The 144,179-nt window shown below is 40.3% G+C and overlaps 3 protein-coding genes across 6 annotated transcripts in view; 1 reads left to right on the top strand and 2 right to left on the bottom strand.

Annotated features, from left to right (window-relative positions):
* Positions 1 to 33,960, top strand: part of RHOJ (ras homolog family member J) — a 54,732-nt gene extending 20,772 nt beyond the window's left edge. The window contains exons 2-5 of the mRNA XM_030451975.1: positions 25,684 to 25,742; positions 31,027 to 31,191; positions 32,510 to 32,605; positions 33,511 to 33,960. Coding sequence (XP_030307835.1) covers positions 25,684 to 25,742; positions 31,027 to 31,191; positions 32,510 to 32,605; positions 33,511 to 33,657 — 467 coding nt within the window. The 3' untranslated portion in view covers positions 33,658 to 33,960. The remainder of the gene's footprint in view (positions 1 to 25,683; positions 25,743 to 31,026; positions 31,192 to 32,509; positions 32,606 to 33,510) is intronic.
* An 11,891-nt stretch (positions 33,961 to 45,851) lies between these two features.
* On the bottom strand, positions 45,852 to 48,362 carry GPHB5 (glycoprotein hormone subunit beta 5). Its single transcript, XM_008501045.2, has 2 exons — positions 48,159 to 48,362; positions 45,852 to 46,040 (listed from the first exon to the last, which is right to left on the bottom strand). The coding sequence occupies exons 1-2, from the start codon at positions 48,360 to 48,362 to the stop codon at positions 45,852 to 45,854; spliced, it is 393 nt and encodes a 130-aa protein (XP_008499267.1).
* A 16,953-nt stretch (positions 48,363 to 65,315) lies between these two features.
* On the bottom strand, positions 65,316 to 138,641 carry PPP2R5E (protein phosphatase 2 regulatory subunit B'epsilon). Of its 4 annotated transcripts, none has more exons than XM_030451573.1 (14): positions 137,992 to 138,641; positions 134,891 to 135,054; positions 98,712 to 98,908; positions 85,746 to 85,847; positions 83,634 to 83,726; positions 79,202 to 79,332; positions 79,045 to 79,104; positions 78,313 to 78,421; positions 77,292 to 77,345; positions 77,145 to 77,195; positions 76,242 to 76,361; positions 74,990 to 75,117; positions 72,459 to 72,545; positions 65,316 to 69,931 (listed from the first exon to the last, which is right to left on the bottom strand). In XM_030451573.1, the coding sequence occupies exons 2-14, from the start codon at positions 135,045 to 135,047 to the stop codon at positions 69,832 to 69,834; spliced, it is 1,389 nt and encodes a 462-aa protein (XP_030307433.1). In that variant the 5' UTR covers positions 135,048 to 135,054; positions 137,992 to 138,641; the 3' UTR covers positions 65,316 to 69,831. The 4 variants fall into 4 exon arrangements, with proteins under 4 accessions (XP_030307433.1, XP_030307431.1, XP_030307432.1 ...); XM_030451571.1 differs by having other exon boundaries at positions 65,544 to 69,931; positions 72,444 to 72,545; XM_030451572.1 differs by having other exon boundaries at positions 65,544 to 69,931; positions 72,444 to 72,545; positions 134,891 to 135,051.
* Between the last annotated feature and the right edge of the window lie 5,538 nt (positions 138,642 to 144,179).

Here is a 144,179-nt window from a genome sequence, read left to right as displayed (position 1 = left end):
GATGGGGTTTGGAGCAGCCAGCAACCTGGTCTAGTTGGAGGTGTCTCTACCCATGCAGGGGGCATTGGAATTAAATAATTATTAATACCCTTTCCAACCCAAACCATTTTATGGTTCTGTAAGCATCACTCCCCATCCGATTCCACAACCCACAGACCTCTCAGAAAGTGCCTCATTCCCAAGGCTGCAAACTGAGGCTGCACACAGCATCCACATGAGCCTGGAGGAGGATGTTGTAGGGTTAAAAGAGCAGGATATGATGGTGGAAACACATGTTCTATAAGACTAGGTTGGAATTATTTCATTCTGTATCAAATCAGCCTTCCAAAGAACGCTCCTGAAATGGCAAATGTCCCAGATGGTCACAAAAACAATAGCAGGTGTAGAAAATGAGGGCTGTAGGAAAAGGCTTCCAGTACTGCAAACATCAAGGGTGGGAAATGTGTAGGAAAAAAAATAATACAGAGCAGCAAGGTCCATGGGAACCAGCGAGGAACAGAGAATAGGAAGGCCAGGGAAGAAGAGAGCCCTTTTTTCAGGAGTCCATACATGTCACCTAAAGACTTCCAACAGCTCAAAATTTGGAATACAGTTTTTTGGCATAACACAGACTGTAATCGTTGGGCCTGTTGTAAAACTGTGTAGACTACCCTGTGAAATTTTTGTGGCACAGTCGTAGTAGATACACTGCTCAGTGCAAGCCTGGGCAGAGACTGAATGCTCATTCACATGACCCAAGAGCACATCTTTACCTCCAAAAAACATACTATCTGTCTTTGTTCTGTTTATCTGATCAAATAAGAATCTACAATAATATCAAAAAAAAAGCCTACAACACACTGTGATGTTTGGAGATTGCACAAGCAGAGTAAAACAACCCTCACAGCATCCCTCCAGCCTGAATTCAGTGAAAGGCTCAAATAGAAGGGCATGTCTTTGATATCCCATTTGCTGTTGTTACAGTGTCTGGTTTAAAGTTTTAAAACTTCTAATAGTGTAATAATGAGCTCTCCATTTCTTTGCTGACGTGGTTGATGCCTGCAGGCTGTTGAGTCTAAAAGCCAAAACACACATAGAAAATGTGCTTCAGGGCTGAAAAAATATATATCCTATTGGAAGGGTGGGATTTAATTAGTCTTTGTTCTCCCAAATCTCACATAAACAAGTATGCTCATATATCTCCCAGTACAAGGCAAGCAAAATCAAGAGTGCTTGTTCTAACTGGAATCTTACTAGTCCCTGGTGGGTGGCAGGAACATATGTGCAAGTTACAAGGCTTGAAATTCAGAGCTCTGCTTCACAAAATGTCCACATGAATCAGATGAGAGATTGGGACTCATTGAAAGAAATGTTATGCACCAGATCAGATCCTGACACCCTTAGTGCCGTGGGCCAGCATTTACCTGTCCTGGGACTAGAGGTGTGTTCGTATTCAGTTCATGCCTCAGGTCCTGGTGTGGGGCTATTTTTGCCTTCAACTGTATTATTTTCCAGTGAGTTGTTCTCAATGAATATATAGCGACAACCTGGAGAAATAGATGCAAAAGGGAAAAAAAAAATTTTTTTTAAAAACCCAAGCAACAAGCAAACAATACCCAGGTAAAATAAAGCCAAACAAGTAATTTCCAGATCCTGCAGTGGATAATACTTCATGATCTGTGAAATATCTGTGATTTAAAAAAATTCTAAAAAAAAATGTGAGAGGATTTTCAAAGGAGGTTTTCAAAATCGTGATAATTACTCCATTGTAACCATATAATTATACACTGAAACACATATTCTGCCTTTGTAAAACTTCTGGTGTCTTTTCCCAGACATTCAAAGCAGCCTTTAAATGATGTTAGGCAACAGTCTGTATCCTCAGCTGTATTGTCTACTTCCTCCCCTGCTGCTTTGGTGTTTTCTTCCTCACTCCTTTTTCTCCTCCTCCTCCTTCCCATTCAGTTTCAGAACTGCAAGTCATAACTGCCTGTCTCAAACTGGAAACCAGGAGCACATCCATCAAAGTCAGACCTGGGAGAGGTGGATCTCTTCAGCCATGGAGGGAGTCTTGAAGTCAGAGAAGGGGTCAGAGCCACCTTATGGCAACAGCCTTGGTGATCAAGGCCAGTAACACCAGTAAGCTTGAGAAAGTGTTACTGGCAATGCTGGTGAACACAAGCAGTGAGTGCTGTGAGCCTGCAAGGTCTGTCTGAAAGTATTTCTGTGCACGTGTGTGAGAGTGTGTTGTGTAAACTGGTGCCTATAAAAAAACCCAGGAACTTCAGTGGTGCAAATGAGTCCCCACAAAGATACCAACAAGGTATGAGGATAACCAGATCCCTGACAGATCCTACAGCATATTCTGTTTTGCCATATTTAGGAGGAAATATAACAGGCATTCATTCCTTCACAAGATGGCATATCAAACTTCCACACAATATGAGCAACATATCAGACCCTGAATTACCTTTGAACACATCTGAGAGCTATCTACCATCTTCATTTTTCCTGCCATCTCCCATTTTCCTGTTTCCAATGGCTTGCCCTCAGTTGGCAGATAAAAGTCTCCAGTGAGGAGACTTCCTGGATGCCTGTTTCTACACCACCTTCTCATGTACATGCCTGAAGTTGTCTTCTAACCTCACATCATTCTCATTACAGAACCGTGTTGTGGGAGCTGAGAGCTTCCTCAGTGCAGGACCAAAGGCTTTTACTTTCTTTTCAAGGTTGTTAGTCAAAGGAACAAGGACAAAAGATAACAACTAAAGAGATAGGGAGGAGAGAGAGAGAGAGAGAGAGGAGGACAAGAAAACTGAGACAGCTTTCACCGCTTCTTGTAAAATCATGTGCAAATCTTCCCCTCTGTGAAAAACAATTTATATCTAAATATATTTGGCCAGATGGGTATGGTAACTCATTGCTGCTTGAATCACAGTATCATTTTTAAAAAAATATTATTAAAACAGACCCTGCCCAAGCTATCCACGGACTAGTTTCTGATTTTGGTGGTTGTTTTAAATGATGTTATGTTTTGCTTGAGAATAGAGAAGCAAAAGCACAACTGAGTTTCAAGAGCAGCACTGATCTCTCAGCTAAAATAATGGAAAATTTTCAAAAAAAAATAGGAATGCATAGACAAGCTCATCACAATGCGTTTGCTGTCATCACTGGCTCTATTTTCCTGCCTGATGGAGGCTGTTCCACTGGAGGTGGAATTTCAATGAAGGACTTAACAGTTTAGTGAGTAAGGACTGTCATAATAAACTGGTGGAAGCAACACAGCCATATTAACCATATTTGTGAATTTGTATTGAGGTTGTGCCTGGAAAGGACAATACCTTTTTTTTTATTGTTATTAATATTATTAAATATGGAAAGCTGGGCGTAACAGAGCCATTTTCCCAAGTACATGTTATATAGTGGGGTCACTGGCTGATTTTCATGTCATGAGAAGTTCATGCAGAGGGAGTCCCCATGATATTCCAGATGCAGAGCACACACATCTGTGCAGAATGGCTTAGCCTCTTTTCTAAAGTGAAATTGTGTCTTCACTTTCTCCATCATTTAGTACTTCTGAAAGCTTTTTTCTGAAACTTTTTCCCTTCCCCCCCCTCTACTTTTTTCCACCGTATACGAAATGAGCAACATCTCCTGTGCCTGGGCCAAAGCCAAGAGAGCTCCCCAGCCAGCAAGATTAGCTGCAATCTTCTTTATTCACTGCTACGTGCAGCCTGTAAGCTCCCCTTCAGAGCAAGGGCAAACTCTGCCCCAGTGATCCAAGAGTCCAAAGCTGTGGCCTAAGCATCAGCTGTCATTTGGTGTTGGATCACACAAGCCATGTGCCACAGAAAGGGGCATTGGCCCATGTCAGGCTGGTCCCTAATGAGTGTAAAGCTGCTGTTGTTTGTTAATGGGCCTGAACTCCAAATGAGCATTTTCTTCTGGTTTGGCTGACCTTGAAAACTAGTTTAAAATATCTGACAAGGCTCATTATTTTGTTTGATATTCAAAGCAGCATCTGTTAAGCCTTCTGTATGAAGTATCCTGTCTATTGTAAGGAAGGATCTCTGACTCCAGAGCATAATAAGGTACATGGGGGATGTACACACAAAGCCATGTGCACACTGATTTCACTGTATGGGGGGCAATTAACCCTCATTAATGGGATTTAATTGCCCTCCTACTTGCATATGTTGTGAACTACAGCCAGTGTCCAGTTCAGACTAGGAAGACATCCTTCAAAGCCAGTTCCTGCTTCTAGTGCAGTCCACAGGACTTTTCCAGTAACTTACTGGGATTCAGCCCAAGACTTCAGAAATACTGAAACACCAAAGAGCAGAAAACATAACCAGAGTGATAGGCTGGGCACTCTGGGCACATGCAAAAGCCACTGCAACAGTAGTAGAGAGGGATGGGACACAGTACATTTGGTAGCAAAGTTGATAGAATTTCCTGCTTACACAGAGATGGAAAAAAGACAATTTACTTAGACTCTGAGTGTGCTTAACAGATTCTTCCACTGTTTAGTGACATTTAAAATTTTCAAGTCTTGTGTTGAAGCATGACCTTGGAAAGCCTGGAAGGGAGGAGATCTTTTATGAACAGCTGCTCATGAGAGCACAGCTCCCACATGTATCACTGACAGAAGGACAAACAGCCTCTTTGGCAGGACAAACCTCTAGGGCATTTTTTAGCAGCAGCATCTTTAGAAAGACAGAAATGGTTTGTTCTTTCTTAAAAGTGACTGTCATGAACCTTATAGGAGCTGTGTTCAGTCCGTTCTCATTAATGCCAAGAAAAAACTTAGGTGCACACACACTCCCCACAGGTCCTGATATCTGAAACCAACTCTTCAACTATTATTTTAATGCCTGCTATGCCATTGAAAAGATCTGAGTCAAAACCAAGACTCAGTCAAATATAAATTTATTTCCTGATAATTTATTCCATTTTTCATCCTCCAAGATTCACTACATATGCAACACACCAGTCCAAACCCCATGGATCTCAGTGTACTTCTACAAAAGCCTAATCCTTTAGCAGGATGGTGTCTAGGTGGTTGAAGCTGAGGTGCTTATATAAATGTCTGAGGGCAAAATTCAGGCTCCCATTACAGATAACAAGGCATGATGTAGTGGGATGGAGAAGTCTGAATGCTTTGGGGGGGGAAATGGAAACTTAGAAACATTCAGCCAAAACTTTGAAACTAAGAAATAAATATATAAATAAATAATGAGTAATACTGTAACTATAGTTTCAGAGGAGCCCAATCTACTTATAAAATCTGTCTCCAAGTGAGAACCAGTGGACTTCTGCTCTTCAATCATTCAGGTACCTTTCAAAACCTCTCGCTAAAACCTCATCCAACAAAAATCTCAAGGCAAACAGCTGGCTTAGAAACCTACTTGTCCCCTCCCAGCAATCAGAGAGGCTCTACAGGAACACACACATCTGCCCACCCACATCCAACCTCAAGATTACAGATAAAGTGTTTATCAGTGTAACCTTACCAGAATTTTTTTTTTTAAATCTGTTTGCATTAATGTCAGTGCTGGCTTCTAAGCTTTTCCATGGTTTGGCTGTAAGTGACATTTAAAGGGACAGAAGATCTTTCTACAGAGAGCACAACAGGGACAGTCACATGACTGTAAAGTTTGTAGCATAACCACATGAATCCAGGGATGCTCACACCACATCCACTTGGACAAATCCTATCTCGTCAGAGGCTTGTGCTAGGAAAGCACGTGCCTGTCAGACACATTTTGCTGTCTTTTAGTTCTCCTATCAGCACACGTTTCAGCTATTTACAAGTCCCCATATGTTATTAACTGTCCTAGGAACAGTTTTGAAGTTTGTACCCATAAAAGCAGTTTGCAGATGAACTGGGTTTGGACTGTACTCACAGGAAGAGGAAAACTTCATATATCTTTCACTCAGGACAAAAATATGTTCTTGCTTCCTTCTGAGGCATGGATAAAAGAAATTCCACTATCCACAACTCTCAGAAGAATTGATGAAAACCAAGCTCCCTTTATTCCTCCCTATAATTTCGATTAATTTCATTATTTTCCAAAGAAACATCTAAAAGTCCTCTTCTGGCTATCTTTAGAGAAAAGTAACCAGTTTCACCTTTTGAATATTCTTTTTTATAGACTTTCATTTAAAAGGAAATTTCTTAGGAAATGGCCATCCTTTTAAAATAGTGTTATGAAAAGCCATCACAAGACCCAGGGAAAGCCTTCTTTTCAGCACTGATTTGCTGAGTTAGGTTTTGTACTCGGGGCACCTTGCTGGTCAGAGGGACTTCAGAAGACAGATTTCTTGAAGTGGGCTGCATTTGACTGAGCCATACACAAATTAATCACCTCCTATTTTCCTCCCCACGTTGTACACAAAGCAGCTGAGGAAGCTGGCCAGAGAGCTTCAACCCCGAGCTGCACTGACAAACAGCAAATCTGACTCATTGTTGATGTACCTCCATCACCGACCGTGTCTAATGAGCTGATATTTTATGGGTATTTCCTAAGAGCTGTAATATGAGTCCTACAGATCCCTGTGCTGGAAGGCAGTCTGATGTTCCCTGAAACAAAAGCCTTGATGCTGCAAGCCAGCCCAGAGCTGTGGGGTTTGGAGGACAGGTTGCTGCAGCATGGACATGTAGCACGTCCATCAGTGCAGGGTGATGGGGAAGGGCAGAGCTTCTTGCTGGGCATTTTGGTGTGTTCAGGGAGGGTGCAATTGGGTGCAGAGTCCATTCCTGTCTCAATCTGCTGGCTCTGATCCAGCTGCTGGGCTGACTCAGAAGCAGGATGTCTCTCCCCAGCCAGGAGGGCTGCAGACCAGGGCTGCGGGAACCACCAGAGCAAGATTAATGCTGGTGATGACCCTATGGGGAGTTTGATGGGGGGAAATGAGACACTAGCATTTGAGGAGAAACCTCCCCGGAAGGGATTTATCAAGCCTTTCCTGGTAATGTTTTGAACCAGGAATAAACCCTGTGGAAATCTCCTCCCCTCCTGCTCTGTCCACACACTATGAGATCAGTGCCTTTAAGCGTGGACCCCAGAGCAGTGGTGGGACTGGGATCAGCCTCTTTCTTTGGCCAAGAGAAAGATGACCTTTAAGTCACGATGCAGCAAAATTCCTGGAATTAAAAAAAAAAAAAATGCCACCAACTCAATTGTCCAAACAACTGGCCTCTGGCCCTCAGTTGCCTTTCGTGCAGACACACCGCAGTGAGCAGCTGCTTTGGATTCCCTGCAAGCACCAGCCACAGCCAGGGGCCAGCAGCAAAGTTCAAGTAATAAAGGATGCTTTTGACACTTCATTGACCTGTGGAGCTGGATTCTCTTCTAATAACTAGATTAGAGATGAGTTACCTTTTCACATTCAGCAAGAGAAAGACACCGCAGTGGGAGTTTCCTAAAAATAGACTGTGCAGAAGCCAGGACCAGAATACTTTACGAGCCTGTCCAGATGCACAGAGTAGCAGCAGGCTCCTGCTCTCCAGCCTGAACTGCTCCTTGGGATGGCAGGAGGTGCACTGATATTTCAGTATGTAGGGCAAGGTCTTGTTCCATCCTTTCCAGTGATGCAGGCAGCACTGCCTTGCAGACATCTCTCTGAAAAATGTATCTCTCTGCACATGGACTCAAGACAGGATTAAAAACAGCTAGTGAAGACAGAAGGATGGCAAGTTAAGAGAGAAACAACTCAAGAATATAAACCAAATGTCTGCATTTGCCATATGCACCTCAGCAGTGAAGCGTGCCAGTTTGCATCAGACCAGACTCATCCCTGACCATGCAGTTAAATTGCCAAAAATAGCACTGTACATCACCTACGAGACAGCTCCCTCATGCCAGGCTGCTGTGTCACACACCTCTGCCACACAGCTGCTGCCTCCCTCGGGATCAGCCAGAGGGATTTCCATCACTATTGCAATTGCCCATGCTGGTTTTACGCCACGTGGTGCGGCTACACCAGCAGGCAAGAGGAAATTCTGCAGTGCTGGAAGGCTGCAATCCTACCAGACACAGGAAGTTCCACCTCAACATGAGGAGAAACTTCTTTACTGTGAGGGTGCCAGAGCACTGGAACAGGCTGCCCAGAGAGGATGTGGAGTCTCTCATTCAAAACCCACCTGGATGTGTGCCTGGGTGGCTGTCCTGGGTGATTCTGCTTTGCCATGGGACTAGATGATTTCTCGAGGTCCCTTCCAACCCCTAACATTCTATGATTCTGTGATTCTACCTGTGCTCCCTCTTGTCTGCCCTCCTCCAAATCCTCATTCTGATTTACAAAGGATACCTATTCTTTACATATTTCAGCCATCAATCATTATTTTAAATGGCCACCTTTGTCTCCAATCTAAGTTGACTCTAATGATGAAATACCCCAGGAAGTCACCCCCAGAGAAATGACTCTAAATATCCACTCTTAGGGAAGACCAGGAGCATGTCAATCTTGCCATATCTATTTTTACTGAAAGAGCTGCCCATTTGCTTTAGCATCCCTCTAAGAACTACCACAAAATGAAAATCAGCCCTTTCACACCAATTTAAAATTATATGTGCCAAGCCAGGAAAAAAGCCCCGCTCTCTGTGGCTTTTATCAGAGTTATTCAACAATGTAGGTATAGCACCCTGATATTAAAGCTTAATTTCTTGTTATGGTGATAAATGCTTTGAAAACAGACAATAAAGGGGATGTGTGCTGGAAGGGAAAGAGATGATCAGCAAGTCCAGCAGTAGAGGACAGTAATCACAGTGCATCTATTGCAGCACAGAGTTGGTACATGCAGCTCAAAGTGTTAGGAGCAGGAGCTGTAAGCATAGGGGAGAGTGGAGGGCTGAAAGAGAGCTTAGGGCTGAAACCACAGTTGTTCAAACAAATGGGTTAATTGCAGCCTCAGTTACAGACACATGTGCAGGTGCAGACTGATCTCAGCCAGCATCTGTGGAAAATGTCACTTGGCAAAGAAGCAGGGCACACGAAAGCAGATGCTGAGTGCACACAGTCAGAGCTTGCTGCTGGCAAGTTATGGTAGGAGAGGGTCCTCTCTGGTCTGTGCTGCCTGGTGGCCTCCTGAAAGGGCTGTTTAAAGGATCTGCTGTCTGGCACTGCTGGGCCAAGCCAGATCTTGCTCACCTGCAAGCCACAGAAGGGCTCTGGCTGATGAAGACCCCCAGTTTGGGGATGCTCTTAGAGCTCACGTGAAGCTGAGCCTGGAGTAAACTCAGGGTGCAGCAGCTTCCTCACCCTCCTGCTCCTTGTTCCCATGCGAGATTGCACAACCCTCTTCTTGCATCTGGATGCATAAAATCTACAGCCAAAATGCCGACACCATTTTATGCACTGTTTTTGACCTGCCTCTGCTAGGATTTTAGGAGCTCTGGATAACCCTAGGATCAGAAAAGCAGACAGACAGTCTGACAAAGTGCACCAGGTGAAAGCAACTGAGACCCAGGCTCCCTGCAACAAACAGTGGGTTGAAACAAGGGCAGAAAAGAAAAAAAAAAAAGGGGGGGGGAAAGGAGGAAAAGGAGGAAAAGGAGGAAAAGGAGGAAAAGGAGGAAAAGGAGGAAAGGAGGAAAAGGAGGAAAAGGAGGAAAAGGAGGAAAAGGAGGAAAAGGAGGAAAAGGAGGAAAAAAGGAGGAAAAAAGGAGGAAAAAAGGAGGAAAAAAGGAGGAAAAAAGGAGGAAAAGGTGATTTGCTCAGAGCATTAAGAAGAAGAGCAATTGAAACCAAAATTATGGTTTTCTTTTTTTTTTTTTAGAAGTGTCTTCAGTTTTTTGGACGAAGCTTTGTGGTCCACACTGGCTTCCTCTTTCCTGCCACTTCATTTCACCACAAGCCATAACTGAGCACATGATGTGGTCACTAATTGCAGAGCAGAGGACCATGTTGAATCAGAGAGCTAGCAGGCAGATTTACACACCCCAGACATACAGGGTGCTCTCTCCACCTTGTGTAGGCAGCATCAGAGAGTGTTTTGAACCAGCATCAGCCTCCCCCTGGCATTGCTCTCCCAATGCACCTCAGTGACAACTCTCCTTGCATGGACTTTTTCAAAAGCAGCCAAAGAGATACCCTTAATAATGCCAATCTGTGGTGGCAGCAAAAGCCTCTGAAATCAAGCCTGGGGTTGGTAGAGGAGAGCCCTGGCACCACTCTAACCCCTGCAGCCATGAGCTCCCCTGCATCAGTGCTCAGCCCCGGAGCTCCCTTGCTCCCACAAGGGCAAGAAGTGCCATACAAAACAGCCAAACCCACCCAAGCATCTCACAGATTGCTTTTACCAGTTTGTTTTTTTTTTTTTAACCTGCTTGTACTATGAGGAGGACATTTAGGGTCAGGTAATACAGTGCTCATCTGCTGCTGAAATGACCAGAGGGATTTAGAAGTGTTCAGCCACAAACCAGCCTGGTTTGCTGCTACCCTTCAAACAGCCACTGGCTCTTCAATGGATCTGGTTTGAAACGCTGCATGCTATTTTGTTCACTCCATTTTTGTGGCACCAAAGCAGTGAGTTGAGGGTTTGTCAGTGTTTTCTAAATTCATCACTATGAGAATGCACAAAAACATTCAAAAGCCTTCTAACTGCCAAAAATGCACAAGAAAAAAATATTATCCACAAATCGGCTTTTCTCCATGTGGAAGAGTCTGCTTCAGCTGAGCTTAGAGGTGTCTGAGTTAATATCTGTTTTACTGAATTTGGCAGCCTGATTTCTTTGTGGATGTTCTTTCTGAATTAATTTCTGGATGTTTATCAGACACGTTACCCTGGCAGGGCAGGAATAGGGAAGAACATTTTCTGATAAGTTTAGGTCTGGACAAAGTCAGTGCAAGACACTGAGGTACATTTTTTACAGGAGCATCAGCACTGTTTCTTTAAAAATCAACTGGAAAACTACAACATGCCTTAAAACTCAGCAATGTACCAGCCACTAAAGAGAAACAATTCCTTCCAGCTGTGGCCAAAACAAGTGCTTGCCCTGCTGATGTTCATACTCAATTTCGAGTGGCAGCAATGTTCAGCCACTCCAACCTTGTCAGGGAAATCAGCTTGAATAAAATATTGGGAGCATTCTGCTTTCCAAAAGTGTGTGTGAGCAATGCACCCTGTTCCCTGCAAGAGCAGAGGACCTGGGACTGTCCCACAGGGATGAGCAGGAGATGATGGACAGGCTCTGGGCTCTGGCCATCACCCAGGGGGATGTGCAGCCTGCAGCAATGGCCAAACCCAAAGACTTCTCTGTTTTGAGACAAAGCCACAGACCAAGGCTCAAGGTTTTGTACCCCAGCTGCCCAGCATGGCCCGGGGAGCTGCATCCCCACTGTGCACTTTGTTTCCCCTGCCACCAAACAGGAAATTTTCTTTCTCCACCTTCATTGTTGGCATGTTTGCTCTGCAGGACCGGGCTGGCCTCTGCCCTCCTGTTTGCACTGGCCTGATACAATGGAGTCATAATCCGAGGTGTTGCCATTGTAAAAATAGAATTGGAGAACAATGTCTTCCTTAAAAACAAGGCTTTACATGTACCTGATTGTGTAAAATGCACTGCTTAAAATCTGCTCCCTGTGCTAACTGATAATGAATCAAAGGTCCAATTCATCTCATACTCATTAATCATTTGTGGGAAGTAGCTGTGGATTTTCTGCCTCGAATCATTTCTCCTTTATTTGCAACATTCTCTGATTTTTCTTCAAAGTCCCTTCCCTCTGAAGTCAGATGTGATCCCCATTAGTGGCACTTTCATGTAGCTGAAGAAGTGCGTCAACATTTTCTAATAGAGATTAAAGCTCCAGAAAACAAAAGGGAATGAACTGCTCGGCTCTAGGGAGAGCAGTGTGAAATAAAAAGCATTACCAGGCACAATATTTAAGACAGTTAAGGAACCTCTTTTAAGAGTTGCGTATTCCAGACAATTATTAAGCAAATTCAGCCTTAAAGTAAAGCTAGATGGAAAATAAATAGGATTTAAGCCAGATGAAAGAATAATTTGCTGAGATGCCAAATTTGATGTTGCCTAATATTTTGATTTTGCATTTGAGCTGTACACTGCTATCCTGTATTTTGCTTACTATGTCCCTTTCTCACTTAACGGAAGCAAATGTTATTATAATAATCATTTAATCATAAAATTCTGCTCTTCTGCCTCTAGTGACCATCACTTCATAAGATAAAGACATTTTAATGGCAATTTACAGAAAAAAAATACCCTGCTTGTTTGAAAATTAGTTCACTTTTTTCCAGCTACAATTCATTATGACTGTTGTTTCTCCCAACCAAAAGTAATTCCTCTGAGCTCAGCAGAGCTGTCTCTGATGTTCAGAAGGAGGAAGAAAAGTTGAATGAAGCCTAGTAATTCTTTTTTCAGAGTAAATAGGAACAGTTAACTGGGAGTGCAAGACATTCTTGGTAATTTTGTTGAATTTGATTTGATAAAATTTGGCTTTATTTGATGCAACATTTGTATTCAAGCATGGAATGGCTAACAGAAAGTTAAATTAATTAATCCTCACCCAAGAAGAATCCCATTACAAATTCCTATCACTTGGAAAAGCTACATATTTCAAAATTAATTTTCATGATACATGAATATGACAGTTTAAAAAGTTAGTAAATTTTCATGGGAGCAGACTTCCTGCAAATAAAAGGGTAAATAAATGGATCTGCTAGGAAGACACAACAGTTTCACTTCGAATCTTTTAAACCAATGCAGTGGTCACACCTATCAATGCCAGCCTGAGTTTTAATGTGCTTGCAACCACCTGAATTTTTTTTTATTTCTGTATTAAAATTCATTTCCCCAGCATGAAAAGCACTCTATGGCAGTTGAATCCAGGTACTTGCATTTTGGTTCCCCATCCAGGCTGCATTGCCCACCAAACCAGTGGCTGCCAGGATGCCTGTGGTGCCCCCCTGGCCTTTGGGTGGCTGGGTGCTCCTCAGAGGTGACTGCTCCCAATGTGGGAGTCACCACTCACAGCACCTATTGCATTTAGGGCAGGGAAACAGCTTTACATAAACCGGTCCAGGTCTTTCAGCAAAGGAAACAGTTCAGGTCAGGGTCAGTTACTTCACATCATTTCACTTCATTTCTCCCAGTGGAAACATCTGAACTCATCTGCTGAAAGCAACAACTTCCCATGGAAACTTCTGATTCTGTAGAAATCACTTTTTCTAGCTAAAAATTCCTGTGCAGCTCAATACAGGAATTTGGATTTATGTTTTCTGTCCAAAGGAAAAAAGCCTTTGGCCTGATCTCAGCTGGGCTCTTCTGCATCTCCTCTGTGCATCCAGGGCTGGGCTGAAGCCAACATGAGGCCAAGTGCCCTCCTGCAACACCCAGTCTGTGCTGATAAGGCCACCAAATCATCCTGCAGACAAGGGGACCCTATACTCAAGTTTGCACTCACCTTCTCTCCCTTCCACCTGCTCACACATCAACATCCAGAGGGTTAAGACTAGGCACTTCATCCAGCTGCATCTGTTGCTTGTCCAACTTTACAATCACCTCATTGTCTGCCATGCTGGAGAGGAAAGTGGAAAGCTTCTCATCAGGATGTACAGAAAGTATTAACAGCATTTAAAGCCTTTAGGGTAGCCAAGGAAAAAAAAAAAAAAAGACTTCAGATTTTCTTTTTTATCAGAAAGTTAAATAATTCCAAGATAGTTGTTTAGAGGGTTTAACATTTTGCGTAGAGGTTTTGAGCCGCTCGACAAATGTTCAACTGCTGCAAGCTGAAGGGTAAATAGAAGCTGAAGTTTGCTTCTGGTTCTAAGTAAAATGGACCCAATTCTGTTTCTGAGAAATGCAAAGCAGAGTTTCTGTCCTGGCCATCCTCAGGTGAAGGAATAGATACTCTATTTTAAAGCTCTTTCAAGCAACGGCCTACAGAAAAACATGCACAGGAAAAGCCAGCATTTAGGCAAAATTTAAACAAGATGCAGACTCAGAGCATCAGATGCTATTTTAAGCTACACTACAACAACACTGGAATGATGCCCAATGCACTGCTCCACTAGCTGAGCCAGAGAGCAGGTCTGACTGCAGGTGCCCTGCTCAAATGCCCATGGCAGTGCCTGGGACACACACGGGCACAGGTTCCTACCAGGGCTGTGCCCAAATGCAGCACTCAAAGCACCTCATCCCCTCCCCAGCATTAGGTACAGCAGCCAGCTCAGGGCAGATCTGGTCAGCTGGCCTGGCACCTAAATGTAAGGAATAGGAAGCTCAGACCCTTTGCACAGGTGGAAGCCAGGGTAGGGCCTGCTTCTTGGCTTGTATTCCTGCACATTAATCATATCATATCCTAAATCAATATAAAGTTCTTACGGAAAACTTTTTTGCCCCCTTTTGTGTACATCAGATATTTTTCATTCTTCCCTAGCTTCACATCTGTAAATTTTGTTGAACTTGCTGGTAAACAGAAAAGCCATTTTTCCCCTAAACCACAGCAGCAGGATGTGCCCCATGTGCCACAAGCTGTAGCATTAATGACAATGTCAGGGTAGCATCTCTCCACTATCCTGACCAGGACAGGCCCATTGTAGGTCTTGTGCCACTCACTTCATGTGGCTGTTCTACTGCAATTACCAATTCTGATTAATCTGTGGTGATACTGAGAACCAGCATGCCCAGCACAGACCATCTGCCCAATGGGGCCCTTGGCCACTCTTAGCCAGGAACTCTTCAGAAAACCAAGAAATGAAAGCTCTCCAGTTTGTCAGCCACAAGATCCTTGAAGAATTCAGTCCACTAAGTCACGGCCACTGAAGATAAGAATTCTTTTTCTGAAGTCTCTTGCTCAGTTAGCCTCTGGGACCTCTATCAAGTTCAGGGCACAGGGTTTCCTGCCAGAATGAGTGCCTGTGAAATAGCTACTCCATTAACTGAAGATCCAGCCCACAGTGAGAGCAATCTGTCCACTGCAGAGCAGAGATTCCATGCCCTTCCATCAGTATTATCTGTTCCCAGTGCCATCTAACCCAGGCCAGGCAGATCACCACAGTTTCTAGGGAGACACTGGCACAGCAAAGAGCCAGTGCTGCCTCTCCAAACTTTACTTCTCCCTTCTAGAAAAAAACAAATTCATCCCCGCCAAAAAAAAAACCCACCAAAAACAAACAAAAAAACCCCCAAAAAACCCTCCAAAAAACAAAAAAAAAACCAGTGCAAGAAGAGAAGTAGCAGAGAGCTGCCTTGATTTCCCACAACCGCAATAGGAAGCCTTGTCCCCCCATGCTGTGGGTAACACCCTGTGTATTGCCTGGATACACTCCAGTGAAATTTGTCTCATTTTGCCACTACTCTTCCATTTATTCTGATGATATTTATAGTCGTATTCCCTTGATAACCAGATGCCTTGACATGACTTTGGAGATAGCCTTCTCCCCAGCTCTCAGTTGCAGTCAGAGGAATCACTTTTGCCTTACACAGACAGGAGACAGAAGCCAGGTAAACAGTCAAAGGCTTCCTTTATTCCCACTTTTCCTTCTTGGACTAAGATTCACAATCCTTGCTCTGCCTTCCATGAACTTCAGATCACTGTTAAGATACTTCAAATACATCCTTTACAATTAGATTTCAGAAAACATTGGATTTAAAGATTCTTGACTAGCTTTATCTATCTTAAAATACATTGAAAATACCATAGCACCTGGCCTTTTGCAGGTCAAGTTAGCACAGATAGTTGAAATACCACTAAATTTACTCCAGTTATCACTTATTGTTTACAATCTCAGAACTACACCACCTACACTATTGACTTGAGCTCAGTTCTAAATCAGCAGATGTTCCTAGATACTGTGGCGTGGTAACAGAAGCTTTAAAAATATTTAGAAGAGCTAAAAATACAGATATAGATAATCATCTACATTCTGCCTTTCATTTGTTGGATAGGCTTACATCACTGTCACAACCAAAATTTCATTCTTTCATTCATCTCCATGCCACAGACAGTCACATGGTCTCAGGAAAGGCACTTTTCATTCTATCAGGGCTAAGAAGAATCCTAATATTCTTTGTTGTTTAGGAGCAATCCTAATATTTTTAATAACATATTCAGGTTCTATGTATTTATACTACTTAATGCTACATTTGCTCCTGTGTCTTAACATTGAGTTCAACTTAGTGCCGTTACTTTTACTAAAGAGTAATAAGCCCCTCAGTTGGATAATCAGTGAAATGCACACATCAGAGTCTATTTGCCTGCAAATTTAGTGCAATTAGCCAGGCAGTTCTGATTAATTTCTAACTGAGGAGCAGAGCTGCCTTCCATGGGGACAGCTGGTGGTGCACAGTGACCTGAACTACTCAGGAAGCCCCTTCCCGTCTGCTGCAGTGCAGAGCCCTCTCTTTAAGATAGAATGAAATTTAACAAAACACTCTCTCAGACACAATGTCAATTGTTCTTCAGTTCCCTGGGCACCACAATCACATTAGCATGGCTTGGCACAACCACTGAGGTCCCAAGAGCTCCCTCAGGACTGTATTACTGGAGAAACTGGGCACAGCTTTTCTTGCAGACACCCCAAGGTTCCTTCTTGACTTCTGCTATTGGCCAAGCTGAATTTGCTCAAGGATTGATTAGCAGAGCAATAACTCACTGAGATGCAGAGGAAATCCTCCAGTGCTGATTTTACAAACAATGAGGTCGATGATTCCGATAAATCAACCTCATTCATTCTGTCTATAAATAAGTAATGTCCCAGACTGGGAAGGAGCTGGCTCATGCTTTGCTGTTGTGCTTGTTCTGAATGCTATGGGAATTTCCATTCTCTTCCATGCATTTCTGGACCAGATTCTTTCTGTTTGGTCTTCCTAATCCACCTCCAGTGCTTTTTTGTTGTCATGTAAGCTGGCCAAAACTGAAGCCTGGCTTCTCAATTCATTTTGGAAGATTTATAGTGTTTGTATAAAAATTATTGGTGGGCTGGTATATAGCTTCTGTTTGCCTCCTCTGCAAAGCCAATACCCAGATGTGAAGAGCTGCAGCCTTTTTTCCTCTCAAGATGCTAAAAAAACACATAGTGCACATCATGAATCTTTCTATAGGGTGACAGTGTCTGGATGAATTTGTTCCACTTGCAGAATGGGACAACTGAGCTGCCATGTGGTGTCAGGCTGCTTCCCCAGAAGGGCTGCAAAGTGAGTCAGGGCTGGGCATTTTCCCACCAGAATCCTTAATCCTGTACAGAGGAGGGAGGGGGGTGCCCTTTGTTGCACATGAGAAATGAGTCCAAGACGAAGAGCAATCCCTAGAGGCAGCAAAGAGATGTCTGGAAAGGAAACACTGAAAAATGTTTAGATATCACTTCTCTGATGCTTCCCAAAAAGTCCTGCAGAAAAATCTTGTCTGAATTGTCAACCCCAGATTTTAAGATCTTGAACATGTTGGACTCTGGACTGTTAGAGTGAGTCCAGAGGAGGGCTACAAAGATGATCAGAGGGCTGGAGCACCTCTCCTACAAAGGCAGACAGAGAGCTGGGGTTGGTCAGCCTGGAGAAGAGAAAGCTCCAGGGAAGCCTTCTGAAGGCATTCCAGTACCTGAAGGGGTCCCAGGAAAGCTGGAGAGGGACTTTTTACAAGGGTGTGCAATGATGGGACAAGGGGAAATGGCATCAAACTGAAAGAGATTACAGTTAGATTAGACATGAGGAAGAATTTCTTTGCCATGAGGGTGGTGAGACCCTGGCACAGGTGGCCCAGGGAAGTTGTAGCTGCACCATCCCTAGAGGCATTCAAGACCAGCTTGTATGGGACTTGGGGCAACCTGGTCTTGTTGCAGGAGTCCTTGCCCATTCAGGGGGGTTGGAACCAGATGATCTTTAAGGTCCCTTCCTTACATTTAGAGTCTCCAGATTTTCTGTACAATAGCAGCATTAAAAAAAATGTAATAAACAGACTTAAAAATACAAAAGCCAGGAAAAGCTGGACTTTGGCCTTAAGAAAAGCATGAAGTACTCATTAAATAATGATGCTGGTCAACTAATGTGAGCTTTAGATAAGTCAGTGAGGGGTGACAGGTAGAAATAGGAAAGTCATGTTACCTCGGGCTAGATGGTTAATGAAACCATCGCCAGACACTGTCTAGCCATAGTGACTGCCTGAAAAAATTTGGAAAATAGCTACAAGAATGATAGAAGAATGAGAAAATGTGCCTTGTAGGAGGAAGACACTAGATAAGCTATTTAGAACAGAATAAATGATGCTATGAATCCTATCTGGGTTTAAAATCACTAAATGTTTGTGGCCTAAAGACAAAGCAGCAAATTCTTCATCACCTCATTAGACGAAGAGCTACACGAAGTGAAATCAGCTGAATCCCAGACCCCGAGGCCTCTGTGTGCTCCCACCGTGGGGAACAGGCTGGAAATGTTTTTCAGATATTGTAAATATCAGATGGGCAAAAGTATTTGCACAGCAGAACATAGATCTTATCCATTGATGAAGTGACAGAAAATTATGGTGTTTACTTAGAGCCCTTCAAAAAAATGCTGGTTCTCTGAGGCCTGGATGACCTAGTGGTAGATGATTACAGGAGCAATTAAAAAAAGACATTTAGTACAATTTACATCTCAAGGCTGATATTTAGGCCTATTACAGGGCAAAATAGCATCCTTTGGATTTTCATTTCAGAAAGAATATAGTTAAGCTCCAGGGTAAGTCTGAGATAGATTTATTTGCCTGTAATCAAGCCTTGTTTGCCGTGAAGGAGGCAGTGGTGAAACTTGCCTTGAGCAAAGCGTGACTCGATTTCCTGGAGATGACCCTCACATGTGGAAGAGAAGAATGGCCCAAGTTTGAGTCACAGGGCACTGGCAGACCCTGACTGAGGATGTGGGGGGTCCCATGACAACAGCTCTTATCTGCCCTGGCTGTGTTGACCACACAAAGTCTCATTCAGTCGAAGGGAAGGGAATGTTTCCAAGGCGGAACACTGCAAGGACAGCCTGCTAGATACAGTGGCAAACAGACATCAGAGATCAGCTGATCTGATTATCATTCCTGGCCTGAATGATGAGGACATGTCATGAAGGTCTTTCTTACTCTTTTGACTGGTCCCCTTTGGTGGCTGCCAGACTGTAGCATCCCCAGGGCTTTCCTTTGCAGGTTTGCTGGGTGTTCCCAGCTTCAGCTGGACCACTGTAATATCTCCTGAAAACTGGTTCACAGCAGCTAAAACAAAGTTCTTCAGACACTGACCCAACCAATATCAAAGCAGCATGTGGAATATTAATCCCTGGTGGCCTTATCTGTATCGTCTGCACCTGGATCAGCCCAACAAAGATATTTCTGAACACAAAAGAACCTGAAATAGGATCCATAAATGCACCCAAAGCAGATAGAAAATGCTATTAAAATTCACTGCCTACATTTACTTTGTTTTCCTGTTAAATAATGAAAGCTGCTGTTTCTTAGAGCCTGGGATATGTAGTTTCAGTTCAGTTACTTAGGTGACTGGGAACTAAAGAGAATTAGAGACCTAAGAGTCTTTGAGACATGCTTGAGTCCCGGTCCCTAGCAGAACCATAACCGAGATCCTGAAATTTTGGCTTTACAAAGCCTTATTTTGGAACTATGCAATACCAAAAAAAAAAAAAAAAAACAAAACTATTTACAAACAAGATTCTTAAAACCTCACTTCTTCAAACTCCTACAAATCCATTCCTGTCCTAACTGAGGTAATCCCCAGTGAGCAGAATAGATTCATGAAGGGGGAGAGATTAGGATTCTCATCTCATTACAAAAGTTTTCACAAAATTACATTCAGGAAGGAAGGAAAATATTATGCAGTGAGTAAACATGACATTGGTATCCCCAGATATATCAGCTGCTGGAGAACCACATTCAGCATGTCAATAATTTCACAGAAATAGCTCTGCAAGGTCCCAGAGGGAGGAATTTGAGGTCCCTGAGACACCCTGGCACTTGCTGCAGTGCACAGGGTATTCATTTGCTTCTGAAGATAAACTCTGGACTTGAGTCATGGTTTGCAAAGATGGTTGTCAGAGAAGGAGTAATGTTGCAAGACAAACCTCTCTTAGGGCACGGCACTCCAAGGTCCAACAGGTGCTCCAGCAGAGGTGCACAAAAAGTGCCCTGAGTCTGTTGCCTCAGGGTTGGTCAGCCTGGCTTGGTGCTATTGCTCTGGAAGTGACTGACCTCTCTGCTGGCTTGCTCAGGAGTGAGCTGAGCTTGTGTTTGGAAGCTCACCTTTTATTGGCCCCCCAGTCCTGCTCATGCACAGTGGGGGCCCACCCTAATCAGGCACAGGTGGGCTTAACACAAGCTCATGCCCACTACCTGGTAATTAGTGGCACCTGGTTGCCTCATTTCAGTACAGAGTAAAACCTGATTCCTGAGGGAATCGTTGACTGTTCTGTTCCGTCTTCTGAAGAGTTCAACCTAAACCTCAAATCTTTGCTGAGGAAAGCACACACCAAAAGAAAAAAAAAAACGAAAACCAAACAACTCATTATGCAGGTGGACTTTCTATTAATATATTTTAAATAATTCTGGTAAAGAACATGGGGGAAACCAATAATTTTTAGTTTTGGTATTGCTGAAAATATTCTGATTTTATAGGTCGGTGTTGTGGCAGATTTAGGGCATATTCACAAGGAAGAAGGCGTATCAGTTTCCTCATTTATTGCAACAACTCAGGAGGAGGAGGTTTTATTCTCACTTCCCCAGGAGCTGCTTTAGTCCTCTGAGGTGACACTGGGGTTCCAGTCTCTGCCTAGAGTATGGAGCAGTTCTCCTATTTTTCTGCCAGTAAAGTCAATGTTCTTTTGTGAATTTGAAACCTTCCCCTTTCTAAATGTCCTGAGCATGATTCGTGTTCTCTGGGTCAAAGCAAAACATTTCATGTTACAACTGAAAATGTTGTTCAACTGGAAACCGAAAAAAAAGAAATTTGTGTATCTTATATTGAATTCCTGTGTCTCTGTGTGTGCACATATGTATTTTAAAGACAAAAATATTGCTCTGTTTATTTTTCATTGCTCTCCTCTTTTCTTTGTATCTGACCTGCATGTAACACATTGATCAGATCCCATTCCAGTTACATGTACCTTTTCACCAGGCAAATACATGCTAGAGCAAAGTATTCCTCCCTCTTAAATGAGGTCTGTGTGAACCTTTGGAAGTGGAAGGAAATCTTTAGGGCACATATTTTCTATCTAGAAATGAAAAATTTTTTCATCTAACTATCACTTAAACCAGTAAGAACCTAAATTTTTCATTTAAACTATATGACAGCTGGCCAAAAATTATTCTTCTGCCCATCTTCTGATTTTACCTTCTTTACCAGATGGAAAAGAAGCAGGTTTGGGCATTTATACTTCCAGCAGGTCAACAAGAATTGCAATTGTTCTTATCATAGTCACTATTAATCTGTGTTAAGTAGCGTGCATCTGGTATATATAGTGAAGAGACAAACTTGATGGTCAGAACTTGCTGACAAGGGCAGAAGATGGTCCTTGCAAAAGTTTGAGGCTTGATGCAGACTAATTGTCAAAAAAAAAGATGAGAAACCTTCCCACCCAGGCAGGTGCTACCATCTCTCTTTGCTGTCAGACTCTTGTGTTCTTTCTACAAAGCAGCTGGACCTTTATTTGTTGGCAGGAAGGCACTAGCATAAACAGATGACTTCTCCCATGTGCTATCACGTTAGACATTGCCTAAGCTATTGCATATATTCTGGATAGTGGTTTCCCAGTCATTTGCGTCTACAAGCATTTCTTCACAGGCATGGAAAAACCCCCATGATGAGTACACCCCCTCTCCCATACCGCAGCTAAATGCGCCTGACTTTTGATGTCATACCAAAGACTTAGGTGTTGCTTTGTGCTGTTAATCAAATATAAGAGATTCAGGAAAGGCAGAAGGCAATTTATGTCCCTTTTCTGTCATTTCAAACCCTGAAGATTGCTGTTGTGTGGCTGAAGGGCCCTTCAATGCATACAGTCCCACAAAGTCACCAAAACATTCCTGTGAACAAATGAAACAAAATGGGGCAAGAGTTTGGCCAAGGCTGATCCTTGACAGGTGGATCTGGGACAACCTGGGCATCAAGAATATCAACACAAATTGTCTAACTGTCCCCAGGAAAACAAACTAACCACTTATTTAAAAACAAAGCTCCCCACTCAGAACAGTTCATGGTCTATATACCAGAATAACAGAATTATTGAGGCTAGAAAATAAATCAACCAGTCCAGCCCGTGACCTAACACAACCACACTGGTAAGACAAGGGCACTAAGTGCCACATCCAACGTTTCCTTAAACACCTCAAGGGACAGTGACTCCATCACTTCCCTGGGCAGTGAAGGGAAGATCCAGCCCACACAATAACTCATCTAGCACTTTGCTTCTCTGCTGTGGCCTTCAATTGGGACAGCACATTTCAGAGCTGTGTTGAAGCCCATCAGCAAAGCCCCCAGGCACACAAAGGGCTGCAACAAAGCCCTGGAGGTGACCCAAAAAAATTACTGAAACTCTAGCAAGCAATACTCAGCTAATTTAGGATCTAACCAACATTTCTAAAGCAGTGGTTTGCACATCCCACACTCAATAAAAACCCCCCAGTGAAAGGAGGAAAACGTCAGCCTTCTCGCATCAGCTGATGCAACCCAGGATGGAATCAAGAGAGAACCAGGACTGTGCAAGCATTCAGCTACATTTTATTGCGGTCCCCACTTCACTTGATGTTAAAGGCCATGACGTTTCAGTGCTTAATCACTGTACCTATGTAGCCAGTAAAGGGCAAGGAGAGCTTGTATTTATCTTGTTACTCCATGACTGCTCATAAAGCTGACTTCACAAACTCATAAAGAAGCCTGCATAACCCCAGTGGCTGGGAAGGAACTTGGCCTTGGCTTCCCAGAGGCTTGGCTACTGAGAGAACAGGAAAAGATAGTAACAGGGTAAGTAAAAGTAAACTGAGATAAAGCCAAAAGCAAGGCTTACAAATTTAGCAGAGCAATCTCAGCTCATAAATTCGACCTACCAAGTGGACACACTGAACAGCCTTTTGCCTGACAGAGGATGACTGATAAACTCTTAGTATAAAAATACCATAATGTTTTCACAGGCAAAAGCCATTTATTTTGACATCTGGTTTTGCCTGCATGAAAGTGTGGTGGAAATTTCAGCACCGATCCATTAATCTAGGCATTGCTGTTTCAGGAGCCAGAGATTATTTAAATTGTCAGTGTGAGCCACTTGGTTCCCACTGCATCCCCAGCCAGGAATCCAGAGGCAGCAGTTTGCCTGTGGCTGAAGTTTAACCAAGAGGACAGTTTCTCTGAGGTCATAGCTGTAAACTTAGAGAGGTGATGTGGACAGGGAGGACATCTGATGATGATGTAACAGATTAGAACAATCTACAAGAAGAAAGAAAATATAAATTTTGATGGGAAAAACAAAAAGAGAAAGTTAAAGAAAATAGAAAAAAAGAAGAAATCCTCTAAGAAGAAAGAGACAAAAAGAAAGAGCCTTGTTGCAAAATACCCACCATGACTCCACAGAGCACAGGTAACATCTTAGGATCTGTTGCAGTATAGCCTTCTAGAGAAGCATAGTGCACCAGAGACAGGCTGGAGCTCTACCCAAAGCTTGTTTCCAACCCATATTAACTGCTGGAACCAGGCAACAATTTCTATCTGCAATAGGGCTTTTTGCCAACATCATTCTGTCAATCAGATGCCACCAAGAGATGGGTCAGCAAAGCTTCACAGCAGCCTAAACCTGGACAGAGTAAATGTCAATGCAACTTCTGTTTATGAACACTGAAGACCTGAGCTCATCTTTGGAAGAAGGACTCAGCTCAGTTTCCTTGCTCAGCATGAGGAGTAGGGCTGGATAACTGTGTCAGTACTGAGATACATCTGTATGCCCTGGCTTCACAGCTGCCCCTTGAAGGCTGACCAAGGCTGTGACTAGAAAAAAAAAACAAGTGCAGGACCACTAGTGTCCCCCATAACTTCTGAGAAGGGAACTTAAAAAAGCAAGAGAACTGTCAGTAGTCTTATGCACAGTTCATGCCTATACTGGGATATTTTGAGAATTCCTACACCCCAAAATGTTGAAAACCAGGGGTCTGGGGAGTTTTAGTTCAACTTATTTTTATTCAAGTCATATTGCAAGAAGGGGATGGGGAATCAGGGCTGCCTTCTCTCTGCATTGGTACCCATCTTCACACCCTGATGCCTGGTTCCCTGGGCTCTAACACCCATGGACATCCATGCTCAACAGCCAGCAGCATTTTGAGTTCCCCTGGGAACTGCACTGTGTACAAGCTGCCTCCTGAAGTGAGGAGCTGGAGGAGGACTCTCAATCCCTGTCCCATCTTCTCTTTTCCCCTACATACTCATACCATGAGGCATCCCCAACAGTGGGTAACTGCAGCCCATCCTGCTCTCCTCAGCAAGTCTGGCCCACACTGAGCCTTTGGACTTTCAGGATGTCAGTTTTGCTCTGTTTATATTCTAGCAAAATTACTGTGTCGCTTTGCAAGCAAGTAAAGCTGCTGAATAATCACTCTGTCCAGTCACACTGACAGAGATTTCAGGCTGAAGAGAATCCAAATGGGACATTGCTCCCCAGTGCAGGAGCTATTCATTTCTATAAACTGCTAGTATTAACTGCCTTTCTCCTGAAAAAAGTCTTATCACTTAAAAAAAAAGTCAGCAAGACCTTGTGTGATGTTTTCAAGCCTCCTCTTTGACAAAAGTACCTGTTAGTCTTTCCAAGCTCTCACTAATTCCAAGTTGTCATTGGCTGATTGGCACCAGTGGTAGCCTCCCTGTACCCCAACCACATCTTTGTGTACATTCCAGCTGTTTACTCTGGTGCTGAGGAAAAAAAAACAAAATTGGACTGTGAGAACAGCATTTTGTGCAGCAACCTTCCTGATGAATGTCTGCAGTCTTCCTGTTGACTAATTGGTAGAATTGGATTCCCCCTTTCTTTCCAGTTGAGTAGTAATGGTTTAAGCAGATTAACTGCTTAAGTAAATGTCATACACACAGGTCATCCTTCCTCCCTGTCCTTTGAAGCACCCACCACAAAGCCCCACACATTAAGCACTTTCCACCTGACTTGTGATTGCATCGCACAGGACAGGACACGTTGTCCAAGAGGCAGCACAACTCCACTGAGATCCATCAGATATCAGCCACAATGGAATGCTTCATCATTTCACAGCCTGGAAGAAATAAAATAATAATGATAATAATTATAATTATAATAATGATGATGATAATAATAATAATAACAATAACAATAATAATAATAACCTATCAATGCTCCATGGCAAACCTATCCCAGTGTTCATGGTGGTGAGGCAGGAGATCTGTGCTTTCACATCCTAGCACCTCATGGGGTCAGCTGGTGGCTGCAGAGACAGAAGAAAATATCCCCAGGTCTCTGAGTCCCTGGAAGAAGTGGGGTGTGCAGCTCATTGCTCTTGGCTGTAGCTTGGCATGAAGGATTTCCTTTGGTTGTGGCTTTAGGTTGCCTTTAACTTGGGTTGAATAGATGCACTTGGTTTTGCATGCACATTTTAAGACATGTGCTAACGTGCCTAGCACGAGGGTCTGCTGGCATTTTAGGACTAAAACACATAAAAATGAAGTCAGTGGCTTGAGCATAAACAACATCTCCTGTTTCTCTCTTCCAGTAACTGTGACTGTGGGAGGACAACAACACTTGCTGGGACTTTATGACACTGCAGGGCAGGTAAAGTACTTCAAATCATTTATCATTTTCCTTTCCCATGCTTTGTTACTGTCATATTTTAGGGCTTGTTGTTCATACTGTTTGTGGGATGTCTCTCTTCACAAGTATTAACAATCAGTTGTGAGCTGTAATGGCTGTATTGCTGACCTTTTTTTTTCTACGTAAAGTTTTCACTCTGGTTCATCAATAAAACACAAACAAATACATTCATCCTTAAGAATTAATTTTGTCTAAGCAAAAAACTAGAGCCTGATGAGTCTGTTCAGACATCCATATACCCACCTCTTACTGCAAATACGTTTCATATAAAGCCAATTGTTTTCTTTCATTTACCACATGGTGGCATTGAAGATACAGGGAAGAATTCCCATTTCTGAGATCAGAAAACTAGTATAATACAGCATTGCTTTATTGATCACAAACTATTGACTTTCTAACTGGTAAATCCCAGCCAGATTGGGATCCATCTCAACATCCTTCTCCCAGGACAATGGTGTCCATTACAGGAGAGCCTGTGCCCCATGCTTATTTAGATATATAATGCTTTTACTGTTTCAGCTGTCCACAGTTGGACACAGTGTGCTTGCACTAAAAGTGTGCAGAATTCTGGTCTGTGACATTATCTCACCCTCAAGAGAGGAAAGGAGTGTATTTCTCATTGCTCTATCAGTTGAAGGGCAGAAGAAAGTATCAGGAGGAAAGTGTCTTTAGGGTGAAATTTCCCACTGCCAATGACTGGCAGAGTAGAGGATCACAATCCTCACAGAAACTTTGCATAAAATCATCTGCTGAGAGGGAAGGGAGCAGATCCCAGTTCTCTCCCAGCCTGGGAAGTATTCAAGAGCCATGCAGATGAGGCACTTCAGCACATGCTCCAGTGGCATGGTGATTTTTATTTTGTTTTGTTTCATTCTGTTCCTTTTTCTGGGTTGATGGTTGGAAGCAGTGATCTCAGAGGTCTTCTCCAGCTGTGACAATTCTGTGATTCTGTAATCCACCAGCTCCTCTAGTCAGAGCTGGCACTGGGGTCAGCAGGACAGGAGAACAGATCAAGAAGCCTGTGTCACTCTCTGGGACCCAGCAACCCTGGATGCAGGGCTTTGCTTTCAGAAGCACTTCTTGGCTGTGCCATTCTTGCCCATTTTGGGAAGCACTGGAAGCCAGTCTGAAGTTATGTTCACAGTTCCTAGTCAGAGTTTACCCAGTGCCTTAAGATTTCTTCTTGTTTTGTGGAGCTGAGAGGTCCACCCACCAGCCACTTCCTCAGCAGCATATCCTCTTATTTGGCCTCCTCTCTGACAAACTTGACTCCTCTGTCCACTCCTTCCCAATCATTTTGCCAGCTCATGCTTTAAACCAGCCAGAGCACCACCTGCCTCCAAGCACCATTTCTAACTCATCAGGCTCATTTCCCTTTCAGCCTTTGGTCCAGAGGACGGGGCCATCTAGACAAAACTCAGAGTATGAATCACTTCTTGATGATTGTATCTCCATGAAGGCTGAAAGGATGATGCTTCCCACATGCTCATGCTACAACAACAGATCATCTGGGCTGTTTCCTCCCTCCTTCTCCTTGTGTTGTGTGGCTTTCCAAAGGCATCGCTGTGAAGTCATAGCCAAAAATAGCACTTGACATTACGGTGCTAGAAAACATATGCTAATGAAATAACAAATGGAAAATGTACTTACTCCTGCAGCAGGACCCTCCGTCAGCCTGAAGGGAGAGCTGGCAGAGGCCCCAGAGCTGGGGTATCTGGTTTTCTCCATCCCTGGCACAAACAGTCCTAGGAGGGAAAAAACAGTGTTCTATTTTCCCCAGGCTGGGCTCTGGTGAGGAGTGCTTGAAGAGGCTGACATTAGTTCAGGCTGGATGTGAGATCAGCACAGCAGCAAGGAAAAAAAAAAAAAGCAAGTTTTGCTGGACTTTCTGGGGCTGAACCCCACTAGGCTGTTAGAGCTGTGGGGAAGCAACAGCAGTCAATGTATCTTGGCCCCAGCAAGTCACAGGTTTGTAGCTCAGCAAGGACAGGTCTGGTGTTGTTGGCATTTCCTGGCCAAACCAGTGGCCAGGCAGTGAAACAGGGAAGCCTTGCAATTGTTAAATATCAGGCAGCAAAATGCAAACACCACTCTGGGAAACTAAGGATCAGCTACAGCCCAATCCCATGAGGAGTCACATCCCTTCCCAAATTGCACTGTCACTAGATGCAGAACCACTGGTTATAAAATCACAGAATTACAGAATCATACAATCATTTTGATTAGAAAAGACCTTTAATATCATTCAGTCCAAGCCCACCACTAAACCTTGTCCCCAAGCACCAGATCTACGCATCTTTTAAATACCTCCAGGGACCGTGACTCCACCACTGCCCTGGGCAGCCTGTTCCAGGTCCTGACAATTTTTAAAATGAACCAATTTTTCCTAACATTTAAACCTATATGCCCCCTACCCTTGCAAATGTCCAGTCCCCTTTTTACACTATTTATTTGCTGGACATCAAGTATCTCTGAATGAGAAGTTATCCTGATGCACCTCAAAACTGAGCATTGCAGGGCTTTGTAGCCTTCTCCTGGAGAAAGAGGGTTTTTGCCTGATGCAGTTTGATGCCTTCTGCCAGCCCGTAGACACAGGCTTGTACAAGAGCCCAGAACAACCCTTATCCACAACATATGTTGTTCTGCTTTAAACTCTGTGGATACTCCTGGTTGCCCAGATGGGACACATAACCTCTTCTGTGTGATGCATGGTTGTCCCTCCTTGTGTCCTATATAATGCTCTTTGTTGCTAACAGAAATCAGGAACTCCCCTCCTGAAAAAAATATTTTCTAGGGACTCCAAAGGAACAAGCAAAATAAAATTAAATGCACACTCGTGTAGCTGCCACTTTCAGGCAGAGGGATTGTGGCTTTTAGTTTGTAATTTTAATGGTACAGTTCCAGCCCCTTTAAATAGGCACATCTGGTATATTGAAACTGGTTGTATTTAGCCAATTTCTTTCCAAAAACCCCGAATCAGAATTCCTCAAGGGCTTGCTGCCACCGTGTGGCTATTTTAGGAGGCAGATTTACAGCAATGGAACCGAAAATGCAGAAAATGCCTTTGCCAAGCACCAAGATTCATCCCGTATATAACTATAGTATAATCTGTGACAAGTCATCAGGTTTGATGTTTTGGGTTAAGATAATGTCCCATCATCAGTCAGGCATCAGGACAGCACCCACATACAATTTGTCTGTGCTATCATTCAGTTGTTTCTTGGCTTCCACCATGTTGGCATCCAGGTTCCAGTAACTCACCTGCTGGGAGCTGGGTGCCATCTCCAGAGCATGATATAAATCTCATCTCACCAACTTTGCTTCTTCATGGGGTGTGTCACTTATGTTCCCACAAACATCTCTGAGGGCTTTTTCCTGCCATTCCCTGAAAGTGGAGAATTCATCCTTTCTTGGGTTGGTACATCCAAACACCTCCTCTTGTCATGGATATTCAGATCTTTACTTTCTATGACAGTGGAAAGATAGAGGTCAGTTGACAAATACTCTGGTTTACACCAAATACTGTGGCAGTAGAGCCTGAGGTGGTAGCAGGGAATTTACTCTTCAGTTGAATTGAATTTAGGATAAGGAACATTCAGCTGGACCAAACAAAACATTTTGTTTCTTGTTTAGGATTTTCTTTGAAAGTCTTTTTAATGAGACGGAGGTAAATTTGGCCACATACTTCCTTTCAGAATAAATAATTAAGGTTTTTGTTCAGAAAAAACTGTAGCAGACTTTTTACACAAACAATTAGCACTTTTCAGAAACCAGTGTGAATGCAGAAGTAGTCTGGATCATCTTATCACTGCATGGTCCATGAACAGAAAACTTCAGAAAAAGCACTCAACTCATAATTAAATCCTCTCATTTGTTGACCCAACCAAAGCAAGAGAGAAGCAAGGCTGACTGAAACTCCATCTAATCTGGAGACACAGTCATACAGTCCTGCATCATTTTCTCCTGCAGGACAGAAAGCAGCTGAGTGGTTTTCCCTCTCTCAAATAAGTGTTCTCAAGTCTGAGCATTAGCACCTTTTCATCTTTTTTTGTTGTTGTTTGTTTTTTTTTTTTAGTTATTAATTATTTCAGTATCTGCAAAGCAGAACTGCACCAGTGGAAGTTTCAGACAATTATAACCAAAAGTGACTGTACTGCAGTGATTTAAGACTTGCTTAGAATGTAGAAACTATAAAGTGAAGATCTAGATCTCACTCAGGCTTCTCAGCAAATGTATTATTTTTTCCCCCACTCCAATTTTCTGGTCCTTTCCCCTTTTTAATTTTGGACCCCTAAAATTAAGTCTTCAGAACATGTGTACCCTCTCTAAAAGCTGCTTCATTGATTTTTTTGAGGAAAACAGGTTTCATAGAAAGTACCCACTAGACACAGCTACATATGCTCTCACCAACAGAAAGAGCCTGTCTTCCACATGGCTTGCAAAACCTCTGCTCACTCTCAGCATCTCAAGCCTGAAAACAGACCCAAATACTTCCTTGAAACCCAGCTATGAAAGACAGATCATGACACAACATAGCTGCACTTCAAGCTGTTTGAAAATTCACCTTCTTCACAAGGAGCACAAAGACAACTTTCCTTCTCCAGCCCTAGGCCTGAGGAAACATGAAATCATCCCCAGTGATTTACCCAGCCCCTGAAGGCTGGATCTCATCTGTTCTGTGCTTTCAAGATGAGTGCCTTCTTCTGACTGACACATTGCCGAGTACCACATGCTACTAGGATGGCACCAAATTGACCTAAGACCTGTAGTTTTTGTATGTGGGCATGTCTAGAATGCCTATGGGGAACAGAAAGCCCATAATAGTAACAGAAAAGCCCTAAAAGATGTGTGTCATCAGTAAATATTAGCTAGAGGTGGCAGTTACATAAAATTTCCCAGGCTGGCATCACATTGCTGGAGGGTTGAGGCTGGTACACACAGTCTCAAGATCAATTTTTATTTTATGGCCCATGATGGACACTCTGTAGCATTGGCATCTGCACCAGCATCCCCACAGATAGCATGTGCACACATAAAAAAACATGTTTCACTCTTTTGAGGAAAGATACTAACAAGACAGCACTCCTGCCCCATAGGGTGTGATTTCCCCCACAGCAGCTCCCCAGAGGTTATGGATGTGTGTGAGCATGGAGGGACAGCGTGGAGCAGATGACTGAGAGCCAACATGATGCCCCTATCTGTGATTGTCCACCACCCCATGTGTTTGCCATTTTCCCCCTGCCAGGAGGACTACAACCAGCTGAGACCTCTGTCCTACCCCAACACAGACGTGTTCTTGATCTGCTTCTCAGTGGTGAACCCTGCCTCCTACCACAACGTCCAGGAGGAGTGGGTGCCTGAACTGAAAGTCTGCATGCCCAATGTGCCTTATGTCCTCATAGGAACACAGGTAATGCTCCTCTGGGGCACCACTGGCCACCACAAAGGTATAGAGAATGAGGGAGCTCCTGGTCCCCCCCACTGGGGCTGGAGCTTGAGCTCTGTGGAAATGTTTCCAATTTAAGTTCTTATGTGAAATGCAGCTGGAGTTTCAGATTAGAGGAAAACTCAGGGTCTGGGAACAGAAATCAATATGCATCTGTCCCATTATGCTAATCACTCAAAACTCATGGCAAAACTCCTCCCATCTTTTTATTCAAATGTACATAATTTTGGTCAAGACATATATACCTATGTGGAGAAAAGATTTCTAACAGGCTTTAATGAAGGGAAAAAAACCTGACCAAAGTCTGTGGTTTGAAACAGAAGCTAAATTTCAGTCTAAAAATTTTAAAATGGGAATAACTAACCAATGTCTTACTGAGAGACCTGGGAAGAAAATAGCTTCCCTTCTTGATTTTACATCAACATTGTAATCATCATCACCATCCTGCTTATGTTGTAGTGGCTGTTAGACTAGATGAACAAAACACTTTGTTTTGGCCTTAAAACCTATGAATCTAGCGATCAAATAAAAAAGTACCTTAAATATGGGTTCACTTCCCAGAGTCGCTGGAGACTGAGGAGTAGGGATACAACCATCTGGCAAATGTTCAAACTCTGGATGGTAACCTAAGCCAAGTTAGAGAAACATTGAATTTTGGTCACAACCAAATTCTTCATGCCGTTGGTAAGTCAAATCATTCAAACACTGTTTTTGTTTTCCACACTGGAATAATCTAAAACACCCATTTTAAAACAGTATTATTAACTTTGGATCACCCACTCTGAAAATGGATGGGTTTGAAATGCCAGAATGCTTCACCTCGATGTTTTCCATAGAAATAAAATATTGTGTTTCAAGTCAGTCAGACTGAGCTGCATCTGTCTGGCCTGTCAAGATGGTTTTGGGTGATGCAGTGCAGGGTCACAGCAGCTTCCCCTTCCAGTGGGTCTCAGTTTTCCAATAATGCTTTCCAAGATTCATATTTCCTTGTGAAAGCCACTGAGAACCACATCTCTACTGTACCATAGCTATCTGAGTAGCCCCAGTAACCCACAGGTGGGAACTAATTCATGTTAAACACAAAGAAAATTTTAAAAATTAAAAAAGAAAAAATAAAAGAAGAAGAGAAAGTCTTATGCAATTTCTAAAGTATCATGTGAGTCTGAGAGAAGAGATGCTCTTATGTGAGGACAGGACTGTGGGTTTGTAAAGCAATGAAAAACCTGTCTCATGAATTACAGAAAGGTGATACTGAACATAAGGCTTGTGTATTTTCTGTTAGATTGATCTCCGGGATGATCCCAAAACTTTGGCTCGGCTGCTTTACATGAAGGAGAAACCACTCACCTATGAGCATGGAGTGAAGCTAGCCAAGGAGGTAATTGCTTTTTCTGAGGTCCCATGAAATCGATTGATCACAGCTTTCCCTTGGGTTTGTTTTGTTCAAGATGAACTCCTCCAGGGCATGTTGGTTGATCCTAGACAGAGATAAAAGCTTGTGTTCAAACAGGCTGGACCCAGACACCAGTTGCAACTTTCAAGTCTGCTGCTCTGCTGAGACACCCAATTGAGCTCTAAGCAAAGCAGAGAGGTGCACAGGCAGGACAGGAGGTGGCAAATAGGGCCCAAAACACATTTTACTGACCTCTTAAGACAGGTGTTTCTCGTTCACCCATCAGCAGAAAAAAACCTGAATAAGCAACAAGATTGCTGAAGAAGCTGAAGCTACTTTTCCAGGCCACTGCATGTGTTTGTGTCATACCAGCACCCCCAGGGGACTCCCATCTCGAGATGATGCTTCCCAGAAGCCAGCTGGAAGCCCTCCCTCAGGTAGCTGCTCCCTGGAGTTGCAGGAGGCAGGATACAGGGGTGAGAAGTCAGGGGAGAAGAGCCAAGTATACAAAGGGGTTCAGCTAACAAGCCAGCATCTCCTGGAAACCTCCTAGCTGCACAGACAGGAGGCCAAGCTCCCAGTCCAGCACAGGGATGCAGTTTCCCTGTCTCTCTGGTGGGATTACTGCTCCCCACTAACCCCTGAGGTGAGATAGAGGTGTTGATGCTCATCTCTGATCCCTCTCTCAGGATGACCAACTGAGCTTGTCCCTTAATCCCATAGGTAGACAGGTAGCCAGATGCAAACCAGAGCAAAGACCTGACCCCCTTTCTAAAGTTCTGGGCTCCTCTCAGCATCAGGGTATGTGTGTACATGGAAGGATGCTGGAACAGGATTGCTCTGTGTCTCTCTCCCAATGGTGGGTACTCATGTTTATCTCTCTTTATCAGATAGGAGCACAGTGCTATCTGGAGTGCTCAGCCCTCACACAGAAAGGCCTCAAGACAGTCTTTGATGAAGCAATCCTGACCATCTTCCATCCCAAGAAGAAGAAGAAGCGCTGTGCAAAGTGCCACAGCTGCTGCACCCTCGTGTGAAGCCACCTGGAGAGAAAAGCAAGATGAGTTCCATGAAACCAAGCAAGGTTAGAAAGGCAATGAAGATCACATGCAACTGAAATGGGGAACGTGACCAGAAAGAGGTCATTTTCACCCAAATATAGGAGCCCTCCATTCTGTGAAACCTCCCAGCTGTATCACACCAGGCTGACTCATGTCTCTGTGCTTTCCTAACCCTCCAGAGCTGGATGCAGGCTGCTCCCACTGCTGAGCCAACAGAAACCATGCTGCCTGCTCCTGCTTGACTCCTCACCTTAGGAATTAGGTGAAGGTGATATGTGGAAAAACAAAGAACTAGAACTAAAGGCGGTAAAAGAAACAAGAGAAACTCCATTTGTGGCCTTAAGCAAGAATCGCTCAAAATTAGGAATTTGCCATACTTAGGAATTGAATCTGAACTGACTGAAAGCACGTGGAGATCTGTAAAAATCTGATATGTAAAGGTATACACTATAGGTAGGATGTATTTTTAAATTACACATCTTTTATAAGACTTGCTAGTTCAGCATATACTTTAGTTTGTTCAAACCACATGGAAGCAAAGGTGGAGTGATTCCAGTTTGTTTCCACTTGACAGTGAAACTTCATGGCATCAGTGTGTTGCTGCACCCACACTATCAAAATGGATCAACGTTTACCTCCAGACTTAAGGAATGTTCTTACAACAAAAGAATGCAAATAACTGTGTTTTCACAGGGGAATGTCCAGGCTGAGCCACTTTCTCATAAGCTGGGAAAGGAAGAACAAAGTTGTAGCACTAATGTACTGAAACAAAGAAATTCTGCCACCAAAGAATATTGTCCTAGACATGAAATAGCAGTGTGGAACAATCTCCCTTCCAAACTGAGAACAGGAACAAGACACGTTGCCATGGCAACTGAAAGTTTACCTTCTAGATCAGTTGGATTTCTACATCTCACCCAGCAGATGAAAATAGCCAAAAAACAAAAAGCCAAAGGTTACACTGACTTCAAATGCTTTACGGTGATCCAGTTACTTTGAGATATTTTTTTATGGAATATTTCATGTTAAAAAAATGTCAGCAAAGTGGAGTTGTAAACATGTTGGTTTATTGTAGTCTCACTCCTCCCACCCATTCCTTCTTTCATTACTCCTCTTTTTCCAACCTCATTACTGCAAGTGCTGTTTAGGTTGCAGCATGGCTGCAATCCTCAGGACTGAACTTTCACTCAGGCTGCAGAGGATGGGCTGCAGCTGATAGCAGAGATGGAAAGTCCAGACCTTAAGGGAAGGGAAGCTGCTTGTTAGATCTCTTTGCTGTTGAAAAAAGAGTGCCTTTTCAATAATGCCTCTCCAGGGAGCTGTACTCTTGCACATCACAGCAACACGGACACTCAGAGGTGAACTCAAAGGGCATCTTGCTACTTGTGTCTGCCTTCAGGTCCTCTGCAAATGCCATGGGACTCTTGTTATGGATTTAATTCCCCAAGCAGAAAATCACAGTGCTAGCAAATACAGATTTCAAGACCTCTGATGTAGCTTTTTGCAAAAGGAGTATCCATAGTCAGCGTTTCCAGAAGTGCTAGGAATAAGGAACTAACAGCAGTGCACCCTCCAGCCCAGGGACATGTGCCCCGTGCCCCATGCCAGGGGACCTTCCAGAAGCAGAGTAGTTTGGCTGAGTATTCACATGCAACCAGGAAAAACTCTTGTGGTGAATTATAGACCTGGTGTACTTTGAGCAATTGGTTTCTTCAGCAGGTCCATGGGAACAGGCCCCCTGGTGTGGAGCAGGGAGCAAACACAGTGCAGGGCCCAGTCCTGCAGCCACAGAAGCTGGTGGGTCCCAGTTCCTCCTTTACCACATATTGAGTTTACAATGGACACCTCCAGAAAACAGATCTGACACCCTGAAACATTTCCAGGTAGAAAACAACAGTTCTCTCTAACAGAAATGCTCCAATTCAAGGTAAGTGCCTTGTTGCTTGTACCCAGCAGGCTTTCACTCACCATCTCTTTCCCACTGCACACAAGCACGGATTAAAACAAAGTTGTGCTGAATCAAAGACAGATAAAAGAAAGATTTCCTCACTTCTGGTACTGTTTGTTCATGTTTTATAGTTGTTTTTTTTATATCCCAGCTATTTGCTTCAAATGGACTGGCTGACAAAGCACATCATGGAGCAAGGACAGTGCTGAAGGCTGGAGAAGGGCTTCACGTTGTGGCCCAGGAGAAGCAGTGGGTTATCACACAGCTGGGACACTGGCAACCAGCTGAACTGTAACGTGTAAAGAGATATTAGGGGACTATGAGGCAAAGTAGGAGTGGACTAAATAAACAAATATCTGGGGGACACTTTTTGGCTTAGAACATCACTATAAGTCCACTGAAACAAAAAAGAAAAGCAGCGTTCAAGATATTTCTGAGAATATTAAGGCTTTCCTGTGCTGCCATTTCCTTCAGTGAAAATAAAATAGGATGATTACCTTGGTTTAGCTCCTGTGTGATGCTGTAGAGTGCCAGTCCATATCCAAGTCTCTTGTTAAAGTAAGAGAAGTCTGTTTCAGATGAAGTGCAGTGAAAACACTCAGGCTGGAGCTTAGAGCTTCACAAAATACAGAGGAAATAGAAATCCAGAGTGATAGCTGAGCTTATCATAAAATAATGAGTACACTGGAAAAATGCAATATAGCAATCCCAGCATGCATCAGAGAAAGCCATAGATAATAAAATTATATTTTTGTGTCCCACCGAGCATCAGGGGTGTCTATTAATACTAATAGAGTGGCATAGGATAGGCATATAAAATCAGAAATAAATAGGAAGTTGTAACAATAAAGTAAGAGCAGTGGTTGGAGGAAAATAACTAAAAAACATATGGTGATGTAGATGCTCACATGCTACTGCCATAATGTATTCAACTGCAGCACCCTGCACAACTTTCCTTAGCTGCAGGAAAATTAGTAATATACACACAAAATAAAATGTTAAGGCTAACTAGGTTTAATTTGGACCTAGAAAGCCAAGCACATCAAGTAAATTTCCAAGTTTTTCAATCTGATTGTGAACAAAAATTGACACCTAGGAGCTGCAAGGGAGGGGGATGGTCCCAATCCACAGAGAAATGGCCTCTGTACTCCATTTGCTTTTCATTTCTCTTCCAACTAAAATAAATGTTTTCAAAATAGCCATGGCTAATGAAGGTCCCATGAGCAGTATCCCTATGTCAGGTTATGTGCACACACTCATCCATGCAATGGGGTTCTCACTCCAAGATCTGCCCTGTCACACCATTATTTTGGGGAGACAGGAACAGCACAGGCTTGAGAAAGGTATTGTAGGCAGATGAAGGAGACTCATGGACTATCTGGCAAGTAGTACCTAATACCTTTTCTAAAAGCCAACAGATGGTCTGCAAACAGGCAGCAAAGCTTATTTTCAGAAATATCAAAACACCAGACACAGTGCAAGCACAGGCATAAGGCAACAGATATAAACCTCAAGTTATTTTCAAGCCCCATTAGTAACAAGGAACAAAAATGGATGAAGGATTGGCGGGTGAAAGGAGATGGGTTTTCTTACTGTAAGATGAGCTAGAAATGAGACCCCAATTTCACCTTCAAAGGAACATAGTTAGGGGAGCTGTAAAGGCTATAAACCATCCCAGGAACCTATTTGACAATGTCTTCTTGATGCAACTGATGTCAAAACCTCTCCTGACAGAGCTGCCTTTGCAAATAGTCTGCTATCATTTCAAAAGCACTCACAACTTATGAGAAATCTCCTAGAGCCTGTAAAACCCATCTCCTTTGGCCTCTTCTGAAACCTGAAGCTGTAGCTTAAACAGTTTCCAAAGGGTTTTCATGTAAACTCCTGCAAGGAGATATGGGAAATATTAGGTATTAGAGACCTATCTCAAGATGTTAGAGAGTTTTTATCTCATTACAACCTGCAGATGCTTCTGCCCTTCAGAGTGCTGCTAAAACACCATGATCTGAAGGTGGTCCCACAAAGATTTCAGAAGAGTTGGGAAGAACACAGAAACAAAGCTCTAACCCCACGCAGGTCCACCCAGGAGCATTTGTTGAATTTGGTATAAGTCCCATGCATTTATATGCTCCAAGAGTGGTAGAGAGCAGTACTCAAGGTTACCTCCTCTGGTTCTCCTATGTGCCAAACACTCACAGACCTCTCTCTGCCCTATAAATCTAAAGTTACAGTAGTATGTAGCCTACGAAGAGCAACCAAGTGCAAGTTCTTGCCCTGCACTACCTTGAATTAAGCATAATGTGAATCCCCACATGCTTGTGCTGATACAAATCTTCCTGCTGGTGGGAACTGCAGAATTCACTCCAAGTCCAAGATGACAATCAAAACAACCATTACAGAAGCTGCCATTAATTTTTCTCACCTTCTTTCTCTTTCAAAGTACTGCTTCAGTTCAGTTCCCCAGAACCAGCCACTGCAATGGGTCTCTAGGCAAGTGGCTAAAAAACAACCCCAAGGGTGGGAAAATCACCATAGAAAACAGAGCAACAGCGACCAAACATTTCACTATCAGTGACTGTTGACATGCATGCACGACCTTCATTTCCCATCGACAGCAAGCTGTCAAGATCCTATCCAAAATATGGGCCTAAGACTCCAGAGACCCAATTTGTGAACCTTTTACTGGAGCTTGGAAAAGGACAAATCTCTACTGTAACTGTTTATTTTCCTCTTAGTAAATCAAGACCCTCTGAATGCAGCAAAAAAGCCTCCCAGTGATTTTGGTAGTGTGATCTTAGCTGTCTTCACCTATCAAAGCAAAATATGAATAGAAATATTTTTGCATTGAAAAGTTGGGATGGAAACACTGATTAGAAGTATTGAATGCAGCAGAATAGCATCTACACTCCTACTTTGGGGGAGAGCTGCATGATCAGGGCCCAAAGCCACAATCAGTCAATTTGATCCTAAAACAAGAGTCTGTTTTTCTGGGATGTTCCAGAAACCCCATTAGAACCTCACTGTAAGAGGAAAATGAGCTATAAACACATATATAACTGAGCAAAAAGCAAAAATCATATGAATTGCTGTCAGTAGTGAAAAATCTCTTTAACTTTGGAAAAATATTAACAAAAAATAACCTTGAAGAGGATCCCCGCTCTATTCCAGAACGTGAAAACCATAATGCACTGTTTGGCTGCTTCTTCCAGCTGTACCTTTAAGGTGGGATTTGCAAAAATGCTGTATGTTGGCTTCATTTCAATTGTCATGAAGACAATGGAATATTTCAATAGGCTAATGGGGAAAACATTTCAGAGTCTTTATATTTCCTCCTTTTCTGCCCTTTATTGTGGCCAACCAAGCTTTGAGCACACAGATACACTGAGCCAGGTCCAAGAATCTTTTATACCTTTTGGCTGCTGGTTGTGGACTCCTAAAAGAAGTTTAGCATCTGGAGATTTTGCTGATCTGATCTTTGACTTGAGCTTTGGTGACTGGATTTGGAACTCCGGGTTTCAACCAGTACTGAGGCTGGAGATGCAAATTATTATATTAACATTAAAATGTTCAAGATGATTGGGTGTCTTTGATGAGTTTGACACTGCACTCAGCACTGTCACTTAATTTGATCTCATCTGAGTGGAATGGCAGCATTCAGGATGCCAGATTTCATTTTGCATTTGGTATTGCCAAGGATCAGTCTGAGTTCTTGTTGATATCAGTTCTGGTCAATTTTCACTTTGATCAGAGGTTAATGAATTCAGAGTATATAGTTGTCATCAGTTTACAGATTCCTGATCTCTACAGTTATTTGTACTGATAATGTGTATAAATCTTTGTCTGATGCCTGTCAAAGTATTTCGGGTGTGAGCCATACTCACAGTATGACTGTCAGATTGTCTCTCCCAACACTCTTCTCCAAACTAGGCAGCTGCTCTAACAGCATTACAGGACTGGCAGTACTGAACTGCCTTGTCAGGATGGAGTAAATGAGCCTAAACTTTCCCCAAACTTGTAAATAATAATTCACTAATAAGCAATAAGACAAAACTATGTGAGAAAGCCACTGGCAAAGTCTTTGTCACTTGTAAGCAGTGGTGAGCCCAGATTGCCAGGTGGGAAATGCTACAGAGCAAAGCATGGCCTGGTGTCCATGCTGCCCAAGTATGTTGAGACCCTGGAGAACAGGCTTAGGTGGGGGGCTCCCTGGAGTCACACAAGGATACCTGGGGCTCAGCAACACCTTGAGACTGAGAAGGCTTCAAAGAGGCTGCAGAGAGGAGCAGGGAGATGGATCTGATGTCCTGAGTGCATAGATGACTGAATCCAGCTTAATCTGATATGATGTTGATGAACTATTAAACAAGCATCCAATTGCAATGAGATTCTCTGCTCCCCTGAGAACACAAAGAAAAATTATTTCCTCTCTCTTTTTGCATAGTACTTCAACAATACTTAAAATTAACAGTGCAACATGTTATTTTGAATATGTCTGTGTAGCAGATGTAATCAATCAGGCTCTAACACATCTCCAGTAAGCTCTAAGCAGGCCAAGAAAAAGAGTCATTTACTTCACTTGCTGTGAGCAACTGAACTTTTCTCTCTCAAAATTATGCTGTGTGCAGTATCACTGGATATGGGGCCAGTAAAACCAAAGGATGAGTTCAAAACCATTATGAATGACTTTTCAGTGGCATACCTTTTTTCAAAGATTAACCAAATCCTCTAAATGTTGTTAAAGCAATAAAATTTCAAACCCAGGCAATTCAGTTTTCCAGCAATTACGTTCGCATAGTTTAAAAATCATGTAAACAGTATTACTTTTCTATTTACAGCACATGATTCTGTATTCTTTTGCTTATCCTATTTTAAGCATGTAATTATTGTATATTGTAACTGCACATTAGTATCGTCTATTGTACATAGTTTATTTTAACAAAATAAAGGTATTGCTAAGTATTTTGAGAGCATCATTTTGAGAAACTGTGGTGCTGTGTTTATTTTCCCAGATGCTAATCATATACACCTTGCAGGACATTTCAGGTAGGAAATGCAGATGGTAACACATTGGGCTTCTTTTGGGTGGTCCTGGAACTACCTGCATCTTCCAGTGTCACCTGTAGAAAGTCAACAGTGACACCACACAGGTTTTCCTGTCTCCTGCTTAATCAAATTCCTTGCAGCCTGGAAACATGGGCAGGTGGAGATGTAGGACCTGAAGGTCCCTGCTGCCCTTCAGCTCACTCCAGCCCCAGGGTGTCCCCCAGTCACTGGCCTAAAGATATTTAGATTCCCATCTATCACCAATAGTAAGGTGATCTGTTGACTTCTCTTTCAGATATACCTTTTTAAAATTTATTTTAGTAAGGGGTCACTGGCATTAGTCTCTGTGGTCTCCACTGCAATATCACAGCACCATAAAAGGAGGTTTTTTTCCTTCCTCAAGTGAATATTTAAAGTGTCTTGGAGAGAAGCCAGCATGCAGCAGCCTGGCAGGCACTGGAGCTCTCTTGGTAAAGAAGTGTGCTAGCCCAAGTGTTAGTTTTAAGGAGAGTTTTTTACTCCCTGACAAACCTAACACACAATAACAAAACCCATCAACAAATCTTTACTGAGAGCAAAGAAGATGATGTGGTGTGTAACCTTCAGCCTAGCAGCCAGGGCAGGGAGAAGCAGGAGAGTAAGTGAAAAGCTGAAAGGGCTGAAGAAGTTACATTAGGAAAGACAGCCTGCAAATGCTGGACTGGGATCAAGAACATGACTGGCTCCAGTCCTCCAGGTATTCAGTGCAGAGATATGGACCATGCTTTAAAAAATATAAAACATGAAATAATAATTTTTAAAAAGGCAGTGCCTGTATTACCCAGCTTTCAGTTCCATTTACTTTACGACCAGAAGAAGTCCCATTGACCAGCTAATCTAACCTTCAAATTAAGACCATCAATCCCATCATTCCTGAACAGCATCCCTAACACTGACTGGGTTAAAGCAAATTTCACAAGAGAAAGGCTCTTTTCATGTTCCTCAAGCTTGTGAACCTCAATGTGCTTAACCAACTCCTGTCTGGGGCACAGGCTCTCAGAACAATGACAAAATATATTCCCAATAAAAAGGCACTGCAGCTCAAATCCCTGCCTGTTATAAAAGGGCTCAAATCCCTGCCTGTTATAAAAGGATGCACGCTCAGAGGAGCCAGAATAATTACAGAGGGCACAGTATATGGCCTGGAATATCTCTGATTTACCTGTTCCTGGGAGAAGCTGGTATCAGTCACCAGACTTCATTCAGGAAGAAGCAGCGTGGAGAACCCATGCATGCAGGGTTAACAACAAGGTGCCAGATGCATCCTCCAGAGAAGAAGCTTCTTAAACTGCTGCCCACTAAATCTATAGACAGAAAAGGACACATTTACACAGCCCTGATGGTTTCACATTCCCCTGAGCATCCTTTGTTAGCTCCTGTCAGCAGCAGGACACTGGGTGAGACAGCCCTTTGCAGTTCCCATGTTCTCATGTGGGTACAGTGAGAGCAGGAGGAAGCTGCCTGTCCCATCCTCCCAAAAGGGAAATCCAGTCAATGCAGGAAGCACACAGACGTTTCCTGCCCTCCCTATCACTGTAACTCAGGTTGGAAGACCATGTAAAATAACCTGATTTCTGACATGGTCAGACTGGCTGCAGCATGGGAATGAGGGAAAACGAACTTCAAGACCCAGCCTGGGAATGGTCTTCCAATGCCCTCAACTGTGGTGGGTTATTTTGGCTGTCTGCAGATTCTGAGCAGGAGGTTAAATCCCAGCTGCACATAAAGGATATGAAAGTATTGTAAAAAATCAAAGCACTGCAGGGCTCTGGCTATTGCTGTTCAGGTTTAAGGAGCAAAAACAAACCTGAGCAAGAGAGAGCTGGATACAGACTCATCACAAGGGATACACTCCAAAACACATAGAGGAGAAAAAAAAAATCGGTTGTATCATCACTGCCCCTGTCCAGAAGGGAAACTGGGGCACAGAGAAAGAAATCCACTGATTTGCCCATACTTTCTTGGTGTGGTTATGACAGAACCAAGTGTCATCTCCAGGTTGCATAGTTATGGCTTCTCCATATCTGCACCTTCTCCTTCCTGAGCAGGTAGATGCAGCATCTTCTCCCTTCATACACAAAGCAGGTGCTTCAAGCTGGGCCTGCAGGGCTGTGAATGCTTCAGCAACAAGGCTTTGTGAAGGAACTTCTCTCTGGACACGCTTTGCTTCCTGCATTGCCCCTACAGTTGTCTCAGAGAAGTCAAGCCCCCCCTTACACATAGAGCAAGATTTCCTTCCCTTGCTTTTAAGTAGTGAAGTTTGGGCCAGTGGCAACTGACACTTCTAAGAGCTCTACACTACAGTCCATGAGGATTTCTGCCTAGTGCTGGTTGTTGGTGTCCAGGTGGAAGGGACAACCACAGTGCTACAAAAATCAGTGGGGAGTTTCATGGAAGAGGTAGTATGTAAGCTGGGACAGCCCCTGTGACAAGCACTCCTTGCAAACTTAGGCACCAAAGAAAAGAAGGGCTTTAACTGCTTTGGACAGGTAGGAAGATGAGATTTAAATCTATGGCTTTAAGGAGCATCAAAAATGCCCCTCATGAGATGGAGGTGGTCTGGGAATGAAGCTTCTCATGCTGTGAAGTGTGGTGGGCTATTGTGGCTGTCTACAGATTCTGAGCAGGAGGTTACATCCCAGCTGCAGCATAAAGGATGTGAAAGCCAAAAGACCTGATCCCACATATTAAAATTTAAGAATGAAAAACTGGTATTGTAAGACTTTGACAGAAGGTCTTGCAATTACCTGCAGCAGGACTAAGTTGGCTCCTTGAAATTCACTGCGTGGTGCCCACTGGGGAAACCAACAGAGCTGGAGAGAGATGGAGTTGTGTCAGTCAAATGAGTTGGTGGGCTCTGACACTGTCTGTACTCGTCACCCACAGCAAATCCACATCATCTCCATTCACTTTTGCTTTCTTCCTTAAAAGACCATCTAGAAGTGTTAGCTTGGTTTCAGTCAATACATCCTTCCCACTCTTCCTCTTCCGCCTCCCAGTCTGGCTGCTGCTGTATGCATCAAAACCCTCCTTCACACCCAGCACTGTTTGCTTCTGAACACTTGCTGAGGTTTCTCCTGTCTCACCATGTCTGGGGACAGCCCATATATCCTGCTGGCTGCAAAAGAAGGAAGTTTGCCACTTTCTAACCCTACTTTTAATCCTGAGACGATAGCACAGCCAGACCCCGTGAGAGAAATCCAGGGAAGGAAATGACTTCACATCAGCATCAAGAGATGTTTTGCAGGTGTTCACAGCTCTGGCAAAGAGTTTGTGGGACCTGAAACATATTCTGCATATGAAACCTCTGTACGTTGGTTTAAATTAAATTCATGCTACAATTTTGAGGTTTAATGAAGGGCACAAAATAATTTGCAGGTTTCTCACAACAGTTGTGATGCCAGTTAGAACAATAAGAAGATCAGAGGGATTGGGAAAGGCAATTTGAAACAAAACAAAAGAACATTTTTAAAGGGTGGCTAACCCCACCATGAGCAGAAAACTGCTCCTGGCATGGAAGTCTCTATTCAGAATTTCAGAAGGCAGAGTAACAAAATCACCTCCTTCCTACTCAACCACAATGAAGCTTTTACACTTTCACAGACAAAAAGATGACAGCAACTAACAAATTACAGCTTAAACTAAATCTGCCTCAGTGAGGACAGAAGACTTGGGCAAGCTTCACACATGCATCACCAGAAATAAAGGTGACTGCATTCAAAAAAACAAGTCACTTAACTGAGGAGAAGGTAAGTGCAGCAATTCTCTCCTAATGGCTAAGAAGGTGTCTTTGTTTTGTAAGCCCCAGCCAGCTCCTCTCACTTGGCAAATCTTCCTTCTTTCACATAATTTCCCATTTTGTCCAGGGGAGAAAGGAGGGAGGAACATGCATCTGTCCTCCTCCAGGTGGGAACCAGAGGACAAAGACACTTCTGTGGCTGTAGTCACCTGGGGCAGAAGCTCCCAGATGTGCCCTAGTTTGTGAAAAGTAAGTCTGAGGAGGTGTGAGCTATCCTTTCACATGTCTGCTGTCTTTCCTGTCCTGGACTTGTCTCACACAGGTTGGATGTGTTATTGGCCATCCCACAGCTCTCTTCCTAGACCATATGGCTGCTCCCCAACACTTGTGCATCCTTGGAGGAGCAGGAACACCCTTTGTAGCCCCCTCTTTCCCACCACCTCATCCAGAGGCTTGCTGAAAACAGACCACAATTACTGTGCTTTGGCTTGGTCCCTCTGACTCTGGAAATTGTCAGGAGGGACAGCCTGGGCCCTGAGGAGTCTCATTGATTTTATGTGAAGACAGCTCCCCTCCTATCCCTGGACAAAAGCAGATGGGAAAATACGCACTTTTGGTTTTAGAGATTTCATGGGATTCTCTCCCTTTTCCTTTTTGTCTCCTGTAAGGCAAAACTTTTTTCTTTTCTTTTTTTTTTTTCAGCAGAATAGCTCAAATTAACCAAATCACTGAAATATGTGCTTAACTGTGAAAGCTCACTGATATTAAGCAAAACACTTAATCATGAACTTAAGTACTTTACAGAGTCAGGGCTGACTATGCATTCACCCTCATTTTAAGGTAGCACCTTGGATACCCATTTCCATGTCATTGACCCTAAGGCCTTTTCTTTGATGGTTATTCCCAACAGAACTCAGGATGAGAAGAATTTATGGCAAGGGTGAGATAGTGGAAATGTTGGTAACTGCATTTACATTTCTGGGAAGGAGCTAAAAGCTGACCTGAATGAAAAGGCTGATAGAGGGGCTTCCAATGCCTTCGTGGCCTCTTTCCACCTCACCCCCCCCCCAAGTGACTCCTTAGACCATGAGCACTTTGTGAAAGAAGAAAGGTCACAGGGTTTGAAAAGCTTGTAAGGAAGGGAAACTGCATCCATTTTTTTATTGTTTTTCCCCCACAGGATTTGCTATTGTAAGGCTGTGTACTACATGTCTACAGCAATCATGCTTTGAACAATATGAGGAAAGGGAATTAAGGCTCATCTACCCAGAAAAGTCAATGGATTAGGAGAGTTAGAGGGCAAGATCAGGTTCTGGACTCAATTACACTCTCTGTAGGTACTAGGGGTATGAAAGCAGAGAAGAATATGGCCCCTCCTAGCCTGACCTGGGGAAGGAGAGCTCATGCTGTCTCACATTCAGTGGTGGCAGTGGAGCAGATGTCACAGTCACAGCGGATGGCCACTGGGTAGGTGTAGAAGGGATCCACACGAGGGTCACACTTGGGCAGCTTCACCCTCATCATCTTGGTCTCGTTGTAGGTGCAAACGCGGTGGTAAGACTCGATGTAAGGGGGTTCCAGCACTGGCCTCTGTTGGGGGGAGAAATGCTGGCCTCAAGCAAGACAAGTATCTGAAGTTCCATTTTTCTTCAAGGGGATTTAGTGTAAATAGGGGGGGGACACTGGATGAGGCAAAAAGAGAGCCATGGAAATGATTTTTAGGTTTTATGCTCAACACCTGCCTCTTGGAGCCCTGGCATGGTGAAGAGTGGGTGTAGGTGCATGTTTGTGTTTGTTTAAAGCATAAAGCTCCAATTAAAACTGCTTGAAGGGAGATGAAAGCCTATTCAAAAAAGCTGGTTTTCAGCAGGATACTAGTGTTTCAACCCAATGAGCATGTGTGCCAAAAAAAGCTGCTTTCTACTAAAAGGATTGATTTTCCATCAAAGAATGTGCTTTCTGCTGGAAGCCCTTCCATGTTCATGAGCTGCTTAAGAGCAGAGGTGCCTCCAGGTGCCAGACAGCTGGTTTTCACTCAGCCAGACCAGTCTTCCCAGTCAGGCTGCATGTCCCACAAAGCCCAACGGGATGTACCCTGTCAGGGATGCACTTGGCACAGCAGAGAAGTCTCCAGTTCCTCATGAGAAAAACATCTTGGCCAGGGACCTCAGCCATCAGGACACAATGGGAGCCTGAAGGCCCTAAAACCCACACTCCCCTGTGGTATCACAGTGGCATTGCTTACGCTGAAAAAGGAGTTTTTCCTTGACAGGAGCACCCAGTTTCTAAAGAAGAGGCAGTGCAAACAGGAACAGGAGCCTTCTGTCATCCTTTCTCTTGCACAGATGGGAAACAGCAAAAGATAACACAGCCATGAGACATTTTAATTTTTATTTTCTTTCCCTCTGGACTGTGTAAAGATCCTGCCCTGGGAACTGATAACGGTGGCATGGAAAAGAACAGATGCAACACTTTGGGGAGAAGATATCCAGACACCCTTCCTTTTACAAACCCCCCTTTCTAAGTACATCGTGGTGCTTTCTAGAAGCTGTTGAGCCTACAACCAGATGCAGTCAACTTAACTACATCCCAGTGGTACTGCAGTATGGTAAGAGAATCTGCAAGGTCTGTGCTGCCAAAAGATCTTGGGAGTAGAGAGAAACAGGTGACAAAGAGGTCCCTGGAAGAAACTTCATCCCACAGGGGAAATCTGGCCACTGGTGGCCTTTCCCTTTGTCTTCCTCTGATCACTTTTACAGAACTCTTGCCTTCATGTGGTCAAAATCCCTCTGGAATCACTCAATACTTCCCTTAATAAATTAAACTGGGTCTGGCCTCTTGAGCCTTCCAGTGGCAGAAGGAAGATGACAGGTAGAAACTTCTTCTCTGAAGTGTGTGTAGATGTACTACAATCTTTCTTTCTCCCTCTGTACCCCCACAAATCATAACTACTTCAGATTTATACCAGGCTGTGACTTAAAACAGGACCAAATTAGAAACAGACATTATCTTTGGGATTTGTTTTTTGGAACAAAATGTATTACCCATCAATTGGGAGCTCCATCTTAATCTCAAAGGAAATTTTTCCAGTAAAGTAATAAAGGCCTCCTCTCCTTAAGTGGTTAAGCTGCAAGAGGCTTTTGAATTGCATAATAACAGCCTTATATAAGTGCTTCATTAATATCACCACATGATGTGTATCCCCCCTTCTGAGGAAGGAGGGAGGGAATGACAGACAGCAAAGTGCTCTGACACCAATAGTGGCAGTGAGGAGCTGGTGGAGCAGGACACAGCCCGTGCCTGCTTTGTAGAATCATAGGATTTCCAGGGTTGGAAGGGACATTTAAGATCACCTAGTTCCAACTATGGAATTACCATGGGGAGGGACACCTTCCACTAGACCTGGTTGCTCAGAGCCCCATCCAGTGTGGCCTTAAAATCTTCCAGGGATGGTGCTTCCACCACCTCACTTGGCAAAATAAAAAAAAGAGAAAATAATTTTTCTTTGTTTCTCAGGGGAGCAGAGAACCCCACTGCAATTAAATGCTTGTTTAATAGGTCATCAACATCATAATACTTGCCAAGAGAGGTGCCCTGTACACCTCTGCAAGATGTCTAACATGCAGGGGGTTTCTAGCAAGAGCTTTTCTTGGTGGGGGAAGCACCACCCATGGGGGCACAGGTACCAACCCTGGGGTGCAGCCTCACCTCCCAGGTCTCGCAGCGTCCCCAGCACGCGTCCGTCGTCACCCGCAGCCTCTTGCATCCAGGTTTCCTGGCCAGGAAGGTGAACTCCCGCACGGCGCAGCCGACGAAGGTGCGCAGGTCGATGGCGGAGGCCTTGAGAGCGCTGCCGGTGCCCAGCAGCATCAGGAGAAGCAGAGCGCCCAGGGTCACGCAGGGGAGCTTCATCCTGAGGGAGGTGGGAGATAAGGGGAGGGCTGGGAGAGCCAGAGTAGTGCAGGAGGTAGGAAGTGGAACTGCTTTGTTGCCAGAGTGTGTCCCAGGTCCCCCTCATGAACACTGCTCGTGGGTACCTAGAGAAATCAGGGATCACCTCCTGTCAGATGGGGAATGTCTCTGTGGAAAGGTCAAACAGAAAGCTGTGGTAGGCAGACTTTCCCTGCTGAGCAGCCGGGTTTGCCTTGAGGAGATAAAGCCTCCCACCTGTGCCTCAGACACACAGGAATCTCCAAATTGCAAGATGAGTTTGTAGCAAAGGGTTCCCCACCTCCCCAGCTCGGCTGCCCTGACCTTGCACGAGGCCCATGGCTGGGGAGGCCTCTGGTTGCTCTCTCAGTGCACAGAGGTGTTGGTGGCTGGGGACCCCGGCAGTACAGGCACTGAAAGGGTCACTCTGGAAGTGTCTGTCTGTCTGACATCCACACCTATGGGAGGTGGCAGGTTCCTTGTTTTGCTGCATAGGGAAGAAGCAGCAGGGCTGCAGCTCCATGCTGCAGGTAACACCACTGTTTCAATGAGAGCAGTTCTGAAAGACTTCCTGTCTTTATCCCACTGCCCTTTCAGGAGATCTGAGTCCCTGAATTTATTCTATAATCTCTGCAGAGAGATCAGCACCTCCCACAAGCTTCACAGCTGCTGGTTGTCCCTCCTGCACACACATCCCTACTAGCCAGCTCAGACCCAGCCAAGGCTAAAAAGCAGTGAACGAAACTGACAAAAAACCAAAACAAAACAAAACAAAAAAAAAACCAAAAGGAGAGCTGGAAAGCAGCTCTAAACCACAATATCCCTTCTATACCTCACATATTTGCATTGCATTTTAAAATGTCCACCTAAAAACCCCAGAGTTGGCATTTAACTTCAAGAAAGTCAGCTACTGCAGTGGGCACAGGCTCGTGGGTGTTGTTGGATTGTGGCCTCAGCTGTGTTACAGGTAAGTGATCCCAGCCTCTTGCCTTTTGCCTGGCTAATGTTTGGGTCTCCAGGCTCCTGCTAAACCAAGTGCTTTCCATTTGCTCAATCAGTTTTAGATCAGCACATGAAGTTTGCTGAAGTGAGCCCTTCAGATGTGTGGCCATGCATCCTCACACATCACAGACATGCATGTGATTAAATGAATGTATGTTTATCTATAACCTCAACAGTGTAAAAAAAAATAAAAGACAAAGAAGATAAAATACTTATTCTTAAAAGCAGACATTTGAGAGCAAAAGAGAAAGACTTCTGGACAAATTGAACACTAATTCTTTGCAGCTGCTTTATTTATGAGCTGGAGCCATGAAACAGAGCAAACACAGAAGCAAACTCACCTGACTTGCTGGAGGAAGATCTCCTTTTGCAGTTTAAAATTGCAGGTGAGTTTTCAGAACCTCAGAGAGAACAGCAGGAGAGCTGCAGGGGGATCCTTGTCAGCCTTGTGCTCAATGGAATTCCCAGCAGCTGCTACTGGTTTGCTTAACTGCTCCAATTTATAGGAAGGGTCTTGTCAATCAAGGCAAGACAGAGGCAGATCCTTACTTGAACAACACAGGGCATCAAAGTTGTTGAGTGTAAAACAAGCTTCTCCTTTCCAACAGTGATTAGCTTAAAGGGTATTGCTGCAGAACATTAGCCCTGAAACAAAAGGGGCATCTTGGTGAGTGAAATACTGAGCATGCACTGGGGCAAAATGGATCTTGTCTTCCATGGTGGAATTGAAGCACCTTTGTGAGGAGATTGGAGATCAGATTATCTTAGATCTCTTAGATTATCACTGCACCCTTAATTAACAAGCCCTGAGTAAACAGCCTGAAGGGAGACTTTGCAAATATTTATATGAAAAAAGCACTGAACATAAAGCCTTTTTTCACACTAATGCTCTGCACAAGCAAGAGCAAGGGATGTGGGGAGAAGCAGAGTTTGCAAAAAAAGTGCATGTTTTCTTAACAAAGCAGGGAGCTGTCACACAGGTGAGCACCACTGTGCAGAGGAAATTTGGAAATCGTGTCCCTTGCCTTTGCCACAAAAACACAATTTTTAGCTATTCACAGGACAGAAAGAAGCTGAGGAACTTTGGTCCTGTGAAAAACTTGCTGATCAGTGAGTTCATAAAAGATGAATGGGTGCAAGAAGTGCAGCCATGAGCTCACACAGTGACCTCGGGGAAGTCACCTCCCTTCCTTGTCACAAGTGACTTCCCAGCCCTGACTGCTCCAGTTCCCTGGCACATCCCAAAAAGGCAGAGTGTGTGTGTGATTACAGACACCTCAGGGAGATGCCTTCAAAGGCAGCCACAGCAACACAACTGATCCCTGAGAACAGAAAACACAGAGGAAACCTTAATTTAAACAAACTCCATCCTACGATGTTTTAGAGAAAAACAAGAAAAACAAAACAAAACAGCATCTGTTGGTGTCCAGAAAATGCTTCTCTTATCAAAATTGAAACAGTAATTACTGCAAGTTTCTTAATTTACCTTGCAATTACCAGATACATACTTCTGGTAGCCTTCTGCAGTATGAGCTACAGAAACCAGTAAATAGACATAGAGGAAATGCAATATTGAAGTATTTAGGACCAAATGAGATATATTATATCAGTGTCTTCCCTTTTGAGGGGTGAAAACCCCATGAAAACAGGACACAACCAAAGAAAACCAAGTCAGACCATCATCCAGACTTTTCTCCCCCTTTCACCTTCTCCCTCCCTTCAGTTACTCTTCTTAACCACTTCATTTCTCATGCAGCAGCACACCAGGGCCCTAGCAGGACTCAGGCTTTATCAGGTCTATTACTTCCCAAAAAGAGGTAGGGGAGAACAAAGTAGGAAGGAACAGAATTTTTAATAAAAATGTCAAAACTGTCTTGAAGCTTGAGGGAGGGGATAGAATCATAGAATCATAGAATTGGCTGGGTTGGAAGGGACCTCAGAGATCATCAAGTCCAACCCTTTTACCACCGTTGCGGTTGCTAGACCATGGCACTGAGTGCCACATCCAGTCTCTTTTTAAATATCTCCAGGGACGGAGAATCCACTACTTCCCTGGGCAGCCCATTCCAATGCCTGATCACCCTCTCCATAAAGAAATTCTTTCTAATATCTAACCTAAATTTCCCCTGGCACAACTTAAGACCATGCCCTCTTGTCTTGTTGAAAGTCGTCTGGCAAAAGAGACCAACCCCCACCCGGCTACAACCTCCTTTCAGGTAGACAGTGATGAGGTCTCCCCTGAGCCTCCTCTTCTCCAGGCTGAACACCCCCAGCTCCCTCAGCCTCTCCTCATAGGGTCTGTGCTCGAGTCCCTTCACCAGCCTGCTTGCCCTCCTTTGGACCTGCTCCAGGACCTCGATATCCTTCCTGAAGTGGGGGCCCCAGAACTGGACACAGTACTCGAGGTGTGGCCTCACCAGGGCTGAGTACAGGGGCAGAATCACTTCCTTGGACCTGCTGGCGACGCTGTTCCGGATACAGGCCAGGATGCCATTGGCTTTCTTGGCCACCTGGGCACACTGCTGGCTCATGTTCAGCTTCCTGTCAATCCAGACTCCCAGGTCCCTTTCTGCCTGGCTGCTCTCCAGCCACTCTGTCCCCAGTATTCTCACTCATCATTTTCACTGTCTTGCTAGCAGCAAAGGACTCCAGCTTTAATTGAAAACCTATCAGGCAGACCATTGGAGGAGGAATCATGGATGGAGGTATTGTCATTGTCTCCATAGACATGATCACCAGACATGTCGTGGACACTTTTTTCTCCCAAAGCAGGAGAATCAAAAACGTATCACAGGGAGGTGAAGAGGAACAGCCGGAGTCTTGCCACCTAAATATAGCAACAGCTTTACACACACAAAAAAACTTTTGCTGTAATTTTTGCTGACCAAAAAGAAAGCTAGAAAAGAAAGCAGGTAAAAGTGAAAATATTGGTCATCAATTCCCTTTATTTGATTCTGGAAATTTGCCAGCAAAATATCAGCCCAAGATTAGAGACAAGTACAGGTAATACTGTGCCAGATGGCTGATCAACCAGCTTTGACAGATCCATCTTCTGTGGATTAATGGAACAGTTGCTTGGGGTTGTGTAATTCAGTGTGGATTTCCTGACTCCAGATAACCAAGATTCTCTCCTCTTGTCTCCATTTGTGTTGAATAACCTCCTAAAGCAAAACAAAAGCAAACTGCAATGTAATTTATTTTCTCTTTTGAAATCCTGGCTATTCATGAGGCAGACACTGATTCCTGAAGGATTTGCCTCATGTCTCATGAGAAGTAAAAGTGTTGGCTTTTTTCCAGGCTGTTTTGATGCCATGTTTTTTGTGGTGGGTTTTTTTTTTATTATTATTATTTCAGTTAATAACTATACACACTGCCTACACATACATTTGGACTTCAATGTACATCAGAAGTTTTAAATTCTTTCTTTTTCTGGATCCTTGGAAATTATTTGAAATAAAAGGTGGCACATAGATAAACCTCGGGATGAATATGTCCACCATTTATTGGCCTGTTCCTGTTTTTTAGACACAGAGAAGGAGACTTAAACAGGTTGTCCATGGCAGCACACCTCAGGAGATTGTGTATCCACTCATCCATTCAGGCTTGTGGGGCTTTTCCTCTGAATTCCAGACAGGTAGAACACAAACATCAAGTCTCATGTTCATAGTTATGAGCACTGGTAACTTATGGCCTTGACTGCTCCCCAAGAGAATCTCACTAGAGCCTGCTGCAGTCCTCCACCATGTGTCACATCAGTGGTTATAAGGTACTTTGTGGTATAATACAACAAATTCCCAGCAAATCCTGAGAGGGTGTTGGGCTTCTTGGCAAATCCTGGGGGCCACCTTGGACTCACAATGAGTCTAGCTGCCCTTGGCAGGACAGGACCATTCCCAGATTTATTCCTGGCATCAGCTGAAGGAGCTTCAGGGTGAAAAGAATGAAGTCAGAAGAAATGATTTGTTGATGCTGCTGTGGAAGTAAATCACACCATACTTAGTGCTGAGAGGAATGACCCATCTTACAAAAAAGCACAACAGCACAAGGAGCAGACCTGCAAAATGTAGCCCAGGAGATGGAAATTGCTGAGACATGGCACTGCACTGGCTGGTCTTGCCTTGCTGTTGCTGAACTGTCAAACACTATTCATCTTCTCCTTTTCCACCCAGACCTGGAAAATGAAATCCCTTGATGAGGCTTAACAGTAAGAGAAAAACTTTAATCCACAATTTGCTTGAGGCACATCTAGCTTGGTGACATAATGCTATTCTGCTGAAAATGTCACATAGCTATGATGGATTCAACCCAGCAGAGATGTCCTGAAGGTCCTACAGCCACCAGACGAGCTGGAGCTTCTAAAAATCAGCAGTGAGTACCTCTAATGTACAGGTATTGCTCCCAAACCAAGGTAATTCCAATAAAGATAAATCCATAGCAGAACTGAAGGTTCAGATCAGACTTGTGATTATAATTCAATTATATACAATATGGGCAAACAGTCTGTATTATAGCTTGGCTACAGTCACTAAAATAGCTATTTTACATGGCTATATATGTGGCACCTCATAAAAATTGATTTCTCAAACCTTAAATTCTGAGCAAAATGGTTTAGAAAATAAAACTCGGAAGGAAAATATTAAAAGCAAGTGGGAAGTTAAGACATTTAATGATTTTTCACAAAAAGAAATTACTCTATGATCACTGAGATGTGACATCTGAACTTCTGTGGGTAGGTGTGTATCAAACCTGACGTGAGCTTCCTGATGCCTGGTAGGAGCCACCACAGTTCTGCAGCTCTTGCTCAGGAGGGCAGCAAGAAGTAGTCGTGATACTCATAATACATGAAAAGTACTAAGCACTATGATTCTGTCAACTTTGCTGCAAACAGCCAAGGGGGTTGGCAGAAATAAAAAGGATTAAAGTTACTAGACTGATAGACTGATATACACAATATATGTTTTTTTCAGACAACCTGGACAGCAATACTACAGGCAGCAGAACACTAGATGTTTAGTCTGAGGTGGTAGCACTGTGTTTCACTTTATTTTTTTAAGGATCTGGAACACAAGCTTTAAACACTGCAGCACTTTTCTCTTGACCTTTGTGTTTGCCTTTCTCAAACCTGTGCTCTATAACTGGCTGTGGGTATCTCACACTATTTGTAATGTGCTCCCCAGCTGCCACAGCCACTTTTGAAAGCATTTGTACCTTTACACTCAAATGTAGCCACAGATTCTTGCCTGTTAATTGTCCATTTAAAGTGATGATGATGATGATCACATTCAGCACAGAGTAATTCAGGAATTTAAATCAAATGGGGCTGGCTACATCTTGATGTGGGTGAGAATTGGGCTCTCTAACTGTACACCAGGCAGTACATCAGGAGCTGTGAGTTCATTGCAATATGTGAAGGATTCTCCAGTAAAGATCCTATGTAAACTCTATGTGACTGATAATAACCAATTTAACCCAAATCATTTCATAGCTTCCCTCTAATGGTCTTTTGAAAGGGAATTTTAGGCTATTATGACAGACTATTGGGCAGTGAATTAGCTCCATTAATCCTCTCTTCTGAGCTCAGAAGTTGAAGATGAAACTTCTTCATCAAAACTATGGAAGTTCAATGATACATTATCTCAGTTCATTCATTTCCCCATTGTTCATGTCCAATGCACTGGGGAAAGGACACCTTGCTTCAACACGCATGACAAGCAGTGGTAATGCCCCATTTTCAGCACTGCCTCAGGGATGAGTGAAGTTTACACATTATGTAAGGTTGGAAATTAAATCTTCTGAAACAAAGCTACCATCTTTTCCTGTGAATCCTGCTCGAATATACCTATAGAACTATTGAACTTATCAAAATCCAGCCAGGAAAAAAAATATTACGAGAGTCCCAAAGCCCAGAGAGGCACTTGGCCAAACCAAACCTTGGCACAGCACAGACCCAGACAGTAACAGGGCAAGAAGTTTCAGCAGCAGACAGAACCAAATCTTCCAGTCTGAACTTTTTTTACCCTCCAGGGAAACATGGATCTCAGCCAATGCTTTGAGTCCTCAGACTATTTCCAGTTAAGTTCATCACCCTGTTCCCACTGATTTTAAGAAGCTCCTCATGGATGCAGAGTCACCCCATGTCACAGGACCAGCAAGGCTCACAGAGAGACAAGGTCATACAGGAAAATAGGTTCCAGCAAACCCCTTGGAAACAATCTCTACAACCATACAGAGACAGCTGAGGTAACCACAGGGTTGACAATTTGCTGTTGTCGGGCTTGGGTCAGAAACAGAACAGTTACCAGGGGAGCAATAGAGGAAGAGTGAGAGCTGACAAAGCTCCTCCTTTCCCCCATGAGCATCACTGCCATGGTCACATTGTCTGTGTCACTGCAGTCATGTCCCTGTCCTCTCTGTAGGGAGCTTTATCTTAACTGTGCTGTGACACAGCTGGAGAGAGCCAAGCATGCTCTTTGTGAAGGAAGAATGAGATGGCCATGCTGAGAGCACGTAGAGCATCTCACTCTTTACAACTATCATAAAACAATCCTGAATATCATCCCTTAGTCACAGTTCATCTCAAAACCACTCTCATAAACCAGGCAAATGGTGAGGCACACTCTTGGGTAGCAAATTGTTGGTGATGTCCCACATGCCATCACCTGTGAAATGCCAGCTGACCATGGAAGCACGTTAATACACACTGGGCTTTCTAAAACACAGCTCTGCCCCAGAGGGAACAACCTCCCTGGCACTGGGAACACATCACCCATGATAATCTATTTCCAAATTCTGATATCACAGAAGTAATGATGATTTTCTACTTGAGTTGAACATTCAGGTTGGAGCTTGTAGACTTCTGTATAGGTGTTAATTGATACACATTACCTGAAAGAGTACCACAAATTCAATTTCATGGTGCTATTGTGACACACCTCTACTTATCCTCAAGCATGCTTTTTATTCAGCAGTCTATGCAAGCTCTGTCTGCTTTAATTACATTAGACAGATACAACCTGTTAAAACAAAACGCTCTTGTCATTTCAAGACATTTTTGAACCACAGATTAATTTATAAAGATCTGACAATCTAACAAGACAAGTTTCATACTTCTCAGGGCTTTATACTCCGATTCTGACAATGTCTGCCATATCCTCCTCTGCTCAAAGGTCAAATATGTAAATCATGGCCCAGGATAATAATTTCTTGCTTTGCCGGCAGCTGTCATGTGGCAAACAGACGCTGAAATCCATCTGCTTAAACCCTTGATCATCCATTTAAGTTGAAACCCAGCAGTGAAATGATTAAAAGGTATGTTTTCAGAGTAGCTTGCCAAACTGTACGCCAGGGATACCTCTTAAAAGATTCTGAGACCCTTCAATATGTGAAGAATACAACATACAGATGTTACTTTATACAGAAAATGCAATACAAATGACTCACAGGTTAAGTTGGAATGATAATAAAATGTTGGGTTTGACCCTAAACACAAGGCTAGCAAATGAAAGTTAGAGTTTGCCTCTTTCTTTAGCGTCTGTGATGACTGCATAAAGGGATCAGATGTCCTGTAGGCTCCAGTTGCACTGATCTGAATTTCTGAACCTTGGCCTTTTACTGTCACTCAAGAGCCATATGCATTATAGGCTAAATATTCAGGAGTTAACAATAGCCAAACCTCCACTGACACTGAAAGGGGAAAACTGTGCTGGTCTATGGGAGAAAAGCCTCCCCATGGAGATTGACCCCAGTTTGAAGAAAAGGCAGAGGTACTAATGCAAACTTGATGGTCATGGTCCCACAGTTACCAGATTTCCTGCTTTGGGTGATATTTTCTGCACATCATGGAGAGTTCTGGTGTAATTAGCAATGTGTCTCTGAAGAAACTGGTGACAATGACAGCTTCTGTGCATCACAGTTTCACAGCCTTTTTCACCCAAGTATCCACCTTTTTTTTTTTTTTTTTTTTAAATGCAAGGAGCCACAGTGTTGACAGATTGATTAAAAGTTGCTAATCTTCTCTTTCCCCCCATTTCATTTGTTTGGTGACGTGCAGGTCTGGGTCTATGCAAAGGTTTCCTATATTCTTCTACTATCTCAGGCAGTGACTTCAGGCTGAGCTGCAAAGGTTTTGCCCTCTCAGTCTCCCTGCCTGAGCCAGGGCAACTCTGAAATGAGAAGGATTCTCCATGTCACAGGAATGCAGGGATTTTAAACTATGGTCCAAGAAACTTTGTTTTAGGGTTTGTTATCATTATCATCATCATCATCAGGTTTTTTTAGTCACTGAAGAATCTTCATACCCACTTAAAGAGGGTTCATGGCCCTTCCTCCAGTGATGGTTTTATTCCAAATCTGTCCTTTGCTAAACCTGTTTGGCACACAGGAGCAGGAAATTACTGGGGGCTCTAAATACAGCTCCCTGCTCCTTCTGTTGCCCTGACTTCAGCAGTGTCTACAAGGACCCCAGCTTCTCCACCTTCACACAGAGACCAGCTTAAAGGAGTTGGACACTTATGGAGACGAGTAACTTCTCAGGGTGCCCTTCCCTCTCCAAATTCCTGCCATGTGTCACGACATTTCATTAGGGCTACTGCTGGGGAGATGTCTGATGCACTAACATTGCAATAGCAGATTGCTCATCCATACCCCAGAAATTGATAATCTGTGGGACAAAACTCTCCAACCACCAGGACAGAACAGGCAGCCAGAGCAAGAGATCCATACTCAGCCTTTGACTGACACAGCTGTGACAGCCCTACCCTGATACACTGCAACAATTGGAGTAGAACATTTTCCTGGACACTGACAGATTTGACACTTTCAAAAATTACTTGTTTTCCTAAATCCTTAAATATCCAAATATCCCTGAAGGAAGATAAACGTTGGAATGGATTTTTCCTGGTCTTTGCTTTCACCTCATTTCACCTCCCAATTAAAAAAAAAAAAATCATTCCCAATCAGTATTTTTCTCCAGAGTCCCTTCTCCTCTGCTGGTGAGGGTCAGAGCAGTGCACCCATGAATGCTGCCTCCTTCCATGGTCTAGAAGATGTCAAAACAGACAGTTTTGCAAAACAGACTGTAGGCATCTTGCTTCTCAGCATCAAACTGACTTTTACTGCAGCCTGTGCAAAACACTTCTCCTGGATGCATTATGTATTCCTCAAAGAAAGTAAAGATACACTTCACTTTGTAGCGGGAAGAGCCTTTCTTGCTCCTGAGGCTTGACAAGCTGCTGGCCTCTCCATTGCCTCACACCAGAGTGAGCTTTCTCCTTGTGGGTGTGTGTCCCACCTTTATTGGCCCCTTGGTAATAGGGGGCCTGCCCTAACCAGGCACAGGTGGACTCACACCCACTCTTTGGCAACTCGAGGCACCTGGTTTATCTTGTTTCTCTACATCACTTTGCTTTTTTTTGATTTCCACACTTTTCATTTCCATTTTCTTTCTCAGTAAGCAGTTTTTTCCTCAAGATAATGTTTCAGGTAGGTAATAATAATGGAGAGTCTCAGAGGAGACAAGACAGTATCTTAGTAACACTGGCTATGACATGATAACTGCACCACCAAAGGGTTGTTCCCTGCCCTTGAAAGAAAAAAAAAAAAAATTTATTTCAATTTCCCCAGTAGCAGAATATCATCTTATGAGCAGTGCTTCCCTGTTCATAACCAAATTCTTTTGTGTGCAGACATTGTGTCTAGACAGCCTCAGAAAAACTGTCTCTACTTAACATCAAGGGGCTGGGTTGCATTGTGTGTCCTGGAGTGTTTGACTGCAATGCTCACGTACTCTTCCCAAAGAATGCAGCATCAATTCTTTCCATTTTTCTCTGGAGCTGGTGGCTGCATCACTGCAAGCCAGGCAGGAAGCAACCCAGGATCACACAATCTCTCTGAAGCCTGCATCCATAAAAGCTTTCTAGGGGTCACACTCCACACAATAGTAGATGGTATTAATAGGAGAAATTTACTTCAGGAAGAGGAAATGAGTCCACATCACTCCTGTTAGTACTGACCAGTTTCTCACTTAGACACAGCAGATTTGTCCAATCTCCTCACAGATCTTTATTTTATTTTTGGTGGCAGCAACAGGACTTCCATCATTGACTCTGGCAGGCAGAGAATGAAGTCCTGCAGTTTACAGAAGAGCTGTATTTAATCTGTCTCACCATGTTTTCTGTACTTAGAAGAGGGAAATTCTCCATCATTCAGGTAAGTTTGAGTGCACCCAAGGTAAAAATAATAACTTTTCTTGTTTTAAACTTAGCCATGTATAGAAAAACATGTAGGTTTATTTTATGGGAATAAACCAGAATCCTCTCCTGCACAAACTCTCTTCCAGACTAACACACACATTTTCTCAACATATCTTCCCCTCTGAGTACCTGATTGATTTGGGGTCATTACTGTCTTGCTATGTCCAGGTCTTTCATAACCTCTCATTAGTGAAGGAGAGGATGTCTTTCCTCTAGAAGAGCCAGGGGAGAGGCATGACTTCACCTTTCAAGAGGTCCCACAGAAGACTGAGTAATGGCATATGAGCTCTGGAAGGAAGGAGAAATAAGTCCAAATAAAACAACTGGAGCTTACAGGAGCCCCAGGTCAGAGGTATGGAGTATGGGGGTGCAGTGGAATTGTCAATAAGGAGAAAGGATTGCTCTTGAGAGAGACAGAGGAGAGTTTAGGACAGGATAAAAGATGCTGGAAAAAGATGCAGGAAAACTGAAAGAGAGAGGGCACATGCTAGGCTGGGGCAAGGAGGGACCCAGTCACCAAGGTGCTCTGGGAAATGTGATGGGTGAGAGTTCTCCCTGGCTCGCTCTCCCCAGTAGCCAAGGGCAGGGAGAAACCAAACCCACACAGAGCAGGTCTGTCCTCCCTGAGTCCCTCACACTCTGGTCCCAGGGCATGGTGATGCCATAAACCCTTCCCCTCTTCTTCTCACCTACCCAGTTCTCTTTTTTCAGGCAAAAAGATAACAACCCCAACTCTGCATTGAGGTATTTCCAGGCAGTAAGACATTGCTTGGAAAATGTATTAGCATGAACAACCTGACAGGGATAATGGCTGGGGGGTCACAGAATGTGAACACATGGAAAACAATTCAAGCTTATAGTAAAGGAAAATACACCTCAAAGCTGTGTTTTGGGGACTACAGCCACTGCCAAGTCAGAGAAAAGCCTGGATGTAGGCAAGGTCACACATTAACTGCATTTCCATAACAAGCTTGAAATCACTGCTCCTAAGCCATCCTTGTATTTTGCACAAACTGGATACTGAAAAATATGCTTGTAAGGGGAATGCTTCCCTTTTCATCTGATTTTCTTGCTTCTGCTCTGCTTAATCAAGCACTGAGATATACCACTTATCCCAGTTCTGCCCTGCAACTGTCCTACCATAATGAATAAAGACTGGTCAAACAGTCACCCCATGAAATCAAGCTTATGCAGAAATAACAGCTTGAGTGTTGGAAATTGAGTTGTTATTTATTACTGCAGGATCTGGATTTCATGCCAACACTCCCTGCTGCAATAATGATGCAACCAAACCAGAATATCCTACGTCAGTGACTAATTGAAGCCCAGTGAAAGAAAATAAAATAAAATACCAGTATGACATTAAATAGCTTATTTATGGGTTCTGTTTCCCTAGACAATGAATCCAAGCTTTTACATTTAATTATTAGATTTCAAATCCCTATAATAGGTTTGGATGTTGTTCCATTACGCTATATACTGCATTCACTTCATTTCCAAGGATTTGAAACTGGTTTGGTAATTTCGTATAGGAAAAAAATAAGTAGTTTAATAATGGTGGATTTAGCAGGGATATAAATTATGCTTGATTAAAAGAAGAAGAAAAAACAGGGGACTAGGTGTGTCTTGACAGTCTGATCAATTTAATCTCTTTTCCTTGACACTGAATTAAGAAAACTAAAGGGCAGAGCCTATACATACCTGATACCTGCTGCAAGATATAGCTGCAAGATATACCTGCTCCTGCCTTTGGATGCCAGGGCCCCTCCTTGGTTTGGTTAAGTCTGAAGCACTTGACATAAGGCAGGGGCTGCTGTTGGAACAGAACTCCTCACAATCCAGGCAAGGAGCCTAATAGCCCTTTACTGTAAAATAAATTCTGTGCACCTGACTGCAGCCAGTTCTCCTCTCCGCAGCTTCTGTCCCAGTTAAATTCAACCATGTGTGAGAGGAGTCAGTGCCTCGGACGTGGCTCCTGCAACCCATTCCTGGGAAGTCGTACAGAGGAGCCGTGAGAAGTCAGGATTTGGTAGTGGTGCTGCTCCTGGACCTGCTTGTTAGCAAAGTGCATTTGAACCACACAGAAAGCTACTAACTCACAGTCATTGTGACAAAAACAGACAAAAATTCAGAGAAAGAAGAAGCCTAAAAAGTTGAAAGTTGATGGGATAAAATGCCATGGGACAAGCAGCCACCTCTGCTCTCCCAAATTCTGACAAAAACCTACAAACCAACAAGAATTCTTGCATATGCTTGGCTGTCTAAACTGTAGCAGCAGAAGCATCACATAGGCTTAGGCAGCCTGTGAGGATAAGAGCTTCACAGACATTGATCAGAAATACCCCTAAATTAAGGCATCTCACCTCTATGAATTTGTGGGGATAACTGGACATTGATCTCAATGGTAAATTTAAATTTTTTCATTGATTTCAAATCAACTAGAAACTGATCTCCATGAGGAGAGGGATTGAGGGAGAAGAGCTAAAGGTTGTGCTATAAGGGGAACCTCACCTGGGACCACAAATCTTGAAAGCAGCTTCTTTTTTCTCTCATCTGGATTCTGTGTTGCACATATTTTATTTTACTATCAGCAGAATTAGTGCTACAGCAAGAGAAAACAGAAATAAGTTGGATGGAGAAGAAAAGGGGGAGGAAAAAAATAATTCCCTGGCTGAACTTACATTAGTGTTAAATTCAAGCCTTTTTCTCCTGTATCTTTAGCTGTTCTGTTGCATTTATTTCGGAAGCTTTTATAAATATTGGAGCATATTTATAGATTTCAACATTTTCCAAGTATTTTCATCAAAAAGTCTGAATAACAAAATAGATAGCAATGGGATTTGAACAAGGGGAGGGGTCTTTTAAGGAGTCACATTGAAAAATTTAGGGGGATTTAATAGGTGGAAGGTCATTATAGAAACAGAATTGCATCTGAAAAAAAGCTTCAACAGAGTTTCTGCTAAAGCAGAGTTACATTGTGAGGTCTGGTTAGAACAAGGCTCATTGGACCTTCCCAAAAAAGTCCCAGTTCTTTAGCTTACAACATGGAAAGGCATTTGCCTGGATAAAGCTACAATACCCACCAGTCTATCATCACCAATCCTGCCTTGATTATGATGAACAACACAGTTTAAACTCAGCCCATTGCAAGCCTTCCCACTTGGGTTTGCAGAGCTCCTTGCAGGGCTGCATCACTCAGCAGCCTGAGAACAAGGGGAAGGCTGGGGCATTGCATTATGGTGGAAATACTCTTTCCTTTGTACCCTCAAGAGGAATTTTTTGTCTAGCCAGAACTGACATTTGAAATCTACTCCATAATCACTGACCATGTGAACCATTACTGTCTGATGAGAGTCGTGGGTAGCAATAATACCCCTTTGTGTTTGTGAAATGGTCTGTGGACTAATTAACTGATTACCACTGTCTGAATTTTACATTCTCTTCCTCCAGAAATCAAGAGCATGTTTTGCCAGGTTTCAGTTCACTCTGAGACCTGTTAACTGCAGACTCAGCCTACTGCCTCCAAGATACCTGACCTGTGTAACACAGAAGCCCATCCTGGTTTGCCATTGCTAAGTATACAACATTTTTTCACTTCTGCCCAGTATCTACATTGCCCACACAGTATCTAGAAAAGCATGGGAGTCATGTTATAGTCTTGGGACAACAGATGAGCAGAAGCATCCTACTCTGAACATTTTGCAGAATTAATAACAGAAGATGTTTGACCAGTTTGCTTACCCAGCTAAACCACATCTCCTTCACCTGAAGGTAAAAGATTCAAAGCAGATCTGAGCCCACCCAGTTAAAAATAAGACTGGCAGAGAACCTCTACCTTTGGCTGCTGGAGGCAGAACCATCCTTGCACCCATCCTCATACAAATCCAATGTCTTTGCTTCCTTCTGTCAGGACAATTGAGCTCAAGCTTCCTTCTGCTTCAGCTGGTGTCTGCATCCTCCCTGCAGTGCTCCACCAGCTGGACACTGGGTAAACATTTTTTTTAACCTCTGGGGCTGCTGCTTTCTGTGTCAGAGAGTGTTTGTTCACAAAAACTTGCCTCAGGGGGTGACAAAGTAAGGATTTCCAACACAAGATTCAGAAACCATGTAAAATATTCTTGTCTCCTTTTCTTTTCGGCAGACCTTGCCGGAGTCAGGGATAACGCAAAGGGAGTTCCCAGGTGTCTTCAAGTGTCTCAAAGATACAAGACACTGCCCAGCCATACAAAACACATACTTCTTTAAACTTATCACAAGCTTTCCATCCTTCATGGATGATCCCCAAGTTCTCACATGCTCAGTGATTTCAGGGTGAGGCAAGTACTGAACAGACAAAATGCATGGGGAGCTGGGATGAACAGAAAAATAGTAAAAGATAAAGTTTCAGTATGACAGTTTTACAGATGATGGAGGATCCAGAGAAGCCTTATGTTACTGCTCACGGTGGGTTCATACACTTTCTGTTAAGGTATTTACTAACAAATTCACCACTAAATCCTTAAAACCTCTGAACCCAGAGTGCAAAACCTTGTATCAGTTTATAGTTTTAATACTCAAGCTGTTGCTTTACTGTAGATTGAAGCAGTGATTTCAGGCAGACCTGGGAACAACCTTTATCTGCACACACCACTCTTCTGTAGGCCACAGACTCGTGATCCGGGGCCCAAACTAAATGCAAGATAAATTCAGCCCTTTGTTATTTTATCAGAAACAAAAATACGCCTGAGAAGGAAAGACAAAGATGAAAAAGCAGCAAAGCAATTATCATTACCAAAAGCAGGAAACTAATTTAACTCCAATCCTTTAAAAGTTATTTTCTAACTTGCAAGTACAAATCCCACCCTCAAGGCCAGAACTTACTTGCGTGTTCTTGTGGGTTTTTAACTCCTTTGGAAAATACTTGCCTTGCAATAAAATAGCAAAGAGGGATGAATTGTTAAGTGATCTCAATATTGTCTTACAAGCATTTAAAGGGATTCGTGATAATGAGCTCTTCTAACAAACGCACACAAGATCCAACTGCTGAAAATTTAATTTGGAAAAAAGCAGAATTGAGAGAATTTTTAAGACTTGGGCTACTGGAGTAATTCACATAGGAAAATGATACATGAAAATCAGAACTGTATGTTTATTCCAGCATCCATATCCACTGAGCTTCAACTAAAGCTATTCCCCAGCATTGCCCCACACCAGGCTCCACCCGTGGTTCTCTCCAGAGGAGGTTTCCATAACCATCTTAAGACTTTCTTTTCACTTCCAAACTGCAAGGCAGAGTAGCATGAGAACTGCACCACTAGAATGATAGCATTAAAAGAACAAGTTCCTCCACCAGCTGCAAAGTGTAAGGCTTGAAGGGTTTATAAAGACCACTGTGTGACTCTCATGCTGATTTTCAGTACCCACTGCTCTTGACCTCCCTCACAGGCATGGCTGTGTGCAGGATGAAGATGCTCATCATCACGAGGGGACCTTTAAGAAAATAAAACCATGAAAAGTCATCGTTTACTATGGTAACTCTGGCAGAAACTTAAATTACCACCTCATTGTTTAGGTTTTTTTCTCATACAAATATCCTCACATTTAACACATGCAAATGGACAGCTCATGGCTGGAACTTTACTGCTGAAAAGGTACATGGAGTTTAAAAGGGAGGAGGTGGAAAAAAAAGCCAAGCACCTGGAAAACACTTCATTGCTTCTTTATTTAGATGCACCCACAGTACAGAGCCTCTTGGAGCATGTGCAAAAGAGGAAGATTACACATTTATAGCTGGGAGCACCATTGAGTTCGAGTTTCTTTGATACCATTTTTAAGAAAGTAAACTATTCCCAAAGAATGACATTTGAATTTAAGAGCTTAAGACCTGCTTGTACTTTATCCAGAGGTGGAAGATATTTTTCTTTTTTTTTTATTACTTTGAAGTAGAGTAGAAGACATTTTCACAGTCTGGTTGGACCAGTCGATATATTTTCATACGCACCTTTTAATATATATAAAAAATGTTTCATTTTTCCCCCCTTACCCACAGATGGTTAAATGCATCTAAGTTTAAAAACAGTAATGGACCAGAGCATTCCTATGGGGAAAAATGAACTTTTGCTGCCCTCTCCTGCTTAAACAATGAAATGCTAAAATATTAAGATCTATGAATCTAATGCTAACCTCGAAACAAAAAGCATGACAGGTCATTCGCTATACTACAATCAAAAATAGGACAACAACAAGAAATGTCTCAGTACTATTTATATTTGAAAACTCCTCATTGTTCCATGAGGTTATGAATACAACATATTTACAATAAGTGATCCAAATAACAAAAACTTGTATTCAGAGAGGTCATGATAAAAAGTGTGTGCTTCTGTGGATGGGGAGCAACACTTGGATAAAAGTTTTCAATCAAAATTAGTTCCATTCTGTTTCAAGATGTTTCATAGACTTCAAAAGGAAGAACTGGGCTATACAAAATCTGCTGCACATACAAACTAGAAAAACTAATTCATGGCTCACTCCAGAGCTGCAGGAAGCACTCTGCACTCACAGGAAGCAGGTGAGCCAAAACTAAAAAGCCACATGTAAATAAAAACATTCTTCAATCTCGTGCATTGTCATCTTTGTTTTTTTTTAGGGCAACTGCCTAGGGATGGTATTGTTACACAATTAAGAGAAAAGGCCATCTTTGTTTTCTAAGACATAACTAAAAGCAAATTACTTCAGCTTATCTGGGGGGAGAAGAATCTTATCTGTCCTCCTCCTCACAAAACAATAAAGAGGTCTTTAAAGCTCCTAATATATTTTCCTTTCCATGGAGTGAGAGAGCCTAAGGCCATACTTAGGCACGTAGAACATAAGTACAGCTGCTGCATTTCTTTCTCAAGCAATTCTTGGCTCTAATACCCTCAATTTTTTCCGTATATAGGAGGAGATAAAAAAATAAATTAAATCCTTCTATTTATGCTAACAAAACCAAGATTAAATTTATGGAAACCCTGCTAGTAAACGCTCCAATGGCATTAGAATACTTGTATTATAAGCATTCCAAGCTTTGGAAGAGAGACCAAAAGCTCTCAAAAGCAATGAAAGGAAAACAGTAAGGGATACTTGCAAGCTGAAGCAATGTGTGCTCAATTTAAAGTAGACGAGAGGAACTCTATTCTGTTACAGCTGTTATATCCCCAAGACCTGATGCAGTGCCCTAGTACTGAAAATGCAACTCTGCCCTTTTACCAGAGAGCATTCATCCTTTCTCCTGAAACCAATGTGGTACAGGACACGAGCAACCACCCAACAACTGCTGTACAAGCAGTTAATAATAAGAACATTTACACAAACAAAAGTAGTTTCTGGAACTCAAGAAGCAAATGAAGGCATAATTAAACAGACGCACTGATCACACTTGGGCTCATACCCTGCCTTCTTCTTTGCCTAAAACTCCACCTGACAGCAGTGGGAGCTCTGCAGAGGGGCAGGACATCACTTTTGGATTGCAGCAAACAGTGGATCCCGGGGGTATGGTTGTATCATTGTGGCAAGGGCTTCTTCATCTACATCACACAGTGCAACCTATGTCGTGTCAGCCTTTTAGAGTCAAGTGACTTGTATCACATCATCTCGTTCACTTTTAAGAAACATTCCTTCTTGGAAGTGAAAAATCATCTATAAACCTTAGATACTCCCCACTATCCCCACATCAGAGGTAACATCAGAGGTAACAAAATATTGCAACCCATCAGGTTCTCATCAGCTTTATATGATCAATACCAGAATGTCATGTCAAAAGCAAAATCAGGTATGAACAAACAACACTCACCTAAACTCTAAGTACAGGACAAGGTGCTTTTTCTAATTTCACATTGTTGTGGTTTACTCCACCATGTGGAATATATTACTCTTTTTTCCTCCATTCTTTCATTTCTTTTTCACAATGGAACATAGTCTTTGAGCATGAGTTTAAGTCCACCCTCTTGTAGATCATGACCATTTCACACAGAAATCACACTAGCAAATTTTTGGTAACAGAAATAAAAGACTGTCAAAATCAATGGGCTAAGGGACATGATTTGTTATAAATTTATTTAATCTTCAGTATTTCAGCTTGCACCTTCGCTTCAGCACTTTAAAATAAAATGTTTCAACTATGACAGTAACTGCCTAATTTACATTGCGTCCCAGTCAGTGTTCTTAAAAGAAGCTCTTATTTATCCCATTAAACCATGTTGTGCTTGGTGTTGCATATGACTAGTTCCACTTTTTCTTTTTTTTTCTTTTTTTTTTTTTCCAGAATTAACAGTGTCAAGTTTTTACAAAATCATTGAGTTTACAACATTTCTGTGCGCAGACCCAGAAGTACAAACTGTGACCTGATAATCCTGAAACAGTCAGTAGTCTAGGAGGGAATTCTTTTTTTTTTTTTTTACTTCTTTTCCGTGCCTGAAAACAAGAAAACTTCAAATACTACTGTATATTTAAATGGTAGGAAGAAAAATATACAAGCTTGTATTTATACTGTATTTCTATCAATGGCAACAGGTCATAAATTCATGTTTGCAACTATCACAAAGACTCATGAACACCAATTCAGTTTTATACTGTAAATACTGCTGGATTGATGGTTTAGGATTATCAATTCACTGTTGTCATATGTCTGTAACAGTTCAAAAGCATCCTGGAGAAAAATCCTGAAACACATACCTTTCGGTATATAATAATGCAACTGCATTAGCTAAATATATACTGTACATAAGTCTTATCAGCATTTTACCTACCAAAGATGTAAGATTCCACTTTCAAATACAAAGCAGATAGCCAATAATGTATACTTATAATACAGCCCTCTGTTTTGCTTTGTTTTTCTTTCTTCTGTTTTAAACAATTTGGTCACAATGCACCTTTGATATAAAAGCATTTTAAACTTTATTATTAATACTCAGAACATTAGGATTTCCAGAATTTTTTTCAGTAGCATTTGTAGAACCACTTTTGGTAACAAATACAGTAGTTAGGAATGAGCATCCAGATGAGAATGCAGAAGTATATTATTGAGAATCCTTTCCAGCTAAGACCATAGGGCTGGTACTGTGATGAGTAATAGTACTAGAACCACAAAACACTAGAGTATGTTTCTTAGAGGCTACATCCTCTTTTGCTGGAACACTTTATAAATACATATTAAAAAGTAAGGCAACAACTCCAAACAGTCCAAACTGCTATCTCAACTCTATTTCCAATTAGATCCATGACCACTGGAGATCAATTTCATGCTTGCACTGTTTAGTGTTTGTCTTTATTCTTTCAAAATGGTCCAATAAAACATACTGTAATAATTTAGCAATTAGTATTTCTAAAATAACTCTGGTATGTGTGTCCAATGCCATATCACTAATACTGGTTAGGTACTGAAGTCCAGGGTGTTACCACTGCCCATTTTTAAAGGATTGTGGACACTAGTTTGGATTTGCAATAAACAGGTGCATGAATCCAAAGCTCTCTTTCCTACTATGTTTATCACCTACTTTTTTTTTTTAACTTTTTTTTTTTTAACTTTTTTTTTTTTTACTCCTAATGTTCAAATTAAAGAAGCACCAGAGACAGCCTGGTACTAAAAAAAATGCTCACACCAGTAAACAAAACTTTTATTCAGGACCTATGTTTTTCATGGCCCTGATCTGAATGGACATTCAACTTATGAAGATGTGCAAAAGGAAAAAGAAGTCAAATTACAGTAAAGTTATCCAGAGAAGGAGGATGTTACACAAACTCATAAGGAAATGACAGTCTTTTTTCTCTTTTACTATAAATACACTTAACAGTTTAGCAGAAAGACAAGCTAAATTTTAAGATTGTTCACATTTGGAAGTTCTATTATACTCTCTGCTAACGATAAATAAGGAACAGGTTCCTGACAATGGGAAATTTGACATCGCAATTTTCATCACCCAGATCTTTGAAGACTGTTTTAAAGAAGGGTTTAAAACAATGATTATGTTTGCAAAGTTCTGAGAAGTCCATCTGCTGTCCAAACTTTGGATTAAAGTCCTTATTTTTTTTCCTTTACTTAGAGGACAGGTATATACAGTGCTGTTGTAATAATGAAACAAATGTGAAATCTACTGTAAAGTTGCACAATACAGAAAACTGTTGCTCCATCTTCTACTACATAAATGTGTGACTCCACAGGTTAATAATGCTGTTTTATTTTTTTGTTAAGTTGGAATTATTCCATCACGTCTAAGACCTCTCTTTAATTCCAAATCCTCCAGTTTTTTCCACAGTTCTTCACGCTCCTTCTCTTTCTTCTTCTCACTGACAGATGAAATAAAACAGGAGTTAGCAAGAGAGAAGGCTGTAGAATACTCATGTTTAAAAGTAAGTAGTTGTCATTGATTAGCAGCACTAGTTTTGTTGAACACAATTATATTTTTCCTAACAGATGCAATTTTATAAATACATTTCTTTTTGGTTTTTTAAAATATCACTAAACAGAGCAGTAGGAAAACAACATAAAACAAACTGAATGAAGTGACAGTGTTCATAGAAACTAATTTGTAATACAGAAATAAAAATGCAATGGACTCCTATTATGGAGGAAATATAAAATATATTTATAAAAATTAACATTTTAGGAGTAACTTGGATTTAATTATATACAAGTTTGTGTATTTAAGCAAGGTATTTTTCATCTTATAAAAAACAGTTACTTTCTTAGAACAAGCATTCCCTTATTATTTTAGAATCACTGTTACTTACCTACACTGACTGGTGGCTTTCACATAGCTTACGTACCAGACACAGGAAAGTCAGTCACAAGATGCCTTTTGTTCAGTGTTTTACATTTTTTCCCCTTACCAAATTCCTACAAAAGATCTATGTAGCATATGATTTAAAAAACAGACTTCAATGGCTAATTTGATAAGCAGCTACCTACCATTTGCTTTCCCTGCCTTATTATGCTTCCTAAATTTTCTGCCTCTGCATAGGCTTACTTTGAATAAGCCTCCTTGATGCTTGCAAGCTACAAAATGCTTTCAATTTCTATTACTCACCTTGTAGGTTTAGATGAAATGGGAAATCTAACAACTTACAGCCAATACAGATTCTCTGCCAGTCACATTAAAAGAATTCTTGCAAAAATATTCGAGGGAATTGGAACATTCCTACACATCTTGTTTCAAGTCAAAATGCCAACATCTAGCTCATTTTGTTTGAAATTTTTTATTTCTCAAGAGTGTTTTAAACATAAAAATACACAAACACACTTTCAGATAAAACCCTGAAGAACAAGTAAAGAAAAAAAATAGTAAGAGCCCACTGTCAAAAATTTAAACAGAAGAATGAATGAAAAAAGCCTGATATCTTCAGGCTATGTTACTAATATTTATATTCTATCATAATGGAATATATGGCTGCTTACTGTGTTAGAGGATGATCCAACTTACCTATTTGACCTTCATAGTCATTAATACTGAACATATTTGTCCTTAAAGCTCTAAGTGGTATCAAAGCTACCCTTCTGAAAATGCAGTTTATTAAGCTGTTAAGATTTTCTGTAATTAAGGTAAAATATCCAGTTAATAGCTTCAAATATTTAAATGTTTTAAAAATGGTAAATAGTGAATAAAAATGGTGAAACAGCACCAGCCTTGATAGGACACACAATGTCAGTAAGACCAAGAAAAATTCTCTGTGCAGGAAAGACTTTCATTATCCATGAATTGCAGAAGAATTTCATTATTCCATGTCTCATCCATTATCCAGACATGGAACATACTACTAGAGTGTGTGGTCTTCTTAAGAGCAGAGTTCCCCATCTTGAGGGGTAAGGTCCAATTGCAAATTGATTTAAAATGAGATCTCTGGGGTAAATGGCTGCATTAGATGACCAGTTCTAAGATACTTTTGCCTTTTCTGCTAGAAAACCATGCTGTGCTGGCTGACCTGCACTAGCAATTTATCAATACCTATCTGTAATTCATCTGCCATCTTAGTTCAACATATATCCTGTCTAAAAAAAAATCCAGTACTAATGAACTAGCCTGTTAAGTGTAGATTTTTTGTGCATACAACTTTGAATTTTACAACAATGAAAACAAAAAGACAGTGTGACTCCAGTCACACAATACAATAAATATGGAACAAACCTAACAAGGTCTGACAGCACACAATACCCTTTGCTTTGCTTGGGGGAACCTGAGTCACAGAAAAGGTAGGACTTAAATCAATATGCAAAAATACCTAAGTTCTCTCATTTTTCACCTGACACTTTGAATAATCTGAAACTTTTGAGTAAAGATGCCACACTATAACTGGAAAATGAAAATTAAGGAAAACAGAAGTGACAAAAAGTATTTTGCTGGGGGGTGGAACTAATGATGTAGGGTGTATGTATAGATCCTGCATGCTATTACCCAGATACAGCAAGACCTTGAGTAAGAAATAAAAGGGTTGATATGTTCTTTACAAGAAGTTCTTAATCTTATCATCCCTCATGCTCTATTCAAACCCTCAGTAACATTTTGAAGTTTACAAAGGGTTATCTATTTTTTCTATTACTGAAGTCTTGATGCATTTAAGTCTTTTGAAATGCAAAGTCAAAAGGAATTCATGAGCAATGTCCCAAGAAGTACATGGTACTCTATTTTGTAAGGTGTAAGAACAACCCCTACTTAATATTTTCTTACATCTTGCAAAGAGAAGGCTAAAGACCATGCAGGGGGAAAAATGCATCTATTATGTGTGGGATTATGCAATTGCATCTGAGTGTAAGCTAAACAGCAGGCCTTATGCACAACTGACAAAAAAAGCTTTAAAAAGTTACCGCTGACGATCTGACTTGTAAGTGGCTGTCAGCTCATCAAACATGGTGCTGTTCATTTCCATGAATGCCTTCAACACATTGTAGACTAAAGCCACAATAGCCCTGTGAAACATTAAAAAAAGAAAGGAGTCTGTTAGTTTCAGGTGAAATGAAACATGAAATAAGTGTCTTCTCTTTAGAGCACTTCTGTGACCAGTTCTGCTCTTGCAAATAGTAAGTTCTTCTGTTTCAGTGAAACTACTTTTTGATTAACATATTTAAAGTTGAAAGCAGCTTTCATTTCTCTACTGACTATTTAAATGGAGCAAACCAAACTCTGGGGGTTAAAAGGTAACAAAGAAAGCTATTATTATAACTACAGTCTCTTTCCTCATGCTATGGAGCAATTCAGAATGCAGCTCTGGAGATTCAAATCATCAATGTGAATGACTCATATTTCCTTGTGATTCTTCTATGAAGCTGAATATTCAGTTCATCTACACAAAAATACAAGGCTGTTTTTCAGGAGTTATTTCTCTCATACTCATATACTTCACATTCATCTTCACTGTGGTACAGAAAAAAATTCCAAACACCACAAATCCAGCAGAAGAGAGCTGTAGTATCTGTGTAAACTCTGTATCAATCTTAAAAAATATACTGTATATTTTAATATATACATATATATTATATATTATGTATATTAATATATGTAACATTAATATTATAATAATCTCTGCTCAACTTTGCTTATTTGTAGTTTCCTGACTTTACCCCAAGAGCCAATACACCACTGCTTATTTTGAATTCTAATTGCCATAATTGCTTAAAACATGACAGGTATTGATCTATTCATACAGGAAGCAATAAGTATTTCAAAAAGACTTCAAAGGCATTCTGTCCTCCAAAGGTGTAAAAAAAGGTAGAATGAGTTCACTCTTTCATATTCACCTGACTAATTTAAATACACAAGAATTTCCAAAGTAAGGTGGGTTTACAAATGGTCCAATTAGAGGTTAAAACTTTCTGGCAGAGTTGAAGGTAAAGAAATACAGAATCACCCTGGTTGGAACAGAACCCTCAAGATCATTCAAATCCACCTTAACCTAACACTGACAAGACCTTAACTAAGTGTATCCTTAAATATTATGTCTGTAAGAGTTCTTAAAATTACCTCTAAGGATGGTGACTCCACCACTGGCCCAGACAGCCTGTTCCAATGTTTGTTAACCCTTTCACTGAGGAAAATTCCTCCTAACATCCTATCTTAAACCTCCCCTGTAGAAACTTGAGGTCATTACCTCTTGTCCTATCACTTGTAAATTCAAAAAACAATAAAGCAACTGAAAATGAAGAAGGGAAAGAGAAAAAAAAAATCTTAAAAAATCTAATTCAATTATTACAGGCATCAGGAACCTCCAGAACAACTCTATATAGAAGACAAAACTGTGCATTTCTACGTTCCCCCCTAATCCTCTGTCATTCATCTTTTCCCATAATTTTCACTTTGTCATCTGCATTAAAGATATTCTCATTAATATAAATACTCCTTTCAATAACTGCTTTGTTTTACATGTATCTTAACCTGGCTTATGTGTCAAAGGTACAAACATTCCTGTGGATATGGAAAACTCTGAGAATTGGGATACAGGAATACTCTCATCACCAGAATGCATCCCAGTGCACAGCATAAAGGGTGGGCAGGAGCATGGGTATCTTGGTAATGCATTAATTATGCCATGGAAAGGTGTCTTTGTGACAAGTGTTAGCTGCATAAGCTTTCAAGCAGCAATTAGATCTGTCATGAAAGAATGTAAAATTCAGGTGTACCTAGATAAAGGACAAAAAAGATCTAAGGTTTTAAAAGATGAAATATTTTACAAAATACTTTACAGTAAGGTCTTAAAGCAACTAAGTGTAGCACATATTATTAAAAATATTTGGTTTATTAAATGGCAACCACCTTGACTTCAAAAACTTTGCACTAAAGTTTGGAATATGAAGTAACTCTATTACTGTGAATAGAGAACAGCTCTATTTAAAGAAATTTATAAAAAATAACCCAAGAGTATACTGATTTCTATATGCTTTATAGATGTTCAGAGAAATGCAAGTACCAGAGGTCTACCAGAGTTACCAGTATAATCCAGGATACACCCACAAAGCTTTATCATTGCCAAGCAATATTCTTCTAGACCATTTACAATCAGACTTAAAGACATTAACCAGTTTATAAAAAGCTGTGTAGGAAAAATACTTGATGAGCAACACTTTTTCTTCAATAACAATGCAACACCAAGTTAATCTTTCTTCCATCTTGTGAGAAGGTTTATTTTTATCACTGAAGATTTTGATTTTTGTACACATAGCAGATAATTAAACACGTCTGGAGACAAGCTCAAGTATAGACTAATTTATATTGGCATTAATAGAGTTGCAACTGCTCATGTCAGCTTTGAATTCAGATCTCTCCTGTTCAGACACTCTTCAGCAGACATTCACTAAGTTTATCAGTGGTATGTCAAACAGTAAGAAAAGAGGGTAATGGCAAAAACTGAAAAACTTACGGATTCCAGTGTTCTTTAGAAATCCTATAAAGACTGGAAAACATGATGGGAAGTATAACATTTGAGTTCTCCTCTATCAAACTCATGATGTATTCATTATTCCAATAATAGAGAGCTCTTTCAGCCACCTTTGAATCAAAGGAATAAAATATCAACAGAAATTCAGAAACTCATATTTTCTAATTTTCTGAAGGAAACACAAATCACAGAGAAATTTCACAAACATGAATTGAAAGGAATCAATACATTTGGAATTCACATTCTACTTTAATCAGTAGCATAACATATATTAATGAAATTAAGTTTTTATGCTCTAATTCAGATCCCACAGCTTCCACTCTCCCTTCCCCTGAGAGGGGAGAGTTGCTACTCACTGAAGACCAGGTACAGACACTGCTTTAATGCTGCAGCTGTGGAGGGAAGGAAGAGAAGATGGACTTCCCAACACCCCTTTCCCTCAGTCCTGTGACTGCAATTGGAAGGAAAAGAGCAGTGCTAGGATACCAGAGGAAGAAGACAGGGAAAGGCCCAGTTGCTGGGCTGAATAAGGAGGGAGATACTTTAATGTGGGGAAGTACCAATGGTAATAATCACCCTGGGGACAAGATGGGGTGGGTAGGAGGGGAAAATACTGATATAAATTATGCTAGAAACAAATGTAGTCCAAGGAACAGCCAAAACCAGTGACATCTGCTTGTGAGCCAGGATAGGTCACCTAGCTTAGTATAGAGACACTACAAGCCATAAACCCTATCTCCTCTTCACATATGATTCAACTTAAATTACATTTATTATCCCCTTCCTTCCATTATGCAATGTGAGGAACACATGCTGGGGGCTCTGTCACCTCTAACCAGACATCTCCTTAGAGAAGAAACTTAACAGGAACACAAGAATGCTGCACAATGCTGCACTAAAATGGGAGCAAATAAATCCTGCATGGTCTGTCAGTCTGAAAGCCATAAGATAAGCACCCATCACCTACAGTCACAAGAGCTCAAAAGTCTGCTGGGATACAGTTTAGTGACTTATGTGGACAAGAATGGCAAGTTCAGTGTAACCCCAGATAAACCTAACAAGTCACACCTGGAGCTCAGAACTAAACTTCCACTGCAACATACCCTTTTCCATGGAAATCCAAAAAACAAGGATTTAAAACCATATAACATAAAATAACATTTAGTTTTGAGGAGTGTTATGTTTGAAATTGAGATTATACATTCCTATACAAGCAACAATCTCTACCACTGACCTGAAAATGAGGGCTAGAGACACACTTGGCAATTTGTTTAAACAAGGGTTCCTGGATTTTGACAAATTGTGATGGTTCGATTACATCCAAGATTTCCTCCAGCTCTCCTAGGAACATGACCTGAAGACAAGGAAGGAAGTGTTGAATATAAAACCTGGATCATCTTGATCAGTAAAATGCTTGGCAACCCTCAATTTCTATCACTTCAGGAAGGAAACCTCTCTAGCTCAGCAAGATCCTCTCTCCAAATAGCTTCTGGATTCTGTCTCCTAAGGAGAACAAGTATGTGCAAATGCTGTATTTAAAGTAGTCTTTTACAATAAAACACATAACTGCACCACTTTATGATGAAAACTTAGCCTCAAAGGCTTAAACTTCAACTAAGGAAAATCTCTTAATTTCTGGAGGCAACATTCAAACTAATGGTTTTGATGTGTCACAAAATTTAATTAGAGAATTTGCATGGAGAATTGGAAATAAAAATGCAAAGGTTTAACTGCATCTTTTACTTGTTTAGTAGCTAAAATGCCAGACACTAAATTATCTTTCATTGTCCCTGGAAAAATATTAACCTCACATGTAAATAATTCCAAATCTAACACAGTTTTCCAATCTATCCTCAACTATATTATTTTCTCTTTTCTAAACTGGAAAGAAATTCTCTGCAGAAAAAACAGTCCTTATATCATGAAAAGACACCATGGTTATCAAATTTTTCTCTTCATAGTCAACACTATCAAAAAAACACCAGAATTCAAGTACAGAAAAATCACCTACAACAATTAATACCAAGATCTCCCAAAACATGTGCTACCTACCTGGAAATATCAAGTGATTTCCTGCCTATTATACTGTGGAATAAATAACTCATATGTTTTTTATTAATAATAGCATATCACTTACCTCTTTCTGACTGCAGGTTTTGGGCCAGAATTTCATTAAACCTCTAATGACCTAAATTAAAAGGAATAAAATGTTAGATTTATTTTTTCTCAACAGAGGTAAGCCATTTATCATGGGGAAAAAAAAAAGTATGAAAGAAATACTTACTGGTTCTGTGAGTGAGGGGTCTTTCTCCAGAAACTGTACTATGCAATACGCCAGCTGTGAAGAGGTAAAGATTAATGAAAATGAAGTTAGAACATTTCTATTGAGAAACCACAAAGAAACACTTTTGTTTAAAAGAGACTAAAGGCAAGATGCTACACAGCTTTCTCTAACAGCATCAAATTTTAAAGTGAGATGCATAGTTTGTAGCAAGGAAATGCACTCTAAGTCCAGTCTATAAGCAACAACAAAACACATTTTAAAAAAATACACAATAAAAATCAGAGCAGCTCAGTGTTCTAAATACAGCCACATTACCAATGTTTTGAAGCATATGTTACTCCCTGAAACTGAATCTTTTTACACAATTTCTACACCTGCATCATGAAAACTCTTCCAAGATGAACCAACACAGCTAAAACTTGGAACAAAGTACTTGGTAAGCACAGCTTTATCAGCATAAGAAAGACTGCACTGTCTAAAAATCAGACAGAAAGGTGACAGGTAACACTTAAAAGAGAAAAAATTACGTTATGAAAGCTGAATGTATAAAATAAGAGAGTATAAATGCAGTATTAAGAAATCCATGAGGAATAATGTTAAAGATTATGCAAAAGTGTGGTTATTAGTATTCAGAAAGTTGCCAGGGTGAAGAAGAGAAATTAAAGCACAAGACTAAGGAAACCCAAACCATCCTCTGGGGAGAGGGAATAGGAAAGACAACTGTGAGAGCATGAGAAAATAGCAGAGAAAAACCTAAACGGAGTTTAACTGCTAAAAAAAAACCTCACAGTATTACAGATGTATGTTACACTTTCAATTATCTAATCAGAATTAAGTAGTATCAAATCATCATGTTTTATCAAAAAACATTAAAGGAATTAAAAAAAAAAAAACTCTTACTGAATTTTTTCCACATTTAAAATTTTTTTCTCCCACCTTTTATGTGCAACACAATTTAATTTCCAAAGCAACCTTAAGAAAAGCAATCTAAATGAGCAGAAAATAGTTTTATAATTTCTACCTGTGCATGGAAGAGTGATAAACTCCTGACAGTATGTAAAGGAATCAGCACCTTCACCAGGAACTGTTTATGCTCTGCCTTAAGAGGTAAAGCAAAGCCATTGATAATACTAGAAATTAGAAGAGAAATATTTGTTAGTGTTATGATCACAGAAAACATTCCTGAGGTCTGAACAAACACTTTCTAGATGAAAATAATTTATCATTCAGCACCTGTTTACAAACAGCAACCTCATGTTGTTTGTAAACAGGTGCTGACTTTTGTCCTGATTCATATGAGCAGTGCAGGACGTATTTGGTAGCAATTCAGCTCTGATGTAGGAATAAGCATATAAACAACTGCACAAACCTGTTGACAAACAGGTAAGACCTTGTCTATGTGGTCTGTAAATTCATATAAACAAGGTGTTCTTGAGTAATTACTCAAGATTTACTTAAAATATTCACACTTCTAGTGTGCTCCAAAAATAAAACTGTGTCACGTAAGGATGAAGTGCACAAAATATAACAAACACAAACACACAAAAACAACCCAACACTTTTGGCTGCAGCTTGCATCTGGTTTTATAATTTTGGCAAAGATGTGACAGAGATTTCACCTGGGCTTAAAGATGAGCATGTGCACACATTTGTTTTCAGAATCAGGGCTTATAGTAATACTTTTTCTGAATCTGACACTATTCTGACACATCCAAAAGGGAAGTTTGAGACAGATAACAAAAGACTCATTCACCTTCCTAATATTTCCAACAATTCAGCTACGCCATTGAAGTGTTCAGTTTCATAAACAAATCTAAAAAAGAAAAAAAAAAAAAGGAAAGTTAAATGTAAGTAATGCATCAGCTTCCTGAAATGTTCATAAGCAAAAAGTACTTTCTCCCACAACTTACCGTAGAAAAATATTATTAATCTGTTTTCGGATAAATGCTCTAAGACCCAGAAACTTGCCATAAATTCTGTGCAAGACTGTTTTTAGGTAGTCTCGTTCTCGAGGGTCTTCACTGTCAAAAAGCTCCAACAGCTGTGTTAAAAGAAAAAAAAAATATAATTGAAACAGCAGATATTTGCCATGTATGACACACAGACTTCTATATAAAAGGTAAATTCATGAAAGCACAGGCATGTAAGAATATGACATCTGTGATAGCCAAGGTGTAGAAATACAGTGTTAAAAAATCTGTTGTCACCCCAGTACATCAGGACACTCAATTTATTATTTTCAATGACTGACATAACAAAACTTCAAAGATGTCCACACAATTAATAAGATTTTGATTAACTGGCTCCAAAATGGTGCTTTCCTTCTCCCCTAAACCAAATAAATTCTTAGATGCTGTCATACCTACACAATAAGAGAGTCTGCCTCTTCTCACCCACCATCCCTTTGCTCTGCAGAAGTAAAAGATCACTTGCTCTAATGTTTTGTACCCACAACAGTGGGTAAAGGTCACACTTTTCTAATTGCTTGTAATTTAGATTATGAGCTCTTAAGCCTTCCTAGCGAAGTCTGTGCCAGCAATGGATCTGTTCTTTGTCACAGTATCACCACCAGTCACTGATCAGGGGGACATTAATCCTCCAGGTTGAACAAAATGCTGAATTCAATATCCAATTTAAAAAAGCAAAAAGAGCAACAGAAAATTCCCCCTTACTACATAATTCTTAAGTAAGATTTTGGAAGAGCAAAATTATTATGTGGTACTCAGTCATTTATTCATCATATTATGTGGTACTCATTTGAGTACCACACCAAGTGCCCTGTCTTGTACAAAATGAAACCCAACACACTGACACCTGAAACTGTGCCTGAGAATTAGGGCATGGGAAGAGCAGCAGGAGCATCACCTGCAGATCCTTGTTCTATTCCCCTTGAATCCTCTATTCCAAAACTATGAAATTCCCCCTACCCCTTCTTCATCTTTTTGACTGTTCTGGCAGACATTTTGAGTAAGTTAGAAGGTCAACTTTATTTGAAAACTACCAAACAAGCAAAACCAAAAGAACAACCCAACTACCCAAAGGTAGTAATCATTAGCAACCAGTATCTATCTCTCTTGGATGAAAAGAAACTGTCAACCAGTACCTCTGCCTTGCAAGAGAAACAAAGACAGCTTGCCAAAGAGATCTCAGAAATGCTTAAAATGCTGTCAGAAAATTATTGCAGGAATGGTAGAAAACAGATTTATCTTAGATTCACAAATAAATAATAAATACCTATTATGAGTAGCCATTTATGTCTATTTATGCTACTTATCTCTGTTAAACTGTTACACAACTTTGAGGAGGTGACAAATCACACAAACAAACAAACAAAGATGTATGAAAGTTGTTAAACTATCTGGGATTTTGCTTTCTAATGCCCATATTTAGGACTGATGGATATTTCTGTAGCTTGTAATGAGATCCCATTATCTTTTCCTTGCAGTAAGAATCCACCAAGGGAATTTCATGAGGAAACAATGAGGCTTGTCAGCTGTCCTCCAGAGGTTATAAACACATCACTTTGTTCAATTAGTTCTACAGTTAAATAAATAGTCACCTCATCCTTTCCCAAATAGCAAAAAATCACCCAAAGACAGCAAACAGTTGGAAACACTTATGGTTTTAATTTTTTTATTGGACAGCAAAATATTTATATTTCCAGTTATGTTACACAGGTCCTCTGTGAAAACACTGCTGAACCAAGACTCTCATTAAAAAAAAAAAAAAAAAAAAAAGACAATTATTTTGATATGTCCAATTTGTTACCAGGTTGCAACAATAAAGTCTTGTTTTTATGGATAAGACTTGCATAATTTTCATGAATGCTCTGACACTAAACATACATATAAAAGAGAAATAATTTTTCCAAAATAGTAACCAATGTAACGCAGACACTTGTGGATATATTTGAACAGTATCTCTTAGCAACCACTGCCAACCATTTCAGACTGTACATAATCAGGCTTTAAAAATGAACAGTTACACTGTGAAGTACAGCAGTTTATCAAAACAGACAACTGAAAGCCAGAAACACATCTATATTCAAAAATCAAGAGAAAATAACAAGTAAACAATAAAAAATTTGACATATGCCCATTTTTTTTTATATAGGTATTCTTGTTGCCAAGAAACTCTTCACTGATGTTCCTCAAATTTTATAAAAATGAATTTGTTTAGAGAGAAAGCTGAGTTAAAAAGGTGTCACACTTGTGCATCAGTGTCATGAAACAACAAACATATTTAATGTTCTCAAATCTTAAATTGGTTTTCAATGTAAGTGATCTGTAGTCACAGATCCTTAGGAGTTACTCCAAATGCTCAATACAAGAAGAAGTGGAAGGGCACCCTAATTCCTACAGGCTAAACACAAAGACTTATAGATATGGCAATGCACCTGCTTGCATGTATATATGTAAGGTTCAACAGCAGTTTTTCTAGAAAAGAAGTGAATTTTCAACTGATACACTGTGCACCACAGTACATGAAAGCACATCACCTAACCATGTGGCAAGAGCTACTGAATTTTCAGCTCTTTGGAACTGCTAATTGCCGTATCATACACTTTTAGATACACAGTTTTCAAAATCTTGTATTTCCCTCTTTCAGTACATTATCATTCTGTCATTCAGTAAATATATTAAAGACTAAAAAAGGTTTAAAGAAAAACAACAATCCTTATTTTAGACCCATTGTCCTGTGCCAAATTGTAACAGGTCTGAATGCCTTGAAAGGGCATAAATGAGTGGAATGCCACCAACCATGACTAAGTTCAGCAGGAGGGAACAGCAGCATCAAGGAATTATCTTCTCTGGATTCAGAAGTAGAACACAAACATTCCTTCTAATGCAATCCTGCTCTATCCAAAGAAACTAAAATCAGCCTGGAAAAAAATGCCAAGATAATCCCCTCCATCCATTCCAGGTACTAGACTGTATCAGATTGGTGCATCCTCGTTCAAATCAGTTATTTACAAGAACAAAAAAAGGAAACCCCATCATAAAGGTCTGATGCAGATGTAAACCACTTCTCTAAGTAGAAGATGGATAAAATAAAAACATAAGTATAGCCCATTGCTTTTGTGGACTGAAGAAAAGATAGGAAACTGTTAAGTTCCAAATCCCTTCTTTGAATCTGAATTTAAGGATAGAAATTGCTCTCTCTGCTACATTTTTCAGGTATTCATCAAATGAATAACATGCAAAGACAGGAGAAGCACTACTTCTACTGTTTGAGCACAACAGGGAAAAATAAAAGCTCCAAGACAAAGGGGACAGAAGGAATGCTATCTCCTGACACTTCTAGTTTGGCTTTTACTCAAGTTTCAGCTCACAAGCAAACTCCCTTTTTGAACTAAGCAGGAACCTTTCTAAATTTCCCTGATTTCAAAAGCAAGCTAGAGACAGCATTAAACACCAAGTTATACCTGACTTTGCAGTTTTACAAAAACTCACAATAAAAACAAAACTCAAGACAGGCCTGTTCCCAAAGACAAAAGTCCTGTCTGTGGAGTTTTCCAGCTTATCCCACAACACAACCCCCCTTCAGCCATCTCTGTTATGCTGTCGAGACCTGGATGAAGATTCCTCAGTAGAGAAGAACAACTGCTGCAGTTTCAAGTGAAGTAACAATGCACACAAGAATCCTACCTGGTACACAGGAGGAGGAAGATGAAATCTGTGTAAAAATCTGTCTGCCAGCTGAATGACTGAGGCCTTCTCTTCCATTTAGCCATAATGATGGCAAGCAAACCAGAGAAATAAAGCTGCCCATTCTTTGCCAATGATATTTATTATGGGTGTTACTACTTCTTCCATGCTTTAACAGAGATTGAACATTAAATGGCCTTTTGATTTACTTTCTCCCCAGCCACTACAGCATCATTGTGTTCAGTACTTTGCTGGGCATAAGTTTGTTAATGATCTTCTGCCCTGGTTGTCAGCTCCTCAACGCAGGTAGAAGGGAGAAATATTCTCCACTTCCAACAGACATATTTTAACAATATCTGGCCACAATAAAATTGGCATTGAAGTAGACACACTAGATAGCAGAATTTTTAGACTACTTGGTAATCTAAATTAAAATCTTCCACTTTCCAGCTCCCTCTCATAACCCTGAAGTCAAATATTTTTATTTAGGTACCAAAATTGGAGCTAAACCAACTATTGTATATTTCTATAGCAACAGAGACTGACATAGGAGCACACACACACAATTCCACTATCTCCACAGACTGGAAACTTTCATGGTATGTGTTTGTTTACCTTTTTTCTGTTGCAAGTAAAGTTACATTTTAAAAAGATTTTGTTTAGAGTATTTTTTAAAGAAAACAGATGATCTTACCTGCAATACAAATTTCTGATCTATGTACTTTTTGGCAATGCTGGGCTGAAATTCTTGGCTTTCCAAAAATCGTATGAAAAACTCATATACAAGCTGGAAAAGAAAAAAAAAACCAAAATAACCGTGGTTTAGTTTATGACTTGATTACTCTTTGTATTTCCCTAAGCGTTCTGCTAGAAAGTATATTTTCAGAGTAAAAGCTTAAAAAGATGAAAAATATTTTTCTTCTTTATCAAATTTCTATCTTAGAATGTCCTGAATCTCAGAATTCATTACATGAGTAATTTTAAGTTAGCTTTGCTTATTTAACTCCAGTCAAAGAGATTTCATCACCAATAACAGGCACTGCCATCTTGTAATCCTTGTTATCATCTTCTAAAGCTTCCTAGGGTAATTGGAAAGCACATTTAAATTGCCCTCTGAACTGCTGGAGTCACAGCAACTACAGAGATTACAATTCTGAAAGCACTGGTGAAGCAGTTGGAAATATTTAAATTAAATTAGTGTTCTGCTACAGCTTGAAACACAAACCAGAATTTATTCAGAAGTTCCTAATTTACTGTTAAGATTAGCCTTAGGGCTGGAAAAAAGCTGCTGGCTTTCATGCAATTCCATCTCTGCCTAAACTATACAGTGGGACACCAAGAGACTTTTCATTCAGTGGAGAAGAATATAAAAATCAGGCAAAAAGGAAATTAATTGCAACAGGGACTACTATGGCCTCCTAAGACACAAACCCTGACCTGCCACGGATCACATGAGCTACCAGCTAGCAATGCTCTGCTGAACCTTTTCAAGAGAAGCACTGACAACTTTTTTCCTTCACACTTCAGCAAGCACTGTGTACAGAAAGGAGAAAAGAAGCTAAAAAATAGCATTTTGAAATTATTTTTTATTTTGCCATGAAAACACCAATATACTGCAATACCGTTGCTGGTGCTTTATGTCAGTGTTCTCTGACTTCTAAAACAGTCATAGGAAGTAAAAAAAGGAGAAAGATGTTTAGAAACTTGACACAGAAAAACCATCAGGATATCAATTTCATCAACTCCTAAAAGCTTAGGTGCATTTCTTCCTGAAAAAAACTAAATCATCCACTAAGAAATTCCATCATTTCCATGTAAATAATGACCTTTAAAACTCCAGCACTAGTGTCAATGAGCATATGAGAACAGACATGTAAGCCTGTGATGTTTCCAGATAGGCAGAGCTGTTCAGAGCTTCCTTAAAGCTTTTCAGTGCCTTATTTTTGTGAAATTTAAATATAAATGAGGGATGAAACCCACATCTCAACAGATTCTAAATTTCAGAGCACAAGATAGTACAAAAAACACTTCTCATATGCAAGGATTGTGCATGCTACTGTCAAGTAAAATCCTGATTTCAAGCTGAGATCAAATGCTCCTTTGCTCACAGAAAATCCCAGACCCCACAAAGTATTAATCAGGTAAACTTGTTCTAAATTTACTATTGGTGTAAGTCACTGTGCTGACTAACAAAGGCAGGATCTGCATTTCTTCTATAAAGGTATCCATTGCATTAGCATCAATAAAACTTTCTATGTTCTTTGTTTAAAATACCTTGTGTAGACACCTGAGGTACAGAGGGAAAGGATGCTACACAGCAGTGAGCAGGCATCCTGCATCAAACACCTGAAAGCAAACCCCAGCTCAGGGAGAAGAGGGAAGATTCAGATAGGGATGCAGTCTCTCATTCAATTTCCTTTTCAGCTGCCATCACCTATGCACTTCTGTAAGGAAATTAACTGCCCTCCCTTAGTAAATCAAGGCTGCAAAATCATCCCTGAAAATGTTCTTGCTGAAGTTGCTGAAAAACTCTTGTGCATCAGAGCAGTTCAGAAAGAAAAATAATTTTTCAATCAGTGAAGGAAAACAGGAATATGAGGAACACCATCAACACAATGGATGAAAGAAAGCTTTAAGATTTTTCAGGTTTCACAAAGTATGCTCCTACCTTTGCAAGTACAACACTACAGCCATGAAAAATATTAGTTACACACACTATTTCTGATTCACAAGTTAAAAAAAAAAAAAAAAAAAGAGATATATTAAGCAATGATAAGCACTTTTTCTGAGATAAATTATCAAAAACCTGTAAATGTGGCCACGATGCCTCCAGGGTGGGCTCATCTTCTTCTGGATCAAATTCATTGCTGTCACTAGGTGGGAGAGTTCTGAAGATATTGCAAGATACCTGAAAAGTAAAAAAAGAATGATGAAATTTATTTCTCAAATAGGTACTAGATATCAGGATCCTTGTATGTCTGTACCTACATCATATAAACATTATTTTGCCTTCTGTCTGACAAAAATCTTAACAGCAGAGGTCTAAGCAACCTGTCACCACAAGACTTGGCTTTCTCTTCTCCATGTCTTTTTCTTTCCCTTCTCCAGGCCTTTTTTCTTCTTCTTTTCACTGACAGCCCAGCATTACCCAGTCTGCCACCATCTCTGTCCACCATCTTCTAGATGAGCCCACTACCACCACGTAATTCCCAATCCTGCTGGGCATCAACGGGCTGAGAGCCATGACTGGTTCAGGAGTTGTGAGAAATGCCCCCAACATGCATTTACCAGTGTTTTCATACAACACTTCATCATCATGCACAGGGAAAACATTAATGGTATCTGGTTATGGTCTCATCTGTCAGCACTTGTTACCAGCTGTCAATGCTATTCACATGTTATATGGCCAGACACTTCACACCAAGTACAGAATGTGGTACTAAATGCAAGCAACAAATAGTATTTGCTCAACACTTAGCCTGCATCTTATTTCATGGTTGGTTTGCTTTGCTTAATCTTATTTAGAGGTATTTTGCTGAGACTGCTTGGCTTTGTGAGGTTCATGCTATCAGCACAGACTGAAGGGGAGTGCTTTCCTAGGCTAATTACAGTGCTGAATGGTGGGTACAGCTTATTATGCAGCAAATCTGATAAACTGCAAACATGCTGCAGGGCCTTTTCTGCACTGTGAAGGTGATGTTGTGCATTCTTTGCACTCTCCTATTGCCTTTGACCCATCTCTAAGCAGGTTAATGAAACAGCTGGGAAATGCAGCCTGTTATCTCCTAATCCATCTATACGTGACCTCTTCAAAGTAGTTCAGCCAAATTAAGCTGTTTAAGAAACAAAACTAGTATGTTCTTCAACATCCTTATTTATTTTTCCAGCTTTCTGCTCTTGTATTTTTTTTAAAGTTAGTCTGTAACACAAATTTTTAAAAATGTTGTCAACTTAATAAAAAAGGGCACTTTATAGTCAAGAGTTTAAATACAATCCAAATACTGATAAAACCAGACTGGGATAGACAGAGTGAAGTTTTAGAACAGATTCTGGTACTGAACAAACAGAATGGTGGAACAACAGAAAACTGTAGCAGAGCACATGTGGTGTATACCAGTGAGGAATATTAACACAAGGGAAGGGCAGAAGATTAATACAGAAAAGAAAAACGGTGAATGTAGGGGAAGGAAAAAAAAAAATAAGAAAAAAAGAGAGAAAGAAAAGAAAGAAAAGGAAAAAGGAAAAAAAAATTAAGAGGTCACACGGTTTTATGCTTCTTCTTGCCACAAGAGGGTGTATTTCACTACTGTTAAACATCCTTTCACAGAAGCCTTCACTTTACATGAAAATCTGATGTTTTCAAACTACATGGCTTTCAATCCTAACAGACACAGCCCTTATTACAGCCTGTGCTGACAGACACTGAACTCTTCTTGCCCTGTATACACACCTGCCCAGTGACTACCAGCATTTATTAGCAGATATTCTATCCCCCTTCTCCACTCTCTTGCCTTGTCTCATTCACTCATCTCTCAAGCCTCTCCATGACAAGACTTTTTGTCCTCTCAAAAGTCAGATAACTATTCCAGGAACACACACGTTACAGTTTGTCTTCCCTCAAAGATTCCTGAGCTCCTCTTTGTGCTGCTGACATGAAAAAGCTGGGAGAGGAGGAAAGTGATCAGAATTAACCAGAGTTGCTTCTGTGTTAGAGTACAGGCCAATAGGAGTTTTAGACCAAATGATTCATTCCCAACTAAAAAGAGGGAAACGTACCCATTGGTGCTTTGGATCCAAACATCTGGGATTATGCATTACTGAAGTGTTTTGATCTAATGCTTTGCATTCAAGAATCTCAGGCTTTGGACCAAAATAGGGAACTGGCAAAACCAGAGGTATACTGCAGCATTGCTTTGGGGTTTTTTGGTTGTGTGGGGTTTTCTTTACTTTTCCTTTTCTGCTTTAAATTTCACTTGAAACAAGAAGTAGATTTTTTTGCAAATTGAACCTAGCATAAATTAGTGAAGCTTGTACCAACAGATCAGAGAAAACATTAATAATCATTATCTGTTGTGTCTTAAAACTGAACAAAGATTTAAGTATTGAACAAGTAAAATCAGCCAGGAAAACACACCCTTTAAGAACTAAGATGAATTCCTTTAAGACTTAAGTCAAACCAGCCTTCAAGCAGTTAGTACACAGAATCATGGAAAGCATGATATAAGTATGAAGACTACAGCAACAATTAGTTGTCAGCACTGACACCTCAATCCTGAGCTTATAACAAACCCAGTATGATTTCTGAAGAGTGCCTATTAACAAAAGGCTGGTCTCAAGGAAACTCAAAAGCAGTTTTCTGCCTGAGAAAATTAACACACAGGAGTAAATGAAATGCAAGTTAGACTACAGTCCTAGTAAACAGTTTGCTCTCTTTTATTTTCTTTTTTGCATTAGGAGTAAAGATAAGTTAAACGGAGCCAAAATGCAGATATTCTCCTGAGGAGATCAGACAGAACAGGTTATGTCTAAGTGATTTCCCCAGGTTATCATAATTTTAAAAGATAATGTGTGCCATTACAGTTACATTAATCACCACAACACAGCATGATAGCTCATTTACATGCAGTGTCAATTTATAGCATGTTTATTTAAATCAGTAGCCTCTGGGTGGCTAATGTTTATAAGCCTCTAAGGGAGAACTGAAGGCAACAAGTTCTTCCATGCATGAACTGCCCAGCTGTACATCAGAGACTTTAGCAGGCACCACACAAAGACAGGAATATGCTACAACAAAGCTGGAAAGAACCATTTTTCTCAGATAGGCATAAGGTAGCTATTTAGTACTTATCCCTGGGCCCAAGCAGCATGCCAAAATTCCTTTGGCTAGATAGCTGAATCATTTCATTTCTGACCTCTGTTGGATCATCAAGCCAAAGGACATCCCTGCATATACAGTCCCTGATTCCTCTCCCCCAGCCAACACAAATGACTACTGATCAATACTGACTGCTGTCTTCCACTGAGAAGGAAAACACATCCAAGCCCAGATGGTATTTTTGTGAAGTATACCAGTGTCCTGGTTTGGGCCAGGATAAAGGTGATTTTCTGTCTTGTACTTTTGCTTTTAGCTAAGTCTCTTGTATGTAGTTGCACTTGCTGAAATTAACAGCAAGTTTCTCAGACAGTGTCTGCTTCTAGAACTGATAACACTTGATGTTTATAGTTACTGCCAGAGACTGGTGTGCAGAGCCAAGGACACTGCTCAGCTCTGAGGAAAACTTTTACCCTCCAGGAGGATAAAGAGGTCCCACCTGCAGCCCTCCTTTGGGGAGGAATGGACAAGATAGATGCCAGAATTGACCAAACAGAGTATTCCATCCCATATACGTCATACTCAATATAAATTTGAGGGATCGCGAGGGCCAAGCCATGATTTCCTCCTTCCAGCTTCTGGCTGCCTGTCCTTCCTGCCTTTCCTGTTTCCCTTCCCTCACCCAGCATCCTGGAAGGATTCCGTCCATTCCTCTGCCTGTGCTCCTGATCCATGCCAGCCCATATCTGTGTGTTCCTGCCTCCAGTTCCCGACTGCTGCCAACTCCAGGATTCCAGCCTGGATTTTCCCAGGGCTGCCCTGCAGCCTCGGTGGTGACGTGAGAGTTATTGGGGGGGAAGGGGGGAGGAATGTGGTTTCCATTTTCCTGTATATTTGTATATATTTAGTAATTTTTCCTATTTATCATTAATGTTTCATTAAAGTTGTGTAGCTTAGTTTCCAACCCATAAGCCTCTCTCCCTTATTCTCTCTCCTTTCTTTATCAAGGAGGAGAGAGAGATTAATAGAGAGCGTCTGTTACTCGGTTTAATTGCCGGGTCAGTGTTAAACCATGACAACCAGAACTCAAATATTCTACAAAGTCATATAATGACAAATCTCCCCTGGTATGCACTCAAAGACATCTGCACACTGTCCTCCATGAATGTCCCTTTCAGAGAAGCACACTTAAAACTGGGTGTAGAAAGGTACATCACTGCTCCCCCCACTATGCAGAATTTAAATTCCCCAAGTGCCAAAAATCAATTTAACAAGTAAGTAAAATAAACATTGAATATGATATCTCCAAGATCAAGTTGGAAATACCGAAATGGTTTTTAAATTGGGGATGATCAGACAACTCTAAGGTCCATCTCAGTTTATCAGTCAGGCACAACTTCAACTAGAAGCAAGACAAAAAAAACTTTTATAGGTTGTAACTGGTCACTGTCATTAAAAAAAGATTAAAAAAAAAAAAATACAGAAGGGGAAGGTTGTTCTGATACTGCCACAAAGAATAAGCTGCAAGTTCTGAACAGATCTTATGACTGGTACCTGACAATCCAGAACTACAAAACTATGAATATACACTTAAATGTAACAAGCTTTAAGAAACCTATGATTTTATCACCATATTTATATTTGAAATAACTTTAGAATAGAGCACTAAGAGGCTTAAATATGAAGTCAGAATAAAAATGCTTTGAGAAGTCCTCTCTCTGTCCCTCACTGAAATGCTATAAAAATTGACACTGTAATAGAAACAATTCAAAAATTCAGTTTCAGCTCAGCACTCCTACTCTGTGCTGTTTGAAACAAAGATTTTTATCAGAAATAGTTTTTCTGAACAGAGCCTGAAATGAAAACAAATGTACTTGCATGGAAGCTTAATACATTAGCTAAACAAAACCAGGATAAATGAAGACCCAACTAGCTCACAAGGCAACTTGCTCCTCTACTACCAGTATGTGGAATCATCCAAGTAAATACCATGTATATAAGAGAATGGAAATTAGTATCAATGCACACACCATGCTTAAATTACTGTGCAGATCAACAAGTTACTGTAATAATAAACTACAATTAACCTGTATCCTGAAACCATGCTCACTGGGAGACAATAAACCCCCATGGAACAGCTACTGCATTTGTCCTTCTGAAATGTATCTGCATATGTAGATTTTTTTTAATATTGTTTATAGATTGACATATTTTGGAGCCTGAATAACTACCACAGTCACTCAGCTATAATCTCTCCACATAACTCACTGAATTGTTCCCAGAGCTTGAGTAAAGTGCATCTTGCCAAAAGAAATACCTAAATTTATTTTAAAAGATTACAGATGATTCCACCAGCTTGATTCTCCTGAAGTTTTCCTACTAAATTAATGACAGCACTGCTTCTGATTTCACAGCTGACTGTGCCCGACTGCCTGTTGGTTCTCATTAAACCACAAGATCTCTTCTGTACCTGTATATACTGCATATGCAGTCTGCATCTATTTATATATGGGTATTTTTCTATGGACATGACACTTCTCAACCTCTGTGCTGCTATATGGAAAGATAGAGTTTCTCAATCCTGGCAGTTGTTGCTTTCGTTGTTATTAATGCTGTGTTGATTTTTGCTTCCCTCCTTTGAGCTCCCACCTGTGCACAAGTGTCCTGGGGTATGTTTAAAAAGCCAGGACATCTCTTTTTGGTTTTTGTTCCATCTTGACATTGAAATTTATCAACATTCACTTTGCACAGTTCACTGTATCAGAAACTCATATTAAGACAGTCAAGACACAATGCTCAGGTCCTTTTATTGCATCACTGCTTGCACAAATGCAGTCTTTCAGGAATTAATATTATATATCTTCTTTTTTTTTCCCCTGGCTGCATTACTTTTGACTTGGCTACATTAAAATTAACTACGCTGGACTGAGAACACAGTCAGCAATCCAGATTGCAGAGTAGGGGGTGGAGGGCTGAAGCAGTCCTTCTCATCTTTTAAGTTTTATAAAATTCAGTCAATAACCTGCAAGAATTTGGCTCTAGATCAGAGCTCCTGTACTTGTTGGCTTACCATCAGCCACCCCAGCAGTGGCAGCAGCTTCCACCCAGACAGATGAATAAGTGGTAAAATTGAGATCCTTAGGATACACATCTGCTGGCAGAGAAGTGCAAATACTGGTAAGTTCCTAAACAAAAGAGCAGGTGGTGCTTGGGTGCTGATTTGTCCCCACTTGTATGTTTGGAGGAAGCAGGCTCTTTGTAGTGATCTCTTCTACTGAAACCCACTAGGAAGCTGGAGAATTTAGGTACACTCCCAGAGTAGATATTTTATCTTACAAGAACTGAATACACAAACCCAAAGACATCTCTATCACAAGCATCAAAGCACAGTGAGAACAAAGAGGAAGTTCACTTCAAGACCTCGTTCATGGTTCAAATCAGGAGTTCTACCACAGACAAAACCTTTCTGCTGCAAACCAGAGCTCTGAAATTTTACTTTAGGTCTATACCTGGACCATAACAGGGCAGTGTGCTGGTAACAACCCTGTTCATCACTATCTCCATGTAACTATGTTTTGAGATGACCCAGTGGAAAAGTTTATTTAATGTGTGCCCAGCTGATCTGTACAATACCATCTAAAAAATCACAGTAGTAACAGAAATATCTTGGACAATTTAAAGCACAGCAGCAGCAGAAAGAGCCCCTCATCTCTATAGCAGGCATCAGAAGAAGTGAAAGCCTGCCAACATATCAACTTGAACTCTAGACAGCATTACAAAGCTCAGACTGTCTCAGACTGCAAACTGTAGAACAAAATAAAAAATTCAAAGCCCAAGAAAACAGTCTCTCAGGAGATTCACATAGTGCTTATCTACAGACATAATGTTCAAAAGGTATTTAAGATAACACAGCCAAAATGGAGATAGGTGTGTACACTCCTTTGTAAAAAATATACAAAACCAAAAAAAAATCAAAACAAAACCAAATCTGCTATCACTGTATGTAATTCTAGGAACAAAAATGGTTTTCCAGTTCTTTATTTCTTTGCTTTAGACCTAGTCACTGTACTACTATGCAGATAAAGTTTGACAAATAAAAGGCCTATGTAACCAAGAGGAAGAATAATGGATACAGGCAAATGTAATTACATAGTGTCAGGAAAAATTGTTATGGATAAGTACTGTAAGAGGAGCTGCCTTCAACTATGTTTTTAGAGAAGAACAGAACATCAGAGCCTCTTCTTTTAGTATGCATTGTGGAGTTTGTACAAACTTAGGTGTACAAAGAATGGGAATAAGAAAAAACACCAAAGAGGTATTTGGAAAGAATGCATGATGAAATCAAAATTAAGTTATTCTACAGAATTTATAATCCTCACATTAAAGAAACAAGAATAAAATGTAAAACATTATGTGATTTTTTTATCTTTTTTTTTTTTTCTTTTTTTTTTTTTTATAAAAACAGCTTTAATAGCATGCATCATGGCTGGACCTACATGACAATTCTTAATCAAATTCCATTTTAGGAATCCAAGGACAATGCATCTTCCTTTCAGCATTTCAGATGGTTTTAAAATTATCTGTTCAACTCCTGTTGATTCAAGTTGAGTTTAAGGTTCTTAATATTTTATAGAATTCCTGAAGTTATACAGAATTCATATTAGAGACATTACTTGTCAATTCTTGTAAGACTACATGATTTTACTTCTTCATTCACTGTTATGTTTTAAAACCTAATTCAAGAACCAAAAGTAACATATGCACAAGGTCTTCATTAAGTAAAAAAGATAACACTGAATGTAAGTTCACTTGCATAAAAATCTCTATCCAAGAACATTTTAACATGAAAAACTCTAAACAGGATGAACATTTAGCAAGTGGGGTGGCATTCTTAGTCATAAGCTAGAGATAGAGCTATAGAAAATAAAGACATTCATAATGCCTATAAAGTCTAACAGCTAGCAAATGTCCTAAAAATAGGTTCTTTAACATGCTAAAAAATTCATGGCTTAACAAGATATTCTTTATGTTTAACAGGTCTGTCACAAACAGACTCTGCCCTCACATCTGTTGAGACAAACCTGCAGCAGAAGGGATGCAATCCCTCTGGATTTATGGCAGGGGAAAGAAGAAAGAAAAAAAAATAAAATCAAAATCTGACCTTTCAAGTGCATTTTTTTAAATTTATATGGGTATTTTTTAAACTAAGTTTCTTTTACTCTGTCACTCAATACACCTTCTGAGACAGAAGATACTTAATTTGATGTTTCATTTTGGCTACAGAGATTACAGTTTTATTGTATTTGATTGGTAATTACAGAAAAGATCAAGGTGACAACAGGAAGCCAAGGGCATTTCTTCACTTAAAAATAAAGGAGAACAAAGTAATACTGTTCCATTCTCAAAGGTGCACCTCAAAAACATTTCATTAGCCATCTCTTAGAGGCTGGCAGCCATCCAGGGATGCTGCATAAACTTCGTGGTGTATGTCAGGGGTTGGGTTTACAATTTTTGAGAAAGCAAGTGGGAGAGCTGAAAAGCTGCTCACCAGCAATGAGATTCATCCAGATTTCTCAGTTTAACAGCTTGTTTGTTTTTCCCATCATTTTTTTTTTTAATGAAAGAAATCAGTTTCCTCAATCTATGTCTTAATACCCAGAAAACACACAAAAGCTCTACTACATACACCCTTTAGGATACCACAGATAATAACAAACACTTATTTCATTAAACTACCATTGCTTAATGTACCAGCAAAATCAGCATCATTAGTTTAAGCCTCCACATTTTGCTCAGACAGGACAAATTTTATATTAAGTGTCCAATTATTGGCTCATAAAGTCATATTACTGGCATTTCCTTCTAAACAGAATGTGGTTTAATTGGCAAGGGCCTTTTTTCCTAAGACAAGCCTAATTCTAAAGAATGTCACATGCCCTTCTGAACAACACATCAAACTGCAGGGGAGGCACACTGAGCAATACCCTCCTGAATAAATCTGTCCAGCTTACAGCCATTAACAGAAATCCCAGCTATTCTGTCCATCAACTGATATTGATGACAGTGACAAGGCCCTGCAAGCTTGCTTTGGTAGCCATGAGTAAATCAAAATTCTTTTTATTGTTTTACTAAGTAACTAATAGCATGCCAAACATTCTGCATATATGAAGCTAAAGAGAGTGGTTGAAAGGAGCAGACATGCACCCAGGCTGACAAATAGCCAAGTGATATTTAGCTACATACAACATCAGATCATATGCTCCAAAGAACAAGATGGAAATATGTGATATTACAAATAGGTCTTAAAGTTTTAATGGGATAAATTGAGAATGCATGGCAGTAGAATATCCAGGAGCTGTTATGCTGGCTGCCACAAATTACTTTTTTTTCAGACTCTTACATTGCAACAGCACCACTGTAGAGAGACATTGTCAACCAGGTGCCTTGAGTAGCCAAAGAGTGGGTGTGAGTCCACCTGTGCCTGATTAGGACAGGCCCCTATTGGGCATGAGCAAGACCAGGGGGCCAATAAAGGTGGGACACACACCCACAGAAGGCACCTCAGCTCACTCTGGTGCAAGGCATGGAGAGGCCAGCAGCTCGTCGAGCCTCTGGAGCAAGAAAGGCTCTTCCCACTACACTTCTACCCTGGAAGCGCTGTGTGGTGGCTGGAGTCCTGGAAGAGACCAGCAGCTCGTCGAGCTTCAGGAGCAAGAATGGCTCCTCCCGCTACACACCACATTTTAGAAGTAATTAAAAATATCAGTGTTTTTGTAGAATTCTACAGACCTTTTTCTATCCTAGTTTCTGAAAAGCCGAACTCCTTTTGGGTCATAAACAGAGAATATTAACATATACATGCATTATGAATCTTTGAAGAAAGAGACTTTTCACAGGTACCTGATCTGATATCCACATCTCTCCAGTTTTTTTAACATTATAGATAATTAAGAAAGCACTCTCTTTTACCTGCAAATCACAGCAGCTCAAAGGGCCAAGCAGGAAAGAGCAACTCCTGGATTCACAATCAATCAACATTACAGGGAGGAGACATTTCAAAGAGACACAGAACACCTGTGCTCCATATCTTGATCAGTTTTAAGATACTGGTCTTTAAAGAAAAACACCTGGGTGACAACTGTAGCAGGAAGTCAATGGGGATGCTACTTTGGTCAGGACCTAAATCCTGCTGTTTTCTTCACTATCATGACAACTCAGAGATTGCCAACTTGACAGCTTCTTTGTCAACACAGTTGGAGAGTTAGATGAAAATCCTCAGAAGTACATATAGGTGGCAGCTGCATTCATGAAGCCAACTGTGTGGAGCTAAGTCTGCCTCAGTATACAACTATGAGCACAATTCTGTGTGAGACCAGAACATGCACTTAGTGCAAACAAGTTACACCAGACGTTTTTCAAAGTGCCTAATGGCCTCTTCATGAGGCAACAGATGCTGAAAAATTAATTTATATAATGTTAGGAGTCCTGTCTTTCCCTCTAGGGCCTACTTTAACTACAGTCAAAGTGATGGAAGTCATCTTGCTTTTATAGGCAAAGACCAAGAGGAAAATTACACTTTTACTAGATACCCTATCAGTAAAATACAATACTTGCAACAGACAAAAGCCCTGGTGGTGTGGTTTAGTGGGAACACTCCGTTTTCCATTAATTCATTCACATAAATTCATCAGCAGGGCACAGCATCCTGCTGCTCACATGGAATACAACCACCAAAGTGTTTTACCAAGAACACTGCTGGTTGCCATAGACACAATTAGAATATGCCTGCTTTCCAGTTTTGACACTTTCTTTTCAACAGCTTATACCTTTAGCACAGATGTCTGTTGCAGGCTAGTTTCTTACAAAAATTAAGTATTACAACTTTCTCAGGAAATTCTTTAAGAATGCTCACTTCCCTAATCACTCAGCATCTTTTTATTTGTAAAGAAATCCAGGTTTAGGCAGAGTAGCCAGATACAGGACTTGTGAATATACTTTTAAGTCCCTGCTTAAGGACCTTGGCATTGAAAAAGAAAATGCAGCCTGAGTTCAGCACTGAAGCCCAAATGCAAGGCAAAAGATACAGAAAGGCACAGAGCAATGAAAGGATTGAGGGAGTACTAGTGAAAAGAAGATAGAACAGTTCTCCATCAAAAATGAGCTGAGCTGAAACTGGGATTCCTAAAGCTCCATTAGCAACCATCTCTGAAATTCATTGGAAAAAGTCATGCTATTTCTTTACTTCCAGTGACTCTTCTATATCATAGTTACAAGACTATATTTAAGGAAAATATTTAAAACCATGATTTTAAAACTATTCAGGCAATGCATCATTTCCTTAAGAATAGTTTTGTGAATCAATAGGAGTGATTTCAGGGACATGATAGCATTGCAGCTAGATTGTGCAATTTAAATTCAGGCTGTGTCATAGGTTATGATTTATGATTCCAAATGAACTTTATGAGCAGTTACAAATCAAATTCTTCTTGTTTCTTAGGTCTCAGCTGAAGACAACACTAACTTGCAGAGTCTTTATTTCACAAATGTTGCTGCAGTAAACAACTATAACCAAAGTCAAGCCAAGAATACAATAAGAATACAATCTCAATAACAGAAATGCTAAAAAAAATACCATTGTTTCTCAGGGGGTGAGTTTGGAGGCATCTTCTGAGCATAGTACTCAATTTTATGAAGTTACTTGTGCATCAGTGTTATGTCTATACAAAGGGTAATTCACATTTGCAAACCATTTAGATACTACAGTGCAGCACCAGAAGAAGAATTCAGGAAGGAACTAGTAATTCTGTATTCAGACCAGTACCTGAATGGTACATTATACCTTGCACTGAACAAATAACACAACAAACTGAAAAGCAGCTCATTCAGAAGACTGGTCCAGTACAGAAGGCAAAAAGGGAGAATGGGGGAGAAGGGGAAGAATGTGATCAAGTAATTATAGGCTTTCTGACAATGCAAACACACGAAGAAGCCATATAAAGATTTTTCCATAAACCCTTCATTCTGGGATTTTTTCTTCACTATTGACTGCTTGATGATTCTGTCACAATTTACAGCTATTTTTAAACACTGGAGACAAGCAACACAGCATGTATCAGTGTGTCAGAAAAAGAAATACGGAGCATATATCATGCAATGTAAAACCTATTAATGTTTTTCTTCTTACAGTACATAGCCAGTGGATTCCAAGATCAGACAGTGCCATGAGGTAACCAGCATCACCAGATCTATATTTAACTAACTGGCATTTAGGTAACAGGTTATAAGGATTTCAAGCAGTGATTGGTTTTACCAATCATAAGGAACATTCTTCACTATACAGCTAGCATCTGCTCCTGTTTCCATTTCCACATTGACCACACTCTTATTTAACAATTTGTTATCAATAAGATAAGGCTTTAATGTTGAGTAATCATGATAACCCTTTTCCTGCTGCTATGAATCCGCATAATACAACCAGGAAATTTTAAGACTGATTCTATACAACATTTTTAGCATTTATTATTTAAAAATAATTTTCTGTGCACACTTCAAGAAATCTCCACACAAAGTATACACTCAAGAGCTTGGATACAGATCAAAGAAAGATTAAAAACTTGCAAAAATTATTCCATTATTTATACTGGGAAGGAGAAGATGGGGGGGAGGGGGAACGTGAAGAACTCTGATTTTATGGCTGCTGGCTTTCTCCATCAGGAAACAATGCAGGCTTCCTTTCATACATTTGTGACACTATAATAACCATCATTTACTTGACTTTAATTAAGCATATATAAAACTTAATATTTTCTACTTTGGAGAATTATCCCCAAGTGTTGTTTAGCAGAAAATAAAAACAAAAGGCCTCATTTAATCCACCTACTCCTGGGTTCAATTTCTCCCATAATGCATAACTGGAATTGCAAGTGGATTTAAAGAGACCATGAGAAAGAAGGAACTCACCATTCTAACTACTTCAGGGTAAGTCTGCTCTGTCAAACAGCCTCTGCTTATTGTAATGTAGTCCACCAGTTCATTAAGAGTGGAGCGCTTGTATTCTTTCATTTTAAGGTCTGAAAGCGTGTCCATGAAGTCAAAAATGACACAGCACTGTTGAAGTTTCTTTAGGAACAGTTCAGGCTGCTCTGAAGATGGAACGTCTATGAAACAAGAAAGGAAATCTTTGTGAGTCTGGCATCTTATTATACAAAACAGGATTTCTTTTTGAAGATCAATTTCAAAGGAAAGCAGCATTCACACAATATTTGTATAACAGACCTCAGATTAACAAACAAACCCCTTATAGAAGCTGTATTAGTACTGTGTGTTTAGAGATCTTGAACAACATGTTGTAGTTTAATCATCCTCTGCTAATAAGAAAATAAAGTTCACCAAAAAAGTGCAGAATGAATGCAAACACAAGAGCATTTAAGGCTTAATTCTACAACACACCATTACTTTCACTGGAGACTGACATTCACCATTGTTAACTGACACTCCAAAGGATGAAAGAACAGTCAAACACATCAAGCTTAATTAATTTATATTTGTAAAACCACTCTGTCATTTATAACTCTGTATGAACATACATAAATATGTATATGAATACACAGCAGGACTGTAATTCTGCAAACAAGTTTTCAGATTCAATCATTATTCCCAGTGTTGACACTTTCCATGGCAAAATCAAATTTATTGAAACACCATGCTTCTTGCTGTACTATGAACACAGAACAAATGTATCAATAGGAACATTTTCACACCAAAAAACAGCACATGCTTAACCAATAAAGTAAGTAGAATGTACTAGTTGCTACATTTTTGTTCTGTTTTCTTAATTCTCAACAGATAAACGACTAAATAAAACAATAAAAGGCATGTTTAGTCATTTGTTAAAACAACAGCAGTTCAATCTAGAAAAAAATTTTAATAGTAAGAGCTTGATGTTTATTTGTTAAGAAACCTGATGCTTATTTCTTAAAACTTGAACACACTAGTAAAAAGCCAACCTCAGATGGAACTTCTTATTGTTAACACAAGAGTATGCCAAGCTAAGGAATACCCAGCAAGCACTGGAAGCTGTTAACCCTAAAGACTGAAAAGAATAAATATAGGTTGAAGTATAAATAAAGGTGCTGCATGCTTTCTGACCTGACATGGTGCTGTCTGACCTCACATGGTAAAGTCCAACAGTTTATTCAATATTTTTTTGCTTACAGAACTACAGCAGTGAGAGGATTCAATACAATAGGTTAGCAAACTGCACCCCACAATCAAGATCTTAGTGAAGAATAATTGATGATACCAAGTTGCACTCATCAATCTCATAATCATTGGGCATGGAGAAGCTCTACAACAGCTGTGTCCTAAGCAAATTAAGGGGCAAAAGAAGTGGTATGGTTATGACACCACACTTGGTATCACCATAATTATACACCCCACGTTCCCACAGGCTATATTCATCTGTGGCCCAGAAGATTCAAGACATGGGATCCTGCAGAACCCCAACAAGAAGGGCTAAATGGCAGAACAGTCCCCCCAAACACCTCTGGAAAACTGAAGGTCGCCAAACCAGGTCACCCTAAGGCAGTGTCACCACTGGCAAGGTGTCCCACATGACTTCAGATTCCTTGATAAGCCAAGGAGTCAAAGAAAGTAATTAGTCCTCATCCATTACAAAAAAAAACACTTCTAGTAACATCTCTAAGGTTATGGTCTTACTGGAGATAAAGGTCCTGGAGAAGCAAAGTAATTCTGACTGCTTTTTTAATTTCCTGCCTTCTAGTAATAAAACTAAGGAGACTGGGCTTCAGAATTCACTGTTAATAGCAAGCAGTCAGCAATTAATTGATTAACATTTTTTTCCACAAGACAGACTCTGAAGAGAAACTGAGAGGGGGGGAAGATATAAAGGTGCCATTGATTACTTTTAAAGAGTATTATGTTAAATTCTAATTTCCACTCCTTCTAATGCTGTAATCCCACACAATTTGAAAACATGTAAGTGGTATCAATAAAATTTTTGATGTTACAGGAGCATAATGGGGTTTTGGTTCTTTTGTTCTGCATGGCTAGCACACAGTTAGTTTGGCCAAAAAGGATATCCTAGTCAAACAAAAGCACAGGCCAAAATCAAAAGGGACTCCATTAAGATACAACTCAGCACAAGTTATAACCAGACTCAAATGACTCAGGCTTACACTCATTTCAAGCTAGGGTCGATATTAAACAGAAATTAAAAAATGACTAAAGCATTAAAATAACTAATAAAAGCTTGTTTTCTTTTTTCCTCCAGTTGAATACCTGGAGGTGTGGGAACAAAATGAAAAATATAATTAAGTTCTTCTCAAGAAAAACCTCTCTGAAACAGTACATGAATTTCATACCAGCATTACTACGTCAAGGAGCCATGCAAACTGCAAAGGGGGGGGTAGAACCAATGGAAAAAAAACCAAAACAACAAACCCACAAACAAACAAAACCAAAACAAATAAACACAACAAAAAACAAAACAAACAAAAAAAACCACCCCACAACCCAGGACTCCACAGAATGAAACTCCACAACTCAGTTGTTCTGGTCATATCTCCTTTTCTTTATTAAGCAAGTTGTCATTCACACCACAAAATAAAATTTCAAATTAAATGCAATAGTATTTCTTATTGTTCTTGGGAAATCAGAGTGCCTTGGGAACATAACACCTGATGCCTGTTTTTGTTTCTCTACTTGAAAAAGGGAAAAGTATACAAGGATACATTTTAGGATGTCTTTATATACACAGCACAAGAAAAGGTCAGCAGAAACTACTAAAATCAGTACTTGATGTTCCCAAATCTTTCCACAGAGACCATACCATTAGTTGGTTTGGAACTTCTTCACTGTCTGGGGTTGCTTTGGGTTATTTTATTTTTTTTAATTTCCTTTAATCCTCTAATACCTCTTTCCCAGCTATACACACCTGAAAGAAAGGTCACAAATGGACTTCCCAGCTACCTTCATGCCACTGCTCAGAGCAGGGTGTGCACTGGTACTTGGGGTACAAACCTCATGAGCTCCACAGCTGATCTGAACTCAGTGACTCAACATGAAACATGCTGCTCGTTACAGATGTTCACAGCTGATGAAAAACAGCAAATCATTTTCTTCTCAGCACACGGATACTCAGAGCTTCCATGAATTCTGCAACATTTTATTCTCGAGCTAGCATGAAGCCAAATATTTAGGCCCCCAAATTTAATAATTTACCATTTAATTTAATATTACCATTCTATCCTCTTTCAGTTGAAAGAACTCGAACAGAGCAACTGCTCTAATAAATCTGTGGTAACTACCTATAATACTTTTATAATCTATAAAATTGAATCAAAATTACACTAATAAGTGGCATGTGTGATTTATATCTGATGCACTGGAGAGTATAAATTTATTAAAATCAAAATTTAAAGCATGAGAAATTTGTGTCTGGATTACTGTGAGAGCCCTCCTCCCTCTCAGAAAATCTTTGCTGCAAGTTAATGTTCAGGCTTTTCTGTTTTCTCTTTAGCCATTTAAAACTGGGTAGAGTTTTTGAAATACACCAAGTACTCACAGATTCAAAGGAAACTGGTTTAGTGAAAGTGAGCACTAATATATCTGAACAATTACAAGGATCTGTGCCTTTAACAAAATCAAGTGTTTTATAAATTTATCAGAAAAACTGACAGAAAGTACTGTGATTTTTTTTACATGGACCAACGACTGTTGCAACAGCTGAAATGTTAGTTCTGAAATAGCCAAAACAATTCAGTTTCTCTCTTAATAGCCCTTTTTCCTAGATACTCCTACTTCAACCAGCCCATCCTTTCTCATCAGTCACCTCTGCACTCTCTGCCTTCTGCATCCTTCTGTCAAATAAAGGCACCAAAATCTGATGACATGCTTTTCTTGCAAGTATCTCATGTACACAAAAAATATTTATGTTTCTATGAGATTCATATTTTAACTAAAATAATGTACAAGTAACTGATTTTGGATCATGCAGAAGTAAAACCATGCCCCAGCCCAGCAAAATCACAGCCAGAGGGCTGAGCTGTTGTATTCTCCTTGCCATGGTAGAGAGAAAAAGAAGAGATACTGAACACCTGGATCAGTTCCCTGATGCACTTCAGCCTCTTGTTTTGCAATGAAGGGTATAGTGCCAGGAAGAAGTGAAGATGAGAAAGGGACTGAGCTGCTTAAACCAGCACAACAACTGCAAGAAAAAGTCATGAGATTGCAGACACAAGATGGAATGGGGCCTAGAATTAAAATAAAACAATACCAATGATACAGATTACAAATAAAGTATTAAGCAAAGCCAGGATGTGCTCACTCATGCTACTCTGCACCCACATGTGTACTATCAGAACATTTATTGATAATTAAAATGCCTCCAGAATAACAGTTGATTCCAGTATACACATTACTGTTATTAAATTGCTTGAAGGTGATGTTTGCATGAAGAACTAGCATTATCTTCTTCTACCTTAGTAAAAGTAAACACCACCATGTTAAGTATGATAAAATAGAAGCACATGATAAAACCCAAGTATGCCAAGAACAGGAACAGAGAAATTAACAGCAGCATTTTCACTCATTACTTTCAAGAAGTTCCTTCTAATTCCCCAATATCTAAGAACTCTGTATTCACTGGCCTCTACCAAGATTGTTTTCTGTCTTTTATCCCTACCTACTTAATAGTAAAATAATTCCCCGATTTAATTTAGTTTCCATTTCTTCCAGCTCTTAAGTAAACCTAGCATTACCATCAGTCTAGTTAAGTAAAATCTCCTTGTGACAAAAAAGCTCTAAAAAACAAAAACAACCCCCGCCCAAAAAAACCCCAAAAACTATAAAATAACAAACCCCTCCCACTCCTCTACCATCCACCAAGCTACCAAGTTAGACAACCAACTACTGAAGCAAGGACCTACCTGCATAATGTTGTGCATGGATCTCTCTACATGTCTACATCTCACCCATACAGGTCACTATGAAGACTGTATTTTGTAAGAAGGTAACTTTTCAATTTTTATTCAAATAAAAGTTTCAAATTTGAATTTGAAAGCCTTTTGGTCTTCTTTGAGAAGTTCACTTGAAGAAAAGGTCTAGTGACACCCAGCCCAAAGCGTTTGCTGGCTCAGGGTCCCCAGTACATAATGAGCCATACACATACCCTGTACATAATAACCAGCCACATTTCCAGAAGCCACTTTTCACAAGAGAATATTGGTCTTAAGATGTCAAGAAGTACAAATGTTTGCCCTCACTTTCTTACACAGACTTCTTGAGAAAGTAATTGCTATCCTGATTGCATTCACTTAATTTTCCTGACTGGCTGTCAATATCACGAATGCTTTGTGTAGTCAGTAATCATTCGTTTATAATAAGTGCTTTTTTCAAAACTGTTTTCCCAGCCCGTTCTGTATACTTAGTAATTATATAGGTAGGGCAGCAGTTAGGCACTGTGTTCCACATATATAAAGCCCAACCAGCACCAACATTATTCACACAGCAATAAACAGAGTGAGATGGGCCCTAGCTGCCTTCCACGGGTAAACATGCACAAAAAGCAAAGTGGGAGATTAACTCACTGTTACCAAATCCAAAATGCTCAATTGGAAGTGCAACACAGAATGTACTCCACCACTTTTCCAGTAATAATCAGTGCCTCTTAAATCACAAAATTAGGAATTAGTTCCCTTCCCATAGATCTTGTCCTGATCAAACTGAGTATGTTCTCATCAAGGTGTTCCAACATAGTTCTGCAGGGATCCTGGATGCTGCAGATCCCTCTACTCCTTGCCAATACTCCCCAACCATTTCACAGAGGTTTTTAACAAAAATCATTTACTGGGCCAAGCAGTCCAAGAACATCTGGGCTGAAAGCTTTGAATGGATATGGAGGAGCACTACAAGCAATAGGGACATTCCTTAATAGACATACTCATAGGCATATACACTACCAAAATTTTATAGCATAGATATAAAGATATTAATACAAATTCTGCCTTAACAGACACATATAACATGTTATAAGCTCCAACCCCTTAACAGAACACATTGTTGAAGGGCTGCCACTTCCTTCATCACAAGACCAAGAATGAAAAAAAAAAATAATGATAAAAAGAATTTCAAGAAAGCATATTTTTTAAAACTCTACTTTCAACGTTTATGAAACTTCAATTAAACTTGTTGCCTCCTTCCACTGCAGGCATCATGCAGACAACACTTTGAAGTCTCCTTTCTTTCACTCAAATGCCTCAGCCCAAGATCCATGGCAGTCAAGGTTTAAATGGAAATATTTTATGCTACACTTTGTCCATCTATGACCAACACTTTTTCATTTCACCACTGACTATGGCAATGGTGTCTGTGCTGTGGACATCTTTTGAACTGGAAGTGAACCAAGACCACACACTTGGTTGTCAAAGCAACTGATGAGTCAAAGCAAAATACCATCACATCCATACCTGTTGCAAAAGGACTGGAGTAATGCAAATTAGCATCACTAATGTGTCACCCTCAAGTGATCAGAGTTTTCAGGGTGTCATAGGTTTTGTAAGTTTGGATTCTCTTTACTCATCCCTAATGTAACATGATGAACCCATTATGTAACACTTATATCAAGTATCTCAGTTAATAATAAGCAATTGAGGAAATATACATATAAAAAGATATATAAACTAACAGAAGATGAAATTACCATTCCTTGTATTGAATTACTCAATACAAATTAGAGTATACGGGTACACTAATTGCTTTTCTAGGTTGCACAAAAATAGCAATTTACACCATATTTGGTAGCATAGTGTCCTTCATGCCACTACTAATAATCACCAGTTAGTAGTAACCATGAGACTTAACACGTTTCAAAGTGGGGGAATCCACCACTTCCCCTGGGAGATCATTTCAGTGTCCTCAGAGTAAAAAATTTCTTGTATTCAAACAGAATTTTCCCAGGAGCAACTTGTACCCATTGCCCCTTGTCTTCTCCATGTGACTCCTTGTAAACAGAGCCTCCATCTTCTTTGTAGCCCCTCTTTAAGTACCCAAATACTGCAATAAGGTCTCCCCTAAGCCTTTTCTTCTCAAGGCTGAACAGACCCAGTTTTCTCAGACTCTCATTTTATATGTTCTTTCAAAACAAACCAAACCAAACTAAACTAAAACTCAGAAACTGTTCATCTTCTGCTTTCTACATTTGTATCAACCCAAGCACATGTCCACTTTTGGGTTGGTGGCTACTTGATGTTGTAAGCACTGATATGTTAATTCAGGTAAGTGTGTAAAAAAAAAACACTTTAGCTGTGTTAGAACATCCTTAGTCTATGAATCAAAATACCTACAAGCTTAAAGATGACTGACTTTTAATATTATGCTCCACTACAAACACAAAACTGGCTCTGCATGAAAAAATCTTTGTTGGTCGTTTTTTTTGAGACTCTAGGATTAGTAAAGTATTACTCCTTACACCTATGCTCACTTCTAGCTGGTAATGTCTCCAGTGCTGAATCATTCAGTAGTTCCTTTCAGTTATTACCAGGAGGAGCTATACACATGAATTAAACATTAGAATTAAGACATCTGAATAGCAAAAGATTCAGGCAGAGCAAATACAAATCCAAAATAAACTGAAGTTGTCTTCTTGCTCAGTCCCTCTACCCTACAACACAACACAAAGACAGGAACACCATGGAAACAAACACATCTCCTTATCCAAATGATTTCTCAAATGAGAGCCACAGAGCAAAGCTACACAATAGAAACTCAATGCTCAACTGCCTCACCCTACTGCTGTCTTCCTTTCCTTTTGGTTTTCAGTGTATTTTTAATTGCCTAGTAAGCCTCTAGAAGAGTCATCCTCCATCCACTCCTTAGTTCTTAGCAGAGCACTGGAATCCCAAGTGCCAACAGGCTCAAGTCTCAGCTCATTATTTCAACTTGTTATTGTCATGCTATGCTCATATCATTTGTACACTGTTGCTGTTAATTTTAGAGAGAACAATAGATGGATTACACTGAACCTTTAACTTTACCTTGCTACATCATGTCTTTTTTTTTTTTTCATTGTAAATTAATGGCAAATATCAGAAAATGGCAAGACTAGGAATTTATAATGCACACCTAATGGCTCCTCTGGTTCCTTGGATGGCAAAAAAAAAATAAATTTAAAATACAGAAGAATGTTTAAAAGTTTCAGGCTACTAAGACAGACATTTGCAAAAAAACTTACAATGGCCTGCTAACCTAAGACAGAAGAATGCTTAAGAGGATTACTGTCTTCCTTTTGATAAGATCCTTAACAGATCACCATTTTTTTCTGCATGAGATGAGAAGCTTCTGCTGTATAACAATCATTAAAAACAAGAATCCAAATACATCACAGCAATCCTACAGTGACTTTCCATTTTAACTGTGGTCACACAGCAGTTCAGGATTTGCATTGGAATTTGCTTGGTGCATTAAGAACATAATGAAATCATTATAAAATTATATAAATTATATAAATATGTTTATAAAATTATGTATCTTCTTTTTAAGTGTGCAAAAATTGTACCTTACTGAGTAGGTTCTCTGAAACACTCATAAAGCTAAATAAAAATAAGCAATATTTATTTTCCTCAACCTTCAGAATTGCTCGATTCAGTTTACTCAGAAACACTGAGACACTTGGAAAAAAACTGAACCAAGAGCTTCAGAAACCCAAAACACAGCTCTCATCCAAATGGGCTCAGAGCAAGTGTCAGGATTGCCACTCTGCTTGCCACTAATTTATCCCAGAAGTCACAGGAGTACTTCATTCTGCCGTGAAAGAAATAATTAATTGAGAGCTATTCTACATGTGCAACCCACTGTCCAAGAGCTCAGGTTTATATTTTAAAATATTTGCATTCATTAACTTAAATAATATACATACATAAAAAATTTAGATTTCTGGAGCCCTATTTATTCATTTAGAAGAGTTTAATTGGACCCTGAAAACATAGCTTCCATTCCCTCCTCATCTGATAGCATAAATTTAGTCAAGAATGTATTCTCCTCTACACTAATTTCCCACAACAGTCTCCAGTATTTTCCAGTGCTCTGCAATCCAACCTTCCCTCACCTGTTTCCTCTCTCATTCTCTCTGTAGAAGGAGCAATGTCTGTAACAAGTAAGTATCTTATGGAACCACAGATGTGTAAGATGCTATGTTTGTGTAAGAAAAAGGCAAGGTTTAATAAACATACCCCAAAGTTAGGATGGAGTATGTGGAAAAAAAGTGGCAGCTCATTCTACAGTCCCCAAATGGACCTCTCAGAAAGCTCAACTTCTTTCACATTTCCTCCTTATGGCAGAAGATTCAGAGTGACAGAAGAATGAAATTATTTGGTTTGGCCTTCATTATTCAGTTAGTCTTCTAAATCCCAGATTCAGCTCATGGAGATCCTCTGAGATCAGAACTAGCACCTCAAGCTGGATGCAATGCTATTCCAAAACCAAGCCAGGGTTGTAGGGGAGCTGCATCTGCAGCAACGTGTCCCTCAGGAATGCCAGACACAGCACTCCCTGTTCATCTGTGTGTCCTGAGTACCAAGAACACAAATCCACCTTCCATCCCAGCTGAGCCATGAGAAAATAAAAGAAAACCTGAAAGTACATCCTGATCTGCACACTGGGATGACATCTCCTTGCCAACTTAGAAACTAGAAAGCATTTCTCAAAGATGCTACGTGGGGACTTTGCATCCATGAGCAATCCACATGGTTTATTTGTCAAGATAGGAGGTTTCTAAGTCATCTCCTCCCTCAAGATACTTTCCTTGCAGAAGGCCTTCCAGTGTTTAAACTCAACCAGCTGCCCTGAGATACAGTCATCCATAAGGCTCAGACTATTTATTCAAGACCTTACAACAATAAACTCAAATTAGTCAAGCTGGTGGTTAAGGGAATGCCCTCTCTCATATTGCCAAACCTAACAGATCTCTCTAAATGACAGAAAATAAATAACTATTTTATTTTTGTTTTGCAATTACTGTACAGCTCTCCCACATTTTCTGGTGCACAGAAATATATTCCCATTCTTGACCATTTCTACAGCAATCTCCTGATCTTCAGATTATTTAGGATCTGGAACAATTCACCAATAGAAAAGAAAAAAGATGATATATATAGGTCATGGCATTTATATACTATTCCCCTATACCCTGTCAAGTTAATCTGTGTTATGCTGAATATTTATCTTATTGGTATTATCATTACATATATCTACCTAAAAATACCAGCTTCTCCATTAAAAATAGGATCTTCATCACAGAACAACACAGTTCAGTTTTAAAACATTATAAATGAGAGACTCATATGCAGTAATTATAATTTACCTTTAGATTCCACTGCCATATTATACTTAACCTGGCTATCTTTGCTAAAACTCGGGAAACTGACTGAAATCTGTCACCAACATAAGCCACTTTTCTATCTTTTAAATTAGGGTTTTTTGCTGCTTGAATCCTAAATGGAGTAGACATTTCATCTCCCCTACAAAAGGTTCTAGAGAGCAAAGACCTCATTGTGACTATTTCTAATTGACTGAAGAACAACCCCTATCATAGCATCATGCATCACCATAATGTGCAAGGACATTTTCTTCATATCATCTTTGCCTCTGATCTCTTTCAAAAACACTCAATTTAAAAATTCAGTCTTCCTCTAGCAGAATACATTTACCTGCATGCATGCATATCCATCAAAGGGGATTTTATACCTCAGAAACACCATCTGCTACCAGACAGATCTATTTGATGATCCCTGGACCTTAGCACCTAAAGTGAATTTCTCTGGAGGTTACTTAGCCCCTCTGCTATATGACCATCAGAATACAACAGTGTATTACCTTTAAGAATAAATATTTGACCAGTTACAAACAGTGAGGTTTCTATTAAGTTCTTTAGATTCATAAACAAGTTTGAGAAAAACACACAGACAAGGTTTTGTCATATAGCAATGTGAAAAAGGTGGTGTTCTGCCTGCATCATGTCACTTTCAATGCTACAAATATTAAGCAGACATAACAGTTTAGGCATTAAAGATAATTAAAACCTTTCCTCTGTGGTTACCAAACAATACACTTCACCATCAACTGCTACCCTCTCTACCTCTTCCAAACTATTCATTAGTTAAGGTGCTTCTCTATTGAAGATGATAAACAGAAATTAGATTACCAAGCAAAATTTACCCTCAGCTGAATTGTGGGTGCAAACTTCAGCTCCAGTTGGCACTTTGGCTCAACTGAAGTCAATGAGAGTGTTACACTGGTTCATTAGAACTGAGATTACACCTTTGCTCTCACTGGCAGAAAGCTCTTTGCTCTTCCTTTTCTTGGTTAGTAAGCAGCCTCATATTTTGTACTCCACAAAAAATAAATGGAGAAAAACTTAGCAGAAAAAGTGTGCATTTTGCAGGCTTATACATTCACTCAGTAAGTCTGAAAGCTTTCGAGGGGATCCACATATACAATTAGTGATCAGCTTAACTTTTAAAATGAATTTTTATAGAGTCTTTGCAGGTACAGATCACTGATTAAACAAGCACATATAGTAAACATCTTTCTACCTGACCATAGCAATACACAGATCATACATTCTCCACTTTGCCCATACTTTTGAGGAATTAGCAGGCTGACTACTATACCCCTAGCAAGAGCTCTCAATTTGCACACATATTTTGTGTTTTTCAAGATCAGGTGCGTAGTTTCCTGCCTTCACATTTTTCACAAACTATCAAATACATTAATATATTATTAAATTGCAGAGCATACCATTTACAGTAAAAAATTAGTATTTTAAGAAATTATCTCCACTGGGCTGAAGTTTATCAAGAGCACATTCAGGCTGTATCAGTGGGCACATACACAGATGGCCTTTTCCCAATCCAATAGTGAACGTGCAGTCAAAGTAGGTCAGTTAAAGAGTTTTAAAGAGTTTTAAACTATACTACTCCAGTGGCCTCAGTATCCTACAGAATGACAGAGAAGGACCACTGTTGTGGTCAGAGAAAGAAGTAACTGTAATGGCTGGAAAGCAAAATACAGCTCTATGACATCAAGTTCTCCTCCGTGCACCTAGCATATTACTCAATTATTTGGTCTTTGGGACTCTGTAGTAGCCAACTAATTGCCTTCAACCAACCCTACTGGAAAGCACTTCTGTGTGCCTTACTCCTGCTTCCTTCCTCTGGCAGAGGCACTGAAGCATCAATCCTTAACATAAGACTTATGAATGAAGAAAGTTTTACACCCACTCCTCCTCATTCTCAGCTTGTTTCCTTTTACTATCAATTATCAGGCATTCCTCTGGTAGTAGAGGCCCTCTCGTTTGAGGGTCCAGCTTGGTATTATATTTTGCTGTTTTTCTGGGCTGCACCTTCATGGAGCTTCTCACAATCATGTCTGCAATAATCCTTTCTGAAGCTTGCCTCTACATCTTCCCAGTTTGCAGCTGAAGACCTTCTCCAAACAGTCCCCAGCTTCTCCAAATGCCATCTATTTTTACCTAGGCGCTGCCGTCTCGTTCCGGATGCTGCTAATTGGCCCCTTAGTCACAACTGGAAAGTAACCCAGTTGAGTAACTCTTACTGAGCTGCTGCACTGAGGAATCTCTATGCCTCATACTTGAATTAATTCAAACGAGGAAGATTCCAGTAAGTTAGTTGCCATGCAAGATGAAGCCCAGAGTTTAATAGAAATTAATCAGAATTTAGCCTCTAAGATTCTAAAGCAACTTCACTCACACGCTGTTTTTTTAAGGTAGTGACCTCCCCACGTGAGAGTTTGATGCATTTCAAGTTTTAAATCCTGTGAGGAAGCACCACACAAAATAGGAAATAACTGTAATACAAGAGACCAGTTGCACTCATTCACCAGGTTTTTTTTTCCCCTCCATGTATCACCTAAAACAATCTGTAAACTTGCAAGGACTCAAAAGAAATGACAGAAAAGCCATGTAAAGTGGGATTTTTGAAGAGTGAAACAAGCAATGAAAATACACACATACAAGCAGCCCAGGTTTTCTTCCACACAGATTTCTTCCTTACATACATGACATAAAGCAGCAGACTTAACAGCTTCAGACACCCCCAGCAACCCCTCTTTGCTACTTAAGCATTTTGCTCACAAGAAGTTATCTTGGAATTTTTCTGCTTCTGCAGAAACAAATTGGTACCAACAGGAAAAACAGATCATAAGACTGCCTGACTAGTTAGGCAGCTTTTACTAGGAAAACATTGGGAAAAGTAAATAACTAAATTCATACTAAATTACTTTACAGTCATCGTAATACTTCATTATTCTACTAGTAAAACAAATTTAAACGCTGAGTGTTTAGAAGCCATTACTTCAGAAATAGAGAATGTAAATGAGAGAAAATTAACATTTTATTAAGAGAACTTGACTCATTTTTACTAATGAAGATCACATTTAATGCTAATATAATTAATCCCTTCTAGAAATTGAGGCTATGACAGACAAACACTGTGTGCATTTTTGACAACGTGAATGCAACTATCAGATGTCCTGAACATCATCTATAAAAACTAAAGGCAGCTTTTTGACAGATTAGTAATCCTGGATTCAGTTAAATACTGGCAGGATTAATACTGTTTCCTAGGACGAAAGAAAGATCCTGTTCCATCCCATAAAGACAGCACAGGCTGCCAAGAGTGAAGGGAAGGGCCTTCAGCTGTGGATCATTAAGAAACAACAATTTTTAAAAATGGGATGTTTTGGAGAACACAGCATGCAGTAAAACAGTGGAGTACTTTTTCCATGTGGACCCAAGAGAACTTGAAATCATTTATTTTGCAAATGAGAAACGGAACACTCCTATGATGGTTTGTTTTGCTGAGAAAGGAACTTTTCACTTGAAATGAAGGCAAAAAGGATCTCCTTTAAATGTGATTCTGCCAAAAAGAATGAACATGTACAGCAAACTGCAGAAGCCACAACCACCATTTGCCCTGCACATCAGTCCTTCACACTCTCACATTAGTTTTGCTTGGTTTGGTTGAGGTTATTTTTGTTTTCAAAGAAGCAGTTCTGTATGGCTGTATACAACCTTGGTCCAGACTGAGGAAATGAGTAATATAGCAAGAACTCAATTATATTATAGAAAAGACATGGACGTCTATTTGGGTTCAGATGTATTGTGCCTCAAAACCAATAAGGAACCCTTTCTTCTCATGACAGCACTATGAGGAACATTAAGTGCCTAGAAGGAGTAGGAAATGAGTAGAGGGGGAGCAAGCCCCCCTGTAGGACAAGCAGAGCCCATCACAGGAGCACCAGGAAACAAGGGCCCTAGAACCCATCTCAAGAGCATTCCTCTCACTCTCTCCAACTTCCAAAACTCATGCTTGATGATCAAAAATACTGGAAAAAATTGGGATTTTCCTAACTGTGATGGGACAGGACACGGTTGTTCCCAGTTACACACTCAAATCCTCTATGGGATATTCAGGCATAGTCACCACAGTCTGTGCACAGACCAAGGCCTGGTGGTTCTTGCTCATTTTACAGGGGGTTCCCCTCCTCCAGTCTCTGAGGCAGGTGTAGCAGTCAGGTGAGCCAAGGGATCTCTCTGGTGGTACCAAGCTCCAATCAGCCCAAATGCCCTGGGGCTGGGTTCAGCTGCAGGAATGGACACTGCTGATTTTCCATAGCATGCATCCACCCAGCATGCTTCCCTCCCAGCTTGGACCCTACTGCTCATGGGACTCTTCTGCCATTTCAGAGTCATCTTCTGCACTCAGCCAGACCTACCAGAGATTGATGAGTTCTCCCACATTGTTCTTCCTCGCTCAGAGAAGGTGCAAGGAGCAGTCTAGTTTGTCCTTTCTCAATGCACACAGGCCTGATGTGGACACACAGGTTTCCCCAGCCTAATGTGAAGTTTCAATCAGGATACAGCAAGGTGGAGGAAATAAAAAAGGCTGTCTGTGCAACCAAGAGGAAAAAGGCAGGTTCTTCTGCTTTGGGCACTACTCTTCCCACTACCAGATAATCCTTCCTTGAGGCACTGACACCACCTTAGGGCACTCATGGTACAAGTATTTACACCTGGCCCTCCCTTCAATGCTCAGATCACCTGGAAAAAATTAAAAGCTCCAAAATTCAACTAGCAGGCAAAGAGATACAAGTTTATGCATTAGTGTTTTTTATTAAAATATTTGTAAGGCAAACAATTTGCAGTATTGTACAGTAGTGTACTTCACCTGACTAAGAATAAAATTGTTTTTATTTTCTCCATACCCTTACTATCTCCTAGTAGCAGAATAGTAAATAATCCTTGAATTTTCTTCTTTGTTTTCCAGTGTTGCATAGTGCTCAGTTAAAAGCACTATGAGAGAAAAGTTGTTCGGGTATTAGGGCAAGCTCAGATACTGCAGTTTGCTTGAATAAATAGAACAAATGAGTTCAAGCAGACCTCTACTGTCCTGTACTCAACCTGGTTCTGGTATCAGGGAGCTCTAATTCCCCTCCACCCATTCACCTGATAAAGCTCAGATCCTCTCACACAACTGGTCTGTCCAGTTCCTCTCTGCTTCCTGATTCTGACACTGAGCAACTTCCCTTGGTTTTCCCCCTTCAGTGATCATCCTACCTGTTCTTGTCACTACCCAGCAAGCTGCTGTTAACTCTTTACTTTTGGGTAGGTCTAAGGTAACAATCACAGCTTGGTTTGTGTTTCTGGGCTTCCTGCACTTTTAAAAGAATGTTTTTTTCCCTAATACAAGCAAGGAACTCATTTAAATCCATAGGAAGCAGAATTTCAGAACTATCTGATGACCAGAATGAATGTCTGAATTACAGTAATTGAAATTCCTACCATATTCTGAATATCCAGAGGGAAAAAATACCCAGGCTATAAGGACACTTTCAGAACTTCTGATGGACTGGTATTTTGAAATTATAACTAATAAACATAATAACTTCAGGATAAAACTTCAAATATATTGCAAACTCTCTTCTGAATTAAAATACAGTCACTCTTAACATCCTTCAGCACAGTGATCAGCCCTTGACTTGTCAATATGACCACATAACACACTAGACAGAGTAACACAAACATTAACACCCATCTCCACTTACATGCCTGACTTTCAAATAGTGATCCTGATTCAGCAATCCTTAATCAGTCAAAGTACAAATAGAATCAAATTAGACTTGTTTCTAAATAACATCAGAAACTGGCCTTAATGCTGAAATCCAAGAAAAACTGTTGCAGCATGGAGACTGATCCTTTGCTTCCTCAGATCTTAGGCCTCTGAAGGCCAGATGAATCCTGAATATAGGATCAGGTTATAAATTGATTTAATTTCCACTCACTGTCTCATAAAGCTCATCATATGCCTGTAAACACAAGCCAAATAAAAGTATCATTTTAAAAAATAAAGGTCAGGTTTCCTCTGAGTCCACAGCTTTGCTACATCATGCAAAGACAGCATATTTTTAAATTATACCTGTCAATAAAAGTTTACAGCTGCTAAAGAAAGTCCTCTCAAGTCCTCACAAACCCAAAACTACCCTATTCAAAATTTAGAACCTAAACCATAACCAATTAGAAAAAGAAAAGGAAAAAAAAAAAAAAAAAAAAAAAAAAACAAAAAAACCCACCCACAATACCTTACTCTCAGATTACACCTGAAAATTTCACAAGGAGTGGCCACTCATAATAAAAGAAACACATTTTTAAGTACATAAGAAACTATAATTAAAAAAAAAACAAACTGATTTTTATCAGACCTCTCCAACATGAAGAACCTTACCTTCATTACATCCATAAGATGAATATTGCTTCTTTCCAACACAGCACTCTGAAGAACATTCCTCCTTCTAACTTGAGTGCTTACTGAAGGAAGGTATGTTTAAATGTCCAGCACTAGCCTGTCCCTAATGCACTTGTCTAACAAGTGAATTATATTCATAACTAGATGGTGATTAACACTGAACAACCCAACACTCACACAAACAGCACAGCAAATCATTCTTTTCAACCTGCCAATCGTTGAGGTCAAAACATTCATGCTTTTAAGTCAAATTACAATCAACTTCCTCCCCACCCCTTCTAGTAGTTGTTATTCATGCACTGAGAAGAGCATGGAAACCACTTCACAAAAGATCACGGCTATCTTGAAAGAATCTACACTATTAAAGACAAAACACCAAAACAGTGATCCTGTTTATAAAGGGAGAAGGAAAGAGCTACTCAAAAAAAACCAAAACAAAAATCCCAAAACCCAACCACACTTATTTTCCCCTTTTGTTTTAGATACTTCCTTCCATTTTTTTCTTTACCGTGCCCCCAAACTACACCCACCTTCAGCATGGAGCCAAGAGATTGCTTCCTACTCCAAAATTTTAAGAAAAGTTAACCAGGAATACTTTGAGTCACAAGCAATTCACAAAGCTTCTGAGAAAACAAAATGCTAGGTATAGATTTTTAAATTGTGTTAATAAAAATTTAAGGAAAAAAACCAAAACAATGATTTTTTTTAATTTATTTTTTTTTAATTCAGACTCGTGCCATAGCCCCCTATATCTTTCAAGTTTGTGTTAATGTCTAGGAAGCCCTTTGCTGATAAATCAAGCATTTTCTAACCAAACATTAGCAACCTCGTTGAAATATTAATTTTGACAGCAGCCAACAGCCTACAAAAACCAGTATCACTGAAGTCTGGGAAGAGTTGAAGTTTTCCATGGTGGAAACTTCAAGTAATCCTGCTGACACATGTCTCTGAACCCGAGAGTGCTCTCGGTTTCTGCTTACCCTCCCTGGATCTTTAAAGCAGTGGTGACGTAGGAGTGACGGCCATGGTCCGGCGCAGAAGGCAGCTCCCTGGTTGTTTACTGTCTCTAAATTCACTCCAGTTTTTGTGGATAAACACACGCTGGCCAGTCCTTTCATTATCTGCATAATCCCTGCCTCTTTGATTACTGGACTGTAATACCAGTGCCTGAGTGAGCTTTCATTCCTGAATTATGGCCGCACGGAACACGGCCGGGGGAGTGCCAAACAAGATGATTAAGCAGCAAAATATGACAAGGCATGAATTGTATTATTAATATTCCTATCTATCATTAGCTGCAGAAACGAGGCTTTTGTGCAACCAATAGCAGCTATGCTTTAAGAAAGCTCCTCCACTCTGACACACTTTCAAAATAAGAGCAACTATTTATTTCGAGTAATTTCAGTCTCCAGTTGCTTTGACACCAAGCTGTATTTCAACATTTACCGAATTACTTCCTTTTTCAAACTCTACTTTGGTAAGAGTTGGAGGAAACTCTTCTTTTAAAAAGGCAGGCTCAAATTACAACCCTTCCTTTTCAGAGAAGGGGAGCACAAGCATTCCTCAACAAGATACGCTGACCAGCTTTCATTTCAGCAATTCACTGCCTGTATTTCAGTATGTATCAAATCTCCACAAATTTTTGATTCATCAGTACAGTGTGTCTCATTTCCCCAAATCCATTAAAAAAAAAAAAAAAAGACACCTGAGTTTTAAGGAGTTTGTATAAAATAGCCATAAAACTTCCTTTCTTTTTATTTTTCTTTTAAATCACATCATTCATTCATTTCTGTAAGAGCAGCCATTCCCTTCTACCTTCAATGATCTGCCTGAATATTTTTAAGACTTTTGCTCAGAAAGGGAAAGGTAAATGCCTATCAGGGGCAAAAGTTACTGTAAGGACATGAAACACATGAAAACATTACTCCATGTGGACCTCTGTAAACTACCACATCAAGGTAACTGGGAGTTGTTGTTCAACATTCTCCCAAGATTCTGACCCAAGTGAACATACAAAGTATTTGCCATGGAAGTGTTTGCAGCTGACAATGAGGATCACAACTGCAGGTGGTATCAGCTCTCACCCCAGCAGCCAAGAGAGGAGCAAAAGGCCATGCAAATATAGTTGTGCTCAGAGCAGGCAGAAGGAAGTGAGAAAATAGAAAAGCTTAAGCAGGATTGCAGTTTAAAATTGTTTTAAATCTACAGCCCTATTTTAACCTGGTGAAGCTTGCTGAAGTGTGCTAATGAGAAGAAGTGGATCTTGTGAAGTCACAAAATGAGCTATGGATTTCTGTTTAAAAAAAAAAAATTAAAAGTTTTCTTAATTTAAAAACAGCTGGCACACTATTCCTAAGAAGAAAAAATAAGTTCGTGTAATGAAATAATAAATTATCATTATATAAATTTTTTAAATGGAGTAATTAATTTCTTATTTTTATTACTTTAAAAAAAATCTGACTGAGAAGGAAGGGACTTCACACAGAAAATTAATCAATGAAGTGACAGTGCTCCAGTCTAGATCACACCTGAATTTCACTAGGCTGCATCATTACCTTTACTTAAGACTTCTAAAAAAGCTTCTGATCTTTTAAAATAAAATAAATTTTAAAAATCAGGAGTTGTTTCTATTAAAATATAGAAACATTTGTGTTTATTTCAAAATAAGATTAGCTCAATCTTTCAGTTACTTAGCTGCAAATCCTGGGCACAAAATCCACTCCTGACAAACAGCAAGAGACCACTAGAGAAGTTCTGAAACAACCATTTCACTAGAGCAAAAATGCACTCTTTCAGAAATAAATTTTTAGAAATTCTAAAAGAAAAATTGAACAATTATTAAACTGTACAGAAATGTTAGCCGCATACTTTATAGTTATGGAACAAATAAAATAGGAAGCAAGCAGCAAATAACATTTTATGAAAGTTGAAAACCACTACCAGAAGCAGAACTAGTAGCAGAGATAAATCAACACACCATGAAAAAGATCTTGCTGCTTCTCTGCCTCACTTTAGAAAAGTATGTTTTCTTTCTGATAATTTTGCAGAAGTCTCACAGGTTTTAGTTAATCTTGGATGCAACAATTATTTCTTGAATAACTAGCCCACAGAAAACTGCATTTTCCATTTCAAATTGATCTAAAGATTCCTGTTCATTTGAGTACTGCTTTGTGGCTCTATGTGAAGAAGTATGGGGTGGGACATGCTCAAAAGACTTTCTTTAACCCCCCTGGTTTCTACAGCCCCTGCTAGAAGCTTCAAGCACACAAAATTAAACCTATTTCAAACATGCAAAACATTAATCACCTCTTTTGCCTATTTTCCAGGTTAAGCATCAAATGTGTTCTAGCGGAAACGCTTAGAACCACATGTGTGCAAAGCTCAGCTTCTGAAGCATAAACATCTCCACTGCTGTTAACCATTTAATGACCCAGCACAGAGATCCTGTAATCAGCTCCCCCCATGGAACAGCTCATAAGGGCAACCGCACTTAGAAATAAATTAGAACTTCACACTCCCTGCTTAAATTAACCGCCCCGGTCCTGGGCGATGGCTTCCTCAGGCTTTTTCTCTACTCTCAGGCATGCTGCACAACAGCTTCACACAACTGCTTCATCTCCCCACCCACCAAAAGGAAAAACAATCTAAAAATGCTGAGGTGGCTCATGCCACCTGTCCCACCCAGCATCTCACAGCTCAGAAATGATTTGGCTCAAGAGCGTTTACACAAGGTGAGAAACCAGAGCAGCTCCCAGCCCCTGGAGGAGGCCAAGTGCAAGGATGAGGACGGTGCAGATGAAGAGAGCTTCTGCTCTTTGGCCATGCATGGAGCACAAGCAGAAATTCAGGCCCTGTCCCACCACCTTGCTTCTGGCCTCCTGGAAGTGCTCAAAACAGTTTCAGTGCAAACAAACCCTTTAGATAAATTTTCACAGTGTTACCAGCTTAGAAAAAAATGATAGCAGATACCCTGAGTTTTCTGAGAACTTCAGAAGACAACACACCACAGCTCCCAGCTTAACTTACATAATCAGAAACAGAATTACTGCCTTTGAAAATGCCAAAATGTTGCATAAATTGGCATAATTTACAAAAAATTGTAAGACAGGTGGGAAGTGAAAGCAGGGCTTGAGTTGGATTTTTTTCCCCCCTGACATCAACACTAGCAAAATATTTGTAGCTGAACTCTACTTTTTTTTACTTAACATGAACAGCAAATTACATCCAGACAACAAATGCATTTTCAAACCAAACTCCTCTGTTATATTTTTCCCAGCAATTCTTCAAGTCGTTAAATGGTTTTTAGACAAACCTCCTAAACAGCTGCCTAATATTTTCAAGTAGTTTTGGTCCAGGTAGCATCTGCCAACCTCTTAGCTACATTTAGTATCCTCCCACAGATGAAGCCTAACAGACTTCTCTATTGAGACTTAAATCAGCAGTCTCTTTGTCTCCATGCAACTGCTCTTTTACTGAAAATGGTATGGCAGCACAGAAAGCAAAATATGAATTTAAGCAGTGAAATATGAATTTAAGCAGTGAAGCTGGTAGAAAGCTTCTCATTGTCCAAAGGGAAAAAAATTAAAATGTCCACTTACTTCCTCATTGGGAAAAAGGCAGACCCTCCATCCCAACAGCCACAAAGATGCTATTGCAATGGCAGATGCAGGTACAAAACAGACATTTCAGTGCTTCCCTGTTAGCTGAGTTTAGATGGAGTCATTTTTAACGGCAAGTAGCAGACAAAGACGATGATACATGGGTTTTGGGGGGGTTTTTTTGGTATTTTTTAAGACTATCTGTACTCAAGTACAGCTTCCCCACAATTTACATCTCCTTGCAGGTTCCTCAGAAGCTTTACAAATTCCACTCCAACTTTGTTCGTTCTGTTTAGCATTAAAAGAATGTGGGGTTTTCAGTGTTACATGTTTTAAACCATTTGTGAAGTTTACTAAACTCTGCTGATCTTCATCTTCTAAAACATAAGGAATATTTGTTTAACACCAACTACTTTAAAAACAAATAAATAAACAATTCAGTCCTGGTGGTGTTTGAAGCCAGGTCTGCTATGTAGTGTGGTTTCATTAACAAAAACTGCTGTGCAAGTCTACCATTTAACACAGGCACTATCCCCACCCCCAAGCCCAAAGACCTTGCAAGATCAGATTATTTGTCATTAGGTGCAATGAGAAATCTATCATCCCCTGACAATGATACCTAATACCTTAGTATTAGACAAACAATGACACCTGATCTTTGACAAGTTGTTCTATTTAACGATCTTCAATTGCTGTCAGTTACCAAAACATACAAAAGCAACACTTGGAAAAAAAACTAAGCTGTGTTTACATTTAACACTTCGATATTCACCTAATAAAGTACCCTACCTGACCTTTACAGAAAAAAATCTTAGTTTTAAATGAAGTTTGTTTGGTGTTAATTAAAAAAAAAATCTGAAATTTTAACAGCTTATTGCTGATGATTGGTCTTGCCTTATTCTCCTACTTGAAAAAGGCAGAGTCAATCAAATCCATCAAAATAGGAACCCCCACACAGCACCAGTAATTTTGTTGAAGGGTCACCTTTTGCCTGTTAATACATGCAGGCAACAGGCAGTTTCTTCTTAAGTTTTTCTCCTCCATTGTTCTAGTGAAGCAGTTGCAACAGAAGCTCTGTGCAAACTTTAATAAAACCAGTACAGCAAATTGTGAAAAACTCTCCTAACCAATACTGGGACACTCTCATTCTTTCAAGAACAGACTTCTAAACACACGTGCATGCAAACACACACCCCTCCTAAATCTGTCCCAGGTTAATGCATCCACTCAAGCTCAAGTCTTCAATGCCAGGCAACATGCACTCTTGTTTCTACCTTAGTCATCCATAGGAAGGTGAATATTTTTAAATTTGATTTGACTTTACATGTTAACTGTTAAAATAAATAAATTCCTTTCCCTTAACACTGCAGCAGATGTTTAAGATTAGCCAGATGGTAAATTCCATCTTTAATTTTACCATAATTCCAGATATGAAATACTGTAAAACTTCTTTGTTACTTACTGTTTGTTCACTCCATATGAAAATATGAGTAACATTTCATTTTCTTAAGTACTCATTTCCTCAATCTGGTACTTGCCAATATCTATCAATACTGACTTCAGAAATGGATTTAATCTTCCAGACTTTCAAGCCCTGAATTCTATCTATCACACCACATTCTTCCCTATTCCAAAGATGCAGTTCTCTAAGAGATAAAGTAGATTAAAGACATATTGAGGATTATAGATTATGCAGATCGAAAAAACACAGGCAAGTATTTCAAATAGCTGACCCTACAGAAAGGAATCACATTCTGTTCTCAAGATGATATATAAAAATAGAAAGCACATTCCACTCGGAAAATATTTACTTAATAATTTATCATTTAAGAACTACTACTGTACAAATTAAAGTACAAAGACAGCACACTGAAATCAATATGAAAAGATATGTGCAATGATTGTAACACAGTTTCAATTTTGATTGTGATTGGAATTACAAAGTTTACTCTATTCCAGCCTGAATCACAATTCTGTTTTCTCCAGAAGTCCTACGGTCTAAAAGTTATTTCAGCTTATTTGGATAGAAGAGGTAGCAAAATACAGTACTGACAAAAAGTCTGGAAATAAAAGGATAAAAATCTCAAAGTATCCAACTGGAAAGAAGTGCCAGAGAGATACAAGAATCAATTTAGTCCAGACATTAATAACTTCCTTAACGATCTATATGATTAAAATAGCATACAGATAGCATCTTCTGAGGATATTAAATAGGGAACTTTGAGTAGCAGTAAAGTCAGAAATAATACAAAGGAGCTTAAGCAAATTCCTTACAAGGCCAGAAAATAAAGTGAAATTCAGTTTGGAAAAACACCAACTAATACATCTGGGAAAAATAATCCCAAATATAGATATTCAATATGGACAAGCAACCTGGGAAACAACAATGCAGAAAAACTGCATTAACCACCAACACAGCATGAGCTCAAAAGAGGGGGAGGCACTGCCTGTCTAGTCACTGAACCTAAGGATGGGGGAGAAGGCTGAATTATTTCCCTTGCATCCAGCTGACTCCTCTCAAAACACTCATGGGTGGGCACTCTATTCAACTATCTTTGCTGCAGCTCTGGATATAAGTCCAGTTGCTCAAGAAATTAAAAACTACATGGGCAAAAATATTATCAAGTACTGAATGCTTTATCTAAAAGGAACAACTGTATTGTTGTGCCACAATGATATGTTTGAAATACAGGGGGTCTCAATCCAGGCATGTAATACTCATCCAAACCCAAATAAACATGAGAATACATTCATTTCCAAACTATTTGCTTTTTATTGACCATGAAGGTTTGGCACATTTCACCACAAGTGAAATAACTTTGAAGATATTTGCCTGAATTTTTGTTGTAGTGCAATGCCTGTTCCTGCAAGGATCAACTGTGCAAAACAAGGGGAGACCAACAATGCACTCATGTCAAAGGAGGTCACCTCAGAATCTATTCTGAAGTGCATGCCAACCCTTCACCATGCAAAATCCTTGATTAAGGAAGTTTCTCCAACAGCAATCATTGCTCCTTACCAAGAAGGAAATAAGTACTTACAGACCATTCAAAGACTGCTTCTAGCCACTTACTTCTGTTTCTTAGATACTGTGGCATTCACTAGGAGAAAATCCTGAGAACTTAAGAAAAATAATTTTACACTGCTACTATAAATTAGAAACTCTTACATTCTCTTGCATTCTTTCTGAAACAGCTCAGAAGCATACAAAGAAATTCCAAAAATTATTTTGGTTTCATGGCTATTATTTTCTTTTTTGTACAGGGCTGCTTTGAGATAGGGATGTGCCCCTCAAGTGTCTTAGTTGGAAATAACTGTTCCAGTTGAGATTTAGAGACCTGAACCAACCTTAAACTTGGCCCTTCTTGCCCAAGAAGCAAGGTGATCCAAAGGCTGTTTTTTTGAACTTGATTGTGCACAGTCTGGATGTAGGAGTTTGGGGACAAGAGGACACTGAAAGAACAGACATTTCTCCTGCCTTTGGAATTTCCCACTTTCAGAAGGAAACAAAATATTGAGAACACTGATCCTGTCATTGTCTTTTTCTTCAAAGACTGCATAATATTTATTTGCTGTATGAGGCATTTTTCCCCCTCAAATTTAGGAAGAAAAATTTCACTCAATGGCCTGAAATTTCACAGTTTATGGAAGAATGGGGTAAACATAACCTCAAGCATTCTGTTTCTCTCTTGTTTGCCAGGACTCTTTTTGAATGATCACAATGAACAGTTAAAGTTGCTCATGAAAGAGTGGTATGTGTTGTTAAGATTGACTTCATTTCCCTTTCTGCTTCTGTTTTTGTTGTTCATAAGAAGAAGAAAGCATTAGCTTGAAAAATACTTGTAAGTGCAGGACAGTGTCAAAGGTTTCTTCCCAATCAAGTATTTTTCAATGAGAAGATCACAGTCATAGAATCACAGAATCATAGAATTGGCTGGGTTGGAAGGGACCACAGAGATCATCGAGTCCAACCCTTGAACCACCGTTGCAGTTCCCAGCCCATGGCACTGAGTGCCACATCCAGTCTCTTTTTAAATATCTCCAGGGACGGAGAATCCACTACTTCCCTGGGCAGCCCATTCCAATGCCTGAAAATGAAGTGTCTAGAATTTTTCCAGGAGCCTTTTCACTGCTTACCTTGAGCCTAATCCACAGTACTGATCCCAGATGCTCATTTCTCTAATATAAAAGGGACTCACTGCAGCTTTTTACTCATGCTAACAAGACATAATCTGGCAGCTCAGGTGATATTCTAAAGCTTTATACAGCAATGGATATTTTTCTGAGTTTATGGTACCCAAAATATAAGCTAACAGCAACTTTGATTATGCTGTCTCTTTCTTAAAGTGCATCTAAAAGGCCCAGCATCCCAGCCCTCCCCCACATACCTAATGGTTCTTCTCCCTTACCTTTGCCATCCAGCATACCCTGAGACAACTGCACTGCTTTTCCAATAGCCAAGACCAGGTGCCAGGACTTTAGCCACTATCTCCATCCCTGAAGACAGTTCTGGAGCTACTCTTCTTGGGACTAATAACCACATCTCTCTGCCATACTTTCTAATCCTAAAAAAAGAAACTAGAGGGGCTTTTAATCTTGAGTAAGATACCTGTTAAGGTCTAGGCTTTGCCAAAAGCAGATACAGATCTCTACTAAGATCCTCTCTATAAGAGGCAAATCACAGTAGTGGCTATTTTCTCTCTCCCTTTGCCTTGCCTTTTCATCCTTTTCACACTTTTAAAAGATGAGAAGAAATTTCAGCCATTGCAGTTTCTTCGCACTGGTGGTAAGGGAGGTTCTGTTTCTTCTAATAATAAGCAGGAGGGGAAAAAAGAAAATAAAGTCAAGGGAGTGAATGGAGAAGAAAGCACAAGAAAACTTACTGCAAGATAACAGAAAGGCAAGACTGTCAGGATGGAGCTGGCATGCTCCTCATAGGGTGGATCTCCATCCTGACAGGTCTAGTCTTGTCTCCAGAAGTGCAGACAAACAACCTCTGTAATTTAAGAACCTCTGTAGCTTAAGAAGATGAACAGACTACTTTTAACTTTATAAATATATCTAATTTTAGTATATTGAGATTTTCAATAACCTCTGCAACCCACTTCACCTGGAGTGCTTGTTTTCAGGTGCACGAGTGATTTTTATCACCCTCTTGTGGAAAAATAAGTGAATTGTATCCATCAGGAGTTGAACTAAAAAGTAGGAGTAAGGAAGACAGTGATGAAGAACAAGCAAAGAAGTATGGACTGTGTGGAATACAGGGAAATGAAGGAGACCTGTGATGACTAGTAACACAGTACCACCTCAGCTTCAAAAAGCTATCCCAAAACTGTTATTTGAAAACATTAAAGATAACCAGCTGCCAAGTTTACTCTCCCGTGGTAACACTGCTTTCAACAAGTAAGTTATGTTTTCTACAGTGTTTCAAACACTGTCTCAGCTGTAATCACCATCTTTTGCACCTTTGTTTCTAAATACAAGGGAAAAAAATGTTTAATTCTGGACGTAAAATCTGGAATCAACCTTTCCTCAGTTTCTGATTTTTTTCCCCAATATCGATATGTAGAATGAGAAATTTAATTTCCAGCAGTCTCCCTCTACAATTTAATCCATATGGCAACATATTAAATCTTGAAAGCAACAAGCAAGTTTACTGCCACCTTTTTTAAAACTTGAAAATCCAACATGCACACACAAGAAAGAAGCCAAGTCACAATAATATTGAATATAACTCATTACATGCAAAGAGGCACAGAAATCCCAAACAAAAGGCCAGCTTAGATCAGGGAGATATTGCAAGCACGGTGAAAAAAAAATCTCCCACAATGTTATCACTAAAACTTTCTGAGAATCTTCCAGGAATCCCACAGAAAACTACAGAGCACAACCAACTACAGTTACTTCTTCTTCGTGACACTAACCATTTTCTCTAATGTTCCTCTAAAAAGAGTTAGAAACCCACTAAGAACAACAATTCTAATGACAGATCTTCTTACCCTTATGATAAAAAAATACCTCCCCACCCATTACACAGACAACATTTATACCTTGTCACTATTCACTGTGAAAAGTATGAAATGGGTAACCAACCAAAATCCAACAGTAAACTACTTCTCCAGACAACATACAATTTCAGCTTAACCTTACTCTTTGTGAAGGTATCCAGTTCTGCTGAGTAAAAATTACTGTATCCGTGTAGTCTAAACCATTTTCTTCAACTGTGGAGTCAAGTCCTAAAATTCATACTTTTACCAGTAGGTACACAGTCATTTACTTTTATGCATCATCCCTGAGATACCACTGCTGATTTACTTTAGCTTCTGCTAAATGTCCACCAAGCAAGGAGGGCTAAATCTGCAATTGATGTTGTGCAGCAGAAACATCTTTTAAAACTCATAGAAGTCTTTTAAAAAACCCTAAGTATGCATCAGCTTTTCAAATCATAATAGCAAACTGCTTGCTGCCACCTCTCTTTTAACTTGGTCAGTTATAAGTCCAACATGAAGTTACTTGTACAAGCTCCTCAGATGTTCCAAATGAGCCAGTAACATGTCCAGTGTTCAACAGACCTTAAAGCAATCTCTTTCCTATGTCTTCTAGGGAGCTATCCAGAAAGGATCCCTCTCTTTCTCACCTTCTGACAATTTAACCAGGTATATCAACCATGTCCTTTCTTTAGCCCAGATTCTTGAAGATGCAAGGAAAAGGGCCATGAACTTTATATGCAAGGAAAATCTACCATAGTTAAGAACCTGTTATAGAGATTGGAAGGAAAAAAAAACTGTAAAAACTAATAAAGAGCATAAATGCATAATAATGATTTATTATAGAAAAATTATTCATGAACACATCACACCATGATAAATTGTATTAGAATAAAATTATTGTATCACATACAGCTTAATATAACAAAGCTAGTAGCAGTCATACTGTGGCTTAAAAGTAAACGTTCTACAAGATACTGAAAATTTATATATTCTTAGAGTTATTGAAAATAACAATGTATTTTTCAAAATTACACACAGATCACTACTGATTAAAAAAGCCTACTGGTGAAAAAGCTGCCATTATTGTAAATCATTATTACTCCTGATCAAAACTGCAGCTCTTCTTCAAGACTTCGCTCATAACAGACCATTTTTTCAATCAAGTGCAATAAAAGTATTATGCACTAAGTGCATAAAAGTATTTTACACTGGCTCTTTGAAAAGCTGCTTTATCATTTAAGAATGCTTGATAACAATCCTAACACTGTTGCTGCAGCAATTATTTCTTTTTTAAAAAAAGCAGGAAACTACATATACAGAAGCTATGTAGAAGTTCATCACATTTCAGTTCTGCTGAATTAACTGTTTGAGAGGACACAGGATCAAATACATCACTAAAATTATGAAGGCTGGGGTTGGGGGATTTTTTTGCGGGTTTTTTTTTTTTATTGGTTGGGTTTTGGGGTTTGTTTGTTTTTTGAAAGGAGGAAGGGGAGAAGTAAAATGTTTTGAACAACCTGGTTTATGTTGTGTCCCAACAGATGCTTGTTTCAGCACAAACAAGAGGCAATGCACCATGGTGTGTGCTTGGGAACTTCTGAAGGAAGCTCTGCCACCAGAAAAAAAATCCCTCACACAACTGCACCTGCAATGGACTGACACAACCAGCAAGGTTCCAAACTTTCTATATCCTTATAAAAGAAGACTAGTATTTTTCTAAGATTTTCCTTAACTTTTTAGGAAGTAATGGGCACCCATTTGCTGATATTTGTGAATTAGACAGTTACCATTACACAGACCCACCAATAATCCAAAAATGCCCAACTTTACCAGAACTCATTGAACTCAGAGAGTCCTCTTTGTCACTTCTAAGGATTTTTGCCTGATTGAGTGAAAGAAACAGTATGAATGAAAAAGCTGTAGGTGAAAGGAAGTTACCCTGAATCTAAAAATAGGTTTTCTGTCCTCCTCCCACTCCCCAGAAAGCATAAATGAAAGTGCTCTTTTCTCAGGCAGGCAGTAGCTTACAACAGATGAATGCCAAGGGACTGAGTCCTTACTACAAAGCTTTACCAATGCACAGCAGCAGTTCCCCATTTTAAGTATTGCATTTTAAAAGCATAACAGAAAATCAAATAAGCTCAAAACCTGAACTTTATATATGGCATTAAATACAACTTATTTATATACACAGATAAATACTATAAACATTTAATATACACAAACACAGTCTTTATAAACACACACATAATTCCTGAGATAGGGAAAATGGACCTTTCACAAGAGTAAAGCTCCATATTGTAATCCATTATAAAGGCAGCACTATACTTCAACAATCATGTATACTGTACAGAAATAATTGCATGGCTAAACCATAAGTTATATTTTTTAAATGTACTTTGGGAAAGGAATATAAAGGAGGTGCTTATTACAGAAACAGGAGGTTCTATTATAGACCCATAGGGTGATACTTGGACACAAAAAAGAAAATTCTAATATTATTAGAGAATACCTAGCTTTGGGCAACATATTACAGAGACATACTTCACAAATACAGACTGAAAACTGAAGTTTCTGATTATGGTAGAGTCTAAATGTAACTGCAGAAAATTATCAAGATGTTAGACTCAATCTTATGAAGGATACAGAAATATTTTACACGGTGATTACAAATTACTTCACTGTAAAGAAAAATACAAGAAAAAAGAAAAGGAGAGGTGGGAATGATCATTGCTTAGCACATCCAGAAGACAGACTGAGAAGTTCAGTAAGTAAAAAATTTACACTAAGAGTTCAGGTTTAGAACAAAACAAAAAACCCCAACAAACAAAAAAAAACACTACCACTGTGGCTATAGGAAAATCACCAGACCCAAAGAGACTTAGAAATAAAGACATCTGAGCAGAAACATTAGAAGATCAGGGCTAAGCTGACAGAATTTCTCACCAAGTGCATATCACTAATAGACTGTTAAGAAGATATTATTTTATTGTGATCGTAACTTCAAGTCAGCCCAATTCTTACAAACATTAACTCTACAAAATTACATTCCAAATGCAGGAGACAATAACAATTAGAGAGAATTTAAAAAACAATGTAATGAGTAGATGGCCCTTTCCAAACACCATCAACCATTTGTTAGAAAGAACCAGAAACCTTTACAATTATCAGAGATTTACTCTACAACCACCACATGCTGAAAGAAATTAAAAAGAAAGTTAAGTCTACACTCAAAACAGAAATTCCTAGAGGACAAGAAAAAGTGAGGAATTGTGTATGATGAGAACCTCACACATCTTAAAAAAAATAAATAATACAACACATCTTAAGAAAAAATAATACATAGGCTTTGTCCTTCCTTGTCCCTCTTGGGATTGTGGCTCTGTTTCCAAATCTGACACAGAGATGACCCATTACATCCAGATTTATTTCAGCCAAAATAGGCACAATATTCCTAAAAGTAGTCCCAGAACTGAAGTCTAATTCACCATTGATGATGGTGAACAGCACAAAGCAAGTTTGAGCACTGCTTTCATGCAATGAATTTAGAGTTCTGGCATCAAATTCCATTTATGAAAATAAAGCAAAATTTTATTTTGAAAAGTCATAACCAGTAAAATCCTAAACTACTGTTTATAAAGTAGGAGAAAGTAACTATCTTAGGTATGTTGTTAACAGTTTATTGATATCTGTAAAGCATTCTAAATTTCACAAATGGAGAACAACACAGAAAAGACAAGAAGCCAACAGAGAATAGGAGTTGTATCTTTCTTCTTCTACAACTCAAATCATCACTATTTCCCATACTTCTAGTTTGAAAAAAGCCAGGCTTGTTATGATAAAGGAAATTTGTTTAAAAATATGTATTTGTAAAAGGAGATGCACACCTTGCAGTTCTCACTTAGCCAAAAGTCTTTTGGAGTTGTCAGAAAATTTTACTATTCAGAAACTTCAGCATCTGACCTGTAGATAGGATTCACTAGAAAAACTTATAATGAAATCTAAACTGTAGGGAAATAATATATTATCAAAAGCAAACAGCAAGTATAAAGAGATTTTCCCTTTCTGACTTTGCAATGCTCTTTTGTTGCCACTACAGCAATTTTTTAATGCCATGGAAACAGTATGATAAATTATCAGAAGCTCAACAAATTCTTTAATATTGAGGTAGCAAGCAATAGGTATTGTTGACAGAGAACAACTGGTTTAAGTGCCTATTTTAATGAAGAAAAATTATCTCCAAATAAAAACCATACTTTGAGATGTTTTCAGCAAAAATACACAATAGTTTTAGAAAACCACACTAATCATATTAGATCATTGGAAAATGTGGCAGGGTGATAGGGAAAAGCATGCACACCTTGAAATCACAAAAATGGGGTAGGTTCATTTAAAATTTAACAGTCTTACTTTTGGATGGTTTGCTTTACCTACCATGCATTTTTAATGAGGCCAAGGGGGATGGGAAGAATGGTGAGAATTACATGCAAGCTTTCTGTCCAATTTTTCAAGATGTTAAACATGTATTCATAAAGCCTGTGATCTTTTCAGTCATCTATATGTATGTCTTAATCCTCTGGACAATCCCTACCACACAGATACTGGCAGAAAACTTCCTCTTCCCTTTTTACAGGTAAAAATTGCTTTGTTTTCATATGTCCAGTACTACAATCTACTTTTTTTCCAATCAAATGCTTTCTAACATTGCATTCCTACCACTCAACATCTAGAGAATTCCAAGTACAAACAGTACATACACAAAATGAAAGTAAAATAACCCTCCAAATAATGATACACCTATCCAAGGCACACACTATCTTCTCTTCTGCTACAAGCATGACTTGAAACATGTCACAAACTTGGTTAACAAACTCAGGCTGAGCTTGAGTAAAGCACAGAGGTGGAAGTATTTATGCCCAGAAAAGGTTCTGCCACCAACCAGTTATCTAGGACACCTGCCAGCCTTCACCATACCAATAGCCTCTTTGAGTGTAAAGTCAAAATGAAAAGCCACAACCTGCTGCAGGATACACCAGACAGGAGCATGCTAACTTTTAAAAATAGATATAAAACTGAAACATATACAGGAATACATGTATTGAAAAAGCAGGACAAATGTATCACAACTCCCATATTCGCTTCTCCCATTCATCTACACATGAAACAAAGGAGAAAAGGCTGGGCTTAGAAGTGTTACATTGCATGTTAGTGAAGAAGGTAACTCCAACCTAGATTTAGCGAAAGGTCAATAAATAAAAATACAATTATCAGAAAAGTTAAGTTTTTACTCTAGGCAAACAGGGCAGGTGTATGGCTTGTGGCTTTTGAAAGCCTAAACTCAGCATAACAGAGCCTCAGAAGATACATCTTACTTTCTAACTACATTAAATATTTGTTTACAGAACGATATGACACACACTTCTGTTACTTAAAACATATATATATATGTGAATTTAATTATTTTAAAATAAATTAAAAACCACAACACTAACAGGTTAGTTTCTCTATACCTTTTTTTTCTGGAACAAGCAATACTGAAATTTACAAGTTTTATTGTATTTCCCAGATTGCAGGTTATCCTTCAGACTTCTACACAGCACCAAAACATATTGTTTCCTCTGTTTTTCCTTCCTGAACCATTTTTATTACCAAAAGAACAACAACAATCTGATTTATCTATCTGTTTGTGCAATACAGACATGCATGTTCACAGAAAGCATCAGACTACATTAAAACACTACCAAAACAAGCCATTTCACTACATATGATTCTGCCCCTAGGGAAAGGAATGAGAGCAGATAAGATGTGACAGATGTGTAGTCGTGTCACTTAATACAGTACTGGAAGGTGCTCAAACCATTATGGTGACAGGCACAGTACAAAAACTTTAAAAGAATGGACTAAGCATTTATCTAGCTTTCTGAATACATTATTCTTGTAATCAAAGAAGACACTAAGTCCATAAAAGTGCTTTTGAGAGAAGGCAGCCTGCAAATGTCAATATGCAATATAGCTATAAAAAAAGAAGGGAGCACACCATGTATGTTGAAGTCAGCAAAGCCCCTTCCATCACAAATATGAAATATGTCTAAGTTGAATTTGATGGCTGTCCTCTCAAAATTTCCTGTACTCAGATATTTCTGAAAGGTCTAATTAAACTTGAAATATACCCAAAACAAGTTTATTTCAACTTACAACTGTAGATCTCCAGACTGATTTCATTTTTCTGAGGCATAAAAAAACCTACTTTGCTGAAATCTCTGTTTTGGTTTGAAAGACCCAAACAATAAGGATAAAATTGTAAATCATATGATTAACCAGATTGAAGTAATAGGATTCATCACTTGTTTGAAGAGAAGTGTAAACCTAAGAGTTCAAAAGGTTAGGACTTTTAGGCAACTACCCAAGAAAAGTATGAAAAATGCAGGAAGAAACTGTTTCCTCCTTTCTTTCAAGTTTAGTAATCCTGAATGTTACAAATATTAATGTAGGTCAAGAATATTTCCAAACAGTACCACGGGTCCCCTTCAGCAGGGACCAATACCATGCTCTTTCAGAGGTGGTTGGGCCCAAATCCTGCAAATTAATCTGCACAGGTCTCTCCCTGTGCCACTGGGAATCCGCATTAAGTCAAAGAGGGAAAACTAACTCAAAGGATCAAATCCTTAATTTGAAGCTGGACCACTAACTCATTATGACACTAATCATAAATGTCTCACCAACACTCTGCTCCCCATCTGTTTGTTTTATCTTATTATAGTTTTATATCTCAATCCACAGGCCTAGCTATAGCAGTCAAATTAAGTACCTGCATATGCCTGTGTTCCTGCAAGACCAGGTCCTCAGACAAAGGCAACATTTATTCCTTAACATTTACTTTATTCCTTAAGTGGGACTATACAATAAAATGAAATAACTGCAACATTGATTTCTTCATTTATACAAATACAGATCTCTATGTTTTCCTGTAATGTAGCCATTCAAGCCAAAGGACAAACTCCAATCACCTTCTGAAGTTTACTTCAAAAGAAATGTCCTGTATTTCAAAAACAACCTGCAAAACTACAAAACTGGACTTGAAATACATTTTAAAGGAGCTTTTGTTCTCTATCATCCTGTCACAAAAAAAACAAAACAACCCCCAAAAAAACAACAAACACCCCCCAAAAAAAAAACCAACAAAAAAACCAAAACAACCCAAGAAAAATCCATAAAACAATACTCATTGCAGACTACAAAGTCCAAACTATAGGCACTGGCAGACCCCAAATTGAGAAAGGCTGAAAGAGAGGAGGAGCACTCTGGCAGAGAGCATCACTCCAGACCCCTGGGTATTCTGCTCTCCCCTATGCTTCCAAGTCAGCCCTGGCCAGGCACAGTGCAGAGCTGAAGGGCTAAATGGACCTTTCTTTTGAGCCAATGTGGCCATTTGTGAATTCTTACAGCTATCCCACAGAAAGAAGGCCCAAATATTTTATTAACAACTCCTCTAAGGCTAATCCCAGAACCACAGTTTAAATAAGAAGACTTGAGGTGTGCAATTATTTTTTTTGCAGTTTCTCTATTCTTCTGAAGAAGCAGATTCCAGAACTAAAGTGCAACTACACAGTTACTGCATATTTCAATACTCTCATTAAGAAATTTATCAAAGAGGTAAAGGAAGGAATGTTGGATATATACTTGGCCACAAAGTAAAAATGGACAGACATAGTATTACTTCTATTAATCTTGCTATTTTCCAGAATTATCAGCACCAACCACGTTTATTTTTACTACTTGTAACCCAAAATTTAAAAACTGGAATGCCAACAGAAATCACAAAACTAAATAAAGCATTTAAGAATTCAGTGTAAAAGAAACACTCCTGGAAGGAGTGAGGGAACTCCCCCTTCCTCACCAGACAAGACACAATTCTGAGAGGTGCATTTGACCTCTGGATTTGTATTGAAATTCAGTGACAACTGGGATTTGGGGGAAGCATTTGAGACATCAAGAAAACACTGGCATCTATTCAAGAGTTGTACACTGGATCACAATTTTATTTCCCACATTAGAGTTTAAATCTACCAGTAAAAACTCAATAGGAGCTGGAATATGCATGTTCTCAAACAGCAGTGTTTTGCCTAAGACCTGATTGACATCTTACCTCTTGAGAAGCTGCAGCTCATGGGACCTCTCAGTTTCAAAACCCAGCTGAAGTTAGGAGCTGGGAGTTACCCAGACACAAATCCTAATAAAAGGCATCCCATCTCCCCACTTATGCCTTGTTGTTGGGCATTCAAAAGATGCCTGTGGGCTGCATTTGGCACCACTGTCCCAGTTTGTAGACACAAAACCAGTTTCCCTCTGCTCACAAGCCAATTTACTTTCACCAAAATTATTTTTTCATTTAAATCAACTGTTAAGGATTTACAAACTAAAATACTCACACGTAGCCTGAGTGCCTTGAAAATTCAAGTCATGCTACGGGTTAACGTTAACATTTCAAACTTTCAAAAGTATTGCAAACAATTACCACACCCTCAAGCCACAGATAAAATATTTTGTAGTGCTTAACTGCATGTAATTTCTGACACAAAACGTTTCTCACTGCTGGCAAATTTTCCCTCCAATTACTAGCAAAAGTTGAGTTTAGAACCCAGCTGCAGAGTAAAAATAATTAAAATAAAATTCATAAATTTAATAAAAATATTAAAAATAATTCTTAAGCTTACCTTTTAGCAGAGGCAGGGGAGTTAACTCGATAGGCTTGCCCTGAGACCTAAACTGGGAGGAGCTTTGTGACCTCTTCTGTCTCGCTTTTCTGACGGACTTCCGAGAAAATCCGTCTACTTTATCCACTGATGGAGGAGTAGTTGGTGCTGAGGACATATCCCTACTGAAGGAAAGAAAAAAAGTTACAAGCATATTCAAAGGGGATGAAATGGGTAAAGATTAACCCAAATTTCCCAAAAATCTTCCACTTTTTGCACCACTCTCCTGCTAACAACTCGCCCAGATAGGCTGTTAAGAGCTAACCCACCAGTGTATATAGAAATTGCATGGCATAAATTTAAAAGAACTGTGTGATAATTCTCATCAACCACTTTTTTTAAAAGAACTGTGTGATAATTCTCATCAACCACTTTTTTTAAAAGAACTGTGTGATAATTCTCATCAACCACTTTTTTTTAACCATGTCTCCCATTTGCCAAAAATCCTGCAATAGGAAAAATTCAGCCCTAATGCTGACAACATTACTCCAACAGAACTTCATGCATCTGTGAACTCCACATAGGGTTGTGGCTTTAAACTGTATGTTCTTTGGGATGAAGGAATTTCCATTCATTCTGCAAGGCAGAATGCATGCTAAAGAATGGGTATACAAAAAGGTACAAATGTGGTTTTTTAGACTTAAAGTAATCGATATGGATAGGACCAAAAAATAGAAGAAAAATTAAGTTTATTTGCCACATCTACATACCAGACTTCCTATAAATGTAAAAAACTACAGCAAAAAAAGTATTGCTATGCTTCACAATTTCACTAATAAATTTTACACATTAATTCTTTCTTTCCCATTTCAGGAATACTCAGTTATTTTCTTTTGAGTTTCTTTACACATAGTTATTCCATGTTCTGGCATTTGAATACTACAGTGTGGTAGCCATAACTGTTTTAAGGGCATAAGCCAGACAAGGTTTGCAGGGACAGGCAGAGAGCCAAGAAATGTTTCTGCAAGCAAAAGTTTTTTTCCCAACTCTATCAGCTGGTCTAAGAAATAAGCATTGCCCCTTCCAATAAAACTTGCCTTTGTAGTACTCCTGTTGCTCATCCCATTCTATTAAGAAATGCCAAAAGGAAACATTTGAACAGGTAATTAATCCATCCAGCTACTATATTTACCAGTCTTGTCCTGTCTCTTAAGAAGTCTCATCACTTCTTGGTGAAATACATGAGTAATACTTCAGGGAAAGGAGATAGGAGGAATTCAGGCCTACACAGTTCAAGTTGCTCTGTACACAGTTAACTTCCACCAACCTGTGCACCTCTATTAAAACCAACAGATCTGCATTAAAAACATAACCATTAATGACAGCAGCTCTGCTGATTTGGGTAAGGGTTGACACTCCTGCAAAGTTAAGCATCGGGCATAAGCACTTGCAGGATCAGGGTCTTAGAACATGTCCTTGGAAAGCATTACTCATCCTCAATGTCTGTTGACTTCAATTACCAAAGTGACTCGTATGCTAAAAGAAGTTGATTCCACAATATAGAGAACACTTTGGGGTACTTATTTTATTAAAATATGTGGTTGCTCATATGCTTCATAAATTATTAAATCAATTGAAACAGATATTATTCAGACTTATCTTTTGTAAGAGAAGCTTTATAAAGTATGATTTATTCTAACGGTGTAAACCAGTCCCAAAAGGTAAGAATTATTTAATGCAAAACTACATACACACGCACTAAATTGATCAAAAATGGAAGTATAAAGTCCACAGCTTCTTCAAGGAAGCATATGTAGCAAGCTGAACTGTGCAGCTGGCATTACAATAATGGAAAAATCTTTTTCCATCTTTTTCATTTCTCCTCAGGTATTCTTTCAGTACCAACTTATGATTTCTAATTATAATACACTATCAGCAACACGAACCTGTGCCTTAAACTGGGTTGTTTATCATCGGAGGGGAAAGAAATGCATCACCAGGGCATTCAGGCCCCAGCCAAGATTAATAAATAAAAAAGTCAGATAAACTGAAATAGAATGGCCAGTACTTAAGCAACCCATTTCTAAGGTTTCAACAGTCCACCAAAAAACCCATACAAACACGAACTTACCTGTTACATAAACTAAATTCTGGAAATATAGGCAAAAATATATTCTTAAAACCTCAACTGGTTTGCCTTATGTCATCTCATAAGGAAGATTCACCTCCCCATCACGTGCCCTATCAAAGTGTAACCATTTCTGCAGAAACGTTTACATACTCTCTCAAAATTACATTACCGAATAATGAAAATAATAATAATAATGGAGAGGGGCTAAAGTAGATCACTTGAACTGCAGGATCATTGTGTCAGCAAGAACCTTTACTGACACTTCTCCGCTGTAAATTTAGTAACAGCTTTCCTAACCTGCTTTATAAATTATTAAAATCTAATTCTAATTCAACAAGACCACATCCAACCTAACAACCTTACAGTAAACACTGATCTTTTTTTCATCCCTCCGAATGAACATTGGCTCCTCTGCATGCACTATCACAGTGAACCACACCGTTCCGACGAGTGAGGAGAGGGGTGGGGGGGGGGGAGCAAAAACCCGAGATTATTTATTGTGTGCGAGAGGCAACCCCAACCACTGCTTCTCGTTTCTTTCAGCCGGGGATCTTATTTTATTCTCTAAATATTTTTGGTAAATACGAAGCCACGCACATCAGATCTGCTGGTGCCTGGAGGAAGGAGGGGAAGGAGGGGAAGGAGGGGGGGGGAGGGCGGGTGTAATCCACGGCGAAGCGAGTGGACGTGAAAATACCGACGGATCTCACCGGGGAAGGGAGCCAGAGGCTTGCTCGGCGCTCGGGGAAGCAGAGGTGTAATTAGCTGCCTCCCGCCTGCTGCTATCGGCTGTCATTTCCAGAAGGCAGCCGCGGAGCACCGCAGCTGGAACATGTCCTCCCCGCAGCCCCCCGCGCCTCCTCACCGCCGCCCGGCTAAACCAACCCCCCCTCCCCTCCCCTCCTCACGCCTCGGCCCGCCCGCGCCTCCTCCCCGCACCGCCGCCGCCTCGCCGCTCCCCCGCGGGCCGGCGCGGAGGGGATGGAGTTACCTTGACCCTCCTGGTAGTGAAGCCGGAGACGGGAGGGAAGCGGCGGCGGCCTGAGCCGGGCTTGGCGGAACGCGGCCGATGCCTGGCGGCGGCGGCCCGAGGGTGGTACGCGCCGGGCTCGGTCCTGCCGCGGCGGCGGCGGCGCAGGAGCCTGTAGGCCTCGGCGGCGTTGGCGGCCTCCCCAGCGCAGGGCGGCGTTGGCGGCGGGTTCAGGAGCGGGCGGCTGCTCGGGCTCCGCTCAGTCCCATGCACTCGGCGCGGCCCCCTGCCTGCGATGGCTGCTGCCTCACTCACATTCCCGGCGGAGCCCTGCGGAGGGGCCCTGAGGAGGCGGGGGGGGGAAAAACAGGGGGGGGCGCGGGGGGAGCCGAGTGCGGGCCGAGCCGAGGGGGAGCGGCGGGCGCGGTGCGGGCGGCCGGGAGAAGGGGGGGGGACAGGCCGGGAGGGCTGCGCGGCGATGCTGCGACGGGAGGGAAGGCCTCTTCCGCCGGCGTCTGGCTCAGGTGAGAGAGGGGGTCCCGGTGGGCGTCGGGGTCGCGCTCCGGCTCGCTCCTATTGTCACTCTCAGCGGGCTCCGGCCATGGCACTCACTCACACACACACACTCACTCACAACCGAGCCTGCTGCCACCGCCCCCCCCCGGCCCGCGTCCCGCCCCCCGCACCCGCCCACTGGAGCCTGCCGCCGGGACGCGCCGCCTCATTGGCGCCCGCCGCCGCCGCCGGGACAGCCGGGAAAGGGGAGTGCTGCCGGGGGAAGGAGGAGGCGGTGGCGGCGGACGAGGGGGTTCGCGGTAACGGTGGCGGACGGCTCGTCATCGCCTGCGCCTTTCTCGTTCCGCTGGGGGCGAGGTGGACGAACGGCGGCCGCCGCCAGAGCGAAGCCCATCAGCTGAGGTAAAAAACCCGGCAGTGCTGAGGTAAAACCCTGCTAATGCGGAGGTAAATTCCCGCTCCTGATGCACTGGGCCCTCTTAAGGGGGGCTCAGAGCCCCCTTTCCGGGGAGGGCTGTGGGCCGGAGGACCCTGGGGCCGGTCTGGCTCTGCGGGAGGCTGCGGGGCCGCCTGAGGGACCGAACCGCCTCAGGCACGGCCCGCGGGTTCCTTCTGCGCCGCATGGAGAGGCGGGGAGGAGTGGCTTGCTTCTCGGCAACAGGGTTCCTGCAACCCTCGTCCTCGCGTTTCTTTAGCTGGCTGGCTAAATAATTTTCCGCCTTTTTACTTTTTCTAAAGTGTATTTGTACGTATAGCGGCCAGCACAAGAGTGCTTGTAGATATTGTTGCTAAGTATCACAAAAATTTGTATTATTTTCTTTACTTGATGCCTTGATGTTTGGTGGCTTTTTGGTTGGTTTTTCAAAAAAAGTACAATTAATTTTGTTAATCTGGCTATTGTATTTTAAAAAACTATCTACTGTTTCCCCTGTATTTATGGAAGAAATAAATAATTTGCTCTCATGAGCTGCACTCCTCCTGTGTTGATATGACCAAAACCCTCTGAGTATTTTAATTTAGAAAATTAGTTCAAGGGCAGTTTGAGAGCTGGTCACTCTAATGGGTCAGTCATCTATCTTCTATGTCTGAACTCTCTGTATTTCTAATCCTACAAAGGATACCGATGCTCATCTTACCCTAAAAGTATTAAAATACCAAAGTTGGCGTAATGGAGGAGCTGGGACTGTGGCAGACTCTAAAATTTAGAATGATAGAAACTGTTGTGGATCCACTTTCAAAATTGCTGATGCTCAGCTGTATAAGTTTTCTGATCAAGCTCAAACTGAGGAACCTCGAACACTGGTGAAAATAAAAGCTCACTGCTACTGAGGTATAACTAATGGATGTGAATGGTTTTGTCTGTTGATATCTCAGTATGCCTCTTCCATATCTTAAGAAATACATCTCCCCTAAATCTTTTTACCTATGGACTAATCAATTCTACTTCATTTCAATCCTTCCTTGTGTGTCACAGTTCTAACCTTCTCAAGATGCTTATTTCTTCCCCCTATGTTCTCTCAAAATCATTCACATCTTTTTGTGAGCTGCAGCAGCTGACACTGAACACAGTACTACCCTTTAAGACCTCAACACCAGCACCTCCTATCATACCTCTCACAGACTACATTCCAGTTTACACGTGCCAATACAAGTACTTTTGAGTCATTGTGACATAGTCACAATTTTTCTGACCTACCAAGCCAGTTCTTTCTCCTTCAAGTAGGCAGTAATGGTACTTGAGAAGTGTTTTACTGCAACAGCCCTAAACACTATCCCTTCATTTTTATTGCTGAACAGGTGGTGGACAGTCAGGCACTCAGGACATACTTAAAAATAGAATTTCACATGATTTTAAGCTAGAAAACTGGAATTTGACATACTTTATAAATAGATTGCATTTCTCATAAGGACTCTTTAAAAAACAAAACTAAATTGACCTGTGCCGTGGTTACAGAATGGTTGTTTTGGTTCAGGGGAGCAGCTTGTAAATATGTAAAACTTTAAATTCACTTGAACGAACTTAAACCATCTATAATAATTGCAATGCAAGCAAGGGTTGATAACAAGAGTGTATGTTGGGAGGGGAGTTATACCAATATATGGTGAAATGTGACCAAAACAACTTCCTGTTGTTCCTGTCAGTGAGGGACAGAAGGCACAGGTACACATCTTTTTGTTGTGTGTACTTAATTCTGTCAGTTGTGTTTGTCACTAATGTACTTTAATACTCAGATTTATTCACTGCTCTGGGTGCTTCATTTGATCTGGACTGAAGAGTGCAATGAGCAGCTCACAGGGTTATTGGTAGCATACCCTGCAGAAGGGAAGCTCTGGCCCAATCTGATGGATGAGCTGGCTTTTTGGGTCAAGTTGAGCATGTAGTTTTACACAGTTCTAATTTGGTCTTCCCAGTATGAAAAGAAAACCATCTATGCAAAGCACTAGAAATCTAAAACTGAAGAATGTGGTTCAGGTATTCATTATAACATCCATGAAAGGGATAAAAAAATCAAGACTGCTGCCCAGTTCCACTATCCTGTGCACACAGGGTTTTTTTTTGCTTTTCATTCTGGTTTTGTATTAATAGCTTTAGAATAAGTTCTTCAGTATAGTTGAACAAGCTGGTAAATGATGCACTCAGCTGGTTAATTTCATATATGAAAAATGCATTGTCTGGTATATTTTGTCCATTTCAATGTGTGTGAAGTGTTTTTATGATATGTTTTGTATCAAGTAATGTTTTGTGGCAACAATTCAAGAAAAATACAGGCTTTATCAGTGAGTAAGGAGAAGTCTTACCTTTTCTTTATCACTTGGCCAGTAGAGTTTACAGCAGTGGCTTCCCTTTTTTTTCCAGGTTGCTTTATTCTGTCTGCATTGGTCTGTAAAGTGTCCATCTATGAGATTTAAGGCCACAACATAAGATATCAATGTAGAACTGCTCATATTTTGAAGGAGCACTGTCACTTGTCCTCCTATTCTGTGTAGTCTGTATTTTGTAAAAATTGCAACTTTAAAAATTATTATGTGAGTCCCAAGCAGAGATGGAGAAGTAGTATGCAGATATTTTATAATGTTTATCTGTATGTATTTTTATGTGTGATTCTACAAATATATGTAATATCAATTTGCAAGAATAAAAATTAACAGTTTTCAGATAAAATTCTCTTGACCAACATCTCACAAATGTGTAGGCATATATATAAAAATATGCATGCATTCAGTACCTATAGCCCTGCCTGAAGATCTACAAGCGATCCCAAGTTCTTTTGATCCCTGTTTTTCCACTGCCACCAAAAGCACAAGACAAGCCCACCCTTTTTAAAACTTATACTGCCTTACTGTCCTGGAAAAGGCATTTTTAAAAATAGCTTAGAAAGGAATTCTCAGGCCCAGCTCCTCACCAGGTAGACACTGTCCTTGTTATCACCCAAACAGCCAGAACAGCATTCAAGAGTCCTCCAAAGCAGAGATTCTGTACCAGTGACTCAGATTTGTGCCACTTCACTCTTTTTGTGTGTGTGTGACTGAAGTTCCACTATGGACCATCTGCAGGAATATGGAGCTGACATCCACACTGGCATTCTGCTCCTTACCAGCAGCTTACCAGACCAGAATGCTACATGGATACCACTGTGGAAGTCCTGCTTCACTGAGTGATGAACATAAATGGGTCTAGTAGGAGCTTGTAAATAGCACATCTGACTTGTATTTGTCTATAGTGAGGGTCACATAATGCTCCATAAAGGATCTCCTGTATGTCAAAAGGAGCATTATCATGGGATTAGTTGATATTCCCTGCTCAAATACTAGTAAGCAAGAAAAGGCTTGATCTCCCCAGAGAACTAATTATTCAGACCAGCAGGAAAAAGACCAGAAGGAGAAAGTGTTATGGAGGAAGCAGCAGTGCTGTTTGAAGAGGCAAATCAGCATGTGAACAAGGCTTTTCTGACACATCTTTTAACAAAAATGAACACAGTGGAATACTGCATCAAAGGAACTGTCCGGCTCCATCAGTTTGATTGAAACAGCACAATCTGAGATTTGGTGTTTACTTTTGAATCAAGTTCAATTGTAAGGAAAAAACATTCTGTTTAGTCTGTTTACCTTGCAATTGACTTCTCATTTGTTTGGTTTACATTTTGGGGAGGAATGCCATGTCCAACTCTCAGGCAACATTTATAATCACAGTACAGAGTTCTGTAATAACAAACAAGTTCTTCACCTACCACTCCTCCTTGTATCAACTATGCAGGAACACTGTCAGTGCCCTCAGGAGCTGAATTCCTGGTGCATGTGGGGCAGGGATTTTAGGGTCATAGACACAACTACCCAAATGGGAACTAATTCTTCCTCTCTGTTTATAGATGCTGTGTCATTTGAAGTCTGTTTCTGTAGTCAACATGGCAAGATAAGTAGGAGCTTCCTCGCCTCTGTAGCTGGCTTGCTGCCTCCTTCTAGCACTTCTAGCAGTGAAACACTGCTTTCACTTAATTCCCAAATTCACATTTTTGTTCATACATTGTCCCCCTCCCCCGGTGTTTTAACGTGCCTTCAGGCACTCCTTTAAGCCTAGTTTTCTGAATTTTTTTGTTAATTTTCCTTCTCTGTTTACCTCTGCCTTCTTGCTGTGTTCCTTGGCCAACCTCCTCTCTCCAACTGTCACTCCCCAACTGCCTCTGAAGGTTCCAGTGTTCCCCCCACTTCTCTCCCCAGGCATCTGCCCCTGGGGCTGCCTCTGGCACCTGAGTGGAAAGCAGAGCCCCTGTGTCCTGTTGTTCTCTGTGCTGCTGGGTTATACCTCAATACAAAGTGAAACAACTGTCTGCTTCCACTTCACTTTGTGATCAAGTTTTGTTTCCATTATCTCTGCATCTAATGGGTTATAAGCCAATGTATATACTGTATGATCCTCTTCAGATGAGCATCCTTTACTGTGGCTCAGCTACCTACATCATCACACCCAAACCCAAACTAAACATCTAGAATACCAGTGGGTGCTTAAGATGTCCACAGTGCTTCCAAGTGCATGAACTTCTCCTCTTACGGAGCATTGCCACATCTCTGGTGAAGAACCTACCAGCTCCCTCCCAAGGGAGGTGCATCTCTCATGGTTATGGCAGCAGTTGATTAAAACCTGATTTTCCCCAGGTAAAAGGGACCTTGAGGATGGAGTAGGCTGAGGCAGAGATACCTTGTTCTCATCATGATAAAAGAGAGCAAGCAAGTATTTGTGTTGTATTTTTCTCAGCTTGCTTTATCTTCTTCATCTCATGGTACAGCTTTAAGCTATTAGATACTTTTAAATTTTAAGGTTTCATTTTACAGCTAATGAAAGTGTTCCATTGTCTGTGGCTCAGCTCAGCGTTGTAGGGACTGCATAGCATCAGGGGGAACCTTTAAATAAATTAAAAATATAAGTCCTAATGGATTCCAGAGTTTGTGGTACAACGCTGAGCAGTGTACAGGTGCCGAGGGCACTTCCACAGTGCTTTTAAACAACTTGTTAAGAGACATCAGGAGCAAAGCTACTTGGAGCCAAGTGGCTGAGCATTAGCCAAGGGTCTAATCACAATTCTGGGAGTCTGCTGCGTGAGCAGGAGTGCCCTCCCACTGAGCAAAACAGAGTAGTCCCCTCTACACCCACCCCTGGTCACCCATGGACAGTGGGTGCACAGCAGTCAGTGCTGCTG

This window comes from Calypte anna, chromosome 5A, assembly GCF_003957555.1.
Source record: "Calypte anna isolate BGI_N300 chromosome 5A, bCalAnn1_v1.p, whole genome shotgun sequence".
Lineage (NCBI taxonomy): Eukaryota > Metazoa > Chordata > Aves > Apodiformes > Trochilidae > Calypte > Calypte anna.
The sequence above is the reverse complement of the archived record's forward strand: the minus strand, read 5'-3'. Positions and strand labels throughout refer to the sequence as shown.

Excerpts from the sequence above, each read along its gene's own strand:
- GPHB5 (XM_008501045.2), bottom strand. The coding sequence starts at position 48,362 with ATGAAGCTCCCCTGCGTGACCCTGGGCGCTCTGCTTCTCCTGATGCTG. Across the intron at positions 46,041-48,158 it reads GACGCTGCGAGACCTGGGAG|AGGCCAGTGCTGGAACCCCC; the intron begins GTGAGGCTGCAC and ends TCCCCCCAACAG.
- PPP2R5E (XM_030451571.1), bottom strand. The coding sequence starts at position 135,047 with ATGTCCTCAGCACCAACTACTCCTCCATCAGTGGATAAAGTAGACGGA. Across the intron at positions 77,196-77,291 it reads ACCCCTCACTCACAGAACCA|GTCATTAGAGGTTTAATGAA; the intron begins GTAAGTATTTCT and ends CTTTTAATTTAG. Across the intron at positions 76,362-77,144 it reads AAACCTGCAGTCAGAAAGAG|GTCATGTTCCTAGGAGAGCT; the intron begins GTAAGTGATATG and ends CCTTGTCTTCAG.